We start from the raw sequence: 144179 nt of genomic DNA on the forward strand, positions 1-144179 counted from the left end.
ATCTACCTTTCTGGCCCAGATGTCACCTGTCTGCTCTCCAGAATCCCGGAGTGTCTATCAGCCATATCCTCCTTCTTCTCCTCTCGCCTCCTCAAGCTTAATGTGGACAAATCTGAACTAATTATCTTTCCTCCATCTCGCATATCTTCCCTACCTGATCTATCTATCAAAATAAATGAAATCACACTTTCCCCTGTCCCCAAAATCCGCTGCCTCGGAGTAACTCTGGATTCTGCCCTGTCCTTCAAACCGCACATCCAAGCTTTTGCCACCTCCTGTCGCCTCCAGCTCAAAAATATTTCCAGAATCCGTCCTTTCTTCAACCCTCACTCTACCAAAATGCTTGTGCATGCCCTAATCATCTCCCGCCTCGACTACTGCAACATCCTCCTCTGTGGCCTACCTTCTAACACTCTCGCACCCCTCCAGTCCATCCTTAACTCTGCTGCCCGACTAATTAATCTCTCTCCTCGCTACACTCCTGCTTCCCCTCTTTGCAAATCCCTTCACTGGCTCCCAATTTCCCAGTGTATCCAGTTTAAACTACTAACACTGACCTACAAAGCCATCCATAACCTTTCTCCTCCGTATATTTCCACACTAATCTCTCAATATCTTCCCTCACGTAATCTCCGGTCCTCCTAAGGGTATGTGTCCACGTGCAGGAAACGCTGCGTGTCTGACGCTGCATAGAGCCGCAGCGTCAGACACGCAGCGTCCAGATGTTACAGCATAGTGGAGGGGATTTAATGAAATCCCGTCTCCACTATGCGTGGTAACATGCACGCGGCGGCCCTGCGACTCCGGACATGCTGCGCGTCTTTTCAGATCGCAGCATGTCCGTATATCTTGCGGCGACGCTGCGTCGCCGCAAGATATAGCACAGGGCCCTATGGTGGGGAGCGATGATACCGGATGTGTGCTGTGAACACATCCGGCATCATCGCGTCCCAGAAAGGGGGCGGGGCTTAACGCAGAGCGGCTAAGCCGCTCCGACGATACCGCCGGCCATCCTGAAAGTGGACACATACCCTAAGACCTCCTCCTCTCCTCCACACTTATTCGCTTCTCACCCAATCACCTCCAAGACTTCTCCCGAATATCCCCCATCCTCTGGAATTCTTTGCTCCAACACATCCGGTTATCCACCACATTTGGATCCTTCAAAAGAAACCTGAAAACCCACCTTTTCAAGGAAGTTTACAGCCTGTAAAGGCCACATGGCCACCTCAACACCATCGGAGCTACTGCAACCCCCGACCTACTGTCTCCTTCCCCATAATCCTGTAGAATGTAAGCCCGCATGGGCAGGGTCCTCGCCCCTCTTTACCAGTCTATAATTGTTAGTTTTGTTTACTGTAACTGATATTTGTATTTTGATGCAACCCCTTCTCATGTACAGCGCCATGGAATTAATGGTGCTATATAAATAAATATGAATAATAAATAATAATAATAATCCAGGGATTCAGCTGGTTGTCTCCATCTAAAATAAAAATAATCAATTTTGCAAAATTGACGTGAACACTGATATTTTCTGTGTACGTGTGGATGGATTATTGATAAATGACGTAATCTGCTTCCAATTTGGCCATTCATGTGCTATTTCCAGCCGAGAAGAAGAGCATTAAGCGCTCTCTTTTTCCTCCGCTGGTAAATGGAGAGCCATGAGAAAGTCTTCTCCAACTTGCAATGTCCATGTGCTTTACAATACAAGGACCCTCGAATAAAGCCTGGCAGTTCATGGAGCATAGAAATAATAGAAGCCTGACAACAACGTTATTAGCGCCAGACTGTGGATGTTTGGGCTTCCTCCTCTTTCCCACAGTTTCCCCCTTCGCAGCAATTGATGACATCTTTTCCGGACACAATAGAAGTGTGTCTTGCTACTAGTACTCACATTAGTGCGGCTGTTTGAGATGAATGAATGGAGGGGAAATCTTACCCCACAAAGACCATCTGGCTATCTGTTCTCATGCGCTATTAAACCTTCAGCTTCTCTTTCCCAGGGATTGGCAAATTGACAGGCGGCCCCCCGGGGGTGTTTTCAGCTTACCTGTTGCTTAAAGCAATGACTGTCAAATTGAATTATTTTAATGTCATTTTACATTGACAATTGGCTGTTTTGTAGCAGTTCATACTATTAGGAAACTGGCAGTCTGTTTATTATGGCTCTGCTTCCATTAGGGCAGAATAATCTATAGTGTCCGTTACTGCCGATAATCTGTGTTATGTTGCGTTTAGACCCTGTTGCGTTGCATGCAGGCCGATCGGCAGTTGTTTAATGGCCTGTTATCCACAAATCTTTGCACACAGAAAGATGACGTGATGCGCGTAGAATATCATTTTATCGGCAGCACATCAAATCTGTACACAGGTAAGGTCAGGTTCGCACCAGCGAATAAAAAATTGTCGCATCCAGAAAAGTGGGACATTTTTTTCTCACTTGTCATCCGTATACAATCCGTTTTTTTTTTGCAGCAGCAGCTATAAATAATAATCATCTTTTATTTTTATATAGCGCTAACATATTTCGCAGCGCTTTACATTTTGCACACATAATCATCACTGTCCCCGATGGGGCTCACAATCTAAATTCCCTATCCGTATGTCTTAGGAATGTGGGAGGAAGCCGGAGTGCCCGGAGGAAACCCACGCAAACATGGAGAGAACATACAAACTCTTTGCAGATGTTGTCCTGGGTGGCGTTTTGAACCCAGGACTCCAGCGCTGCAAGGCTGCTGTGCTAACCACTGCGCCACCGTGCCGCCCGTCATTCACAAAACCATTTACAGAACTACAATGTATCCATAAAAATCGGATGCTAGACTGCGGCTGATTTTTTTGCGCACCCATGGACTTCAATGTACGGGTCTCATCCGATTTACGGAAGAAACTCGTGCACAATACCATTTTTTTTTTCACATGCCGATTCGGTCACTGAAAATAATCGCTCATCTGCACTGTCCCATTCAATGACAATGCTGTCTGCTTTTTTTTTTAACGGACGGCACTTGTACCGTAAATACGGTGGGGTGAATGAGTCCTACCCATGATCTTTTTTAGCTTGCACCCAACGAACAAGAGTTTAGCTTGTTGCCTTTTTTTAGACGGACTAATAGTTCTGAATGCACATTCCTACCATCCTACTTGTTCCCTTATTATAAGGCCGGGATCACACTTGCGAGTGCAATGCGAAAAACTCGCTCGAGTTTCTCGCCTCAATATCCGGCACTGCCACCGGCACTCGGGACCGGAGCGTTCAGCTGCATAGAAATACATGGCACCACACACTCCGGTCCCGCGTGCCGGCGGCACTGCCGGATATTGAGGCGAGAGACTCGCGCGAGTTTTTCGCATTGCACTCGCAAGTGTGACCCCGGCCTAAGTGCCTCTAATTGGACACTAAAGGACCCCGTACACATTAGATGTCAGTCGACGCACCAGAGTTCCCTACGACAGAAATCTCTACAGGCGGCTCATCTCCGGGAAAACAAAGTGATCGGAAGTCCGAAATCAGACCTATCGCATCGACATCTCCCCCCACAAACCCATGCACATTTCGAGCTTTGGCTGAACCTGTCGATATCGGCCACATACTAGGAAGGGTTAACGGGGACAAAGTATGTACAAGTGGTGGAGAAATAGGCGGAATAAAGTCTGTAAGGCAACAAGGCAAGAGAATCCGTTGCGAAGACGGAATTTATTTTAATTTTCAAGACGTAAAAAGCGTTTTTCTTGATGCCATAAATTGGTGAAATTGCTAAATTCTTTTAATAAAAATCAACTTTTCAATTCACCGCTTATTTTGCAATTCTATTGTGTGCTACACCTCGCCAAGGTTCCCGGCTACCTCTGCAGTCTATTAGTGATGGCCACCAGTGTGCTCTCTCTTTTTGGCGGACTATCTGGTAATTGAACCTTGATAAACCTACAGTAGTATTTTTTTTTACATAAGAGAAAAACTGATGAAAACTGACGAAACGCTGATGAATGTGATCCCAAACTGATGAATCTCAGACGAGAAAAATCAGGGCCGCCTGAATAAGCCTTTATGGTGGACATACACAGCTGGACGCACATTGATGGTGGAACAACCACTGAACGTCCTCTGGTCAGCCACTGTTATGGTGGTGCAGCCGTTTTATCCCATATTCCCCTGCCTCTTGTTCAGACTAGCGCTTAATATTCAGTCACACCGGGCTAAGAATGAAGGATCTTGCTGCAAATATTCTGGGAACATTCTTTCATGGAATGATTGTCCGTGGAGTCGCCACTATAGCATGAAATTGATAATGTCTGGTACATATCTCCTTATGAACAATCATTTTGGTTAAAATTATTTGTTTTGATCATCATTTTACAAATGTGTAAGGCCACCTTTAGTGATGCCTCTCAAACGTTAGCAACACTCAAAGGGATCATGTCAAATGCTTCGAGGGCTTTTAGAAATTCCCCCTTTTAAGTAGTCATGTGATCCATCAGGCTAAAAAATAGCAATTAGTATTACAATCTGATTTAAAGGGAATCTGTCAACAGATTCTTGCTATGTAATCTGAGAGCAGCATGATATAAAGGCTGAGAGCCCAATTCCAGCGATGTGTCACTTACTGGGCTGGGTGTTGTTGTTTCAATAAAATTTGTGTTTTTTGAGCAGGAGATTATCACTACAGGACTAAGTGTCTTGTGCCTCCTAGTCCAACCACGCCCCCTGTTGTGAATTCTGTGGTCGAGCTCCCTCCTGTGGTTATGAGTGGTACTTCGGCTGGTTCTGTCTATGAGCTTCCTCTGGTGGATGTGAGTGGGGCTGCGGCTTCTGAGTTTCCTTCCTCAGGTGACGAGGTTAAGTCGTTAGGTGCTGCTCTATTTAACTCCACCTAGTTCTTTGTTCCTGGCCTCCAGTCAATGTTCCAGTATTGGTCTTGCTCTCTCCTGGATCGTCTTGTGGCCTGTCTGCCCTGCATAAGCTAAGTTCTGCTTGTGTTACTTTTGTTTGCTATTTTTTCTGTCCAGCTTGCTATATTGGTTTTTCTTGCTTGCTGGAAGCTCTGGGACGCAGAGGGAGCACCTCCGTACCGTTAGTCGGTGCGGAGGGTCTTTTTGCCCCTCTGCGTGGTTGTTTGTAGGTTTTTGTGTTGACCGCAAAGCTATCTTTACTATCCTCGGTCTATTCAGTAAGTCGGGCCTCACTTTGCTAAACCCTATTTCATCTCTGTGTTTGTATTTTCATCTTTACTCACAGTCATTATATGTGGGGGGCTGCCTTTTCCTTTGGGGAATTTCTCTGAGGCAAGGTAGGCTTATTTTTCTATCTTCAGGGCTAGCTAGTTTTTCAGGCTGTGCCCGAGGCGCCTAGGTCTGGTCAGGAGCGCTCCACGGCTACCTCTAGTGTGGTGTGATAGGATTAGGGATTGCGGTCAGCAGAGTTCCTACGTCTCAGAGCTCGTCCTATGTTATTAGTACTATCAGGTCACTTTGTGTGCTCTTAACCACCAGGTCCATTGTGTTTCTGAATCACCAGTTCATAACAGCCCCCACCACTGATTAGTAGATTACGGTATTCAGTGTGCAGAGAAAGCAGCCAATCAGTGGTGTGAGGGTGGGGCTATACGTAGCTCAGCATTCAGAGATCTGCAGCAAAGAAAACTGTGCTTGTATCAAAATGACAGCATGCAGACCAGCACGTGATACATCCCTGGAATCAGGATATTAGCCCCTACATCATGCTGTTCTCAGATTACATATCAAAATCCTGCTGACAGATTCCCTTTAGAGTGAGCAATGCACTTGAGCATATATCCTGTAATAAGTAAACAGTAATAGTGCATATAAGAAACATAGGATACTTCGCTAACACTATTTTGATTTAAAAAAAATGTAAAAGCCTTCCCACCATGACAAGATGTACCCATTGGGACTGTCTTATCTACTTGTGCTCTTTTTTTAATCAAAACACTGTTAACTACAAAAAAAAAACTGATCACATGCAGGTTACCATCCATATGTCTTGTGTTTGTCATTGATCTATTACAATGATCAAGATAGAAAACGGTATTTTACCTTTTATTAAAGCGCCATTCCAGCATTTTATTTATTCAAGTGCTGGAGTGGTGCTACTAATGTATGATCCCTGCACCCAATGTTATTGTCATGCATCTGGGTTGGAACTCTTGAGCCTGCGTTTTGTGGTCAGTTCTCTGTTCATCCACCCACAGCACCTTTACTCCAGATGTTTTAGATTCTGTTACCCTAAAAAGACTGAATCAAGGATAACAGGTGTTTTAATTTACCCATTTGTCTGCCCTATCATCTTTCAGGTTCAGCTTTGTATACTTTTCCCTTGCTGGTATTTCCTGCTGGTGATCGTCCCATTTGGATGTCCAGCCATACAGCAGTAGGTTAAGCCAGTTAGTGAAAGACCAGCTAGGGTTTATCACTCTGTTGTTTGCTCTTTACCCCGCGCTTATCTTCTGTTTCTTTTTAGGAAGTTGGCAGCATTTTCTAACGGTGCATACTTAATCCTTTATTTTGTATTTCATGGCTTGTTTTACTCACTCTGGGATCTCTCTCTATTTCAGCTCACTTTCCCTTCTGTTAGTAATTTGCGCTTTTCTCTGCCCTCCAGATTTTTACGAGGAATGGGAAGCACTCAATAGCATTTCAGGCAGGATAGGTCCAAGTCGCCATCCTCTAGTCTGCAGTTAGGGAAATCTCACTAGGGACTGCAGGGTCGGGATCAATAGTCTGTACAGGAACCCGCAGGGCCAGTTGCCGTTTAGTGTGTTACCTATTTTCCTGAGTTTGTTGCTACACAATCGTAACACCTATACTCATCATCAGCCGTCTTCAGCTCTTCCTGGTGCTGTTCCAGTCCCATGACGCCATCTTGAGACCGGCCAGAAGTCATTGGTAACGGTCATAAGCTCTCAATGCAAGTCTACAAGAGCCAGAACAAGGCTGTCATACACTTGCATTGAAAAGTGACCTGCAGCTTGCCCCAACAAACACGGATTGCACGCATACGTTAAAAAAAGGACATACAGATGTGATATGTCTATGAAAAATGGATAAATGAACACAATGCAGTTTTTTCAGTGCGAAAAGGGCCGATTTGGCAGATGTTTGTCTGTACTCGGTGTTACGCTCTACGTCTCTTTTGCGCCGCGTGTCTTTTTTTTTTGCCCATTTGGTAAATTGGTAACTTTATTATCGGGTTAAACAGCACGGAGAGGTCCAGCTTCGCATCCACATCTCTCTTGATTTCAGCTCCCCCGTTCTATTAACCTCAATGTGCATTGTTAAGTGGACTGCGCACAATTAGAAACCACATTTCGCTGAGAATGGTTGAGTCATTGGCTGCCCGTACTCTGAGAAACTGGAGCTTTCAATGGGATGTGAATTTTCTCAGAGTCCCCCACAGTTTTCCGTCTATTTGTAGCTTTCAGAATAGAGGACAAAAGAAGTGTGTCGTACAAGAAGCAAACTACTGATGATGTTTAACTAGCTATTGTGTCCGGCTGCAATTCCCGTGCCCATAGGCCATCTGGATCGCTCTATTCCCAAGGAATACATTGATCTGGCAGCATTGTCACATTCAGCCAGGACCTGGGAATGCAGTGCCCCTTGACATCAGAATGAGCTGCTCAGGAGGTGAAAAGGGACGGTTCTAAGTATTTTTAAGAATGGCTAAACTAACTGAAAAGGTCCCTTTCTCCATCTCGTCATTGTGCCCCAACGGCCTCATTATGTGCTCCGTGCTGGAAATATCATTTTTCTCATCGGAGGGCAGTGATGACCATGATGAACAAGTTTGGTCTCTTTTTAAGCCAGGTTGCTGAGTTCATATTGTTCAGAAAGTAAAAGAGACCAAAATAATTCTGCGGAGGTTGTATATAAAACGCAGAGTGGTAATGGGTCCTAACTAAGGATAAGCAAACGCGCTCGGATAAGGTGTTATCTGAGCATGCTTGGGTGCTATCCCAGTGACTTCAGCGTGCTTGAAAAATATGTTCCAGTCCCCGTGGCTGCATGTCTCATGGCTGTTCGATAGCCGCAACACATTCAGGGATTGTCTAACAGACAGACAATCCTTGCATGTGTCAAACAGCCGTGAGACATGCAGCCGCGGGGACTGGAACATATTTTTTGAGCACGCCGAAAACACTCGATTAGCACCCGAGCATGCTCAGATAACACCTTATCCCAGCACGCTCGCTCATCACTAGTCTTAACTAGATTAAAGAACAACAATGAATTGACGCTAATATTTTGATGACCAAAAATTCTGACCGAGGCTCTTTTTAAATGGTCATAATGTGGTTATATTGGGTTCCATGTGGATCTATACTTGGTTCTGTTCAACCAGTTCTGTAGCATCGGGAAACCACATGGGGCCAATACCCTGGTTGGAAAATTCTTATGGTCACAAAATTACAAATGGGGGGAAAAAAAACTGAAAGCAGTGATGTCACTAACGCTACTACTCCGGACTGCTGGCCGGTATTGGTTAGTATTGGATAGTTCTGTGCTGTCCTATAGCTGTGTCCTATGGGTCGTAGGCGGCTGAAGACTTCAAGGGGTATCCACTGCAAGAGGTCCATAGCGGTGATGTCCCATGGAAATTTACCGTTAGGTAAATTTGACAAATTTGGCCTTATTATGGTGCATTGAATAGCTTTTATGGGACCGTGTCTTCAGAAATTGACCTATTGTTAAGATCAAGTCTTTATTTATTTATTTTTTTTATGTGTCTAACGAGTGTGTCCAAAGTTCATTGTGAAAAGAGGGGGGAGTAGTGTCAGATGTGAAAAATCATCTTATGTAATTAGTAAATCCTGTGTCATCAGCTATCATTGGAATCCTGCCTCTGATGATAATGAGCCTGCTGAAAACTCTCCCTGAAAGGAATTAGGAGGGAGACTAAAAAAAACCCTCAGTGGCCAGGGTGAAAATTACAAGATTATAATTTTTGTTCTTTAATTATAGGGTTCTACTAAACCATAGGGCATTTCCAGCCAACTGTCCCAAATTGTCTGGGTTGACGGAATGTTGAGACACAATCGGTGTCGCTGTTGATGTCAGTGTTCTTCTGTCCACAGACTCGGGTCCCTCTGTGAGCAATAGTTTCATGTTGTGACGTGGACTCTTCAGAGAACTTCTAATAATGGTGCAAGGTTACGTTCACACGTTGAGTTTTTTTTTCTGCAGGCCAAACCTGCTCTCTTGGCAGTAAAGAAGCTGCTTACAAAAAGTGGCGTTTTTTTTTTCTGCACTTTTTACTGTCTCTTGTGCATGCTGATAAAGTTTAGTGCCACTGCAAAAAAAAAAAATCGTGGTGCGACTTCCTTAAAGTTTTTCCACCGAAAATGCAGCAAAATCTGATTCCTGCGTTTTTGCACTCACTCATTGCTTTCTATGGGTGAAAAAAAAAACGCTGCAAAAATGCTGAAACGTGTACTGTAGACAAAGCCCACATGTAATCCAGTATTGAAAAACGCGGCAAAAAAAAAAAAAAGCGTAGAAAAATGTGTATTAAACACAGCGTTTTTCCTGCCAAGAGAACAGGTTTTGAATGCAGAAGGCTTTGTTCACACTGAGTTGTTTTTGGAGGAGTTTAAAAAAAATGATGAGTTTTTGGCAGCATATATTTTTTAACTACAGAAGTTTTAGGAGAGTTTTTTTCCCTAGAATTGTTTTTCAGCTTTTTGATGCAACACAGTCTCAATTACAGCGGTTTCTATGAGGAGCCACTTCCAAAAAGTGACATGCCCCTTTTTTCCCCCAGAAGTCTTTAATCATGAAAGAAAAGAAAAACTTAGAAAAACTCCTCATATAAAACATCAAATTGATTTTCCATAGAAATAAATAAGTATCACGGGGATACCGCGACAGCGGGGGCAGAAGATCGCAGGGTCTGGTCACACCCTCTGCACAACTGACAACTAAGTTTAGGGCCTGTCTCTTTAAGACCCTCGTACACATTCAGCGTATATGTATGGGGGTCTCCGGTCTCTTCCCCAACAGATGAGGAATTGATGTCTGTCGAGGGAGAGAAGACTCCAGACTCCAACATATCTGACTTCAGACTCCAGACTTTTTATTCTTGCTGACAAAAGCCACCGCCGGAGGAGTCTGGCAGCGGCTCTTTCTCTCCATCCTCTGAGTGTTCCTGTGTGTGGAGGAGTCGGGAGACATGGCTGTCACCCAAACAATCAGCCGAACTGTCATTTGGCAGGTAGACGTCTAGGATCTGGCCCCTTACTCCTGTAGGGAAACACAAGTAGCTGCCACTTGTCTCTGGTGATACCGAGGATATTCTATATTTTAGGATGATGGGGTCTCGCTGTCCAGCACCATGCACATTTCATTTTTCCGCCATAACTGTTTTTTTTTAATTCATTGATTAGATCCACCTAAAGCAAAAAACGATGACATCCCTGATCACAGGGTTTTTATTGCGGCAGTGTAACCCTTGATCCATCCGCTGATTTATGTGTCCACCGGATATTGTAGATCTGAGCTTATCATGGGACATGAATGTTAGATTCTGATGGACTCTGATCATGCCGAGGTGCAGATTTCAGTGATGATATGTGACCAGAAAACTCAGTAACCCTCATCATCATCCAGAATATTTCACATAGATTAGGCGCAAGGTTGGATTATCGGATTTGTTGGAAAAGTGGATTTTTTTTTCATTAATCTGCAGCACCGGATACACTGCGTGCTTCAGATTTTCCCCACTGTACTTCCATCTACGTTGTGTCCTGATTTTTTTTTTGTGCGTGTGTTTTAAAGGGTAAAATCTATAACATAATCCGCAGCAAAATCTGCATGTCACAAGTGCAGATTTTGCTGCAGAAAAATATGCATAACATTTAAACTATGTCAGAAAACAAGCCTTAAAGTAGAATTCCCATCTCCAAGATCCTATCACAATATGTAGTAGATGTAATAAGAATAATATTAGTAAATACCTCCAATTAGAAATGTAGTATAGTTCTTCTGATAAGCTATGTTGCTTACCCCATGTGCAGGGCATTGCAGTAGCCTAGGTATCCATGGTTATGACCACTAACAGCTAAATAACCAACCGTCAGTATAGGAGTGGCCGTAATCATGGATACCTAAGCTACTGCAATGCCCTGCACACGGGGTAAGTGACATAGCTAATCAGAAGAACTATACTACATTTCTAATTGGAGGTGTTTGCTAATATTATTATTATACCTACTACATATTGGGATAGGATCTTGAAGATCTTGAAGATGGGAAGGCTAGAGGCTACAAGGCAACAGAACGATTAGGATAAGTTGTGTGACAAACATTTGTGCAACCTTCTGTTGTGTGACTATTTTAGAGCTGAGATTTTGCTGTAAATAAAACGACAAAGTTGCATTTCACGTACGATTTGCATTGAAGTCTCGGGCACCGACTCGGGTGTGTCGTATGCAACGAGCCCCAGAAATCCCAACGCATTTGGAAACATTTGCGACTCTGTATGGAAAGTCACAATGCCACAATAAAAGAAATCATTACATCCAATGTTGCAATGCGTGGCGTGACACGTGTCACCGTCTAGCCCTTGCCTAAAAGGGATTTTCGATTTTATGAAATCCCTGTCCTCCAGCTGCAGTTTGTATTTAAAAGAAAATCAAACAACCCCAAAAAAAAGCAGCACTGGACCCAAGAACGGTGAGTAAAGCACAAAGTCTCCGCTGCTACTCTCGGTTTCTGTTATTGTCTGCAGCGCTGATGTCACATCGACAGCAATAAGTGAGTTCAGCAGCTCTGCCCGAATTGACGGCACGATTGGCTGCAGTGCTGTCGATGTGACGGCAGAAACTCAATGCTGGACTTGTGAAGGGTGAGGAAAGCACGTCTTTTTTTTGCAGGTGGGAGAAGGATTTTCCAAACCTGGAAAACCCTTAGTGCTCATACTCCCTAAAATCAGATAATCAGATATAAATTTTAATCCGCCATATAGAATATTACAGCCTGTAATTTACAGGATTTGCCTTTATACTATGTTGTTAAATGTTTATATATATATATATATTTATTTATATATATATATATATATATATAGTATTTTTTTTTCACTATAATTCCTATTACTTCTGGCCACTGTGCGCCGAGCTCTACAACATCTGTTCTCTGTGCACATGTTTGACTGGCACGCTTCAAAAAAGAGCAGCGTCCTGCCATGTCCGTGTTCTCATGGGGCCGCGGTCTGAGTACAGCGATGGGAAGCCCTTTCCCACGTTCTCCCACCTCATTCTGAAGCCTGTCCCTATTGTATCGCACACTCTCCACCTGCTCTGCTGGGAGCAGGGTATTATCCTCCGGCAATTCACAGTCAATTTACCATGCTGTAATAGATGCCTCCTCCATTGTCCTGCTGAATGCATGTATTGGCTATGTGAGTGTGGGAAAGTCTGACAAGTCAGGGACTCATGCTTCTGTATGCAAGCTCAGGGATATAAATACAGGAACCCTGACTCCACATCTCAGATCACTTCTGGCTCAAGACTGGAAATCCGGCAGCTCCTTGTACACTTCTAAGCATGGCACCTACCAGCATGGCTATGGATAACCTCTCCCCAAAGGAAAAAAATAAGGTAAGTCGACAATAGTCTTGGCTCGTAGACATTGCCCTCCTAAGATGTTTTATTCTTCACGTATGAACCTGTTGGCTTATATTCTTGCATTGTTTATTTTTAGATGAGGAAACCCATGGTGGAGAAGATGCGCCGAGATAGGATTAACAGCAGCATCGAGCAGCTCAAGCTTCTCCTGGAAAAGGCCTTCCGCAAGCAACAACCCAATGTCAAGCTGGAGAAGGCCGACATACTGGAGATGGCCGTGAGCTACCTGCAACAACAAAGTAAGTAGAGTCATAGTTCTCATTGCATCACATAAAGTCTAAGACCATGATATAGAAGGGTTAATGTTTTGCCTTTAATTGCTAGAATTAGTTCTTATGATGCAGTAGTCTTGTAGTCTCCGATTCAAGGATACAACATGTTCTGGGCACATGGTAAATAAAGCTTGACCCTGGGTATCGGGGGGCTACATTGAGTTAGATTGCTGTATATGGTATAAAATACTGCCTTGTGTCTCATTATATCAGATAAAGTGATTTGCTCACAACCTGTGTGCATTTCCTTTTCTTCAAGCACGTTTGTCAATTAGGGCGTAACCTCCTAATTTGGCCTCACTGGTGATCTGGCATATCTGACTTTGGGTCAGAACGCAACCATGATGTAGCTGTAAAATCCAATCTCGAACAGTTGACTTACCTCGTATCGTTTCTTTCCAGATCAATCCCAGAACATCCATGGTGAACATCTACAGCAGGATTACAACCAAGGTTATTCCAGGTGTGTCAAAGAAGCTCTACAGTTCCTGTGTCATGACCCAAAAAGCGGAGAGACCAAAACAAAATTGCTCAACCATTTGAAGGTCCCACAGAATATTCCCAATCTCGCCAACCGGAAAAAAGTCACCAATGGTCCAGTTAAGATCTGGAGACCTTGGTGAACAGGAGGACTTGACAAAGAATTAGACAGGAACTATGATCATAAGTAATGGACTTCTGCCAGTAAGGAACTATGTTCTACAAAAGTACGTTTGGATAAAGCGGAAAACAGTTCTTCGGCATCCGAGAGAGACTATTCCTGAAGAATGTCCTATTATCCTAAGGATAACTTAAAAAAGTACTCAACGTTTTACTCGTTAGAGGGACATTAAGTTGCCCTGCAACATTTAAGTGGTTATTGTATGACCCTATAGAGTAGGGGGACGCCTGGTGAAGGAGTTCCTAGTCCTGCTCCATCTGCAGTGTGTATCTTCTAAGAAGCGATTTGTGTTAGTAGGAAGGTTATCGGGAATGGTTTCCATTCTCACGTGTTTCTTCTATGAAGAGTCCATGTGGCCTCAGTATTCCTAATGGAATAATCATAAATGTTTTGCATTTTGCTACTTCTATGAAGTTTATACTGTAAAGGCGTTTGTCTACGAGGCAACTTGAGCCTTCCAGCCATCAGAAGCCATAGCTTGCCTTATTATGCCTGTAACTTTGTTTCTAAGTGTCTAAATACCCGTATTGTATTCTCCAAGAAGAAAGCTATCGAGGTGATATTGTGTACCCGAATGGGTTTTATATAGTCAGCTTGCTCCACGGAGACGTCTCCGGAGCATCCTGACAATGGCGTATCTTTTATAAAGACGACTGATGTAAGCCGTGATGAAGGATTTCTCAGATGTTCTAAGGAATTCTCGTCATTACATAAAAAGATAATTACTTTTTGTTTTAAAAAAGACGCGGTACAGAATATTTTTGACTGGTAACTGCAAATGTAGTTACTTGTATTGAATTGTATTTTGCATCCCAGGGGATGTTTTTTTTATGCATTTTGTTTCTTTCTCAGAAACTGTGATTTCATGGTCTGACAAGGCTAAAAGGAATATTAAAAAACTGAAAAATAAAATATTCCCTAAACTTTATTCTATTTCGTCTGGTGTGAACTTCTTTTTTGACATTAACTTTCACCTGTACAATTGCTCTAACAGGGATATGTGCACATGGGACATACATTTGCAGGAATTAGCTTTTTCTTACAGGGTTTGTATATATATATATATATATATATATATATATATATATATATATACATATATATACAGGGTGGGCCATTTATATGGATAGACCTAAATAAAATGGGAATGGTTGATGATATCAACTTCCTGTTTGTGGCACATTAGTATATGGGAGGGGAAAACTTTTTAAGATGGGCGGTGACCGTGGCGGCCATTTTGAAGTTGGCCATTTTGGGTCCAACTTTATAAATGGCCCACCCAGGTATATCCATATAAATGTCCCACCCTGTATATATAATTTAAATCTCATCAGCATGTTGTGTAAATTGACCTGCGCTGCAGATTTGCAATGCGCAGCGTGTCCATTTATGCTGCAGATTTCATCCTATGCAAAGCAAACGATGCAGCTGATAGACATTGCAGCATTTCCCATTGGGGCAGATTTTGTCGCTGTGGAAGCCTCATCTCTACATACCCGTTCACATTGCGTTGGCAACTGTACGCACTGCGAGCTTTCTGGTTTCTGCTGTATACGGTATGTTAAAAACATTCATGCACCCCCCCCATTCACCCCATGGGGCCTATTTGATCACACTTTGGTAGTATATGGTGCAAATCCGCACAGTAGCATCTAAAAAAAAAAATACACTTTTTACAATAAAGTTCCACGGCCTCTATTACAGACTTGTATGCAGAAGTCTGTGCAAATCCGTGTGATCTAGGACCGCTAATGCAAGGACTGGCTGCGGCTTTTCCGACTCGAGCCTATAGAAATACATGAAGCCGTCATGCTCTGGTCGGGAGAGTCACGGCCATTATCGGACCGAGATCCACGGACTTCTGGATTAGACGTTAACGCAAGGACAAAATGCAGTAAGAATGGAACCTTCGCGAATTCCTATACTAGCAATTCCACAATGTAATGTTAAAAGGAGTCTATCAGCTCAACTGCAAGTGTTAAATTAGCACATAGTTCTATACAGCTTCTGTAAAAAAAAAAAAAGTCACTTTACTTCTTTAATTACTGCATTCAATTCCCAGAAACTGATGTTTAATTAAATATGTTAATTAGGATCTCACTCGCTGGTGATGGACAGCGCTGTCCTGCCTGAGCATTCTCTGCAGAGATTGTAAGCCAGCGCTGTCAATCACCAGTGTGGGTGGAACGTGCACGGCGCTCAGTGTACGGCTGCCTAACATAGGCTAGAACTTGCTATCTATACCCATGACTAAATATCACTATAATGAAGCTATAAGTATATTACTTAAATGGCCGCGTGTTGATCTCCTGGCGTCCCTCGCCACGACGCGCGTTTCGCTGTGCTTCTTCGGGAGACACCTTTTTTTTCAACACCCACTCAAGCCAATGGGTGAGAAACGCTGCAAAATTGCTGAAAGAAGTGACATGCGCTTTGTCCAAAAAAAGCAGCAAAGCACAAAATCCTGATGACACAAAAAAACAATGTGTGTGCATGAGATCTCTGAAATCTCATAGGCTTTGCTGGTACTGTAAAAAGCAGCTGAAAAGTAGCATAAAAAAGCAGCAAAAAAACGCAACAAAAACACCCAGTGTGAACTTATCGCTATGTGCACACGTTGCAGATTTGCCTGCGGAATTTTCTGCACAGATTCTGCATCTCTTGGCAGAAAACGCAGGTAAAAATCCGCGTGGATTTGATGCTGATTTTCATGTGTTTTTGTAGGCTAAATAATGATCTATTATTTAACAAAAAAAAGAATTGTGATGTCATTTCCTTGTCCAACCTCTTTTTTTACATACAAAATTGAAGAATAATGTTTATACACACAGATAGATAGATTAGATATAGATAATAGATCTAAAAATCTATCCATCTATTTATTGATATATCTATTCATATTCATATATCTATCCATCCAGCTATCTATAGATATTTCTATCCATCCAGCTATCTATAGATATTTCTATCCATCTATCTATAGATCTATCTATCTATCTATATACCAAAAAGAAAAGAAGGCAGCACTCCAATTCTTAAAAAGGTGAAAAACTGTGAAGTTTATTCAGACCCACATCTCTGTGCGATGTTTCGGCTCACACTGAGCCTTTCTCAAGTCAAGGCTTGAGAAAGGCTCAGTGTGAGCCGAAACGTCGTACAGAGATGTGGGTCTGAATAAACTTCACAGTTTTTCACCTTTTTAAGAATTGGAGTGCTGCCTTCTTTTCTTTTTGGTATATTATTTGGGTGGATGAGTGGACCGTCTTACCCAGGAGGCTTGGCACCCACCGGTGAGCATTGTGCTGTTACCATTTTTATATCTATCTATCTATATATATATGAGGCATCGTGATTACTCGCTAATCCCGCCCCCTGCACAGTAGCTCCGCCCCAAACCACATCACCACACATAATCCCGCCCCCCACCCCATTACCACACACAATCCCACCCCCACATCACCACACACATTCCCGCCCCCACCACATCACCACACAAAATCCCGCCCCCCACCACATCACCACACATAATCCCGCCCCCCACCACATCACCATACATAATCCCGCCCCCAACACATCATCACACATAGTCCTGCCCCCAACACATTACCACACATAATCCCGCCCCCCACAACATCACCACACATAATCCCGCCCCCCAACACATCACCACACATAATCCCGCCCCCCAGCACACATAATACCACCCCCCACCACATCACCACACATAATCCCACCCCCCAACACATCACCACACATAATCCCGCCCACCACCACACAATCCCACCCCCACCACACATAATCCCACCCCCTACCACATCACCACACATAATCCTGCCTCCAACACATCACCACACATAATCCCGCCCCCACCACACATAATCCCACACCCACCACATCACCGCACATAAACCCGCCCCCCAACACATCACCACACATAATCCAACCCCCCACCCCATTACCACACATAATCCCACCCCCCACCCCATTACCACACATAATCCTGCCCCCCACCACATTACCACACATAATCCCACCCCCCACCCCATTACCACACATAATCCCACCCCCCACCCCATTACCACACATAATCCCACCCCACACCCCATTACCACACATAATCCCACCCCCCACCCCATTACCACACATAATCCCACCCCCCACCCCATTACCACACATAATCCCGCCCCCCCACCACATCACCACACATAATTCCGCCTCCCACCACATCACTACACATAATCCTACCCCCCAACATATCACACATAATCCCACCCCCCACCACATCACCACACATAATCCCACCCCATTACCGCACATAATCCCGCCCCCCACCACATTACCACACATAATCCCACCCCCCACCACATCACCACACATCCCGCCCCCCAACACATCACCACACATAATCCCACCCCATTACTGCACATAATCCCGCCCCCCCACCACATCACCACACATAATCCTGCCCACCAACACATCGCCACACATAATCCTGCCCCCCACCACACATAATCCCACCCCCCCACCACATCACCGCACCTAATCCCACCCCCCCACCACATTACCACACATAATCCCGCCCCCCACCACATTACCGCACATAATCCCGACCCCCACCACATTATCGCACATAATCCCGCCCCCCCACCACATTGCCACACATAATCCCGACCCCCACCACATTACCGCACATAATCCCACCCCCCAACCACATCACCGCACATAATCCCACCCCCCACCACATTACAGCACATAATCCCGTCCCCCACCACATTACCACACATAATCCCGCCCCCACCACATTACCACACATAATCCTGCCCCCCACCACACATAATCCCACCCCCCCACCACATCACCGCACCTAATCCCACCCCCCCACCACATTACCGCACATAATCCCGCCCCCACCACATTATCGCACATAATCCCACCCCCCCACCACATTACCACACATAATCCCGACCCCCACAACATTACCGCACATAATCCCACCCCCCAACCACATCACCGCACATAATCCCACCCCCCACCACATTACAGCACATAATCCCATCCCCCACCACATTACCACACATAATCCCGCCCCCACCACATTACCACACATAATCCCGCCCCCCACCACACATAATCCCACCCCCCCACCACACCTAATCCCACCCCCCACCACATTACCACACATAATCCCGCCCCCCCACCACATTACCGCACATAATCCCGACCCCCACCACATTATCGCACATAATCCCGCCCCCCCACCACATTAGGCTACGTTCACACTAGCGTTCTGCTAGTGTGCGTCGCCTTAGCGTCGGGCGACGTAGCGGCGACGCACGCGTCATGCGCCCCTATGTTTAACATGGGGGACGCATGCGTTTTTGTGTGTTGCGTTTTGCAACACTTGCGTCTTTTTTGCCGCTAGCGTCGGACCAAGAAAACGCAGCAAGTTGCATTTTTCTTGCGTCCGATTTTCGGCAAAAAACGACGCACGCGTCGCAAAACGCAGCGTTTTTGCGTGCGTTTTGCCGTGTTTTTGTGTGCGTCGTGCGTTGCATCGCCGACGCAGCGGCGCGCAACGCTAGTCTGAACGTAGCCTTACCACACATAATCCCGACCACCACAACATTACCGCACATAATCCCACCCCCCACCACATTACAGCACATAATCCCATCCCCCACCACATTACCGCACATAATCCCGCCCCCACCACATTGCCACACATAATCCCGCCCCCCACCACATTACCGCACATAATCCCGCCCCACCACATCACCACACATAATCCCGCCCCCCCACCACATTACCGCACCGCACATAATCCCGCCCCCCCACCACATCACCACATAATACCGCCCCCCAACACATCACCACACATAATCCCGCCCCCCACCACATCACCACACATAATCCCGCCCCCCCACCACATTACCGCACATAATCCCGCCCCACCACCACATTACCGCACATAATCCCGCCCCCCCACCAGATCACCAAAACGCACATCTTACTGAATCCAGTTTGTTTTTGATTTTACACTCTGAATAAAATGTATTATTAACATTATTCACATTTTTAATGATTATTATTGTTATTAACTTCATTTTAAGTTAATTTACCACCTGCGTAAGCGCTACTGAATGTTGTCATTATTTACTTTAGTTTAATCACCAGCAGCGTTAATTAGATAGCAATGAGCGTGCCGAGCGTTAACTGGCTGGAAACAGCTAGTCTATCCATAGAAGTCCAAAAATCAGAGGCAGCACACCATTCTGGATAAGGTTATGAAGGTATTCAAATTTAATAGCCCATTGCTATTATGGGCTATTACATTTGAATACCTTCATAACCTTATCCAGAATGGTGTGCTGCCTCTGATTTTTGGATTTCTATGACAGGGCCCTGCACCCTGATTTTTGTTTTTCTTTTCTGTGCTGCTCTCACTTTTTTGCAATTATCTATCTATCCATCTATCCACCCATCTATCTATAGATATTTCTATCTATCCATCCATCTATCTATAGATATGTTTATCTATCTATCTATACATAGATGGATAGATGTATCTATAGATAGATCTATACTGTAGATAGATAGATAGATAGATAGATAGATAGATAGATAGATAGATAGATCTATAGATAGATATATCTATAGATGGATAGATAGACAGACAGACAAACAGACAGACAGATAATACCAAGCCCGAAGTCTAAACATAATAAAATGGTACATAGAGAGTTAAATAAAGACACACACACACACACACAAAATCTGCGTTAGGCCGGGGACACACTTGGGAGAAACTCGCACCTCAATACCCAGCACTGCCGCCGGCACTCGGACCGGAGCGTTCAGCTATATAGAAATACATACAGCCGCACGTTCCGCTCCCGAGTGCCAGTGGCAGTGCTGGGAATTTAGGTGCGAGACCCGTGCAAATTTCTCGCAGGTGTGACCCCGGCCTTAAACACAATATCTGTTTAATTTTTTTAAAAATGAAAAAAAAAACAATGGCATGGACTTCCGCGCAATATTCTGTGCCAGAGAGTGAAAGCTGGCGACTGGGGGACGATATTTATAGCCTAGGAAGGGGTTAATACCCATGGATCTTCCCAGGCTATGAATATCAGCCCGTAGCTCTATATTTAGCCTTTACTGGCTATTAAAATAGGAGGCCCCCCAAAAAAGACGTGGGGTCCCCCTATTAATAGCCAGAAAAGGCTATGCAGACAGATTCGGGCTGATATTAATAGCCTAGGAAGTGACCATGGTTATTGCCCCCCCCCCGGCTACAAACACCAGCTCACAGCCGCCTCAGAAATGGCGCATCTGTAGTGGTGGCATGTGGGGTAATAAGGGGTTAACGTCACCTTTGTATTATAAGGTGATGACAAGCCCGGATTAGTAATGGAAAGGCGTCAATAAGACCACAATCCATTACTAATAGTATAGTTGTTAAGGGGTTAAATAAACACACAGCCAGAATCAAGTATTTTAATTAAATAAAACACTACAGTTTCCCATCTTTATTGATCTGCTAATCCATGCAACGCCCTCGTTCACCTGTAAAAAAAAAATACAATAATAAACCAACACAAATACTCCCTTGTCTGATGTAGTCCATTTAATAACAAGTGTCCCAGGACGATCTCCCCTATAGAACAGTGACATCAGGAGCTATGACCGCTCTACAGGGCCTCCAGTGAGACACTGACAGGAGATAATGGCTCCTGCACTGTTATCACTGAGGGTTCAATAAGTTCATGCTCTCACTTTACGGCACTGCTGCGTGAGAATTTTCCCACGCAGCGGTGCCACAAGTGACAGCTTGAACTCAATTGACCTCTGACGGGCGGAGTGATACACTGTGGAAGGATACCTACCATCATTGTATCACCGGAGCCCCTGGAGAGCGCTCTACATGGGAGATCGTCGTGGGACACTCGTTATTAAATGGATTACATCGTATCAGGAAGTATACTGTTGGTTTATTTATGTATTTATTTTTTTACAGGTAATCGAGGGCGTTGGGGACTAGGTGATTGGTGAGCATGTACTGTATGTGTTTTTTGGTTGTTTTTTTTTACACTTGAACACACTAGCCCGATGATGGGATTACTACTGTCCCATCATCCGGCTAGCTGTCACTGTAGCAGGCATAGCCGGATGGGATTAGTAGTCCCATTGGACGATGCCTGCCTGCATACAGCTCCACACACACACACACACACACACAGCCGCGCACACCCACACAGATACACGCAAACACCCGCACGCAGACAACGTACATCTTCTCCGCCCACACACTTTCCCCTCCCGATCTGCAGCGTTTCTCGCACCCAAATCTGCAGCAAAACCGCAGATCTTTTTACACCTGCGGTTTTGCTGCGGATTTGCCTGACTCAATGGGTGCGGAAACGCTGCAGATCCGAAAAAAAGAATTGACACTCTGCGCAAACTAAACCGCTGCAAATCCAGGCGTTTTTTTCCGCAGCGTGTGCACACCAATTCTGAATTTCACATTGGCTAACACTGCTTGTGCACTCCACCGCGGATTTGATGCAATTCTGCGCGTCCAAAAATGCTGCGGTCCGCATCAAAATCCGCAACGTGTGCACAGAGCCTTAGGCCTCTTTCACACTTCAGTTGTTTGGCGTCAGTCACTACCGACATAGTGACGGATTGACGGATCCGTCACAATTGTTGAGAAAACGGTTCTAACGGATCCGTTTTTTTGACGGATCCGTTACTTGGGGGTTGTCTGGGAAAAGTATCTACTTTTTGGAGCATGCGCAATTGAAAAAACGGATTGGGGCGACGGATCCGCCGAAAAAACGGTTGCGGCGGATCCGTCGCCCATAGGCGGCCATTCTATGGAATGGTGGACGCGACGGATCCGTCGCGATCCGCCATTTCGGCGTTGATAAAAAAACGTTTCAATGTCCGTCTATTTTCAGAAAACGTCCGCCAAATTTCGACGGATCCGTCGCATGGCGGATGGAACGGACGACCATCCGTCACAATCCGTCGCTAATGCAAGTCTATGGGAAAATAACGGATCCGTCAAAAAAAATTGACGGATCCGTTATTTGAGGAAAATGGCGGTTTTAGACTGACGCCAAATAACTGAAGTGTGAAAGAGGCCTTAGCGTACAGGTATAAGGACATGCACCACCATTCCGGCTTTCAGGGTTCCTGCACAGTCCCATCACGGGCCAGCAATAGTCAGCGTGTGACCCTGGTAATGAGTGAGCTGCTCCACTCAGCGCCGCTTTATATATACTCGGTCTTGCCTCATTATCATAATTTATGCAAAACGTATTCAAATGTATGCGCAAAGCTTAGCGGGACATCCAACATGGCGGCGAGCGGAGGCAGAGGGAAGAGTGGAGCCAGCATGGACAAAAGCATCACCCTTCCCGCTGACGAGATATTCCGCAACTTAGAAAACGCCAAGCGCTTCGCCATTGACATTGGTGAGTCGGACGCCATTCATGCCCGGGGGAGCAAGAAGCGCTAATAAATGCCATCAGCCTGCCAGTTCTAGCAAGTTAGCCCCTCTGCACGATCCTGCCCTACACCGCATAGCCCTATGGGAAGTGTAGTTTTCTGTAGCTCCTTCCAGCGGGAGCCTGCATAGATTTCAAACTACATTTACCCGAAGTCTTTGCGGCTGCGCTGGTTTCTGGAAGTTGTAGTTTGAGCTGACATCAGGTAAGTGTGTGGAATTGAGCGAACAAACTACATTTCCCGTGATGCCCCTTCAGGTGCCTGTAGAGACGTGAAGTAGAAAGTAAACAACCTGCTGTAACTGTTTCCTCAGCTGTAAAGTACACTGTGCGGTTTTCTGCTGAATATCGTGCAGGGAGGGTTATGTGTCTCCGTGCACTTACTGCTCACTGCAGGAGGGCCCCTATGGGTGGATGGAAGAGGTTAGAGCTTAATTATTAACCCTCTCTAGGGAGTGTCTGCCGTTATGGTGGCATGTGTCATCGTAGCGTCGTGTGTAGTGTGAACTGAGCCTTACAGCCAGGGGTGCAACTACAATATCGCACCCGGGCCCTGGAGCCTTGGGGGCCCGAAAAGTCCCTTTGGCCTATAGAAAAAGACTATTGCTATTAAAGATTTAAAGGGAACCTGTCATACCGAAAATCGCAGGTGAGGTAAGCCCACCGGCATCAGGGGCTTATCTGCAGCATTCTGTAATGCTGTAGATAAGCCCCTGATGTTACCTGAAAGAGGAGAAAAAGACGTTAGATTATACTCACCCAGGGGCGGTCCCGCTGCGGTCTGGTCAGATGGGCGTCTCCGGTCCGCTGCGGCGCCTCCTATCTTCTTTCCATGGTGTCCTCTTCTGATCTTCAGCCACGGCTCCGGCGCAGGCGTACTTTGCTCTGCCCTGTTGAGGGCAGACAAAGTACTGCAGTGCGCAGGCGCTGGGCCTCTGACCTTTCCGGCGCCTGCGCACTGCAGTACTGTCCTCTGCCCTGAACAGGGCAGAGCAAAGTACGCCTGCGCCGGAGCCGTGGCTGAAGATCAGAAGAGGACGTCATGGAAAGAAGATAGGAGGCACCACAACGGACCGGAGACGCCCATCTGACCAGACCGCAGCGGGACCGCCCCTGGGTGAGTATAATCTAACGTCTTTTTCTCCTCTTTCAGGTAACATCAGGGGCTTATCTACAGCATTACAGAATGCTGTAGATAAGCCCCTGATGCTGGTGGGCTTACCTCACCCGCTATTTTCGGGGTGACAGGTTCCCTTTAAAATATTTGGGGGCCCCGTTGGAGCTTTCGCATCGGGGCCCATGAGTTTCAAGTTACGCCAGTAATTACAGCCCATGTACTGCAGAGCTGCATTCTTAATTCAGCTGTATGGACGCGGTCAGACGACCTGTGCACGGCGTCGTACAAAGCTACTTAAAGGGGCGTCCTGACAACAAGGCGTAGTATCCACCGGATGAAAAGGGGAACGGTGGGACCCCCGAATTTATTAAGGGGGTTCCTGTGGAGCTCTAGAGCACGTTCATGACTAGGACTCCATTCGCCGCTATCACGTGTGCACCCTATTCATATGGGGGATGCCGTTCATGTGATGACCCCCTTAAAGGGGTTGTCCAGCTTGGTGTGTACGTCGCTTTAATGTGTGCACGGTGCAAAAAGATGAATCTTTCTTTCATTCATGCACCCCCTCCCCCCCGGAGCGTGGTCACCTGATGCATCACTGTCATCTACATGTCCCATAATGCATTGTTCCTCGTCGTTGCTTCCCCCCCCGCACCCCATGGACCCCAGCGCTGGCTCTTCTGGGCGGTCTGCTCCGACTGTGGAAGCAATGACTGCTGCAGCGGTTTGGTGAGTAGTACAGCAAGTCACCAGATGTTACTGTGACCGCTGCAGACAATCACAGGCTGCAGAGGTCCTGTGATATTTGAATATTTCCTTCATTGTTTCAGGAGGCTAGAATGCCCCTTTAAGGGCTCGTTCATACAGTTTTTTTTGGCTGAATAATCCAGGTTTATTATCCCAATTTAATGGATCACCCATGTTCACACAGTGCACTTCTATAAAGGAAAATAAAGCAACGTTTTTGTTGCAGTTTTAGAAAAACAAAAAATGTTTTTGTTTTTTTTTCTATTTTGTAGTGGAAAAGCTACATCATCTGCAAAACCCAGTTAGTGACCCTTCAGGCGATGCCCCCAATTATTCTCCATTAGCGCAAACTCTGTTATATCTTTCTAATGGTAAATGGCTCAGTGCAGTGTGTCCGTGCCCCTACGTAATGCTATAGGTATATAAATATATAACCTTGTGCGATCGCTCGCCAAGCGGGATCAGCGCCTCTATAATCTCGCCGAACTCTTAAAGGGACGTCTAATCTCTCTAAATCTAGAGATCTTTGTGTGGCTGTATCTCTTGGGCTATTCTTGTGATGCACTCGTCCACCTGTGGATAATCGCTATTTTACACTTGTAGACAATAAACCACATAAGTCAGAAATAACTGGAAAATCTGAGCATTTCTGCTGCATGTTTGCATTTTTTTTCCCCGTTCATTTACATCAATTAAAAATTCTGCAAAAAATAAAAAAAATGCTGAAAAAATTGACACGCCACTGGACAAGTTTGAGAAAAAAACGCTTTGGTTAAAATCATCTGCAAGGAAAAAATAAGCATCATGTGCAGGAGGTTTCAGAAATCACTTGGCTGTTTTTGTTTGTCTTATTTTTTTAATTTTTTTTTTTTTGTCCCCCCCCCCTCCCCCCTCCCCTCCCTCAGCAAAAACGAAATGTGTGAAAGAGCCCATACCGTATGTATTCTCGTACAGATAGTTTGCAATTCTGTAAACTTCAGAGCTGAATTACATAGTAACATAGTAACATAGTTAGTAAGGCCGAAAAAAGACATTTGTCCATCCAGTTCAGCCTATATTCCATCATAATAAATCCCCAGATCTACGTCCTTCTACAGAACCTAATAATTGTATGATACAATATTGTTCTGCTCCAGGAAGACATCCAGGCCTCTCTTGAACCCCTCGACTGAGTTCGCCATCACCACCTCCTCAGGCAAGCAATTCCAGATTCTCACTGCCCTAACAGTAAAGAATCCTCTTCTATGTTGGTGGAAAAACCTTCTCTCCTCCAGACGCAAAGAATGCCCCCTTGTGCCCGTCACCTTCCTTGGTATAAACAGATCCTCAGCGAGATATTTGTATTGTCCCCTTATATACTTATACATGGTTATTAGATCGCCCCTCAGTCGTCTTTTTTCTAGACTAAATAATCCTAATTTCGCTAATCTATCTGGGTATTGTAGTTCTCCCATCCCCTTTATTAATTTTGTTGCCCTCCTTTGTACTCTCTCTAGTTCCATTATATCCTTCCTGAGCACCGGTGCCCAAAACTGGACACAGTACTCCATGTGCGGTCTAACTAGGGATTTGTACAGAGGCAGTATAATGCTCTCATCATGTGTATCCAGACCTCTTTTAATGCACCCCATGATCCTGTTTGCCTTGGCAGCTGCTGCCTGGCACTGGCTGCTCCAGGTAAGTTTATCATTAACTAGGATCCCCAAGTCCTTCTCCCTGTCAGATTTACCCAGTGGTTTCCCGTTCAGTGTGTAATGGTGATATTGATTCCTTCTTCCCATGTGTATAACCTTACATTTATCATTGTTAAACCTCATCTGCCACCTTTCAGCCCAAGTTTCCAACTTATCCAGATCCATCTGTAGCAGAATACTATCTTCTCTTGTATTAACTGCTTTACATAGTTTTGTATCATCTGCAAATATCGATATTTTACTGTGTAAACCTTCTACCAGATCATTAATGAATATGTTGAAGAGAACAGGTCCCAATACTGACCCCTGCGGTACCCCACTGGTCACAGCGACCCAGTTAGAGACTATACCATTTATAACCACCCTCTGCTTTCTATCACTAAGCCAGTTACTAACCCATTTACACACATTTTCCCCCAGACCAAGCATTCTCATTTTGTGTACCAACCTCTTGTGCGGCACGGTATCAAACGCTTTGGAAAAATCGAGATATACCACGTCCAATGACTCACCGTGGTCCAGTCTATAGCTTACCTCTTCATAAAAACTGATTAGATTGGTTTGACAGGAGCGATTTCTCATAAACCCATGCTGATATGGAGTTAAACAGTTATTCTCATTGAGATAATCCAGAATAACATCCCTCAGAAACCCTTCAAATATTTTACCAACAATAGAGGTTAGACTTACTGGCCTATAATTTCCAGGTTCACTTTTAGAGCCCTTTTTGAATATTGGCACCACATTTGCTATGCGCCAGTCCTGCGGAACAGACCCTGTCGCTATAGAGTCACTAAAAATAAGAAATAATGGTTTATCTATTACATTACTTAGTTCTCTTAGTACTCGTGGGTGTATGCCATCCGGACCCGGAGATTTATCTATTTTAATCTTATTTAGCCGGTTTCGCACCTCTTCTTGGGTTAGATTGGTGACCCTTAATATATGGTTTTCATTGTTTCTTGGGATTTCACCTAGCATTTCATTTTCCACCGTGAATACCGTGGAGAAGAAGGTGTTTAATATGTTAGCTTTTTCCTCGTCATCTACAACCATTCTTTCCTCACTATTTTTTAAGGGGCCTACATTTTCAGTTTTTATTCTTTTACTATTGATATAGTTGAAGAACAGTTTGGGATTAGTTTTACTCTCCTTAGCAATGTGCTTCTCTGTTTCCTTTTTGGCAGCTTTAATTAGTTTTTTAGATAAAGTATTTTTCTCCCTATAGTTTTTTAGAGCTTCAATGGTGCCATCCTGCTTTAGTAGTGCAAATGCTTTCTTTTTACTGTTAATTGCCTGTCTTACTTCTTTGTTTAGCCACATTGGGTTTTTCCTATTTCTAGTTCTTTTATTCCCACAAGGTATAAACCGCTTACACTGCCTATTTAGGATGTTCTTAAACATTTCCCATTTATTATCTGTATTCTTATTTCTGAGGATATTGTCCCAGTCTACCAGATTAAGGGCATCTCTAAGCTGGTCAAACTTTGCCTTCCTAAAGTTCAATGTTTTTGTGACTCCCTGACAAGTCCCCCTAGTCAAAGACAGGTGAAACTGCACAATATTGTGGTCGCTATTTCCTAAATGCCCAACCACCTGCAGATTTGTTATTCTGTCAGGTCTATTAGATAGTATTAGTATATTCTCCCGGCTGCATCATTATGATTTTATTTTTGGGTTATTCCCATTTTTTGAGATGGGATACGTTTGCATCGTGCTTGTTAGAACTAGAAAACCAGCAAATTTGCAAGTTACCCTTTCAAATGTGGCCCTATTTTTCTTAAATTTTTACTTTTTTTTTTTTTATTTTTCCTTTACTGCTTGTGGGGAAGGGTGTCAAACTGCATTCCTCGAGGGCTGCAAACAGGTCATGTTTTCAGGATTTCCTTGTACTGCACAGGTGATAATTTAATCACCAACTCATTATTTGTGTAGGTGATTAAATTATCACCTCTGCAGTACAAGGAAATCCTGAAAACATGACCTGTTTGCAGCCCTCGAGGAATGCAGTTTGACACCCCTGGTCAAGGGGATCTTTGTAGCAGCGGTGGTCGGGCTTGTGCAGTGCTCACAAGCTCTCTTCTCTATTGAGCTTGTAAGCACGGTTAGATGCCCCATATTGCCGCATTAAATGCCGGTGCATCCGCGAGGCCGGTGCCCAGTAACCACAGTATAGAAGCTCTGCGAATCTTACTTTTCAGGATTCCCCTATGTCGCATTAATGAAAATCCGCATCATCTGTTCATCACGCCGCAATCATGACAATGAGCCGTCAATCAAAAAGCCGCGCATGCGATCCTAGCCGCTAATAGATTCACGAGCCTCCTTCCCTTGTCCAGCAGCCAGTGGCTACTGACCGGGTTTATGGTCCGCTGTCCGGCAAATAGATCCAACCATCCCTACTTGCAGGCTGTAAAGCAAGGACACCGACCACCGCTGATGGATTGCAGTGGTGGTCGGTGACTCGGGCAACAAGTCGTAAACAATAAAATAAAAAATCTCTCTGTTCTTGAGGATTTAATTGCAAAGTTGCTCTTTTTTCCTTTGGAAACCTAGTCTTTTTATGATTTTCTCATTTCTTGCTGTCACAGTTGGCGACTTATGATTTGCACGAGATTATTTTTGCAGTCTAGTCTGAGCCTTATGGTGCAGAGATCAACATCAGCAGCCGCGACCTATTAACCGTGCCATGACTGTGGTCTTAGTCTCATTACCGTGCCCGTCTTCTTCCTGCCGGGCTGCTGTCACACCGTCTATGGCGGCACGGATCGTTCCCTGGCCCTGACCTCTACTAGGTTAGAAGGGAAATATTTCTCATGTAGAGAGACGCGGGGCCAGGGATTTGGGCTAGGGGTGAACAAACTACAAATGTGTCAGACTTATGTGCTTGGACGTTTGCTCCAGTTTTTTTTTATTTTTCCCTGTATTTACAAAGTAAATCACATGTACAATATTTATCACCTATCCATCCATTTAAAGATGATAAAAAATAACATTCCCTGGGGTCCGGCTAATGGGACCAAGAATGGAGGGTTCTGAAGTCCCCTATGTGACTGGTGCAGTACTGAGCATGTGCGACCACCAGTGACCAGAGCTGTGGTCGCACATGCTCAATACTGCTCCATTCGCACAGGTGACTTTATTACTCCCATTCTCATAATATTTTGGGGTCCCAGTGGTCAGACCTCCTTTTCCATGATTGTCTGCTCTTGCAGCACTAATTTCCTAAAGGGGCAATGCATGATTAGAAATATACAGCTGCTTTCTCTCTAAAACAGCGCCACGCCTGTCTACAGGTTATGTCTGGTACTGTATCATTTTTTTATAATTGAGTTATTTCGAAAAAAGTTGTCAAGTTTCTCTTTTACAGGCTTCTATGCGGTGTGTTGCACAGTGTTTTGTTGGCTGCAGAACGAGGGATCTGAGACTTGTTCAGTGAGCTTCTGCTGACAGGAGAGCAAGTAACTTCTGTCTTGTCCTGAGCTCCTGTCGGCTGATGACCACATCAAAGTTGAACATGCAGAGAAACAAGAAAAAGAGCCTGCGAAAGACACATGATACAACATTTTTAATGAAGCCCAATTGCAAAAATGATCTGTAGCCCAAAATATATTTAAGAAAAAAATCGGGTGTCAGCGTCTACTGTGATTAATTGTTATTTTATGTCTGCTTTTCCTCCCCAGGTGGATCCCTAACAAAGCTGGCCTATTATTCTACCGTACAGCACAAAGTAGCCAAAGTCCGGTCATTCGATCACAGCGGGAAGGTAATGATTTATACTCTCAGTTCTGCCATAAGTTACTGTTTTGTTTTTGTTTTTACTCCACTTAAGACCAGATAATTTTACTTTTAGGAAATGTCTTAGTCTGTAGCTTAAAGGGGTATTCCCATCTCCAAGATCCAGTCCCAATATGTAGTATGCGTAATAATATGGGAATACCCCTGAGTAATCTTATCTCTTCACTAGTATTTATCATTACTTTATGGTCAACGAGGGATCGACCCCCTCCACCGATCTGAAAAAATAAGAAGCCACAGTTCTGATTTGAGCTTTGCCCCCTCAGTCTTTTTAAAGGGAACGTGAAATCGTTAAATGACTTGTTGTATAAATTCAGTTTTTTGTTACTTTTATTTGTCAACATTTTTCATATCTTATTTATTTTTCAAATCACAATCTATACAGGGAGGGGGAGGAGGTGAACTGTGCCATCGCTTATTGTGAATGGTGGATCCTGTGTCATCTGCTGTATATAGAGGTGTTATCAGTCATTGTACTGGAGGAGGAGGTGAGCTGTGACTTCACCTATTGTGAATGGTGGATCCTGTGTCATCTGCTGTATATAGAGGTGTTCTCAGTCATTGTACAGGAGGAGGAGGTGAGCTGTGACATCACCTATTGTGAATGGTGGATCCTGTGTTACCTACTGTATATAGAGGTGTTATCAGTAATTGTACAGGAGGAGGAGGAGGTGAGCTGTGACATCACCTACTGTGCTTGTTGGATCATGTCATCAGCTGTGTATAAAGATACTACCTGTGATTGTAATCTTGCCTGTGATGATAATGATACTGATGAAACGTTTTCTGTACAGAACAGGAAGTACGAGTGTTACAGCCTCAGTAGCCAGTGTAAAAATTGCAAAAGCTTTTTATTTTTATTTTTTTTGTAATTCAGATCTTGTGATATGAAAAAAGACCCCAAATTAAATAAAAACAAATCAACCCCACACTAATTTATACAGTCTATTTTCTAATGGTACAATCCCTTCAAGATGCCTTGTGGCTTAGGAATCGTGTAGTATTTTTTTCCCTGCATTTTAGTGAGTGCAGTGATTGCAGTCACACAGTCATATGATTTATTGTTTTTTGTTGGTTGTGTGGTTATCTTTTGGTTCTTAGATCTTTTGGTTCGTAGATGTTGCTTTGACGCCATTTGATTGTGTTCACATTTGTGCCATAGGATCTGTTCAGAAATTCTGTCCGTCTAAAGGAAGAGTCAGGCGGCCGTATAACTCGGACGGAGATCACAATACGATCCTTGTGCTGGCCGGCGGCTCACCTGAGTGTGACACCATGTCTTTCTATGCAGCGGTCAGGCTTGGGTCAGACGAGCCGCCGGCCAGTCCGAGCACAGTGTCCAAGTTATATGGCCGTCTGACTCTTCCCTAAACTAAAGGACTAGCCACTGCTCCTTATAAGTTGATGCCACAATGGTTCCTCAGGAATCCTTTGGAAGCTCTCGGCCTGGGATGTGCGGATCCATGTGCACTAACAGATGGCGGTCATCTGTGACTGCTGGACGGGAGAGGTTGAACTGTCTCTTGCCTGACGACATCAGCGCCTCTTGCTTTGATTAGCCGGCCGTGCATGGCATCGGGTTATGCGGTGTGACTCACATTTAACGTCCCGCCAGGATGGCTAATCAGAAGAAGATCCGCAGTTGCCGTCAGGTAGGAGGCGGCTCTCGCGCTCCCATCCAGCGGTCACAGATGACAGTCATGGCTGATAGACTCGATTAGCTTCAACTCTAATAGACGTCTGTCGTACAACAGATCTGGCACCGCATCATGGCCTCCATTATTAACAAAAGCCGCCACACCGTGCCGAGCTAATGGACTGAAGTGGATTATTGTTTTTCAGAAATGGTGAGCGCTGATCAATGTCTTACCATTCAGACCACCAGAAGTTACTAGAATTTGGGTGTTGGACTCCTTGTTCCTTAAGATGTGTCACCGAGGATGGGGGGGCTTCTGCCTTCCCGAGGATGATGTGGGGAGGGGGGCTTCTGCCTTCCTGAGGATGATGATGGGGGGGGGGGTTCTGCCTTCCCGAGGATGATGGGGGGGAGGGGGGCTTCTGCCTTCCCGAGGATGATGTGGGGAGGGGGGCTTCTGCCTTCCTGAGGATGATGGGGGGGGGGGGGGGGTTCTGCCTTCCCGAGGATGATGGGGGGAGGGGGGCTTCTGCCTTCCTGAGGATGATGGGGGGGGTTCTGCCTTCCCGAGGATGATGGGGGGAGGGGGGCTTCTGCCTTCCTGAGGATGATGGGGGGGGGGGGGGGTTCTGCCTTCCCGAGGATGATGGGGGGAGGGGGGCTTCTGCCTTCCTGAGGATGATGGGGGGGGGGGGGGTTCTGCCTTCCCGAGGATGATGGGGGGGAGGGGGGCTTCTGCCTTCCCGAGGATGATGTGGGGAGGGGGGCTTCTGCCTTCCTGAGGATGATGGGGGGGGGGGGGGGTTCTGCCTTCCCGAGGATGATGGGGGGAGGGGGGCTTCTGCCTTCCTGAGGATGATGGGGGGGGTTCTGCCTTCCCGAGGATGATGGGGGGAGGGGGGCTTCTGCCTTCCTGAGGATGATGGGGGGGGGGGGTTCTGCCTTCCCGAGGATGATGTGGGGAGGGGGGCTTCTGCCTTCCTGAGGATGATGATGGGGGGGGGGGGTTCTGCCTTCCCGAGGATGATGGGGGGGAGGGGGGCTTCTGCCTTCCCGAGGATGATGTGGGGAGGGGGGCTTCTGCCTTCCTGAGGATGATGGGGGGGGGGGGGGGTTCTGCCTTCCCGAGGATGATGGGGGGAGGGGGGCTTCTGCCTTCCTGAGGATGATGGGGGGGGTTCTGCCTTCCCGAGGATGATGGGGGGAGGGGGGCTTCTGCCTTCCTGAGGATGATGGGGGGGGGGGGGGTTCTGCCTTCCCGAGGATGATGTGGGGAGGGGGGCTTCTGCCTTCCTGAGGATGATGATGGGGGGGGGGGTTCTGCCTTCCCGAGGATGATGGGGGGGAGGGGGGCTTCTGCCTTCCCGAGGATGATGTGGGGAGGGGGGCTTCTGCCTTCCTGAGGATGATGGGGGGGGGGGGGGGTTCTGCCTTCCCGAGGATGATGGGGGGAGGGGGGCTTCTGCCTTCCTGAGGATGATGGGGGGGGTTCTGCCTTCCCGAGGATGATGGGGGGAGGGGGGCTTCTGCCTTCCTGAGGATGATGGGGGGGGGGGGGTTCTGCCTTCCCGAGGATGATGGGGGGAGGGGGGCTTCTGCCTTCCTGAGGATGATGGGGGGGGGGGGGGTTCTGCCTTCCCGAGGATGATGGGGGGGAGGGGGGCTTCTGCCTTCCCGAGGATGATGTGGGGAGGGGGGCTTCTGCCTTCCTGAGGATGATGGGGGGGGGGGGGGGTTCTGCCTTCCCGAGGATGATGGGGGGAGGGGGGCTTCTGCCTTCCTGAGGATGATGGGGGGGGTTCTGCCTTCCCGAGGATGATGGGGGGAGGGGGGCTTCTGCCTTCCTGAGGATGATGGGGGGGGGGGGGTTCTGCCTTCCCGAGGATGATGGGGGGAGGGGGGCTTCTGCCTTCTTGCTGAGGATGATGGGGGGGCCTCTGGCTTCCCAAGGATAATGGGGGGGGCTTCTGCCTTCTTGCTGAGGATGATGGGGGGTGGGGGGGGTTCTGCCTTTCTGAGGATGATGGGGGTTGAGCTTCTGCCTTCCCGCCGAGGATGATGAGGGGGGGACTTCTGCCTTCCCGAGGATGATGGGGGGGGGGAGGGTTCTGCCTTTCTGAGGATGGTGGGGGGGTTCTGCCTTCCCGATGATGGGGGGGGGGGGGGGGGGTTTCTGCCTTTCTGAGGATGATGATGGGAGGGGGGGGGGGTTCTGCCTTTCCAAGGATGATGGGGGGGGGGGTTCTGCCTTCCTGAGGATGATGGGGGGGGGGCTTCTGCCTCCCCGCCGAGGATGATGGGGGGGGCTTCTGCCTTCCCAAGGATGATGGGGGGCTTCTGCCTTCCCGATGATGATGGGGGGGATTCTGACTTCCCAACCTTCCCAAGGATAATGGGGAGGGGGGCTTCCGCCTCCCCGAGGTTGATGGGCTTTTTGCCTTCCTGGGGACGATGATGGGGGGGGGGGGGGGGGTGTTCTGCCTTCCCGAGGATGGGGGGTTGAGCTTCTGCCCTCCCGCTGAGGATGTTGGGGTGGGGGCTTCTGCTTTCCCGAGGTGATGGGGGGGGGGGGGGGAATTCTACTTTCCCAAGAATGGGGGGGTTGAGCTTCTGCCTTCCTGCCGGGAATGATGGGAGGGGGCTTCTGCCTTCCCGAGAATGATGGGGGGAGGGGCTTCTGCCTTCCCGAGGATGATGGGGGGGGGGGGGGGGGCTTCTGCCTTCCCGAGGATGATAGGTGGGGGCCTCTGCCTTCCCGAGGATGGGGGGGTTTAGCTTCTGCCTTCCCGAGAATGGGGGGTTGAGCTTCTGCCTTCTTGCCGAGACTGATGGGGGGGGGGGGCCTATGCCTTCCCGAGGATGATGGGGGGGGGGCTTCTGCCTTCCCGAGGATGAAGGGGGGGGGCTTCTGCCTTCCCGAGGATGATGGGGGGGGGGGGGGCTTCTGCCTTCCCGAGGATGATGGGGGGGGGGGGCTCCTGCCTTCCCGAGGATGATTGGGGGGGGGGGGAGCTTCTGCCTTCCCGAGGATGATGGGGGGGGGGGGAGCTTCTGCCTTCCCGAGGATGATGGGGGGGGGGGGCTTCTGCCTTCCCGAGGATGATGGGGGGGGGGGCTTCTGCCTTCTTGCCGAGGGTGATTGGGGGGGTGGCTTCTGCCTTCCCGAGGATGATGGGGGGGGGGGGTGGCTTCTGCCTTCCCGAGGATGATGGGGGGGGGCTTCTGCCTTCCCGAGGATGATGGGGGGGGGGCTTCTGCCTTCCCGAGAATAATGCGGGGGGGCTTCTGCCTTCCCGAGGATGATGGGGGGGGGGGGGGCTTCTGCCTTCCCGAGGATGATGGGGGGGGCTTCTGCCTTCCCGAGGATGATGGGGGGGGGGGGGCTTCTGCCTTCCTGAGGATGATGGGGGGGGGGGCTTCTGCCTTCTTGCCGAGGGTGATTGGGGGGGGGGCTTCTGCCTTCTTGCCGAGGGTGATTGGGGGGGGTGGCTTCTGCCTTGCCGAGGGTGATTGGGGGGGGGGGCTTCTGCCTTCCCGAGGATGATGGGGGGGGGGGGAGCTTCTGCCTTCCCGAGGATGATGGGGGGGGGGGGCTCCTGCCTTCCCGAGGATGATGGGGGGGGGGGAGCTTCTGCCTTCCCGAGGATGATGGGGGGGGGGGGGGGGCTTCTGCCTTCCCGAGGATGATGGGGGGGGGCTTCTGCCTTCTTGCCGAGGGTGATTGGGGGGGTGGCTTCTGCCTTCCCGAGGATGATGGGGGGGGGCTTCTGCCTTCCCGAGGATGATGGGGGGGGGGGGCTTCTGCGTTCCCGAGGATGATGGGGGGGGGGGCTTCTGCCTTCCCGAGGATGATGGGGGGGGCTTCTGCCTTCCCGAGGATGATGGGGGGGGGGGCTTCTGCCTTCCCGAGGATGATGGGGGGGGGGCTTCTGCCTTCCCGAGGATGATGGGGGGGGCTTCTGCCTTCCCGAGGATGATGGGGGGGGGGGGCTTCTGCCTTCTTGCCGAGGGTGATTGGGGGGGGTGGCTTCTGCCTTGCCGAGGGTGATTGGGGGGGGGGGCTTCTGCCTTGCCGAGGATGATGGGGGGGGGGGGGGGGGGGGCTTCTGCCTTCCCGAGGATGATGGGGGGGGGGCGCTTCTGCCTTCCCGAGGATGATAGGTGGGGGCCTCTGCCTTCCCGAGGATGGGGGGGTTTGGCTTCAGCCTTCCCGAGGATGGGGGGTTGAGCTTCTGCCTTCTTGCCGAGACTGATGGGGGGGGGGGGGGGCTTCTGCCTTCCCGAGGATGATGGGGGGGGGGGGCTTCTGCCTTCCCGAGGATGATGGGGGGGGGGAGCTTCTGCCTTCCCGAGGATGATGGGGGGGGGGGGCTTCTGCCTTCCCGAGGATGATGGGTGGGGGGGCCTCTGCCTTGCCGAGGGTGATTGGGGGGGGTGGCTTCTGCCTTCCCGAGGATGATGGGGGGGGGGGGCTTCTGCCTTCCCGAGGAAGATGGGGGGGGGCTTCTGCCTTCCCGAGGATGATGGGGGGGGGGCTTCTGCCTTCCCGAGGATGATGGGGGGGGGGGCTTCTGCCTTCCCGAGGATGATGGGGGGGGGCTTCTGCCTTCCCGAGGATGATGGGGGGGGGGGGGGGCTTCTGCCTTCCCGAGGATGATGGGGGGGGGGCTTCTGCCTTCCCGAGGATGATGGGGGGGGCTTCTGCCTTCCCGAGGATGATGGGGGGGGCTTCTGCCTTCCCGAGGATGATGGGGGGGGGGGCTTCTGCCTTCCCGAGGATGATGGGGGGGGGCTTCTGCCTTCCCGAGGATGATGGGGGGGGGGCTTCTGCCTTCCCGAGGATGATGGGGGGGCTTCTGCCTTCCCGAGGATGATGGGGGGGCTTCTGCCTTCCCGAGGATGATGGGGGGGCTTCTGCCTTCCCGAGGATGATGGGGGGGCTTCTGCCTTCTTGCCGAGGGTGATTGGGGGGGGGTGGTGGCTTCTGCCTTCCCGAGGATGATGGGGGGGGGGGGGGGGCTTCTGCCTTCCCGAGGATGGGGGGGGGGGGGGGGTGTTGTGAATTCTGTGGCTGAATTCACTCCTGTGGTCACAAGTGGTACTGCAGCTTCTGAGCTTCCTCCCTCAGGTGTTCTGGTGAGCTCGTTAACTGCTTCATTACTTAACTCCGCCTGATGCTGCTATCCTTGCTCCTTGTCAATGTTTCAGTGTTGGATCTGAGCTTCTCCTGATTGTTCCTGTGACCTGCTGCTCTGTATAGCTAAGTGCTTTTTGCTTTTTTGTTGCTTTTTTTCTGTCCAGCTTGTCTTTTGTTTTGCTGGAAGCTCTGAGACGCAAAGGGTGTACCGCCGTGCCGTTAGTTCGGCACGGTGGGTTTTTTTTTGCCCCCTTTGCGTGGTTTTGCTTTAGGGTTTTTTGTAGACTGCAAAGTTCGCTTTACTGTCCTCGCTCTGTCCTAGAATATCGGGCCCCACTTTGCTGAATCTATTTCATCCCTACGTTTTGTCTTTTCATCTTACTCACAGTCATTATATGTGGGGGGCTGCCTTTTCCTTTGGGGAATTTCTCTGGGGCAAGTCAGGCCTATTTTTCTATCTTCAGGCTAGCTAGTTTCTTAGGCTGTGCCGAGTTGCATAGGTAGTGGTTAGGCGCAATCCACAGCCGCTTTTAGTTGTGTTTAGGATAGGATCAGGTGTGCAGTCTACAGAGTTTCCACGTCTCAGAGCTCGTTCTTGTATTTTTGGGTATTTGTCAGATCACTGTGTGCGCTCTGATCGCTAAGCACACTGTGTTTCTGGATTGCCTTCATAACACCTGTCATTAGCAAACATAACAGGGGGGCTTCTGCCTTCCCGAGGATGATGGGGGAGGGGGGCTTCTGCCTTCCCGAGGATAATGGGGGGGGGGGCTTCTGCCTTCCCGAGGATGATGGGGGGGGGGGGGCTTCTGCCTTCCCGAGGATGGAGGGGGGCTTCTGCTTTCCCGAGGATGATGGGGGGGGGGGGGGGGGCTTCTGCCTTCCCGAGGAAGATGGGGGGGTGGGGGGGCTTCTGCCTTCTTGCCGAGGGCGATTGGGGGGGGTGGCTTCTGCCTTCCCGAGGATGATGGGGGGGGGGGGGGCTTCTGCCTTCCCGAGGATGATGGGGGGGGGGGGGGGGCTTCTGCCTTCCCGAGGATGATGGGGGGGGCTTCTGCCTTCCCGAGGATGATGGGGGGGGGGGCTTCTGCCTTCCCGAGGATGATGGGGGGGGGGGGGGCTTCTGCCTTCCCAAGGATGATGGGGGGGGGGGGGGGCTTCTGCCTTCCCGAGGATGATGGAGGGGGGGGCTTCTGCCTTCCCGTGGATGATGTGGGGGAGGGGATTCTACCTTCCCAAGGATGATGCCTTAGTGGGCTAGTGGGAATAAGCGTTTTTGGCTGTAATTAAAGCTCTACGTCTTAAGTGCTCCCCACCTCGGCTGGTTAGAGGGTTGTAAGCAGAGGGTGTTGTCTGACTCTTCTTAATATTTCTCTATCGCCTCATTGGGGGACACAGGAAACCATGGGTGTATGCTGCTGCCACTAGGAGGCTGACACTATGCAAATAAAAAAGTTAGCTCCTCCTCTGCAGTGTACACCCTACCGACAGGAAGTAGGATATTCAGTTTAGCTTAGTGTCAGTAGGAGGTGGACACGGGTCTTTCATTAGACCCTTATCTACCTCAATGTGCGTCGTTTCTTTTCAGATTTTCCGGAGGGATACAGGGTGAACAGTTACACCTGTAGTCCCACATTATGGACTATGAGTACGGCGTGTACTGCCACCCCGTATCCTCATAGATCCCACAGCAGGGCCAAGATCCTAGCACACAAGCGTGCTTAGAAGTCCGGTCCTGCATCCGTCTTCCACCCACTCGCCCACCAGAGCCTGTCGGTCGGAGGAGACGAGGACGTCCATCAGCTCCCTGGACGTCTGATATTTTCCCCGGAATGAGGTTAGTAAGGACGGCGTGGGATGTTTTAGGTAAGTATTCCAAAGTACCTCTGAGTCCTTCCTCAGTTCCAGGGTAGTCATTTGGGGGTCCCTTGGGATATTTTTCCAGGCTGCATGGGGCGGGGGTCGTCACCCCATTTGCGTGAGCCGCGCTACTTCCTGGCAGCCGCGCTGTTCTTGGCCTTACAGGCGGCCGCACTGCTTTTCCCCAGCTGCACTGGGCTCTGACCCGGCGCAGCAGCCGCTGCCTTTTTTCCCATGTGGCCGCACTGTCTCTGTCCCGGCGCGGCGGCCTTACAGGTAGCCGCGCCGATTTCCTCTTACAGCCGCACTATTCTTTTCTGACACTGCGCGGCTGCCTCGCTGGCAGCCGCGCCGCTTTCTCCTGCGGCTGCACCGTTTTTCTTCTGGCACAGCGGCTTAGCAGGTACCGCACCGCTTCCTCCTCCGGCCGCACTGTGCCCCTTTGGCCACGGCGCAGCGGCCTTGCAGGCAACCGCGCCGCTTTTCCTGGGGTCCGTACTGCACCCGCCGCCGCGGCCCCTCCCGGCGGCCGCCAGCCTCAAAATTAGGCCCCGGCTTCTACCGGGGCCTACTTCCGGCGCCGCATCTCCTCCCACTTCCTTTCCCTCGGGCGGGCTTTTCTCCCACCCGAACATCATCGGCAAGCTCCGCCCACCGGCGCCATCTTGGTGCTCCCCTACAGGCGGTTTAGTCTGTACCCATTCCTGTTCAGAGCGGCTAGCTCCGCTCACTACTCCCAGCCGCACCATTCGGCCTGGGATCGCCGCTATCTTGTTGGGAACCGTTCTCCTCCGGAACTGATGGCTATTCGCGCCTCCCCCCCCCCCCCCTTCAGATCGGTGTGCTTGTCCTTTCCCACCAGCGTGCATCTGCCAAGGCCGGGTTCCCCGCCTCCATCTTCATACTGGTGCCCTGGACCTGTGTCCTGATGCCTGTCGCAGTTACAACCTTGGAGCAGACTACAGGACACTACAACTGCTGTGAGTAGCGCTGCTTAGCAGTTTGGCACTCCTCTCTGCATCTCTCCTGTTCCCCTAACCTTCTGGCATTCCTTAGTAGGTATGCTTATCATGCCCAATCCTATAGGAAAGTGTTCTCGTCGTCCTTTCATGCAAGCCGGTCAACCGTGCAGCCACTGGCGTAATGCAGTCACTGGTGTGATACGTATTAGTACTCTAAAGCCGTGCAGTCGATGGTGTATCACTACTCTAGACCCGTGCAGTCACCGGCTTAATGCGTAATAGTACTCTAGACCCGTGCAGTCACAGGCGTAATGCGTAATAGTACTCTGGAGCCGCGCAATCACTGGCAAAGTAGCACTCTAGAGCCGTACAGTCACTGGCGTAGTAGCAAAGCCGTGCAGTAACCGGTGTAATAAGTGCCCTAGAGCCATGCAGTTACCAGCGGGGTATGGCAGTATGCCCCACGCTGCCGTCATCTGGGCCACTGTCCGCCCCTCACCTTCCACAGGGAGATGGACCATTATAAGACCTGCCATATGACGTTCACTTCGTAGAAGGTTTCAGTTGCCTCAGAGTTCTACGTTTTCACACTGCTGTTGTGATTTCTGCTATTGCAGACCTGTGCCCTGATTTTCAGCGGTGCTCGGCTATTTCTCTACACACAGCGATGCTAGAGCCCTGGCATATCAAATGTTTCCATATCTCCTGCTCTCAGGCACTTGCCCTCCATCTCCCTGCAGCCTCCTCCGGATGCAACCATTACACTGCTCTAAGCAGAGTAGGGAGCTGCTCCTACTCACTTCACGACTGCAGTGTTCAGACCTGACTTCCAGCCGGTTAAGAGTCCGTATTTCCCAGCAACGTCTGCCGTGGCTCAGTGGATAAAGAATCTGACCACATATCGCAGGCACAAAGGTTTGAACTCAGGTGCACAACAGAGAGTAGAGTTTAGTCTCCCTGTTGAGAAGCCTACTGTCCTACCTTCAGGAGAATGAGCACGGCAGGACATACTTCAAGACAGACTCCGTGGTGCGGCTTACTACACGGAAGCTGTTATTCTGTCTAATGCCGTCAGGTATCACGACCTAGACCGCAACACAGAATCAACTCTCTCCTATACCCTTCTCCAGGGTTCTCTCCAGGCTGATTAGTCACAGGATACCGAGAGCCGATCGCAGCAGTACTCTATCTGCCATAGTTGCAGGATATCGGGTGCCGAACGCAGTAGTACTCTATCTGCCATAGTCGCAGGATACTGAGCCAATCGCAGCAGTACTCTGCCATAGTCGCAGGATACCGAGAGCCAATCGCAGCAGTACTCTATCTGCCATAGTCGCAGGATACTGAGCCAATCGCAGCAGTACTCTGCCATAGTCGCAGGATACCGAGAGCCAATCGCAGCAGTACTCTATCTGCCATAGTTGCAGGATATCGGGTGCCGAACGCAGTAGTACTCTATCTGCCATAGTCGCAGGATACTGAGCCAATCGCAGCAGTACTCTATCTGCCATAGTCGCAGGATATCGGGTGCCGAACGCAGTAGTACTCTATCTGCCATAGTCGCAGGATACTGAGCCAATCGCAGCAGTACTCTGCCATAGTCGCAGGATACCGAGAGCCAATCGCAGCAGTACTCTATCTGCCATAGTCGCAGGATACTGAGCCAATCGCAGCAGTACTCTGCCATAGTCGCAGGATACCGAGAGCCAATCGCAGCAGTACTCTATCTGCCATAGTTGCAGGATATCGGGTGCCGAACGCAGTAGTACTCTATCTGCCATAGTCGCAGGATACTGAGCCAATCGCAGCAGTACTCTATCTGCCATAGTCGCAGGATATCGGGTGCCGAACGCAGCAGTACTCTATCTGCCATAGTCGCAAGATACCGAGAGCTGATCGCACCAGTACTCTATCCGACACCCAGGTTTCACACGCACCACCTTCCAGGTACAGTACGTTATTTGAAACTGTCGTATCTTCAGCGGATCAGTCATGTCTTGGATTGACCACCGCAGGGTTACCGGCGTTCTGTACTATATTCAGGTAAGTCAGGTGCACTCCCCTATTCCTCCTGTCGATTGCAGCAGTACTGTCTGCTATCCAGGCTTTAGATGTCATCTTCCAGACACATTAAGTCAATACCTGCCATCGTTCCAGTGGTTTAGACGTGCCCGAGATCGATTGCTGCACTGGTCCTGCTCTTTTGCTCCAGAGTCAGGTATGTCAGAAACACCCTCTATCACTCTCTTAAGGTTCTTTTGCAGCATCTGCCTAGGCTACCCTTTAATCACCACTCAGAGAGAGGTGCCCGGTATTTATCACTTCTGGTTGACTGCCGCAGCAGTTACAACCGCATTCAGGTGAGTCAGAGCCGCAACTTTACTGTGTATTTCACGGTCAATAACGTCTGTGGTCTATTAACAGCTAAACAGAACATCTAGCACGTACCACAAGGCGGATCTCGGTGCCACAGGATGGACCTCAGTGGCAGCATAAGTGGCCAGTCCACTTTCAGGTAGGTCGAACTCGCCGGTGTCAGGTACCGACTGGTTGCAGTTTTCCTTCAGCCACGCACTGGGCCTTAATTGCAGGTTGCTCCCCAGGAGCCTTTCCACTCCGTTTGGTTATTCGGGCCTACCACTAACTATCCAGTAGGTAAGTTTACAGTGCTGTCCTAGATTTATCTGCACGATCCAGTGCGTTACTCCTATCATATATGATTTACAGTATTGTACGTTCTGGCTGTCTCTTACGAAGTCAGAGCCCATATAATACCTTGACTCATGATTGTTCACGGCACTATTCTAGGGGCCTTTGAACTACCTCTATACAGAGCTTCCTATTTATGCATCAGTTCTTACCTCTTCTTTCTTACAGACACTGGATTCAACCTCGAGCAGCGCCGGGTTTTTATTTCCGACTGTGGCAGGAACAGGTTCTCCCACCTCGGATAGGAATTGGATCTTACTCTGTGCAAGCATCGTCCAGTGTACAGGGCTGCTCCACGCCTGGATCCAATGATGGGTTTTTGGGATAATACGTTCCTTCCTTCAGCAGGATTCGTATCCCTTTCATTGTTATCCTCGTTTGTGTGGTGTCTTATACTTAGGTAAGTAGATCCACACACTACAATCCTCTCCCATTCCAGAGGGTCCGTGACGGATAGGGTCACTCAGGTCGTTATAGGTATGGATCTTCCTTTTGGCAGTCAAGTTTTTTTCCGGGGCCTATGTACTCCTTCATAGGGCCAACTTCCCGTGGAATTGACATACTCCAGTTTTCCATGGACTCTTCTCCCTTGACTGCTCATGTCCGATTGTGCTTATCAATGCCCATCTTGTCATGCTTTCTAGCAGGCTCCCAGTACCCTACTCTCAAGTTTTTTCTTGTCATTTCAATTTAATGGTCTTTTCTGGGTTTTCTCTTAAAATCCTTAGTCCAGCCGTTCCAAAGAGGGTTTTCCTATATTCCCTCTCTCCTGAGCTTACTGCGAGCTGGACCTCTTCTCCGTCTCTGGACCCTCCGGTTTCCAGCTTTTCTAGTCCTCCTCTTCCACAGAGAGCATCCCTCAAGGATACCAACGACGAACTAATAGTCCACGGCAAAGTCGGCCATTGAAGTGTCCGCCGCTACATTGTGCCCTGCCTTTGTCTCCACCTAGACAGCAGGTTTATAGACGCATGGGCTAAGCCGCTCCATCAGGGCCCCCTTCATGGAGTCCGATCGGAGAAATTCACTGTCCTTGCGGACTAATTTAATCCTGCAGGAAGTGCATGGTATCCGTTCCCGCGGATGCCACTGCAGGTGCTGCTTGGACATTCAGCAATATGGTGCCCTTCCGAAGGACCATTTGCTTATGGCGTGACAGGACTTATCCTCTGGGAAGTCCCTCACAGTTTGCCTTCCGAGGTTTTCCGTCAGTTTGTCTCCGACGTGAACCAATTATTAAGGAGGTCCTCGGAGGGACAGGGTTCTCCTGGGACCGCGTGTGCTTTCCTTTATTTTATGAAAGCCTTTATCCAGGTCCTCCCTTTCTTCAGACATTGGACACTCCTGCATTTTTGCGAGGGGTGGGTCCATTTTAATTTTATACCTTCCTTTCAGGCTCTCAACCACTTCCAGAGTCTGTGGCAGCAGTTTTGTACATTCTGTGGATTACAGGTTCAGTGCTCTGCCCTTATCTTGCCGAGGTTCTCCATGGTTCTGTTCATCATTCTTGATTCCCTTCCCTTTGTCCTGCTCGGACTCGTCCTTTGTAGCGTTCTCTCATCACGCTACCGGGTCTATCCAGCTAAGGCCCCCTTTTCAGTATAAGGGCTCGGCGTAGAGAGGCCCTCCGGCCTCCTAATCAACGCATGCCCGCAAAATCCGGTCAGCAATGTTTAGATTTGCCAGGTCAGAGCAGTGCTCCTCCTTCCAGGTTTAAGGCGCACTCTACCCGGGCAGTGGGCGTCTCCCGGCGGTGCACATATAAGGCCTCTACCTTGCACCTCTACAGACCGATGATCGGTCCTCCACATGTTTGCGAAACTTCGATGCCTAGCTTAAGCGTATGCCGGCTTAGGTAGGAAGACCTTGCAGGCGACGGTGGTGAGTTCCTCTGACCTAGATTGGAGTTGACTGCTGTTCCCACCCCAGGGACTGCTTTGGGACGTCCCATGGTTCCTGTGTCCCCCAATGAGGCGATAGAGAAAACAGGATTTTTGGTTGCTTACCGTAAAATCTTTTTCTCTGAGCCTTCATTGGGGGACACAGCACCCTCCCAAGTTGAACAGCTTTGTTTATTGTTATACTGTTAACGTTTGAGTTCTTTGAGCACTCTTTGAGCGTTTGAAACTGTTAATCTGTGGAGCGCTGCGGAACTTGTTGGCGCTGTATAAATAAAGATTATTATTATTATATTGTTATTCTTTCTCGTTGCTTCTCCTACTGCTTTCTCACTAACTGAATATCCTACTTCCTGTCGGTAGGGTGTACACTGCAGAGGAGGAGCTAACTTTTTTATTTGCATAGTGTCAGCCTCCTAGTGGCAGCAGCATACACCCATGGTTCCTGTGTCCCCCAATGAAGGCTCAGAGAAAAAGATTTTACGGTAAGCAACCAAAAATCCTGTTTTTCCCTTCTTAGGATGCAGACCGAGCATTATTATATGAAATATCGGAGCAAGAAGAGATCACGGCCCGACTGCATTTCATCAAATTTGAGAACGCTTATATAGAAACCTGCCTGGACTTCATCAAGGACCATCTGGTGAATACAGAGACCAAGGTTATAAAGGCGACCGGCGGGGGAGCCTACAAGTTCAAAGACTTAATCGAAAAGAAATTGGGACTAAAGTAAGTAAATCCTACAGGATGAGCCGCGTTGTGAGCCGCCGTGTTTGGCACATGTCAGCGATGTGGCTCATGGCTTTTCACTAATTATAATAATTATTACACAGTATTATATATTTTTTTCCCTAGAGTTGACAAGGAGGATGAGATGACCTGTCTGATAAAGGGCTGCAACTTCGTGCTGAAGAATATTCCTCATGAGGCATTTGTGTACGTGAAGCACGCGGATCCCGAGTTCCGATTTCAGACCACTCACCCCAATATATTCCCCTATTTACTAGTGAGCATCGGCTCCGGAGTATCGATAGTTAAGGTAAGTTTTAATATTTTCATTTTTGCTGTCAAAATAGGTCTCCAGTAGTGATGAGCGAGCGTGCTGGGATAAGGCGTTATCTGAGCATGCTCGTCCTATCAGTGTCTTCAGCATGCTGTAAAAAATATGGTTGATTCCTCACAGCTTCGAGAGCCGGCTATCCAACAGTCGCGAGACATGAAACCTCAGGGAATCAACCATTTTTTTTTTTTTTTTTTTTTAGAGCACGCCGAAGACACTCGGTTAGGACACGAGCATGCTCAGATAACACCTTTTCCAAGCATGCTCACTCATAACTAGTTGCCAGTTAAAGGGATTGACCTTTTGAAGACACATTTTTATTTTTTGAGTTCTCTAGTTTGAATGTTATCCTGTTCCCATGAGATAGGAGATAACTTTCCGACCACTGAGGTCCCCACAGATCTCAATAAACTGGGCCCAGTGTGAGTGGAGCCGAGGTTGATCATGTTCACTGCCGCACCATTAATTCAAAGAGGACCGGACGACCATCTCTAGCGCTCTCATAACAATGCAGTGCCCCATCTTCCACTCTGTTCACACAGGATCTCAGGATCACTATATCCCTATCCCCACGCTTAGGGGATAGCTATCAGACTTGAGAAATACCCCTTTAAATGCATGTGTTTGTGGATAAAAATCATTTTGCAATTGGGTTGCATTACAGATATTTGCCTTGTGTGGCACTGGCTACAGAATGAGTTATCAGAGAATCTGTCAGTAGTATCTGACGGTGAGTTCCTATTGCTTTTCTGCACTCTTCTCGGTTGATTCATGATTGCAGATCATATCAAAGATAAATGAGCAAGGAAATTAAAAGACTTGCAAAGATAAAGTGACATTTTTTTTAATTCAAACCCATTTGCAAAAAATATATATTTTTATCTCCAAGTATATGGATTTAAGAAAATACAATTGTCCCTAAAAAGGCGGGGATTTTTCATGAATATCCTATCACTAGGGGGCGGCAGTGATCCGAGTCTTATGATATTGCTCACTCCTACGTGCATTCCTGGCGATTGCTCAGCATCTTCATACGTGACGCGACCTGCTCCATGCACAATGTTCACTTTTTATGCCACCTCTGTATATTTTGGCAGGTAGAGACCGAAGACAAGTTCGAGCGCATCGGCGGCAGCTCCATAGGCGGCGGGACGTTCTGGGGGCTCGGAGCTTTGCTCACAAAGACGAAGGTCAGGGGCATTTCATATTGGAAAAGGACACAAAAAAATGATTCCTGTTTTATAGCGATTTGTTTTACAGGCTCAGCCTTGTGTTTGCCGCCCTGATAAGTTTTATAACTTTTTTTTTTTTTTTTTTGACATTTTTGTTTTCTTCTCCAGAAGTTTGATGAATTGCTGCAGCTGGCCGCAAAGGGACAACACACGAATGTCGACATGCTGGTGAAAGATATCTACGGGGGCGCTTACCAAATCCTGGGATTAACGGGAAATCTGATTGCAAGCAGCTTTGGCAAATCTGCCACTGTAGATAAAGGTACTAAACGGTGTATGTGGATATAAAAAAATATATATATATATCCCACACCTACCATGTGCATTATGTCATCAGTGGGCTTTACATCAGTGGGTACATGCTGATGCCAGCGACAGTGGACGGTGCCATTTGTGACTTGCACCGAGGCATTATATGGATCCCAGTGTATACATCCCCACTGTTGGCACATTTCTGCCTCCTTTGCTAGTATTTGCTTTGCTAGTATTGTCCGTGGAGAAACATGGTGACTGAGAGCTGAACTGAAGTTGCCCAGTTCGATAATGTATGTGACTTGTGCATTACTTGCTGTTACAGACATAGGGCACAGGCAGAAATCCGTGCAAATGTCTCCCAAGATCTGACCGCAATACATGGACTGGTCCTGGGTCTCTCGGCCCAAGCATGCCCGCCTTGCAGATTTCTATGAAGCTGTCACGCTCGGTCAGGAGACTGTCTGTGTATCGCGGTCAGATCTTGGACCCATATGCACAGATATCTGCGTACAGTGAGGTCTATGCTTGCATAGTTGTGTGTATCCTTTTGATCAAAGCGTTGTGTTTTTGACCGTCTCGTCATGGTTTGCTGGAGTCCTGGGATGAAATCCCACTAAGGACAACATCTGCAAGGAGTTTGTATGTTCTCCCCGGCTTCTCCGGTTTCCTCCCACCCTCCAAAGACATACTGATAAGGATGGTGGATTGTGAGCCCCAATGGGGTCAGTGATGATGTCTGTAAAGTTTTATGGAATAAGTGAGTAAAGTAAACAAATACAAAATCGCGTCTTTTCACACCACCACATTTATATTCACCAGGCGCTGGGTGTCCTGGCTTTCGAGTGTCTGCAACGTAATTTTTTATTTTTTTTTTTTGTCTACTTTATCGTTTCTTTCCTTCTACTCCTAGAATTTTCCAAAGAAGACATGGCAAAGAGCTTATTGCACATGATCAGCAACGACATCGGCCAGCTGGCTTGTCTCTACGCCAAACAGCATAACCTTTCTCAAGTTTACTTCGGGGGCTTCTTTATCCGGGGTCACCCTGTCACTATGCACACCATCACCTACAGCATAAACTTCTTCTCCAAGGTAAGTGCAATTACTTTATGCATTAAAAACCCCTTAATGACCGCCAATACGTCTTTTAACTGACCTGAGATATTAGAGAATAGCCTCCCCATACAGGTGACAATCCAGCATCTGTCGGTTGTGCATTATAGCTGACAACTTTCTGCATCAGCCACGATCAGTGATTGCACCGTCCAAATCTGTTTAACCCCTTAGATGCTGCTGTAAATAGTGACTACATCATTATATATGGTTAACAGAGTGTGGGGGCTTCCTCATTATCCCAATCGGTGCCCTCAGATCATGATTGTATGGTCCTGATGTTTGCCATGGCAATTCATTACCAAATAGCAGCATTAGCATCTGATGGCTGTTGTAACCTGTTCAGAACTTAGAGGCACTTAGATGGTAAAAATACACATTTTCATTTCTGTCATACCACTTTGCATTAATTCCTGTAAAGCACCTGAAGGGTTAATGAACTACCTGACCGCAGTTTTCAATATTTCTGGGGGTGCTGTTTTTAAAATGGTATCACTTTTGGGTGTTTCCCAATATATGAAACCCCTAAAGTCACTTCAAATGTGACTAAGTCCCTAAAAAAATAAATTTAGTCAATTTCCTTGAAAAAATGAAAAATTGCTGCTACAGTTTTAAGCCTCCAAAAATGCTAACAAAATAAAAGAACATTTTACAAATGGTGCTGATGTAAAGCCGACATGTGGGAAATGTTATTTAATAATGGTTTGCTGTGGTATGACCATCTGGATTAAAGGGATAATCATTAAAATTTTGAAAATTGCTAATTTTTTAGCATTTTTTTCTCAAATTTTTGATATTTTTTAGAAACAAACACAACATATTGACCTAAATTTACCATTATCATAAAGTATAATGTGTCACGAAAAAACAGTCTCAAAATCAATGGGATTTGTTGAAGCGTTGCAGAGTTATTACCAAATAAAGTGACACTGGTCAGATTTCAAAAATTTGGCTCCGTCACTAAGGGGTTAAGAATATCTACATGTTTTTTTGTTTGTTTTTTTGTTTACAAAACAAAGATTCTTTAAAATATCTGCTGTGTTCTCCCACCTGCACTGTATTTGTTTTTAGGGGGAAGTTCAGGCACTTTTTCTCAGGCATGAAGGTTACCTTGGGACAATCGGTGCGTTTCTTAAAGGAGCTGAGGAGGATAGTAAGTATGAATAAGGAATAGCTCTGTACTATGACGTCTTGTTGACCTCCCCCCCTGCACCTGATAGACTTAATGCAACTTTAATTTAGTGTTCAAATAACTCCCGGACCCCCTATGTCTCCTGCTCCAGACACCAGCACAAGTTATTGTAGTGAAAATCCTGTTATTTCCTTTTATACACAGATCCCAACTTGTACAGCTGGGGAGAAAATTACGCAGGTAGTTCGGGGCTGATGAGCACCTCTCCGGACGTCTTCCCCATGCAGCGGTCACGGAGTGGAACGGTGAGTCGTCTTATGTAGATCAATGTATTGAGGGGGATCGGGGCAGGGAGAAATCTCCAGGGACCTGCCTGCGTCTACTCATCAGGTCTGGTTAGCAGTGCATGGACATAGACTTTCTTGCACGTTTGCAGGAGATGGTTTGCACCCCTTATTTCTAGTTATCATTGGGGTCTCTATTACCAGACCCCCACACGTGTGTATATAAAGCTGATATCAGTATGCCGCTGTAAGCGCTAGGACCTCACACGTTTTGTATCAGCCGGGTACATTGCCAGGACCACATCCGTCGTGCCCTGAATCTCTCGCCTGCACCCGTGCTCATTGTTTCATTCTTCCATGTGTCGTTTCTTACACAATTTTATCTTTTTTTTTGTGTTTCTTTTTCTTTGTTTTTACTTCCTCCTTCCTTCATTTTTATATCTTCAGTTTTCAGTAAGTAACTCGTTACATGTCGGTACTTGTAGAGCTGTGGTTCTGTCCCACTGTGTCTCTTGTTTGTTGTGCTAGCAGAAGTAATTAATCCATTGGGAGAGACTCCCAATTTACACCTTCCCATGATGTTCTGTAGAAACGCGCATGCTTCCGGGAACATCTGATTTTTTTTTTTTTTCCCCAGCCAGCGGAGAATCATTTCTCAAAAATAGAAGTTTTCTAGAGTTCTGATCCCTTCATAGATTGCGTATAGAGAAAGTTTATTCGCAGGACCCCATCCATCGGTCACCGGATCGGAACCCTGCGACCGCCTCTTACCCCCCAACAATGGCGCCGGGGCACCTAATCTAAAGAACTGGGGATGTCGGGAGCTAGGAGGCTTTCTGTGTGGCCGATGGTCCGGGTCCAGTGAATCGATCGCACCCTCTCTAATTGCACATCTGGATTTTAGGTATTTGCAAAAACATTAGGGAATTGTATTCTAAGCAATTGCCTACATGTTCTACATGGTTTCATACCCACTTGTGTATGACGGATCCATCACGAGGGGACTAAAACTCACTATGGATTCACATGAGATGACCATGAACCTATGGATTCACACTAGTAATCCGCTGCCGTACGGGACTCAAGAGTTTGCTTAGATCCTAAGGATTATTCCAGGATTGCTTGACGGATCTGGATGCTCCCACCCCCTATATAATCCCATCCAGTTCTATAGATTTAGATACAGTTCATTGCAATTTTTTTTATTTTGATTTAGTAGATGCGCAAAGTGTCTGTTGGTCCTAGAGGAAGTTTTGTGTCCAGTGCACGTGAGCCATGTATACCTGCGACGTCTGCCGCCATACGGTGCATACACTGCACATAGTAAAAAAAAGAAAGTTGGACCTCTCCGATACCTTTTTTGTTTTTTTCTTTGTGACCCTTCGTAGAAAAGTGCCGTCTACTACAAAATTAAAATACAAAAAAAAAAGTTATTTTAATACATATTCAAATCAACTGAAATCCCCTGTTGCCTCCATCTTTGTACTCCCATAGCGTCCTGTGTCCGGGCTTAAGAGATCGTTAATTTTCCTATATACTGAAACACCGTAGCATAGCAGTACAAGCAACAGAACGAATGACAATGAATTCCCCACAGCCGCCATAATCCATATGTAAAAAAAAAAAAAGTTTCTTATAAAAAAATAAAAATTAAAGTACACCCCTACATTTAAATTACCCCCCACACACACACTTTTTTCCAGAATGTAGTTAAAAGATGATAATATGCAAATATTTTATTTCAGGACCTGGAAAGGTCCAATCCATTAAAATATAAAATGATATGACCTGTACGGTAAAACAGGCGAAGGGAAGGGGGGGAGGATTAAAACCCCAGAATTGCCATTATTCAGCCATGACTCATCCCCCAATAAAATTGTATGTACCCTATATTAAAAAACGACAGCTCACCACGCAGAAAAGTCGTCCTCCGGCATTTTATTTTATCCTCTCTTTATTTTTCGACTGCTGCAGTCAACCACAGGCTGCAGCGGTTTTACTGACTTTCAAACAGAAGGGGCATCGCTCATGGTTGCAGCCTGCACTGGGCAGCTGGTTACTGAATATCCCTTTTTTTTTTTTTTTTTTTAAAGTGCACCCATGCCTTTTAAGAAGAAAAAAAAAAGTTTTAAAGGCATGAATGTTCTTAAAAAAACAAAAAAATTAAAGTAAATTTAATTGGACTACCCCTTTAAAAATGGTCATCCATTGCCTATATTCTCATAGACCTTTGCCCATGCCTATCCTTTCCAGCTGCTAACGCTGTAGGTTCTAGATCACGCTATGTCTTTGTGCTCCGCAGTTTGACATGTTGGAGATGGACCGTCTGGAACGACAACTAGTAAATCTTCCTTTGCTCTTTGATCCGTCTTCCTATGTCCCGGACACGGTGGATCTCACAGAAGACGCCATGGCTCGCGAGTACTGGCTCACCTGCTTTGAAGATGCTTTAGAAGGAGTAAGTCTTGTTATGGGATTTAGGACTTTGCTGCCCCCAAGTGGTGACAATGCAGTTGACAACTGATAGAAAATCTGCACACACACAAAAAAATCCTATCTTGAGTTTCAAACTTTTTTTTTTTTACAAAGAGTTTTGCAAAGTTTGCTCTATTATGGTCTACTTATTTGCTTATTTATGATTGTGGTATATGTTAAAATGCTGGATAAAATTCAATATAGGCAGAGGTGCCGTTTTAGTGTTCAGATCGTTGTCACACAGGCCCTGTAAGTGGTGTAACTAGAGTAGACAGTATTTTGTTCATCGTTCTCCTTTAATTCACAAGGTAAGCCTTAAGCCAGGTTCCTTCTTTTGGGTGTACAGTCAGACAGTTCCTGTACATATGGTGCTGTAGGAAAATGTCCATAGAGCATGGTAGTGGAGCGGTCTCCGATGTAAATGATGACATGTAGCCTGTGCAGTGTAATGATTCTAATAATGATCTCTGTATTTATTAGGTGGCTAAACGTGCTGTCGCCAGTCAGCCGGATGCAAAGGATGCAGCAGATCGGGCTGAGAAGTTCCAGCAGAAATACTGGAATAAGCTGCAGACGCTGAGACACCAGCCCTTGTAAGTGTCGGGATACATTGTAATCATGGAGACTGGATGATTGCATTTCTTTTTTATTTTCTTTTTGTTGTCGTTATATAATCTGAAACAGTTTATACAGGTACCCACACAGTTTATTAAAGGGATGTTATGGTCTAAGTAAATTATTGGCGCTAATGTCCGTCATTCTGGATGACCCTGACCATTCCAGCTTGTATGTATCATTCTGAAATGCTGCAGTGTCTCAGAGAAAACCTACTTTAAAACACCTGCCGAGAACGTATAAGTATGTCCGCCGGTCTTTGGCACCTTCTTTCCACCCGATTTTCCCCTTGACTGACCAGTCTGACTGTATATGGGGAGAGATCTGTCAGACTCGGGGAGCTGGGCTGGGAGAAGCCACCGGGGACCGACCTCTTCTACCAATTATCCCAGAGGTATCGTCCCTCAGCCAGAATTGTAACGTATGTTTTCATTAAAGCACCGCAGAAATTCATAGTGACCCATACACGGCTGGAACAATGGAGCCGGTGTCTGATGCAGGTTAATGAGTCTTCTGCTCTTGAATCTCTTGCAGCGCCTACGGGTCACTGACCGTCCGCAGCTTACTAGACACACGGGAGCACTGCCTCAATGAGTTTAATTTTCCAGACCCCTATTCAAAGGTGAGCAAGTACTAATGTGGTTATACCAGTGTGGTAAAGGCGTGCACAAAAGTGAAGAGACCCAATAGAAATGATCATAAATTGCACCCAGGACAGAAGGACTTGGTTTGTTTTCCCCCTTCATGTCCTCTTCTTGAGCTTGGGCCCATTCCCCATCCCCCATTCTCCTCCTCACTAATAGTACAGTTTCTCTGGAAGGGGGCGTTCTGAACAGGTTATTGCTGCCCAAAATCGGAGCAAATGGGATGAGGACTTGGCCCCTTCATTATGGGGGTCCCAGAGAGGCGTTTGTGGCTGCTGCCTTCACTCTCACCCTCTACCTCTCCTCCCTTCTCTGCCTCTCCTTCCCCTTCTCTGCCTCTCCTCCCCCTTCTCTGCCTCTCCCCCCCCCCCTTCTCTGCCTCCCCCCCCCCTTCTTTGCCTCCTCTCCCTCGCTACCTTTCTGCCTCGCCCCCTCTCTTCCTCGCCATGTCTCTTCCTTGCCGCCTCTCTGCCTCACCACCTCTACCCTTCTCTGCCTCGCCGCCTCTCTGCCTCGCCACCTCTCTGCCTCGCCACCTCTCTGCCTCGCCACCTCTACCCTTCTCTGCCTCTACCCCTCGCCGCCTCTCTAACTCGTTGCCTCTCTTCCTCGCCGCCTCTCTTCCTTGCTGCCTCTCTTCCTCGCCGCCTCTCTTCCTTGCTGCCTCTCTTCCTCGCCGCCCCTCTTCCTTGCCGCCTCTCTTCCTCGCTGCCTCTCCGCTCATCTACCTTTTTCCTGGAACATGAACCTTTTTTTAATTTTTCCAGTTCAACTGGACGTGTCTTGTATTAGGGCAATGTGTAAAGATTGTCATGATCCAAACATGGACCAAAGTATGGGATGTTTGAACAAATCGTAAGGAGACTGTGTCTGTCTTGGGGTAAGGATCCACCCTTGGCTTCCTCTTTAAATTACCATCTCTGAATATTAGCTATTTTGATGTTGGTCACCTGGGCTTTTTAGCTTCATGCTTCCTGTCCTTTCAAGAAGAGTTTTCAGAAGTCTCTTTATCAGCAGAGGCAGGATGGTCACAGCTCACCTCCTCCCCCTCACTTCACACACACTTATTAGTCACTTCAATACAAAACATAGGTCAGGATCTGACCATTTTGGCTAATGTACATGTGAATTTCCTGAAATAGGAAGCATGACTCTTAAAATAGTAAAAAGGCTTGTGTTATGGAGGAAAAAAAATGCTAAAATTTATATACTGTCTCCTGTTTTGCAATCAAATGGTGCAACTTCCTACCTCTGATAGCTGTCCCATCTGCTGCAATAGACTCTAATGGTATTAACTCCCTCTGCTTGCTGTCTCCTGTTTTGCAATCAAATGGTGCAACTTCCTACCTCTGATAGCTGTCCCATCTGCTGCAATAGACTCTAATGGTATTAACTCCCTCCTCTGCTTGCTGTCTGTCATCTGCTGCTTTACCATTTAGAAACATAATTTAATGTGTTTGCTAATTCATTGGTATAATTTATCTTTTGCATTGCACTTAAAACTTACTGTCCACTTACTATCCATGACTGGGATCAGTGTAGATCTTATCTGGTGGAAGGTGTGAAAGTAGATTTTACCAGGCTGAGTGTCTTTGATCATCTTTTCAAAGAAAAAAAAAAAACCCCTGGTGTGCTAGTCAGCTGCCAAATTATCCTCAACCAGTTCCCACAATCCATCTCTTCTGGGCTATAAATTTAGAACCTTCCTTAGGGGTGCACGCAAGTGGGGGTGCACGCTAGCGTCCCATAAGCAAAGCGTCACAGAAGATAAGCGTCGTGACACCGCAGTTATTCCATGGCAGTTAGTCAGGGCAGGAGTCAGGTAACCCACACTCTGCTCTCCCTTCTATCCATGTGCATTATTCCTATCCTCCTATGCTCCCTTGCAATCCACATTCACCGCCCAATCCCCCCTCCATCACGACTCATATACATCAGCTCCTCTCTCCTTCCCTCTCCCATGTACAGCTCCCATGCACTTCTCACCTTCCTGAAAAACCTCAGTCCATCTTACCCAAACAGACTGCATAAAAAAACTTCATACAATCCCAAAAGCTACTTGCTTCTTATCTTCCTACTCCTGCTGATATCAGGAGACATCTCCCCTAACCCCGGTCCACCATCCACCAACCTCAACCCCTACCCTACCTCACATCGAAACCTTACTAATCTTACTAATATTAATTGCACTCCTTCATCCCCTCCTTCTTTTAATTGTGCCCTTTGGAATCCACGGTCTGTATGTAACAAGCTTCCTTTCCTACACAATTACTTTCTGAAAAACTCTCTGAATCTGCTGGCCCTCACGGAAACCTGGATTCAGGATTCTGACACTGTCTCTCCTGCTGCCATTACCCATGGTGGCTTACAATTCTCCCATTCCCCGAGACCAACAAACAGACCTGGTGGTGGAGTTGGCATACTCCTGTCCCCACAATGCACTTTCCAGGTCATCCCCTCAGTTCCATCACTCTCATTCCCTTCTTTTGAGGTCCACACAATCAGGCTCTTTCGTCCCCTCTCCCTCAGAGTAGCGGTCATATACCGGCCCCCAGGCTCACCCACCCGCTTCCTGGACCATTTCTCTGCCTGGCTGCCGCACTTCATGTCCTCAGAACTCTCAACCCTTATCCTAGGAGACTTCAACATCCCCATTAACAGCCCCACTTCCACATCTGCATCCCAGCTTCTGTCACTAACCACTTCTCTCGGCCTCTCACAGCTCTCAACCTCTGAGACACACAAGGACGGTAACACCCTGGACCTGGTTTTTGCCCGGCTCTGCTCAATCTCCTACATAGATAACTCACCGCTTCCCCTCTCTGACCACAACATTCTCTCCTTCACACTCACATATCCTCGCTCACCCCAGCACCCTCCTACCTACCATTCAGTCAGAAATCTACAAGCCATTAACCCTCTTACACTTTCAGACTCCCTACGCTTATCATTGTCCCCAATCTCTTCCTTTTCCTGTCCTGATCTGGCTGTACATCACTTCAATGACACTCTTAGAAGCACCCTTGACCAAGTAGCTCCCCTCACCATCAGAACCTCCAAACACAGAATAAAACAGCCCTGGCTCACATCGCAAACCCGATTTCTCCAGCGATGCTCTAGGTGTGCTGAACGCTTATGGAGGAAAACACGCACACCAGAAGACTTCATACACTTCAAATTTATGTTAAGGACCTATAACTTTGCCCTTCACTTCGCTAAACAGACCTACTTTACCACTCTGATCTCCTCACTATCCAACAACCCCAAGAAACTTTTTGACACCTTTCACTCCCTCCTCAGGCCAAAAGCACAAGCCCCTATCACAGATATTTGTGCTGGTGACCTGGCCTCCCACTTTATAGAGAAAATAGACAATATCCGTCAGGAAATCCGCTCCCAACAACTAAGTTCAGTGACTCCCATCCCTCCCCTCATTGCCCCTGGCTCACTCTCCACATTCGATCCCATCACAGAAGAAGTCTCCAAGCTCCTCTCCTCTTCTCGTCCGACTACATGCACTACCGACCCCATTCCCTCACATCTCCTCCAGTCTCTCTCTCCAGTTGTCACAAGTCACCTAACTACAATCTTTAATCTCTCCCTCTCCTTTGGCATTTTCCCCTCCTCCTTCAAACACTCTATCATTACTCCATTACTAAAGAAACCCACCCTCGACCCATCCTGCACAAACAACTACAGACCGGTCTCCAATCTCCCCTTCATCTCTAAACTCTTGGAGCGCCTGATATACTCCCGCCTTACCCGTTACCTCTCCACTCACTCCCTCCTAGACCCTTCACAGTCCGGTTTCCGCACCCTACATTCGACAGAAACTGCACTCATCAAAGTGACCAATGACCTTCTGACAGCAAAACGTAATGGTGACCACTCTCTGCTCATTCTTCTCGACCTTTCTGCAGCTTTTGACACTGTTGACCTCCCTCTCCTACTCTCTAGGCTCCAGTCACTAGGCATTAAGGACACTGCTCTCTCCTGGTTCTCCTCCTATCTTTCCGACCGCTCCTTCAGTGTTCTGTTCTCTGGCTCCACTTCATCTCCTCTTCCTCTCACTGTTGGGGTACCTCAGGGCTCAGTCCTTGGCCCCCTTCTGTTCTCTCTCTACACGGCCCCAATTGGACAGACCATCAGCAGATTTGGCTTTCAGTACCATCTTTATGCCGACGACACACAACTATATACGTCATCCCCTGACCTTACCCCCGCTGTACTACAGAATGCCACTGACTGTCTGTCCGCAGTCTCCAACATCATGTCCGCTCTTTATCTGAAACTCAACCTCTCCAAAACTGAACTTCTTCTGCTCCCACCATCTACTAACCTCCCTAAATCTGACATTTCCCTCTCCGTGGGTGGCACCATAATAACACCCCGGCAGCTGGCGCGCTGTCTGGGTGTTATGTTTGACTCCGATCTCTCCTTCACCTCCCATATACAATCTCTTGCCCGCTCGTGCCGCTTACACCTAAAGAACATCTCTAGAATCCGCCCTTTTCTCACCATGGAGACAGCTAAAACCCTCACGGTCGCCCTGATCCACTCCCGCCTGGACTACTGTAACGCTCTATTAATTGGCCTCCCCCTCACTCGACTTTCCCCTCTCCAGTCCATCCTTAATGCAGCAGCCAGGGTCGTCCATATGGCTAATCGTTACTCGGACGCGTCCGCTCTTCGCCAGTCGTTACACTGGCTGCCCATTCATTACAGGATACAATTCAAAGTACTTGTTCTCACCCACAAAGCTCTCCACAGTGCGGCACCCCCTTACATCTCCTCCCTCATTTCTGTCTATCAGCCTAACAGACCACTGCGCTCTGCAAATGACTTTCGGCTAACCTCTGCACTAATCCGTACCTCCCACTCCCGACTCCAAGACTTCTCCCGTGCTGCGCCAATCCTCTGGAATGCTCTACCCCAAGATATTAGGACCATCCATAATTTGCATAGTTTTAGGCGCTCGCTCAAAACACATTTGTTCAGAGCGGCCTATCACGTTCACTAATCAAAGTTATGTTATGTTTGTGTGTGTAGCCCATTCACTATCCCCATCTATTCCCCAACCCCTGAAGATGGCTGGACCATGATTGTAAATACATCATTGTAAATACACACCTGTACTTTGTATCTCCCCCACCTCATTGTAGATTGTAAGCTCTCACGAGCAGGGTTGTCTTATTTTGCTTTAATTATTGTATTGTTAACGTTGTTACTTATGACTGTTGTGTTTGAAACTGTTAAACTGTAAAGCGCTGCGGAATATGTTGGCGCTATATAAATAAAGATTATTATTATTATATACGTTTAACACCAAAACCTGCCTTAGAGCAGGTAATTGTCTGATGTTTCCGTTTCTCACACCACCCCCTCTCCCTCATTTCGGGGTGCTACATTTTCAGCTGATTTGCTATTTAATAATCTACCACGCTGCCAACACGGTGGATGTGCAGCCTAACGCCCCGTCAGGGAGCAGATTAATATTTAGAGAGATGTCGGAAGCTGGAACACATAACAAGCCATTTTGTATTCACAGGCTTGTACTCCGGCCGGTAAAGAGCCGCGCTGCTCATATAAATGTCATCCTGGAAGCGTTTCTTGATCCTCGGGCTCATGAATTTGTAATGAGACAATTAGCATTCATTTGCTCACATGTCTGCAATCTTCTCAGCATTATCGACAGGCTACAAAGCCCGAGGCCAAACGGCAACATAAGGAAGGCGCTAGCCACTAGTTTTATATCAATATGATGGCCCGGGTTAGGGGCTTTGTGACGGACGCCCGGATGGGGTCTTTGTGATCGACGCCAGGGTGGGGCGCGGTGACGGACGCCCGGATGGGGTCTTTGTGAGCGACGCCCGGGTGGGGCGCAGTGACGGACGCTCTGATGGGGGCTCGATGACGATCTCTTGGGAGCATCTTTTAATATTACCAGTCACAAAAAGAAACGCCTCACTTTTATTGACTCGCATGGACATCCTATAATTGAGCCGACTTGTGGTCCTACATGATGCATCGTAGGTGGCTACTAAGGAAGAAAATCTCACGGTTTTCCAAGGCCAGAAATTGTACGATTCCTATAAGCTGCACCTATCAGGCATGGCTTATAGACAAGAGGGGCGCAGTTTCTGGGGAAAAAAAGCAATTTTTCATGCTTCTTTCTTCTAATCTCCCAACAACCCTTTCCTAGTCTTCTAGCCCTGATCTACATCTCCGACACATAGCACACAATAAATGGGACTAGATGATGAAGTGAAGATTACACGGGATCTATGTGGTTTGCTCAGTAAACAGGAATGTTTATTTATTTTATCATCTAACATGTACAGAAAATGCCTCTTCCTAACTGTCTTAAAGGGAAATTGGCATCAGAATATTCAATATGCTCTAATCCAGGCAAAGGTCACTTTTTCAGTAGGCGGAGGAGGTGAGCTGTGACATCTATTCTGAATGGTGTATTTCCAGCCTCCTCACCTCCGCCATGTACAAGATGCTCAAAGACTACTGGGCTCCAGGTCTGGAATATGACAGCACTGGATAATGGCTCCTGGTCGCTTCACCTTTGAGTCTTCTCAAGTCGTTTTTTTTTTTTTTTTTCTCAACACCTTTTTGCCGCACAGTCGTCTATTTGCAACAAAACGTTTGCCGGTTCTGTGATCCCCAATATCTTAGTAATTTCTAGATTGCTGCGTCCTCTGTAAGACTTGTATCAGTTTCTGACTTTTTGGAGTCCGTTAAATCTGGGTTTTTTTTGGCCCATTTTGCCTAAGGAAAAGCTGCCTAATTTAGGATTAGTATGGATCATGATTGCTGGGATCTCCTACACATGGCACACATCTGCGCCCCCTCTGCTGCGCCATCGCCCCTTATGTGGACGGAGGTAACGCAGTGCTTGTCCTTGTGCCGTCTTCTTGGTCCTCATGTCAGCATGCTGGTGGTAACGGTGACTTTTTGGTCCAATAGAGGCCAACGAATCTTAGGAAGGAATTGATCGGACGGGTCTTGCAGCGAGCGATCCAAGCCGGGGTAAGAAATCCTTCAGTTTTTCCTTCTGTAAAATCCAGTGTCTCGTGTTTTTCTTCCAGGTAAAGCAGAAGGAAAATGACTTGGCGTTAAAATATTATCCGAAAGTTATCAGATCTTTGGATACTTTGGGCTGGGAGGAGAAACAGTTTGCACTGGTGAAAGGACTGTTAGCAGGCAATGTCTTTGACTGGGGAGCAAAAGCAGTCTCCGAGTAGGTGTTCAATGTTTTCCCACCGCCATATCGTCTGTGGATAACCTCCTGTGTGTTGCGATAAGCCGGGGCTACACGGCGGCTTTGTTGTGCGGCTGTTGTGCTGTATGCCGCATCCTGCGGACATGGTTGTCGCACGATTGTCAACGTACTGAAAAACAAGGCGCAAAAATATACAATTGGTCCCAAATGTTAGCGTATTGCTCTTTACTCCGTTGCGACCCCATTCCTTGCACCGTGCTGCGATGTAGCAGAAGTACACAGAGATCTTTGGCCACACGAGCAAGCGTTAGGGTGCTTTCACATTGCATTCTGTGTCCCTGGGGTCATACGTCTGAAATCCCTCGCAAAACGGGGTCCTGAGGCACGCGCCGATAGTGCCAACAGACTGTAATGGTGACGGAAGAGCAAACGTGCGTTCTGCCTTGTACTTTTTTCGGGAGGTGGACACTCAGATGCAGTCTTCTACATCCGAGTGTCCGTCTCTTGTTGGCGTACACTCCCAAAAAAAAGTGCACGGCAGAGTTGACGTTCGCTCTGCTGTCACCATTAGTCTATTGGCCCAGTTGACTCGTGAGACCGGACCCCGTTTTGCAGGGGATTTCAGACGTATGCCCCGACGCAGACACAATGCAATGTGAAAGCACGCTAATGGCCAACGTTCCCGTGGAGCCCCAGCCTAAGCCTTGTATGTATGGTGATTATGCCAGCAGATCATTTAGGCTATGTTTACACTTTGCGGATTTTGCTGCGGATCCGCAGCGGATTTGACTGCTGCGGATCTGCAGCAGTTTCCCATGAGTTTACAGTACAATGTAAACCTATGGGAAACAAAAAACGCTGTGCACATGCTGCGGAAAAAAACGCGCGGAAACGCAGCGGATTACGTTCCGCAGCATGTCACTTTTTTCCTGCGGATTTTCACCTGCTCCAATAGGAAACTGCAGATGAAAATCCGCAGAAGAAACCGCAGTAAAAACCGCGATAAATCCGCAGTAAAAACCGCGACGGGTTTTCACTGCGGATTTTGGAATTCTGCTGCGGAAAAATCCGCAGTGGAATCTGCAAAGTGTGAACATAGCCTAAAGAGGTATTCCTACCTTAGAAATCTATACACTGAATATATGAAATGGCCAGACAACCCCCTCTTAAAAATACCGTTTAAGGGTATGTGCACACGTTCAGGAATTTTCGCGATAAAAACGCATACATATGCATCCTATCATTTAGAATGCATTCCGCAATTTTTGTGCACATGATGCGTTTTTTTTTCCGCGAAAAAAAAATGCATCGCGGTAAAAAAATGCAGCATGTTCATTAATTTTGCGAATTTTTTCGCGTTTTTCCCGCTATTTAATGCATTGGGGAAAAAAACGTGAAAAAAAAACGCATGCGGATTTCTGGCAGAAATGTCCGGTTTTTGTCAGGAAATTTCTGCAAGAAATCCTGACGTGTGCACATACCTTTATTCTTACAGTTCCTATGCGTCTTCATGGTTATACCCCATGTAGTCTTATCCTGCAGCCATGAAATATTGGCAGAAGGAAGAGCGGAACACGTGACTACAGTATCTGACTACGCAGGAGATGTTTGTAGTCTGTTACCATGGAGACATTCAAATGTACATAGGAACTGCTATGGAGTTGTCATCTTTTGACCATTTTTCTATAAATTGTCTTGTGTTATTCGGGGGGGTTTAATAAATTATTTTACACTGTAGGGTAACGTAAAACCCTTCTCCTTCTTGTCTGATTTAGTGTCTTACAGACCGACCCCGAATTTGGGTTCGAGGAAGCAAAGAAGAAGTTACAAAGTGAGTTTAGCGAGAACGTGAATGGCTATTATGTGGGTATTGTAACTTTCCACTGTATGATGGATCTTAGGGAATATGTCAGAAAAACTGTCAGCGCAAATATTTTTAGCGTAAGAATTTTTTTCATAATTTTCCAAGTAATTACTTTAGTTTGGGGAAAAAAAAAGTCCTGAAATCTTGCATTTTTTTTTTTTTTTTACTGTGGCCGTTGTTTGACACTTTTCTTTTCAGCAGTCTCATTATTGGCACAGACAAGATTACAATGTGAGGTATCACTTACATATAAAAAGCCATTCAGAAAAAGTGGTCGCAGCTCACCTCCTCCCCGCTCTCCCTGCACAGATCACTGAGCATGCCCACAACGCTCTCCCATGGAAGCAAATGGACATCTCTCTATATGAGGTTTTAGTTTAGTCATTTCTGTGCGCCTGTTCTCATTTTTGTCCTTATTTCCTACAGTTAGGCCTTGGCTTGTGGACACCTATTCAGCTTGGATTGAAAGGCTAAAGGTGCGAAACTTTCCTCTGTCCTTTGCTTCGTGATATTTTACACACGCACTGAAAATAAGAAATGTTTATTACACTTAGATTTCTACCTTCTGTCATAGGAAAACAGTCATCCCACCACGACAAGGTGAATCCAATCGGGACAGTCCAATCCTCTAGTATTAAACCCAAGAGTCACCTTGTCGCTGTGGAATGGCTTTTACATTTTTTTTTTAAAGTACTTTGTTATTTTTATGTACTTTACTACTTATTTACTTAGTGCTGGATATATACTCGTTTTCTTTCTCTCTTGGGTGTTGTCCGCTCCGTATGCTGTATATCGGCTGCTCTCAGATAACTCTGCTCCTGGTCACTTCAGTAGGAGCTGAGCTGGAATTCTCGGCAATGGGCACTGAGCAGTGTATGGAGCCGTGCTGCGCAGGCCACTGCTGGAGCTAGGGTGCCGGTTGTCTGACCCCCACCACTCAGATATACAGATACTCCCCTTCTTAAAGGGATTGTCCGCACAGAACGACTGTTCTAAACCAAGTTTTGCACCATGATGTTGCCACTTTTTATTTTTTCTAACATTTTGCATTCTGGACAACCCCATTTTGAGAAATTGTGCATTTTTATTTTTCTTGCAGTATTGGGGGCTTTTCTGATAAATGATTTTGCTTTTTTTCAGGGTCCTCCACATAAATGTGCCTTGATATTTGTGGACAACAGCGGCATCGATATCATCCTGGGAATTTTCCCGTTTGTCCGAGAACTTCTGTCCCGAGGCACCGAGGTACAATACTCTCATCTCCTCCTCCTGTACAGATCAGGGTCTCCAGTGTTGTGATCCACACCACACGATGATGTGTGATCCCAGGGGACCTGTCCGTATTTCACGATTGTAGCAGCGGTTTTCTACTCTTGTAACTTCCTCTACAATATCGGGATATCTGTATATTGGTCCCATTCTATACAGTAGGGTCTGCATTTCTTCTGTAGGTCATCTTGGCATGTAATTCGGGACCGGCGCTAAATGACGTCACCTACAATGAATCCCTGATCGTCACCGAGCGGATTGCCGATGTGGACACGATAATACAGTGAGTCTACCCAACACACACTTTACCATTACTTATTTTAAAAACTGATTAACCAGATCGTGTCACAGTCCATGAATCTTCACCTCCATGATTTTGATTTCTTGGCTTTCACTCCCCCCAATGGCATACATTTTTGCTGACAGATGGGATTGAGCACTGCCAATGTTTACAGCGGCTCGATTAACTCTTTACGTGCCGCAGTCAATAGCGACCGATTGTATTTAAAAAGCGTGACAGAAGTAGATTTCTCCCTCTGTCACTCCATTGGCTCCCCGCAGCGAGATGATTGCTATGGCCTCCAGGTCTGCTGTCGTAGGTAAAGGCCTAATAAACAGTTTGTTCAAGCCACCTTTTTGTGGAACTAATACATATTTTAGGAAAATGAGTGTTTTAAATTGTTAAAAAAATACAATATGATTTTTCAGAATAGAGTATTTTATAAAAAAAAATAAAGTAAAATAAACACCCCTCCCCTGCTACCACATATCTGGTGTTACCACATCTGTAACGACTTTAGGTAATAAATATTTTTATTGTAGTGTATGCCTAAAGGAAAAAGAAAAAACAGAATTTCCATTTTTTTTGTTCATCTTGTTTCACATAAAATGCAAAAAGTAATTTGTATCCTAATCACTATAGCTCCTTATGCAAACAAAAAAAAGCTGTGTTTTGTTTTTTGTATCCTATTCTGAGATCAATAACACTCATGATTTTTTTTAATAATCTTCTTATGCAGAAAGAGTTAAACATTAAAAAATAGGGGCATCACTATAATCATACAACTCGTACTTTAAAACTATATCATTATTTATCCTTCACGGAAAATGCAAAAGAAAAAAAAAATGTACAAAACACAATGTCTCAATTGTAGTTCATCTCCCCTTCAAATAAAATTGAATAAAAAATGATCAAGTAGTCGTATGTACCCAATAATGGCAACATTGACAACTACGGTTTGTCCCACAAAAAAGCAAGCAAAAAAAAAAAACCCGCCTAAACAACTGTCTAAAGAAAATCTAAGATTATGGATCTCTGAAAACTGTAAACAAAAAAAGATTTCATTTTTTTTTCTTTTGTAATGTTAATAAATAAATATATATTTTTAAATTTATTTTCTCATTCCAACTCCCAAAAAAGTGGGGCGAGCTGCAGCATTTTTGCCACACGCAGAACTTGTCGCAGTCATTTTGAGTCAATTATTGATTGACAATGAATTACAAACGCTGAGCGTCCAGTTCTTGGGATCCTCGCCAACGCCATATTTTATTGTCCTAAATCCCAACACTTTTTGAGACCCTTTTAGTCAGTGATAGAAAAAGCCGAGCAGAGCGGCTCAGTTTATGGAGCAGCGGTTTATTGCTGTTATTGGATGCTGGTATTTTTTTTTTTTTTTTTGTAACAGTTTTCATTCTTTTTTTTTTTCTTAGTTCTGCTTTGCAAGACGATAGGTTGACATTGGTACAAACCGGCTCGAGTTCTCCTTGCTTGGATCTTAGGTGAGTCCGGCTTAGTTTGTTCATTGCTCATTTATCAATCAAAATGATAGAAACCATTTGCGTCATCTTGTAGCATGTGTTATGCAATTTTTCTGACAATCTTTATTTACCATATTTTGTGGATTATAAGTGGCACCCCAAATTTGAAAATAGGTAGTGCTTCTTTTAATCCATGTGTCTTATTGCTTACCGGGGTCCCAGGGTCGCTGCTGGAGGAGGTAAGAGTGGAGCGTTGCTGCCAGGCCCCAGGCTGGGATGAGGGGGTGTTGGAATGTGCGGCGTGCCGCTGCTGGTGTTTGATGCTGCAGGGGCTTTGCCGACATTTTGTGAAAGTCCAGAGCCCCCGCACTTACATGGTTTACTATGCGGTGGACTCCGGGAAAATGGCTGCCGGGGGTGGAGCATGCACAGATGAAGATCTCGGGAGATGAGCTCTCAGCCCATAAAGATGGTTCTGAAAGCTAAATCTGCTGATGGTCCATCCAAATGGGGCCGTGTAGAGAGCGAAGAGAATGGGGGCCAAGGACTGAGCCCTGAGGGACCTTAATGGAGTAATGATAGAGGGTTTGAAGGAGGAGGGGAAAATACCAGAGGAAAGGGAGAGATTGAAGATTGTAGTTAGAAGAGTTGTGACGACTAGAGAGAGACTGGAGGAGATGAGAGGGAATGGGGTCGGTGGTGCATGTATTAGGAAGAGAAGAGCCTGGAAATTTCTTGTTGTGTGAATGGGTGAAATGTGGAGAGTGAGCCTGGGGAGGGATGGGAGTCACAGCACCTGGTGGCTGTGAGAGATTTTCCTGACGGATATTCTCTATTTTCTCTGAAGTGTGAGGCCAGATCATCAGCACAAATGTCTGTGATAGGGGCCTGTGTTTTCGGACTGAGGAGGAAGTGAAAGGTGTTGACGTTTTTTTGGGTTGTTGGATAGTGAGGAGATCAGGGTGGTGAGGTAGGTCTGTTTGGCGAGGTGAAGGGCAGAGTTGTAGGTTCTTAACATAAATATGTAGTGTATGAAGTCTTCTGGTGTTTGTGTTTTCCTCCATAAGCGTTCCGCAGTCCTAGAGCATCGCTGGAGAAATCGGGTTTGCGATGTGAGCCAGGGCTGGTTTGGAGGTTCTGAGGGTGAGGGAAGCTACTTGGTCCAGGGGGCTTATGAGAGGGTCATTGTAGTGGTGCAGAGCCAGGACAGGGCAGAGAGGAGATTGGGGATAGTGAGGAGTGTAGGAAATTTGGAAGCATAATCTTGGGCCAGGAACTATGTCGGAGTAGAAAAAAAGATGAAGTCTGATCCAGTCCATAATAGTTTTGACACTAGTAATGTGAAATATTCGTCAAAAGTTGGAGATTGGCTTTTTTTTCTGGCACTTTTTTGATAATTGTACCGTAATGTGTTTTCCTGTTCACTGATCTAAAATTGATTTGAAGCGATCACTTGAAGGTATTATCCTAAGGGTGGTTGGTTTCCCGTGATCACACATTGCTGGTAAATGTGTGATCGTAGGTGACTAAACGCTAGAACCCCCACTGACCCTGAGAGGTGTGAATGGAGAGTACTGCCTCCTGGCCTCTGTGTGGCTGAACGAGCTCGGCTGTGTGTGCCGGCTGAGGAGGCAGTGTGCTTTTCCAAGGTGGCCGTGACATCGGTTGGAGACACCGTTTGAGTGAGAGACCGAGACCTGCCGGTAGCTTCTCAGTTCGGATAACTTTGTCATTCTTTCCTACAGTCGCTTGGACAAAAGCCTCGCCATGCTGGTGAAAGAGAGAAACACCGACCTGGTGATCATTGAAGGAATGGGCCGCGCCATCCACACAAACTACTATGCAGTCCTGCAATGCGAAAGCCTGAAACTGGCCGTCATCAAGAACTCGTGGCTGGCGGAGAGACTGGGAGGCAAAATCTTTAGCGTCGTTTTCAAATACGAGACTCCACCCAAATGAGGCGCCGACTCCGCCGCTGCAGCACAACCCATTCCTCAGCGCTAGTTTTATTCGATTGTAAAGAATGTATTTTTATTACAGGGATGGGGGGGGGGACATTGCTGTATTTATATTGTGCTTTTGTGCTGAGCTAAAAGGGACGACCTGCGCCCATATAAATATATAAATAAATTTAAATTATATATGACATTTTTACACTTTTAGTCTTTAAACTTTTACATCGGGATCCTGAGAAAATTGATAATTACCTTTTTATAGTTCTGTATTCATTAGGGCTCAGGTAAGAGGGATTTGTTGTGAAAGTAGTTGTTCTTTGGGGAGGAATAACCTTATCAAGGAATCGCTTATCTGACTTTATTCTTCCTTTGAGCTGCCGGCTTTCAGTCATACAGTTGTTGGTAAACAGCGGCTGCTCTAAGGAAAAGCAGTCTGAGACTGCGGTCAGTCAAAGTGCCGGGGCGTGCGTATAGAGCCGCTGCTCACTGTGTACCAACACGACTGTATGACTGAAAGCCGACAGATCCCAAGAATTGTGCTTTTAACATGGCAGCAGGGCACACTTCTATTAGTCCGCACATTAACCTATTATCTGCAAGTTAGCAGTGTTATCAGATGTTGGGTTATTATTTATATAGCACCATTCCATGGCGCTGTACATGAGACTAGGTTACATCAAAATACAAATATCACTTACAGTAAACAAACAAACAATGACAGACTGGTACAGAAGGGAGAGGACCCTGCCCTTGCGGACTCACATTCTACAGGATTATGGGGAAGGAGACAATAGGTTGGGAGTTGCAGTAGCTCCGATGGTCTTGAGATGGCTGTGTGGTCATTACAGGTATTAAGCTTTATTGGAAGAGATTGGTTTTCAGGTTCTGTCTGAAGGATCCAACTGTGGTGGATACCCGGACGTGTTGGTGCACAGAATTCCAGAGGATGGGGGATATTCGGGAGAAGTCTTGGAGGCGGTTGGGTGAGGAGCGAATAAGCGTGGAGGAGAGAAGGAGGTCTTGGGAGGACCGGAGATTGTGAGGGAAGATATTGAGAGATTAGTGTGGAAATATACGGAGGAGAAAGGTTATGGATGGCTTTGTAGGTCAGTGTTAGTAGTTTAAACTGGATACGCTGGGAAATTGGGAGCCAGTGAAGGGATTTGCAAAGAGGGGAAGCAGGAGTGTAGCGAGAAGAGAGATTAATTAGTTGGACAGCAGAGTTAAGGGCAGACTTGAGGGGTGCGAGAGTTTTAGAAGATAGGCCGCAGAGGAGGATGTTGCAATAGTCGAGGCGGGAGATGATTAGGGCATGCACGAGCATTTGGGTAGAGTGAGGGTTGAGGAAAGGACTGGTTATGGAAATGTTTTTGAGCTGGAGGTGGTGAGAGCTTGGATGTGCGGTTTGGAGGACAGGGCAGAGTCAAGAGTTACTCTGAGGCAGTGGATTATTGGGACAGGGGAAAGGGAGAAATTCATTTATTGTGCTACCTAGATCAGGTAGGGAAGGTGTGCGAGATGGAGGAAAGATAATTAGTTCAGATTTGTCTACATTGAGCTTGAGGAAGCGAGAGGAGAAGAAGGAGGATATGGCTGATAGACACTCTGGGATTCTGGAGAGCAGAGAGGTGACATTTGGGCCCGAGAGGCAGATCTGAGTGTCATCAGCATATAGATGGTACTGGAAGCCATAGGACTTTGAGTTGTCCCAGGCCAAGGGTATAGATTGAGAAAAGTAGGGGTCCTAGGACAGAACCTTGAGGGACACCAACAGAGAGGGGTGAGATGAGGAAGTAGTGTGGGAGTAGCAGATGCTAAATGTGCGGTTGGTAAGGTATGAGGAGATCCGGGATAGAGCGAGGTCTTTTACACCAAAGGAAGGGAGGATCTGTAGTAGGAGGCAGTGGTCAACTGTGTTGAAGGCAGAGGACAGGTCTAGAAGGAGAAGTAGGGAGAATTGTCTGTTAGCTTTGGCTGTAAGTAAGTCGTTAGTAATTTTGGTCAGGGCAGTCTCAGTGGAATGGTGGGGACGGATGCCAGATTGTAGGTTGTCAAAGAGTGAGTTAGATGCAAAGTGAGAGTAAAGTTCAGTGTGGACGTGCTGGTCAGGGATTATTGGAGCAAAGATATGGGGCGGCATCTGGACATAGCACTTGGGTCAAGTGATGGTTGTGTGATTTGGTGAGAAGATGAGCAAGCTGTCCTTCAGTGACATTGGAGAGTGAAGTTATGGGGTTTGGGCATTGGACTGGTATACAAAGGGGTTGTGGTGGTCGGACAACAAAGACCTGCCTTGTTTGGTCTATCTTATTATTGAATTGTGTGGCAAAGTCCTTGGCAGAGATGAGGGAAGTTGGAGGGGGTAGTGTTGGGCAGAAGAGGGAGTCAAGTGTTGAACAACTGTTGTGGGATAGCGAGGATACGATGGATGTAAAGTAGGCCTTTTAGCAGAGGTGGGAGTTGATTTGAATGCGTGTGTTGCTTGTTTGGATAAGGTGACGTTGTCTTGCAGGTGCGTTTTCTTCCAATGCTGCTCTGCAATTCTGAATACTTGCTGAAGCTTTTTGGTGATGTTATTGTGGCAGGGTTTTTTTAAAAAACTGACCATCACATCCAAAGATAAACTAGGTGTGAACAGGTGCTTACCTAGAGTCACCAAGTCATATACAATCAAACAAATAAATCGGCGCTCTGTAGCACGTTAAGTTAGGTCCTTGAAATGAGAATGGCATTACAGTGGCTGCCAGGTACACATGAATTTGGCAATGTAAGCGCTAAGCTGGCTCAATGTTTGTAGTGCAATAATGCAATTCAATTTTAATATTTCATGTTTGTAATCTATGGTGTTAGAGTATTTTTTTTGTTTGGTTGTGTTAGGGTAGTGTATTGTTTTGTCTCACTGTGCTGTGCATGACTGGGGCACTAGAGTTGATGGATGATGCCAGAGTGGCATTGTGGATACTAGCGGCAGTGTCTCTTGTGGCGTGAAGATATGGAGGACAGCGGTAGAATAGTCAGTGTGGGTATCTAGATGTGCAAGGCTTCTGTGGTGGTGTTCAAGGTGGTGGAAATGGAGGACTGGGATGAGAACGTGAGTAGATGTTGCTCAGGAGAGTGGAGGTGTTGAAATTATATAGTGTGCAGAGACAGGGGAAGGTCATTGAGGAACGATGGTGTCAAACTGTTTGGATTTCTGGCAGTACAGGGTGGGAAAGATTTGATGAATTTTGTTGTTTTTGTACCTGTTACTTTTTCCTTGTGTTCTCTTCTTGTTCTCTTTCTGGTAATATTTCTGCAGCATACTTACGGAGCCGTACTTAGGAGACAGACCTAGGCTAGTAAATTTATAGCAAGCCAAGTGCCCAGGAAATGGGCCACATGTGATCAGGAGGGACGGGCAACAGAGCGACCGAACCCACACAGGAGGAGACAATTAGAAATCAGAAGGGAAAACGCAAACCGGAGAGAGACCCACCCAAATGGCCACATCAAGCCAACTGTGTGTTAACAGCCTGGAATTGAGGTGAGAAAACAGGCAGGGGAGACAAAAAAAACAAAACAAGAAGAGCAGACAGATACAGGGTGAGTGGGGTCAGGAACCATGGCTGATGGTATTGCAGCCAGGGTTCCCTTTAAGGTTAAAGCTACAAAACGCCACCAACCTCTTCTGGCCTGTGACTAATCAGGCTAAACTTCACCTTGGCTCTCACCAATTATTGTCTTCCTGAAGCAACGACCTGCAGTACATGCTTGTGACTGCTGCAGGCAATCACTGGTCTCCGCAGTGATTCTCATATGTACAACATAAAGCAGAGACCGCTGATTGGCTGCAGTGGTCATGGGCATGTAAGAACTGCACCCTTTGCAAAATGCACTGATTGACGCAAAGATTAATAGATTAGTTTCCCCATCAATTGAATATCCATTTGTAGCCAGGAAGCTTTGCAGGAGCTGCGGGGATAATGCTCCGGTGGTCTGCGCCGGAGTAACGACAGGATACATGCAAGTGACTTTCACCGGACAACACCGCCTGTCCACACGATAGCTGCTAACAGACAGTGTCCAGTGCTAAATTCTGAACACCGACTTCTACCATAAGTCCTTTGCAATGTTCCAGAGAGAAAATATTTTTGCCCTCTCAAGTCTGGGTCCCCATTGCTTTCAATGGGGTTCTAGTACCCAAACCAAACTTTGGTTCCAGAACCCAAACTTCCATGGCTCCACTCACCCCTAGTGCTCATTTTCACATTGCCTACTGGGGGGCTTTTAACATCTTTCCTTTCAGTTATTTCAGGAAATGCGCATGTACAATAACAGCAATAGCCTGACTCCAACCCTAATCTTTTGTATTGAAGCATCTAATGACCATGTGCAAAGGTCAATGTGATGAGAGAAGGAACTCTGGCATCATCTATTGTGATTGGTGGATCCTATATTACCTTTCATTATAAGGCTATGTGCACATGTTGCAGATTGTGGCGGCAAAAACGCATACACAACACAGCCCATTTAATTCAATGGGATTCCACAATGCTGTGCTAATGCTGTGTATTTTTCCGTGGCGGAATCACATAGCGGAAAAATACGCAGCATGCTCATTCATTGTGCAGAATCGATTGCGCACACATAGGAATTAATTGATCCGCTTACTTCCCACATGGGGCTATGCCCACCATGCGCAAAGTAAGTGGATTATGGGCAGATGGTACCCAAGGTGGAGGAGAGGAGACTCTCCTCCAGGCCCTGGGAACCATATACCTGTAAAAAATAAAATAAAAAATGGTTATATACTCACCTTCCAGCGGCCCCCAAATCCAGCCCAGGCCTTAGCAAAGCGCCCAGCAGCTCCGGTTCCCAGTAATGCCTTGCGACAATGACCTGTGATGACGTAGCGGTCTCGCGTGATGCTACGTCATCTGGGGTCATTGTCACAAGGCATCACTGGGAACGGGAGCATCGCGAGGATCGGGAAGGCTGCGGGGGCCGCCGGAAGGTGAGTATCATGATTTAAATTTTTTAATATTTTTTACATTTTATCTTTTTACTATTGATGCTGAATAGGCAGCGTCAATAGTAAAAAGTTGCCAAACACTATCTTTGACAAGTGTGACCAACCTGTCAATCAGTTTTCCAAGCGATGCTACAGATTGCTTGGAAAACGCTAGCATTCTGCAAGCTAATTATGCTTGCAAAACGCTAGTGTTTAACGGGAAAATGCATGCCAATTCTGCATGCGTATTTCCCACGGCAGGGACTTGCAGAATTGCGCCGAAATTTCAGCAGCAATTCCCCAACGTGTGCACATAGCCTATATCTGTCTTTAATGAGAATTTAGCTGCCAACATGAAGATTTCTCAATTTTGTTTTTTTTTTTTTAAATCAAGATCATAATTTGAAAAAGTTACCAAATGGGTCATTGCCACCACTGTTGGGTATCACAATTTCCATGTACATTATACACTGGAATGTTTAAGTAATTTCAATGCAACGTGAACATGGCCTAAACATCACAGGGGTGGGCATGGTCTTCCCATGTAATAATATATGTACAGTTGTGTGAAAAAAAAGTTTGCACTCGTCCTGATTTCCTATTCTTTTGCACGGTTGTCACGCTTAATTGTTTTATCTTTGTCTGATATTTAAATTCGTTTGGTGATCTGAAAAATTTAACACAAAATGAAGTTTAGATACGAAGGTTTTTATTAAGGGAAAAAGAAATCCAAACATACAGGGCCTTGTGTGAAAAAGTGATTGCACCCCCCTGCTTAAAACATAAATTAGCTGTGGCTTATCACGTCTTTGGGCAGCGGAGTTCAAATTCCCTAGCCCCACCCAGGCCTAATTACTGCCACAACTGTTCTCAATCAAGAAATCACTTGGTTAGGACCTGCCTGACAAAGTGAAGATGACCAAAAATTCCTCAAAAGCTAGACATCATGCGGCAAAACAAAGACACTCTGGAGCAAATGAGAAACAGAGTAATTGAGATCTATCAGTCTGGAAAAGGTGATAAAGCCATTTCTAAAGCTTTGAGACTACAGTGAACCACAGTGAGAGACATTATCCAGAAATGGCAAAAACATGGAACACTGGTGAACCTTCCCAGGAGTGGCCGACAAACCAAAATTACCCCAAGAGCTCAGCGACGACTCACCAAAAAGGTCACAAAAGACCCCACAAAAACATCCAAACAACTGCAGGCCTCAGTTAAGGTCAGTGTTCATGACTCCGCCATAAGGAAGAGACTGGGCAAAAATGGTCTTCAGTGCAGAATTCCAACACAAAAACCACTGCTAAGTATTAAGAGCATAAAGGCTCATCTCAGTTTTGCTAGAAAATGTCTTGATGATCCCCACGAATTTTGGGAGAATACGCTGTGGACTGATGTAACTTTTTGAAAGGTTTATGTCTCATTACATCTGGCGTAGAAGTAACAGCATTTCACATAAAGAACATCATACCAACAGTAAAATATGGTGGTGGTAGTGTGATGGTCTGGGGCTGTTTTGCTACTATAGGATCTGGACAACTTGCTGTTCTAAATGGAACCATGAATTCTGCCATCCGCTAAAAAATCCTGAATGACAATGTCCGGCCATCTGTTTGTGACCTCAAGCTGAAGTGCACTTGGCTTATGCAGCAAGACGTTGATCCAAAACACACCAGCAATTCCACCTCTGGCTTAAGAAAAACAAAATTAAGACTTTGGAGTGGCCTAGTCAAAGTCCTGGCCTTAATCCGATTGAGATGCTGTGGCATGACATTAAAAAGGTGCTTCATGCTCGGAAACTCTCCAATGTGGCTGAATTACAACAATTCTGCAAAGATGAGTGGGCCAAAATGCCTCCAGAGCGATGTAAAAGGCTCATTGCCAGTTATCGCAAAGACTTAAATGCAGTTGTCGCTGTTAAGGGCGGCCCAACCAGTTACTAGGTTTAAGGGGCAATCACTTTTTCAAACAGGACCCAGTAGGTTTGGATTTCTTTTTCCCTTAATGATAAACACCTTCATTTTAAAACTGCCTTTTGTGATTACTTGTGTTATATTTGTATAATATTTACATTTGTTGGTGATCCGCAACATTTAAGTGTGACAGATATGCAAAAGAATAGGATGGCATGAGTTTCTGAAGACGGACTTGTGGCAATCAGAACATCTTTATTGGAAAAGGGGTCACTTTGATCCCACCTGTCGAGAAGCTCCTTGGTGTACACTATGGAGGGATTGCTAGGGTAGGAATGGCGGTGATCAAGGACAGACAACACATATCTTCTTACTATTTGTCATTTTTCACGTTTATTAAAGGAATCAGTGTAGCAAGTCAATAAATGTTAGAATACATCCACGTTCTGTATATATTCTGCTCGTAGATCTCACAATCACCACTGGTTAATACTGTTAACACCAATAAAAAAAACAAACATACTATATCTGTAGAGATCTCTAGCTGCCTTTCTACCATGATGTCCCCCGCCCCGTCACTACAGCATTTACAACATGCTAAGGTAAGATTGCTCTCAGTGAGTGATTGTTCCCACTGTTCTTAAGTAGAAGTAATTGTTTCGGTATTTTATTTAACAAAGCTTTTACTATGGTTGTAAATGATCAAATCCTACAAATGAACCTCTTTACGTACTACGGGGAATAGATCAAACCTGCATTAGTCTTCTCCGTGTGAACAGGATCAGTCACTTCCCATAAATATGTAATTTTTCTACCTGGTGTAAACGCCGCTGTTCTCCTGAATCCGGCGATGTCTTTCTTTCGTTCCTACGCCTCTCTGTTCCTGAGATATGGCCATCTCTTTCCTGCGTAATTACTAGTCGTTTTAGCCAAGTGGGAGTAGTCTGGAACGTTTGTCATCACATAAAAAGCCACGCCCAGTTGGCTAAAAGACTTGAATCATATACATCGAAGAAGGGGCCGTATCTCAGGAACGGAGAGGAGCAGAAACTAAAGAAAAACATCGCCGGATTCAGGAGCACAGCGGCGTTTATACCAGGTGAATAAAAAATAAAAGTTGTGTGACAGGTCGTTTTTAAAGTGTGCCGATTGATATATCGTTATTTGGAGGAGGGAGGCTGCTGTTTTCCCAAGACCTCTCAGTGAGCTGCCATCTGAGCATGTGCAGTTCACACTTACTGCCTCAATTAAAAGGACAATCTGGGACTACAGTATTTATGGCCTATCCTTAGGATGGGCCATTGTTAGCAGATCTGTAGAGGTCCTACAAGCAGCTGATTGGGCGCTCCAGGGAGCATGGCATCTCTCATTGGTTACTAGGCACAGCTCTATACATCTCATAGTGGCTGTTCCTGGTACTGCAGCTCTGCCCTGGTCAAGTAGGCACGACTGAGCTGCAGTACCAGGGACAGCCACTGAGGAGTGTTTGGCGCTGTGTCTGCTACAAATAATGGGACATTGTGGGTGGGTATAGAAATGGCTCGTGAGTAATGATAGGTGTGAGTGTAGTCATTACATTCTCGTCTGCCATAGATCAGAATTAAATTGTCCCATCACTCTTTCTTCACCACGAACGAGTGCTCGGCCAAGCAGGTGCCCAATCTGCTGTAGGAAGAAACGATTGGGCATGTTGTATATTCAACATGCCCAATGCATCTTATCCTCAAAATCTGAAGACCTGTGAGCGCATCATTCATTTCTATCATTTATATGGCAGATGGTGTTCAAAATCTAAACATCCAATTTCAAATTTTTTTTTTGTCTGCCCACGTTGATGTTATTGATCACTGACCTATAACAGGCCCAATAACTTTGATGTTTATGTTTAAACACAACGCTCAACTACATGCAAAATAGTAATGATCTGGGCTGCTTCAACCTGGATTATAAATTTGTCTTTTCTGCAAATTGAAGTCATGCAATTTTGTATATATATATATATATATATATATATATATATATATATATATATATATATATATATATATATATATATATATATATATATATATATATATATATATATATATATATATATATATATATATATATAATTTTTTTTTTTTTGTTAGGTGACTTTTTTCTTTTTTGGAATTTAGCAGGTCTGATTTTAGGGTATATTTTGAGTTGTGAACATCCCTCAGTGAAAGCCACAGCGGTCTAAGCCAGTATGCACTTTTTGTTTTTGCAGAAATGCAGTGTTTCCACGCAAGGATGAAAAGGGGTAATCTTATCTTCAATTCTGCTATTTAAAAGAAAAATGCCCCCATATATGAAGATATCTTTTTAATTAAATGCATGAGGCATTTTTGCAATTGGATTTCATTAATAATTTTGCCTTCTAAAGTTCCTGTGTTGCACTGCCCATTGCAGGCTGCAGAATGACTTAACTGAGGATCCATCAGTGAGCTTTTTTCTGATAGCAGAATTTATAACCACATGACAGTGGAGCTAAACTTTGCGGTTATGAATTGGCCAAGAGGAGCTCCGAAGAAAGGATAAGGGCTCTTTCAGATATCCGTGATGATCGGTCCATTCTTGGATCTCCATGCACACACTGAGTATCACCACTTTCGCACTCAGGGGTAGGAAGCGCGTGGTCAGTCCACGCATTAAGATCCGATCTCAAATCGATGATCACAGACGTCTGAAAGAGCCCAAATAGTTAAACTCTCCCGTCAGAACGAGCTCACTAACAGATCCTCAGAGGGCTCATTCTGCAGCCAGCACTAGACATAGCAGGAAAGTGGCAATAACCTCTGTATTGTACTATTTGCAATGAAACCAAATTGGAAAAGTCGTTTTCTCTGATCTTGGCCATCCTTGCTTCTTCCGGATCGGGCCAGTTTGACCTTTTCGAGCCATGCCTGCTCTTTACAAAGACTGAACAAAAGCAGGAAGGAAGACTTTTTTTTTTTAAACCTTGAAACTTTTTTCAAACATTCTTAAACATGGCTTTGGGCAGATGTTAGTTGCTAACACTTGGTTGATTATTGGTCATTGGGAATACAAGCCCCCCCTACTACGTTTAGAACTCAATAATCCACTCTAAAATGAGGTTTTGCATTGTTTTTACATTGTCGTACATGGATAGTCTCACATCCTTGTGAATATCCGTACGGATTGGTTACGTTGAAGTTTTAATGGACTATGTCAAAGAACCAGGCCTTTTATCGAGAGTTTGGGGCCTCGTATCAGGAGTTTAGGGCTTCGTCTGCTGAGCCATTATGTACAAGTTAACCAAATATTAGTGGTTGCTCAATCTGCCATTTAGGATATAAATTCTCTCCCATTTTTACTAGCAGACAATTACCAATAATTAATTTTTAGATACACATGTACCTGATCATTGAGGGAGGATGTGATCGTTATGTCATGTTACCCCTGGGACATAAGAGAAACTATACTAAATTCAGAAAACGTAGTCATTTTATAATTGTTAAAAAAAAAAAAAAAACTGACTTTGAGAGAAAGCACCGTCATCATGACTGGTCAATGCACGAATACAGAAAGGCACCACTACAGCAAGCAGGTTATTCACTGCAAATTTACAAGTATCCATCGATTTTTCTCATTTCTCCAACCAGCGGTGATCTTACGGTTGCACCTTTTCCAGGCTTTCCTGATTTTGTGTTCTTCCGAAACGCTGACCTATTTCTTCTGCGAATGCAGAACAGCAAGATTTCTGCAAAGACAAATGCAATGGATGGTGACCGTTGTGCCGTAAAAACGGCCTGTTCATGCCGTAAAGAGTTGTAGGACTCCAAAGAGGTTATCCCTCAAAGGCCAGAAGCCCTCCCCTCCAGATCGGTATCGTGCTATAGGAACAGGACACGTGCAGGCGTTGCGGGAGGCGTCAGGTCGTATCTATTGATGAGCGCAAGTGCTCGTTACCAAAGTTTGCCGAGGGTGATCGGGTATCCGAGTATCACGGGTGCTCGAGTGACATGTTCGAGTACCCACGGCCTTAGACGTCCAAAAAACGTAGGGATGGCTGACTTACATGGGCAATCCCAGCATGTTTTGTGGATGTCTATCAGCCATGAAACATGCGGCATCGGGGACTTGAACATGTCACTCGAGCACCCGCGATACTTGGTGCATACCTGAGCACCCTCAGCAAACTCGAGTAACGAGCACTTGTGCTCATCACTAGTCGTAAAGACATTTGGAAGTCAGTAACTCTTGATGTCACCAGATAACTTTTTTAAAGCTTCCATATTGCTTAGACGTAGGAGAAGCCACGATTGTTGTTGGAGAAGACAGCTAAGGATTAGTGATGAGCGAGCGTGCTCAGGTGCTAACCAAATGATTTTGTTTTAGGAAATCTCCTGTTCGACGGCCACAACACATGCGGGGATTGTCTGTTTGTTAGGCAACCTCTGCATGTGTTGCGGCTGTTGACATCCATCCACGGGGACTCAAACATGGTATTCAAGCACGCTGAAGACACTCTGTTAGTATCCGAGCACGTTCACTCATCACTAATAGGGACCTGTCTGAATTTGGACAAATCTAGAGAGCAATATTTCAGGGTTTGTACCTACATGTTATTTAGAGATTTTTTTTTTTTTAATATAGAGGCAGCAAATTGATCCCCGTGATTTGTGGTTCATAGTAAATGGCATTCATAGTAGTATACAGTGGGGCAAAAAAGTATTTAGTCAGTCAGCAATAGTGCAAGTTCCACCACTTAAAAAGATGAGAGGCGTCTGTAATTTACATCATAGGTAGACCTCAACTATGGGAGACAAACTGAGAAAAAAAAATCCAGAAAATCACATTGTCTGTTTTTTTAACATTTTATTTGCATATTATGGTGGAAAATAAGTATTTGGTCAGAAAAAAACAATCAAGATTTCTGGCTCTCACAGCCCTGTAACTTCTTCTTTAAGAGTCTCCTCTTTCCTCCACTCATTACCTGTAGTAATGGCACCTGTTTAAACTTGTTATCAGTATAAAAAGACACCTGTGCATACCCTCAAACAGTCTGACTCCAAACTCCATTATGGTGAAGACCAAAGAGCTGTCAAAGGACACCAGAAACAAAATTGTAGCCCTGCACCAGGCTGGGAAGACTGAATCTGCAATAGCCAACCAGCTTGGAGTGAAGAAATCAACAGTGGGAGCAATAATTAGAAAATGGAAGACATACAAGACCACTGATAATCTCCCTCGATCTGGGGCTCCACGCAAAATCCCACCCCGTGGGGTCAGAATGATCACAAGAACGGTGAGCAAAAATCCCAGAACCATGCGGGGGGACCTAGTGAATGAACTGCAGAGAGCTGGGACCAATGTAACAAGGCCTACCATAAGTAACACACTACGCCACCATGGACTCAGATCCTGCAGTGCCAGACGTGTCCCACTGCTTAAGCCAGTACATGTCCGGGCCTGTCTGAAGTTTGCTAGAGAGCATTTGGATGATCCAGAGGAGTTTTGGGAGAATGTCCTATGGTCTGATGAAACCAAACTGGAACTGTTTGGTAGAAACACAACTTGTCGTGTTTGGAGGAAAAAGAATACTGAGTTGCATCCATCAAACACCATACCTACTGTAAAGCATGGTGGTGGAAACATCATGCTTTGGGGCTGTTTCTCTGCAAAGGGGCCAGGACGACTGATCCGGGTACATGAAAGAATGAATGGGGCCATGTATCGTGAGATTTTGAGTGCAAACTTCCTTCCATCAGCAAGGGCATTGAAGATGAAACGTGGCTGGGTCTTTCAACATGACAATGATCCAAAGCACACCGCCAGGGCAACGAAGGAGTGGCTTCGTAAGAAGCATTTCAAGGTCCTGGAGTGGCCTAGCCAGTCTCCAGATCTCAACCCTATAGAAAACCTTTGGAGGGAGTTGAAAGTCCGTGTTGCCAAGCGAAAAGCCAAAAACATCACTGCTCTAGAGGAGATCTGCATGGAGGAATGGGCCAACATACCAACAACAGTGTGTGGCAACCTTGTGAAGACTTACAGAAAACGTTTGACCTCTGTCATTGCCAACAAAGGATATATTACAAAGTATTGAGATGAAATTTTGTTTCTGACCAAATACTTATTTTCCACCATAATATGCAAATAAAATGTTAAAAAAACAGACAATGTGATTTTCTGGATTTTTTTTTCTCAGTTTGTCTCCCATAGTTGAGGTCTACCTATGATGTAAATTACAGACGCCTCTCATCTTTTTAAGTGGTGGAACTTGCACTATTGCTGACTGACTAAATACTTTTTTGCCCCACTGTATGTAGGCGGTGAACCCCTGCACTAATCAAAGAAATAGGGTGCAAAACCTGGCCCGTGAAATGACAATGAAAAAAAGGAAGAAAACAGACTGGGCCAATAACGGTATGCACACCCATGAATTATGTAAATATATCAAACAATTTTAATTTTTAATTACACCTCAAAACAAGACATACGTATACAAGATAAAACCACGCGATACGCGTGGGGCTTGCTGCCTCACCCCTCCATTTGTCTCTTGTCCTCACCAGGCACAGTCATCCATGGTATACCTTTGTTGTGTATTGGTGCCATAGATATACTTCTGGGGCATTATACCAGGGTCTCAGTGTGTTCCTATTTTTGAGCTTATGGCTCTTTAGTCATAGCATGCTTTGCCTGTTCTCTTGTATGATTGTGGGATATTTGCCACATACCTGGTTGGGGCTTTGAGCAGACTAAAGCCCTATCAGGGATATTAGGGACAGATATATTGATAGTACTATTGCTGCTACAAATGAACATGCTTATTTTGATGTATAATTCTGGCATATAGGATTATCACTATGTGACCGCATCATTACAGACTAGAAAATTATAATATTTCTTGTCACTTTGTATGTCTGGTTTGGTTTACTCCTCTTATATTTGTGCATGCATATACTATGTTCCTGTGATCTGAGATATTATCTATGTGGACAAGTGACACTATATATATATATATATATATATATATTTTGTATCTACGTATTAACATTCTCTTCATGTGTTAGGCTAATCGATGCCACACATGTTCAGGGGTGATGGTGTATGGTCCTGTACCCAGACCTTTTTAATTGGTCTTATCTTGTATATGTCTTGTTTTGAGGAGTAATTAAAAATTAAAATTGTTTGATATATTTACATAATTCATGGGTGTGCATACCGTTATTGGCCCAGTCTGTTTTCTTCCTTTTTTTCACAGTAAATGGCATTCATTCACTCCAACCAGTTACTGTGCAGTCATCTTACCAATCGGTGCTTTGTAGCATGGGAATATTAGCTAGGGCAAGAGAATAATTGAGACACGTGAGAATGGCCCGTGTCACCGCCGCAGAGTCCGAGCATGAGAATGGCACGTGTCACCCCCGCAGAGCCGAGCACGAAAATGACCCGTGTCGCCCCTGCAGAGTCCGAACACGAAAATTACCTGTGCCGCCCCCGCAGAGTCTGAGCATGAGAATGACCCATGTTGCCCCCGCAGAGTCCGAGCACGAAAATGGCCCGTGTCACCCCCGCAGAGCCGAGCACGAAAATGACCCGTGTCGCCCCCGCAGAGCCGAGCACGAAAATGACCTGTGCCGCCCCCGCAGAGTCTGAGCATGAGAATGACCCATGTTGCCCTCGCAGAGTCCGAGCATGAGAATGGCCCGTGTCACCCCCGCAGAGCCGAGCACGAAAATGACCCGTGTCGCCCCCGCAGAGCCGAGCACGAAAATGACCTGTGCCGCCCCCGCAGAGTCTGAGCATGAGAATGACCCATGTTGCCCTCGCAGAGCCGAGCACGAAAATGACCTGTGCCGCCCCCGCAGAGTCTGAGCATGAGAATGACCCATGTTGCCCCCGCAGAGTCCGAGCACGAGAATGGCCCATGTCGCCCCCGCAGAGCCGAGCACGAAAATGACCTGTGCCGCCCCCGCAGAGTCTGAGCATGAGAATGACCCATGTTGCCCCCGCAGAGTCCGAGCATGAGAATGGCCCGTGTCACCCCCGCAGAGCTGAGCACGAAAATGACCCGTGTCGCCCCCGCAGAGCCGAGCACGAAAATGACCTGTGCCGCCCCTGCAGAGTCTGAGCATGAGAATGACCCATGTTGCCCCTGCAGAGTCCGAGCACGAGAACGACCCATGTCTCCCCCACAGAGTCCAAGCATGAGAATGAAACATGTTGCCCCCGCAGAGTCTGAGCATGAGAATGAAACATGTTGCCCCCGCAGAGTCCGAGCATGAGAATGACCTGTGTCGCCCCCGCAGAGTCCGAGCATGAGAATGAAACATGTTGCCCCCGCAGAGCCGAGCATGAGAATGACCCGTGTCGCCCCCGCAGAGTCCGAGCATGAGAATGAAACATGTTGCCCCCGCAGAGCCGAGCATGAGAATGATCCGTGTCGTAGAGTCCAAGCATGAGAATGACCTGTGTCGCCCCCGCAGAGTCTGAGCATGAGAATGACCCATGTGCCCCCGCAGCGTCCGAGCATGAGAATGACCCGTGTCGCCCCCGCAGAGTCCGAGCATGAGAATGACCCGTGTCGCCGCCGCAGAGTCCGAGCATGAGAATGACCCGTGTCTCCCCCGCAGAGTCCGAGCATGAGAATGACCCGTGTCGCCCCCGTAGAGTCCAAGCATGAGAATGACCTGTGTCGCCCCCGCAGAGTCTGAGCATGAGAATGACCCATGTGCCCCCGCAGCGTCCGAGCATGAGAATGACCCGTTTCACCACCGCAGAGTCCGAGCATGAGAATGAAACATGTTGCCCCCGCAGAGTCCGAGCATGAGAATGACCCGTGTCTCCCCCGCAGCGTCCGAGCATGAGAATGACCCGTATCTTCCCCGCAAAGTCCGAGCATGAGAATAACCCGTGTCTCCCGCGCAGAGTCCGAGCATGAGAATGACCCGTGTCTCCCCCGCAGAGTCCGAGCATGAGAATGACCCGTGTCTCCCCCGCAGAGTCCGAGCATGAGAATGACCCATGTCGCCCCCACAGAGTCCGAGCATGAGAACCACCGCGGGACACAATGAGGGACTAACGATATTACATGATGTGTATGTGGGGACGAGGGGGTGAATGCTAATTGCTTTATCGGAGACAAAACATTTTGCTCTCTGAACTCGGGATGGGAGCTGATCAAGGACTATTTACCTGCTGTTGGTCGCCCTTGATCTTTGATTTACACACCAACTCAATGAATGAGACGATCAGAGCCAGAGCCAGACCGATGCCCAGAATGAGAAAGATGCCACCCATGGTGTGGGGTTGGACTGGCACCCAGCCGGCCTGCGCTTGCGCTTCCGTACACGTGTTTTCCCACCACTTTTGGCGCAGATACTCCAGATTGCCGGTTTCAAATTGTTCCAGAATCGCGATGGTCAGAGGTCTGATGAGCGGCGAGTCTGAAAACGTGGAGAGGAGAAATATGGATATTTGAGTCTGTGCCACCAATGTAAACCTAGAGCTCCTACCAAAATGAAGGCTGTCCGATTTATCCTGGGAGTCTTAGGACTTGTTCACACTGTGTCTTTTTTGGCCACTTTTTTTTGTATCACATTTATTTCTACATAAAAACGACTCAATGATCATACGTTCACGCTTTTGAGCGAGGACACCGGACGCTGCAGCATCTTATCTGGTCTTATTAAAACGGTCGTGCAGAAGGCCTAAGGCTGATCTCATGGTATAATTACGGTGATCCCAGATGGCACAGATTATTGCACATGGCCATATCACTATTTACCTGCGGGCACCCATTGACCATCATGTGGGTCTGGCATTTTACCGCCCGATGCAGGGCAAAGCGGGTACATACGGCTATGCCCCATCACCAGTCTCGTCATAATCAACACAAATGTGAAGTTGGCCATACACAAGATGGGGATCTCCTCGAACCTCACCACAGACAGTTACATTAGGCTCAGCAATATATAATAGCCTCCTTACAGATCAGAAGATTGGGCATGTTGAAATCCAACATGCCTTATCCTTTAAGATTTTGGTTACACAAAATGATGGCAGAAATCAGCACAACAGATCTGGAAAGTACCTGACGAGGCAGCAATGCCGTAACCTCTGCCTCCAATAATTTCTGGCACGCGGACAAGATCACAGTGTTTGGCCACCACAAAGTCTTGACTGACGGACTCCCCCAGGAAGGCGTAGTTTGAATCTCTCACTTTTTGGACGCCTTCTGAAAAAGTCTTCACGAGGACCCGATCCTTTCTTTTATCCATGTACTCATAAATCATTCGGTAAGTAGGGTTCTTGGAATACTGTATGGAGGGTAAATGAGGGGTCGTTGTATCATTTCTTTTTAGGATATGAATCCTTTGAGGCATTTCTTTTTATTAAACGCATGTATTTTTGGCTGAAAAGCTTTTTTTTGCAATGTGGTTTCATAAAAATTGTTATTTGTACTGTGTAATTTCTACAGCCTTTGATTATCACTGTACATAAGCAGAACGCAGAATGAGTTATTAATCAAATCGATCAATGATCTTGTCACATTCCAGGGGGCGGCTCTTATCGTTGTACTCTAGAACAGTGTTCCCCATCTCCAGGCCTCAAGGCTCACCAACAGATCACGTTTTCAGGATTTCCCTTGTATTGCACAGGTGATGCAATTATCACCTGGCCAATACTAAGGAAATCCTGAAAACATGACCTGTTGGTGGGCCTTGAGGACTGGAGTTGGGGAACACTGCTCTAGAATGATCTATAAGGGCTACACACAAACTCAATGACAGATCTGGCTGGTAAGTCAGTCTGCCATGTACTGTGATACATACAGGCTGTAGAAGCCAAATCGGTGTTTTAATCGGATTTTAAAAATGCTTTGTAGCCAGAAATATATCTTAAATGTTAAAAAAAAGCCACCAAAATTTATGTATATGAAAGTAATTCTATCTGATTTTGAGATTTCATTTTAATCACCCAAAAAATGACAAATCTTTGGCTACAAATGCAGAATTATCCATTGACTAAGTGGCAAAAAGTTGAAAGAACGAGATTTAGTTACCTTGAAGAAATTGAAGGTGGAGGAGTTGGCTAATGTCCCAAACTCAACTTTATCTTGCTTCAGCAAATCATCAAATTTCTCAATCTTTAATGTTTGATCTTTGGCGTTATTTACATATGAGGCAAAGCTGGCGACATATGCAGCCAGCAGAGTGATGGAAAAGAGCCACCAAATAACAGCAATGATTCGGGCAGACACAGACTTTGGCTGAGGCTCCACACCTGTGAAATATAAAGGAGAACATTTTTTATACAAATTAGTAAATAGTTTTCTTAGACCTGACGAGACTGGTGTTTTTACAATGAAAAAAAAAATCTATTTTGGAATGGCAGTATAATCTTGATGTTAAAAGGAATCTGACACCAGGTTTTTGCTATATAATCTGACATCAGCATAATATAGGGGCTGATTCCAGCGATGTGTCACTTACTGGGCTGCTTGCTGTTATTTTGAGACAATCACAGTTTTCTTCGCTCTAGATCTAGCAGAGCTTGGAAGGCTGAGCTGTGTATAACCCCGCCCACACCACTGATTGGCTGCTTTCTTTGTACGCTGGCAGAAAGCTGCCAATCAGTGGTGGGGTTGGACCAGGAAGCACCTGACACCTAGTCCTGTAGTGATAATCTCCTGCTGATAGAAAACTGATTTTATTGAATCGGCCACATACAGTTCAGTAAATCGCACATCGCTGAAATCAGAGTCTCTGACCCTTCAAATTTCCTCATTTTTAGAAGTCCAACAATAGATTCAGGGAGCTCACGAGTCCAATTGTATCCAGTCTCATCCCACACAGCCTGACTGACAGCTGCTGCTTATACTGAGCATTGTGAGATCTCAGCAGGGCGGAGGGACACTGAGTTGTCATCCATCAGGTTAGATAGGAGGAGATCGAGTCAGATTTTCAGAAAAGATTATGCTACCATACTGACATGAAGTTTCAAGGTAACTACAGCGGCCTCATCAGGTCTAAGAGATCTATTTAATAATTTATGCAGTTTGTATTGTGAAAACTGGCGACAGACAGATCCTCTTTAAGGAAGATGCGACGTACCTTGCAGTGTGAATGCCCCCATGCCAAACCAAAGACTGTTCAGGAAAGTATACTGGTTCTGTTCATTGGAGGGTTCGGCCCATTCGCATGGACTTAACCTTATAAAATATAAAGTCACTGTCATTTATGTGTTACATTACATGAAAGGTATTGATTCTCTTCTTGGAGACCTACAGGTGCATCTCACAAAATTAGAATATCATCAAAAAAGGGTACCGCATTTTCCGGCGTATAAGACGACCCCCAACTTTTCCAAGTTAAAATATAAAATCTCAAAAGTTGGGGGTATAAGACAACCCCTGATTTTTGAGAAGATTTTCACGGGTTAAAAGGTTGTTTTATACGCTGGAAAATACGGTAATTTATTTCAGTTCTTCAATACAAAAAGTTAATCTCATATATTATATAGAGTCATTACAGTGATCTATTTCACATGTTTATTTCTGTTAATGTTGAAGATTATGGCTTACAGCCAATGAAAACCCAAAAGTCATTATCTCAGTAAATTAGAATACTTTATACCACCAGCTTGAAAAATGATTTTAAAATCCAAAATGTTGGCCTACTGAAATGTATGTTCAGTAAATGCACTCAATACTTGGTCGGGGCTCCTTTTGCATCAATTACAGCATCAATGCGGCGTGGCATGGAGGCGATCAGCCTGTGGCACTGCTGAGGGGTTATGGAAGCCCAGGTTGCTTTGATAGCAGCCTTCAGCTTGCCTGCATTGTTGGGTCTGGTGTCTCATCTTCCTCTTGACAATACCCCAGAAAAACAGAAATAAATTAACTTTTTAATGATCTTCTAATTTTGTGAGATGCACCTGTATTTAGTTTTTAAGACAATGACCTAGGAAAAAAGAAAAGTTGCTCAAAGTGGGCGCTAGTTTTGGTCCTACCGGAGGAGACCCGATTTATAAGACAACAACCTCATTAGGGTGATTTCTGTGAATAAAGGGGGACCTTGTTCTGTAACCTTATTAGCCAAATCAGTGATCGGCTACCAGACATGTCCATAGATAGCCCATTTATTCCCCCATTGCAGTGGTCCTTGCCAATTCCAAAAGTGATGACATTCTGGCCACCAATAAACTGACTGCTGCAACCGATGACTGGCCTTAATGGTTACATATGAACGTGCAGAAAACTGAGAGCATTGATTGGCTGCAGCGGTCAAGTGACTGATGACTGGGATGTCATTACTGAAGAAGTGTTGGCACTGGAATGGTGGGAGATTCAAGAAGAAATCAATAGTTGTTTCCTTATTTGTTAAACATTCCGCACCTTAAAGCCAATTTTGTATGTTCCCATAAACCCCTTTAATGATTAGGACAAGTGCTCGGACCATTCTCACCTTCCCACGAGGAACACGCACAGGCAGGTAATCACATAGGAGCCTATGATTCCCAGCCACAACTGTCTGCTGAAAGGATCCAGGAAGCCAAAAAGGTAAGACCCCTCTGAAGATGACTCTTTCTTGAGGAGTATGCCGATGCCAGTCTGCACGTAAGGTTTGGTGAATGAGATTACGTTTTCTCGTACCGAAGTAATGGTTAAAGGAGCCACTGCCAAGTCCGCTTCCTAGAAGAGCAAAACAACGTAAACTTAAACCAATCTTTGAGGTTTTTTTCACCCACAATCAATTGTATCGTCAAGTAAATTAAGTCTCCTTGTTTTCCTAGAAACAGTGCCACCCTTAGCCATGGGTCTTGTCTGGTATTACAGTTTGTCTCTGTGATGAGGGAGCAGCCACCATCTTGGATATGGGGCATAATGCTGGCCTCCTATGAGAGATTGGCCTGACTCCATTTTGTCTCATATCAGAATTCACCTGGTCACACATCTGCAGGGACATGAGCACTCCTGGCCCCCACCTTTTCCCTACTTGAATGAAGACCCTTTAGTATGGTAATGCAGGGGTCCCCAACTCCAGTCCTCAAGGCCCACCAACATGTCATGTTTTCAGGATTTCCTTAGTCTTGCCCAGGTAATAATTGCATCACCTGTGCAATGCAAAGGAAATCCTGAAAACATGACCTGCTGTTGGGCCTTGAGGACTGGAGTTGGGGACCCCTGTGGTAATGGACTGAGTCCAGTGTAGCAGGCAGATGGCACTTCAAAGCTTGAATGAGGAAGCCATGCCAGCAGGGGGCATGGAGGTGCCTGGGGGCTCAATTAAAGCATACATGTCAGATGGCTACAGGAGGACACGTCTATTGTCTTCCCAGCCGGACCGTCTACAACATGAAATGATAAATTATGGACACATCGTCCGAGGTACAGTGTTGTGAATTCTGTTGTCGGGCTCCCTCCTGTGGTCATGAATGGTACTTCGGCTGGTTCTGTCCATGGACTTCCTCTGGTGGGTGTTTCTGAGTTTCCTTCCACAGGTGACGAGGTTAATTCGTTAGCTGCCGCTCTATTTAACTCCTCTTAGATCTTTGCTCCACGCCTCCTGTCAATGTTCCAGTATTGGTCTAGTTCACTCCTGGATCGTTCTTGTGACCTGTCTTCCCAGCAGAAGCTAAGTTTCAGCTTGCATTTCTTTGGTTTGCTATTTTTCTGTCCAGCTTGCTATTTTTATTGTTGTCTTGCTTGCTGGAAGCTCTGGGACGCAGAGGGAGCGCCTCCGCACCGTGAGTCGGTGCGGAGGGTCTTTTGCGCCCTCTGCGTGGTCTTTTTGTAGGTTTTTGTGCTGACCGCAAAGTTACCTTTCCTATCCTCGGTCTGTTCAGTAAGTCGGGCCTCACTTTGCTAAATCTATTTCATCTCTGTGTTTGTATTTTCATCTTTACTCACAGTCATTATATGTGGGGGGCTGCCTATTCCTTTGGGGAATTTCTCTGAGGCAAGGTAGTCTTTATTTTCCTTCTTCAGGGCTAGCTAGTTCCTTATGCGACTCGGCACAGCCTAGGGAGCGTTAGGCGCAATCCACGGCTATTTCTAGTGTGTGTGATAGGATTAGGGATTGCGGTCAGCAGAGTTCCCACGTCCCAGAGCTCGTCCTTATTTTCAGTAACTATCAGGTCATTCCGTGTGCTCTTAACCACCAGGTCCATAATTGTCCTGACCACCAGGTCATAACAGTACAGGCTCAAAAAAAATATCCTCCTAGCCCTGAAGAAATTGCACATCTGACAGTGCAGCTACCAGGTCAGTGAGAGATTTGGAACCTGAGATGTAGAGATCAGCCTCCCACAGCGATCGAATATGTCCAGGTTCGATCCCTGTACGACCGGCAGAACAAACCACAAGCGCTGGTACCGCCCGTGTACTGATCCGATCATCCTGAGAGAAGGTATTCCATTTATTAGGTTTTGGGAATAGATTCTGCAAGGAAGCTGAAGGGTGGAGATTGTTAGCCTACCCAGGTACAGGGGGGAGGGACACAGAAGGATTAAGAGCTGAGGACACATGGAGAGTGAGACTCCACAGAAGAAGATGATGATGATGAAATAAGGAAAAGGGCATATGCCAACCAGAGGGGAGCAAGCACATGCTTTTTGGGGGCTGCCCGGCAACTAGAAGTCTTGTACCTGTGGAACGCAGAGCTCCCCGGCCTCCACAAGTGACCTTCAACCTGGTAAATTGACCTCCAGCTTTATACCTCTAAGGCCGGTGTCACACTAGCGAGTTTTACGGACGTATGAGCACATAAAATACGTCCGTAAAACTCGCCTAACAAACGTCCCAATTATTCTCTATGCCCCTGCTCCTATCTGCCGTATTTTACTGATCAGTATTATACGGCTTTCTACGGCCGTAGAAAATCGCAGCATGCTGCGTTTGTCACCGTATTGCGCAAAAAAAATGCCAATGAAAGTCTATGGAAGCCCCAAAAATACGGATTACACACGGACCAGCAGTGTGACTTGCGAGAAATACGCAGCGGTGTTAGAGAGAAAAGCCGGCAATTCAGTGCGGTGTACAGTAAAATCACACTGACAGCTTACAATAGAATAAGTAGAATAAATGTGTACACATAGAATAGGTGTGTATATATATATATATATATATATGTCAGTGAGACACATATATGTATATATATTAATATTTCATACAGCGTTAGATAGCTTTAAAGCCGGTAATTCAATTGCCGGCTTTTGCCATCTCCTTCCTAAACCCGACATGATATGAGACATGGTTTACATACAGTAAACCATCTCATATCACCATTTTTTTTTGCATATTCCACACTACTAATGTTAGTAGTGTGTATATGCAAAATTTGGCCGTTCTAGCTATTAAATTAAAGGGTTAAATGGCGGAAAAAATTGGCGTGGGCTCCCGCGCAATTTTCTCCGCCAGAGTAGTAAAGCCAGTGACTGAGGGCAGATATTAATAGCCTGGAGAGGGTCCACGGTTATTGGCCCCCCCTGGCTAAAAACATCTGCCCCCAGCCACCCCAGAAAAGGCACATCTGGAAGATACGCCTATTCTGGCACTTGGCCACTCTCTTCCCATTCCCGTGTAGCGGTGGGATATGGGGTAATGAAGGGTTAATGTCACCTTGCTATTGTAAGGTGACATTAAGCCAAATTAATAATGGAGAGGCATCAATTATGACACCTATCCATTATTTATCCAATACTAGTAAAGAGTTAAAAAAACACACACACATTATTAAAAATTATTTTAATGAAATAAAAACAAAGGTTGTTGTAATAATTTATTCTTCGCTCAATCCTTCTGAAGACCCTCGCTCTGTAACAAAGTAAAAATAATAAACCAACAATATACATACCTTCCGAAGATCTGTAACGTCCCACAATGTAAATCCATCTGAAGGGGTTAAAATATTTTGCAGCCAGGAGTTCTGCTAATGCAGCGCTGCTTACATAACCTATACTATGATCTAAATCTCAGTTTTGTCCCATAGTTTGGATCTACAGGCCTGTGTGAATGTGCGGCCATTATCTGTCCATAGAACATAATCCATGGGCCAAACGTTAACCCTCCATAAAGTGGACTTTGCTGTCCGGATGTAAAAAACACCACAACTACCAACTTAAAATAGTGTAGAACACCTCTATATCCTTAAATTATATAGATTTTTAAAAATTCCGGTTGCTTATTCCATAGCTATAAGTTGTAGATCCAATGCTGTATGCCGCCAAGGAAACGGGGAAAGAAGCAATATGGCGTCTCCTTACCCGTTTGTCTGGATCAGCCATCATTTGGTTACAAGCAGTGGATGCATTATACTAAATATATTCTCTCTCTCTCTCTATATATATATATATATATATATTTTAAATCTGTTATTAGGTGGCCATTTGGGCATACCACCCACTGTGTCACACCATACAGCTGCTAAGGGGCATGTGAGCTGGTGGGGCCCGTTACCAAATGGCACAGCTACCTCCCAACACTTCCCTTGGTGTTTCGATATCAAGAAAGATGCAGATACCTTTGTACACCATAGTGGAGGAGGGAACCGTCAGCTCCCTGCTCCACCATTCAGCCCCTGTCCTATGTGAGTAGTTTTTTTTTATTTCTGTCAGTCATTACTTGTGGAAGTCTGTGGAATCATCCTACTGTGTGTAGGTCCATCATACTGTGTGAGTGGCTGTTGTGGACATAATACTCAATGGAGGAGCTGTGGTGGCCATCGTACTGTGTGAGGGACATGAATGACATAATTCTGTACGGGGGAATCACAAGGTGTGGGGGAAATCATGCTGTATGGGGGATGTGGTGCCATCAAACTATGGAAGGGACTGTGGTGACATCATACTGTATGGGGGCATCGCACCGTGTGGGGGCAATCATGCTATATGGGGGATGTGGTGCCATCATACTGTGTGGAAGGGACTGTGGTGACATCATACTGTATGGGGGCATCACACCGTGTGGGGGAAATCATGCTGTATGGGGGATGTGGTGCCATCATACTGTGTGGAAGGGACTGTGGTGACATCATACTGTATGGGGGCATCACACCGTGTGGGGGAAATCATGCTGTATGGGGGATGTGGTGCCATCATACTGTGTGGGGACGACTGTGGTGACATCATCATACTGTATGGGGGCATCGCACCGTGTGGGGGAAATCATGCTGTATGGGGGATGTGGTGCCATCATACTGTGTGGGGACGACTGTGGTGACATCATCATACTGTATGGGGGCATCACACCGTGTGGGGGAAATCATGCTATATGGGGACGCGGTGCCATCATACTGTGTGGGGACGACTGTGGTGACATCATCATACTGTATGGGGACATCGCACCGTGTGGGGGAAATCATGCTATATGGGGACGCGGTGCCATCATACTGTGTGGGGACGACTGTGGTGACATCATCATACTGTATGGGGACATCGCACCGTGTGGGGAAAATCATGCTATATGGGGACGTGGTGCCATCATACTGTGTGGGGACGACTGTGGTGACATCATACTGTATGGGGGCATCGCACTGTGAGGGAAATCATGCTTTATGGGGGATGTGGTGCTATCACACTGGGTGGGAGGGACTGTGGTGATATAAAGTATAGGGGCATTGCACGATGTGGGGGAAAATCATACTATATAGGGGATGTGGTTAATACATTTGCAAAAATTACTACATTTCTTTTTTTTCCAGTCAAGATGGGGTGCAGAGTGTACATTAATGAGAAAAAAAAATGAAACAAAGTGAAAAATCTAAAGGGGTCTGAATACTTTCTGTACCCATTGTAGAGACCAGAACAGCTGTTGAAAAGCGATGCTAGACCTGGGGAGAGTGAGCAATATCGCTAGCTTTGTTATTTTACATGCCTGCAAGTTTTTGGACCCCAAAAATTTAGCCGCCGGAAGATGACAAGCATGCCCATAAATACTGACAGCAAAAATGTAAAAACTGGGAAAGATTGTAACTAATAATGAGTCAGCATGCTCGGGTGCTAACCGAGTGACTTCAGCGTGCTCGAAAAATATGTCCGAGTCCCCGCACCTGTATGTCTCACGACTGTTCAACAGCCTCAACACATGTAGGCGCGGGGACTTGGGCATATTTTTCGAGCACGCCGAAGACACTTGGTTAGCACCAAAGCATGCTCAGATAACACCTTATCCCTAGCACATTCACTCATCACTAATTGTAGTGAAACATTGGAAAGTTGGATAAATTGGAAAGTCAATAACTATGCTACTTACCTTCCTAATAATCTCCCCAATCATTCCATTCCACACTCCATTTTGGTCCTTGGCGCCGTACCGACCATCTCTCACCACATGTAACGTGTAGTTAAACTCCAAGGCTTGAGAAAGCTCAGACAGAAGATCCACACAGTATCCTTCTAATTCCCCCGAGTCTGTCATCATAGCGAAGGGCTGCTCCTGTTGTGGAAGATTGCAAAGTACATTAGTAAAGGGCAACTTGTCGGCACAAGCGCTGCAATTCTCGGGGGCGACGCATGCACAGATTGACAGTCCGACTCTTGAACCTTTCTGCGCATGTGTCACCCGGGAATGATAACGATTGCATGAGATCTCATGCCAGGGAGCAGCTCACAGAGAAGAGTGACCTGTCAGTCACTGACAAGGGGCCGGCGATGGGAGGGGAAAGAGGGAGAGAGCTGTCAGTACTGGGGAAAGCCTTCTGCACAGCGGCTCTTTTGCATGAAAAGTCAATTTATTTCTATGGTGGTTTCTAAAAAATTCTTCAATTACCAAAGTCACCAACTAGAAGAAGATGACATCAAATGCTTTATTTCTTAAATATAATATATATGTATTATCACGGAGACAAAGCCTAAATCGTCATCGAGTACTTGCCAGAATAGTTGTGACCGTCACCGTTTTTGGAATTTGACGCTTTGTTCTACCCTGCAATTAAAAATTGAGTATTAATGTTATAGTTTTCAGTTCACCATCAAATTATATCTATTGGCCATTTCCTACTGCTTAAATCGGACAGGAACAGAAAGTTAGGTCTTGGACTGGATTCAAAGTCTTTTCTCAGTCCATACTAAGGACAAAGCAAAAGATCAAACAGGACCCCCCCCCCCCAATTATTGCAAGTCTTTAATAGTAATGGTCTTTTCATATAGGCCGAAGAGACTTTTTGGGCCCCCTAAGCTCCGGGGCCTGGGTACGATTGCAACCCCTGCACCTATTGTAGTAACGCCCCTGGTTGCAGAACAGGTGAAATAGACAGGATTATGGAGAAAAATTGTGATTTTTATAGATGGTGTTAGGATTTGTAAGCCCCCATCTTTAAAAAAAATAAATAAAAAATTATAAGCCATAAGGTCACCCACCCTACTTACTGGATCCAGCCTCAGTATAATGTCTAGCTTCCTCACAGAAAAAAAAGACCTCCCAGAAAAGCGGTTGAGTCTCCTGGGCGTCATATCTTAAACACTGCCCCCTCAAGAGTTATGGAAGTGATTAATAGTCACTGAGATGTGACCTAGATAAATTGCTTCTCTTAAAGGGGTTTCAGAAATCTCCTGTACCCCGACTGCAGTTTGCAAACAAACCAAGCCTTGCCTACCCCCAGATCAATCACTGAGTCTCCACCGCTGCTCCTGGTGTCTGTTATTGTCAGCAGTGCTGGCACCACAGCCTAGACAGCACTGCAGACAATCAGCGGCTTGTGCCATCAACTTAGGCAGAGCTGTTCATAACTCACCAATTAGCTGCAGCGCTGTAAGCGAGACGTCAGCACTGCTGACAATAATAGACACCGGGAGCAGCAGTATAGTCTCAGTGCTGGAGCCAGGGAGGAGGACTAAAGCCTAGTTTTTATTTTTTAAAAAAGCAAAAAAAAAGGGGACAGGGGTTTTGGAAAACCAGAAAACCCCATTAAAAGAAAACATTTCCCCCGCTTCTCTGAATCTCCTCATTTCCATCATCTTTCCTCTCCTTACATCTAGCTATTGGTCACAAAATATGTGAGACCATGGACCTTACATGGGAGACCCATGGACCTTACATGCGAGACCCATGGCCCTTACATGGGAGACCCATGGACCTTACATGCGAGACCCATGGACCTTACATGCGAGACCCATGGACCTTACATGGGAGACCCATGGACCTTACATGTGAGACCCATGGCCCTTACATGGGAGACCCATGGACCTTACATGCGAGACCCATGGACCTTACATGCGAGACCCATGGACCTTACATGCGAGACCCATGGACCTTACATGCGAGACCCATGGACCTTACATGCGAGACCCATGGACCTTACATTCGAGACCCATGGACCTTACATGCGAGACCCATGGATCTTACATGCGAGACCCATGGACCTTACATGTGAGACCCATGGACCTTACATGTGAGACCCATGGACCTTACATGTGAGACCCATGGACCTTACATGTGAGACTCATGGACCTTATATGTGAGATCCATGGACCTTATATGTGACTGGTAAAGGAGCCCTAATTCTGGGCTGCTGGCAGACATTGCCACCTAGGGAATAAGACGAGGCTGTTGCTGCCATATGGAACACATGTTGGGAGGGACTCAATCCTTCTTCAGTAACCATAGAAACTGTTGTTGCTATGCTCCTTTTTCTCTCTGGTTCCAGATGTTTTTACCTTTAAGTGAAATCCATCTGATCCTTCTGCACCTTAAAAGGCAAAAAATAAATAAAAAATTGTTATCAGCATTTCAGAATTAGGGTAAAGATGTCAGATCCTTCCGCATGCACCATAAATCAGTCACAGTCATTAGAAACACCCGGGACTAGGGTTGTACAGAGATTTCTCTGGGGTCATCAACAAGACGAAGTTCTGACCACTGAAGAAAGACATCATTGTCTCCAGACTAAATGACCTTTCAATGACATGAAAATATAATAACAACCCCCCCCCCCCAAAAAAAAAAAAAACGGCAAAAAACAAAGCACTTCTGGCCTGACTCAGAGTTCAATGCCCGTTTTCCTTGTTTTCCAGAGATTCTTTATTTCTTTTTTTTTAATCTTCTACATAATCCTTGGCAAGACTTGGAAGAGTTGTAAAACAAGCCGGGCTGTTTTCCTCCTCTCGGCTTGAGTTGACTGCTCGGAGAATGCGTCGTCTTGTTCCCTATTCAAAGCCTCTCGCACATAAAAGTTCTTTTCAAGTGAAGTTGAAGAGCTGCCGGAGAATATTCCGAGAAAACGAGTCTATCAATTGATGCTGTCAGATGCCTCAGCGCCTCACAGTACGAGGCCGGCAAAACCTTTATCTGGTCTTTATTCCAACTGTCGTCCTCTACGGAACCGTAAATAATTGGGCGTTGGTATAAAATATCTCCGCACTGTCAACCAGTGAGGCGCAGACAGCTTCCACCCAGTTATAATTGCTCATTTGCTATTGTACTGACAGATATTTACATGCAACCGCACGTGAAGAAATATTTGGGAATGTAGAGTAAGGTTCCCAGATTTTTTCTTTGGTTTTACCATCAGACTTGACTTCAGGCTGCAATGTACACTTAAAGGGGACTTGTATCCCGGGCACAAGAAGCGAGTTAATTCTACTATTTTATTCCCTCTGCTCTCCTGAGTATTCCACTTTTTGTTTTGTTTTTTAAATCTGTCATATGGTTCCAGAGATATGGACCTTTATATTTAATGGTAATTTGTATGATCTTTACCAAGAGGCGTGGCTTAAAGGATAATTATGCAGAGCAGCCTAAAGACACTCCCCAGAGGAAACTATGAGCCACGCCTCCTTAGTAAAGATGAACAAAAAAGTAGTACTAAATTAAAAGGACCATATCTCTGGAATTATAGGACGGATTTAAAAACAAAACAAAATGGTACACACAGTGGAGACGCAGGAATAAAATATAAGCAAACTGAACTCTTTTGACCCAATGACACCTCCTCTTTAAAGGAATAGAAACCCTAAGTCCAGTCCAACTTTCATAGTGCCAGTACGGATTGTGATGTCCCAACTGGCCGCTGGTCCCCTGAAACAAAATCAATAGCCTCAAGGATTGGTTGTGGATGATCAGGAGACCCATGGCCGGTCCGAACATGATGATATGTACTGCTATCATGAAAATCAGATGTGTGAATGTGGCATGACAGCAATAGTTTGTATTGCTCCCTTCCATTGTCTAGGCTCAATGTAGTTGTTCTTGTCCCTTGATGTCTAAATCAAGAAGGCCCAGAGGCTTATTATAACTTTAAAGGATGTGGCCTTGTTTGGGCCTTAAAGGGTTAGTCTGTGTTTTGTTTATTTTAACAAAATGTATTGAGGACAAGATTTGTGGCATTTACTAATATATAAAAATTACAAATTCTCCTCCTGCACACAATTTGGCAAGATTCACACTCTGAGCATGGACTACAATTTATGCTCCGGAAGGGCCACCATCGGGGCATTACTATCCTTACGGGTGTATGGGGCCCGTTGAGCAGAAGCAAAGGGAGGTGGCTTGGACTTCTGCTCACCTGTCCCCAGGGGCAGGGGTGGGTTGCAGTGCACATTTCGTCGGCAAAGGGAGCTTTGCTTGAGCTCCACTCCTGTCAACAGAACGGCAGCTAGGAGCTCCCTCCGCCTCTTCTGTGACCGCTTCTTACTGTATTGAGGGTGCGGTGGGGGAGCGCAAATTATGATTAATTTAGACTGGGGGATGGGGTACAGCAAATGATTATGAATTGAGGTGGGGTTGGGTACAGCAAATTAAGATGAATTGAGACAGGAGTGGGGTACAGCAAATGGAGATGAATTGAGATGGTGGTACAGCAAATGATTATGAATTTAGACTGGGTGTTGGGGAACAGTAAATGATAATGAATTGAGACTGGGGCATGGGGTACATAAAATGATTATAAATTGAGACTGGAAGGTGGGGAACAGAAAATGAATATTAATGGAGACTGGGTGATGGGGCAGCAAATGATTATGAATTAAGACTGAGGGTGGGGAACAGAAAATGGTGATGACTTAAGAGTGGGGTGTTGGGGAGAGCAAATGATTATGAATTGAGGGGGGATGCAAATGGTGACTTGAGGAGGAGGTCCTGTTACTGTGCAGGGCGGTACTTTGTCACTTTTTTCTTCATCTGACAATGTACAAGTTGGGAAAGAAGTGGGGAATGTGCATTGGAATTGGTGCTCCTGATAACTATGTCACTTTCTGCAGAGACCAGTCCTGGCTGGAAGAAGTGATAGTGGTCTGCGCTGAATGAAGAAAAGCGAAGATGAAGGACTTCAACTAGAGATGTCACTGTATAATGTCACTATTGATCACTGTAGTACCTGCACACTATACACTCTTCTGTATAATGTCACTGGTGATCACTGTATTACTTGTACATTATACACCATATACAGAGCTCCTGTGTATAATGTCACTGGTGATCACTGAATTACCTATACACCAGGGGTGTCAAACTGCATTCCTCGAGGGCCTCAAACCATGCGTGTTTTCAAGATTTCCTTAGCATTGCACAAGGTGCTGGAATCATTCTCTGCAGGTGATTAAATTATCACCTGTGCAATGCAAGGAAATCCTGAAAACAGGAGCTGTTTGCAGCCCTCGAGGAATGCAGTTTGATACCCCTGCTATACACTATATACAAAACTCCTGTGTATAATGTCACTGGTGATCACTGTATTACTTGTACATTATGTACTACATACAGAGCTCCTGTGTATAATGTCACTGGTGATCACTGTATTACCTGTACACTATATACTGAGCTGCTGTGCATAATGTGACTGGTGAGTCATTGTGCTACCTGTACATGAACACTAGATACAGAGCTCCTCTGTTTTATGCCACTAGTGATCACTGTATTACCTGTACACTATACTACACTATACACTATATACAGAGCTTCTGTGTATACTGGGGAAATAAAAACACCAATAGCCTCTTTTAGAGATAAAGATGATTTGAACTCTAGGGCCATTTTTGGATAATACAATCCTAAAAGTCATTATTAGCCCTTTAAAAAGCCCTTGCCACATGACTTAGGATGAGATGCCAAACCAGACGGTCTATTTGCAGACTCGTGTTTCGGGAAGTTTGCCCCTCATCAGTAAAACAAGATATCTGATTTGGCTGGCGATCTAAATGGGAATGTTTTTAGTGCCAAGTTGCCATAAGGAGACTTAATGACATAAGGTCATGGAATGATCTTAGGGCAATCCTTATCTTAAGTCATGCAGCAGGCATTGTTAAATGGTCAACATTGGTTTTGAGGATCGGACATCCAATAGGCGACACTAGAGTTCTTGTCCTTTTCTTCTCTAAAGAGGATTTGTGATGACATAGATGGTGAATAAGTTATCTGGAGATGTGCTTATATATCACTGGCCCGATCAATCTTGGCTAATATTCAGATTGAGTTATGGTAATAATGAACGCACTACCATGGGGAGCTGTATAACTGACGGGTGTAACATAAAGAAGCCATTGTATCCCTTATACAAAAGGCATATTTGAGTGGAATTGGATCCAGATGACTAAGAACATGGCTCATTAACCATTTCTTTGCTACAATGTGAATGTTGATCTTATATATGGAGTTTATTTCTATATAAACTTGCAGCAAAGCAGACGGCTCAGGAATAGTTATGCTGTGACTATACAGACTTTATATTTACACCCAGGAGAGACGGGCACCATCTGTCTGACAAAAGTCTGTTAGGCTGGTTTCACATTTGCGGTTTTTGCCGCTGCATTTTAGCGCAAAAAAACGCATACGTTTTTTTTCCTATACTTAACATTAAAAACGCATGCCTTTTTTTTGCATGCGTTTTGCCGCATTTGACAACGCATGCGTCGTTTCTATGCTTGCGTTTTGTTGCGGAAATGCAACATGTAGTAATTTCTAGAGGCGTTTTTTGCGGCAAAAAAACGTATTGCTGTCTATGTAAACGCATGCGTTTTTAAGCACATGCGTTTGCTTGCATTTTTAAACGCATGCGTTTCAATAGAAAAAAACAAGAATGCACACTGATAAGCCACCCCCCACCATAAAGGTGATAAAGGGATCCAAACCCTAACCCTAACCCTAGGGAACCTAACCCTAACCCTAGGGACCCTAACCCTAACCCTAGGGATCCTAACCCTAACCCTAGGGATCCTAACCCTAACCCTAGGGATCCTAACCCTAACCCTAGCTATTGCTGTTTATAGTGGGTTTTCTAGTTGATTTTGATGATTGGCAGCTGTCACACACTTCTCATCATGCGTTTAAAAAATGCAAACGCAGGAAACAACGCATGTAAACGCGTCACAAAGCCACGGTTTTTTTTACCACATGCAAAAACGCATGCATCTAAAAAATGCAGCGTTTGCACACGTTTAAATGCGTTTTCTTCACCACCTGCGTTTGCGTTTTAAACGCAAATGTGAAACTAGCCTTAGAAAGGGACTTTAAGACTTACATCTATGGCAATATATCGTCCTCCTAGTTGGAGATTGTTACTCAATTAGATCCGTTTGTCATTTTCCCCATCATAGAATTAATTTACTAGGAGTACCAGTGCCCGAGGCAAGTATATTGCACCCCCCTAACCTAAGGACCAGTTGCAATTCCCGTATACAACCCCTTCTTCCCCATGCAGATACATTGTATGATAAGGAAGTACTCATGTAATTATATTTTGCCCCTTGGCCCTCTATTTTTTTTTTCCATTCTTTTTGAATGAAATTGAAAAATAAAAAGTTACACATTGTTGGAATATTCTTTTATTATTTATTATTTTATTACTCTAGTCCTAATCTAAGCCCCAACTAGATCTCTAATCAAAATTGTAAAGAGTGTACGAATGTAACAATTATTGCGAATATTATTATTTTTAATTTATTTTAACATTGGGGAAACTTTCAAATTTGTGAAAGCGCCACCAACAGGTCTCAAGTGAGAATCGAGGTTGGGAGCTACGGAAGAGAGCAGTGCACGTGATTCAAACTAGTCTTGTTCAGCCTCTGTCCCTGCCTATGCAGAGCACTGCAGCCAATGACAAAGTCATGTCAACTGCTGTGCTTTGCATAGGAACTGGCAGCAGAGACCAAGATGGCACAGCTGGCCCTGGCTGCTTAATCGGTTGAGCTCACCGGCAGCGACACATATTGCTTACTGCGCGTCCTCCTCTACAATTTGAGAATGGAAGGTTCCAAAATGTTGTGCCCTAATAGAATTTGGTCAACCACCTCTGTGCCCCCTACGCTATGCCACTGGTAAGCAACCTGTTCACCTGAGAATGTAGGTCATTATTCTTTAGGGTGCTTCCTGGAATAATTAATTTAGGAGGACCTGTCTGTTCCCCTGAGAACTCCTCATGAGATGACAATTGTGAAACATCTTTTATTAAAACGCTTTTTTACTAGTTCTTCATTTTTTCTACTTGAAACGTATTAATGAAATGACAACTGGGACTGGGTGTTAGCAGTTGTGGGTATGTCTATATACAATATCCACCCTGATTGGACAAGAATAAGAAAAATGGTGACACCCAGTTGTCAATTTATTTATAGTTTTCCAGGAAGGATAACGAAGGAATGGTGCAGCTAAGAAAAGATGCTTCACGTTTGTTATTTTTTCCCTTTAAACCCTTAGTATGTGCTCATGTTTCTTAAACACTGTTGGTTGGAAATTCTACACTGGCTGTGCCATTACACCTCTTACCATCACTTTGGTGCCAAAATATGATTACGAGACCTTCCTTCTGCTGCACAGTGAAGGCTTACGTGGCACTTTTAGGCATGATAGTTGCCTTTTTTTTCTCTTGGGTGCCTATATTGTTGTTAGGTGCAAAAAAAAAAACAAAACAAAACCTGTTTCTTAGCGACAGTCCGAATTTCGTAATTTTCTCTATGACAGTCCTACAAATTGACGCTGAAATATTGCCTTTACTATAAAATATGATATACTGCAAAAAAAAACAACCCAAACTTAAAGAGCTTGTCCACTACTTTAACACTGATGATGATGACCTTTCCTTAGGATAGGTCATCAATGTCTGATCGATGCGAGTTACAACAGCCGGCACTACACTGACCAGCTGTTCTCGGTGTCGGAGTTGGCCAGATGTGCTCAGTTATGAAGCTACCATTGATTTGAATAGATGGCGGATTTTGAGTACCCGGCCATGGCCACTATTAGTAGATGGAGCTGTTCCGTAACTGAGCACTTTCGGTCCTTCCCCGCATCTAGAATAGCAGGTTGGTAGGGATGCCAGATATCGCACCCCCACCGATCAGACACCGATGACCCATCCTAAGAATAGGTCATCAATGTTAAAGTAGTGAACAACCTCTTTAAATGCTTTTGCACAGATTTTCATTAATTTATTATCTATTAGTATCTTAATGCAGAGATAAAAAAAAAAAAAACCAGTTGGCCGATTCATGCTGCCCGAACCATAAGCAGCATGAATCCGAGTCTGAATGCGATATTCCAGCCGTGTATGTCTTATACTGAAAAATTGCACATGAAGTGGAAATGACAGAACTGGAGCTATGCAGATATATTAAAGCAAGTGTAGTGTAATATACACATTGTAGCAAGTGAAGACAGCATCACCCTGGATACACACAGACCTCACATCCAGCCTGTATTACTGGGAGAAAAACACATCCAGCCTGTATTACTGGGAGAAACACTCCCTTAAGAATAAAATGTGAAACATGGATCACGTTGCAAACTTGGGTTTCAAGGGCGGTCAAGCTGAAAAATAATGAATACTGATTGCACTAATATATGTAAATTTACTTTTTCCCCCATCAGTTTTCTTAACATGTTAAGGAAATTAATGGAGGATGTCAGCATTAACTCTAGCCTCCCACTACTTAGTACTCGATGATTGTCAGCACTACTACCTTGTGCTGACAACCATAGAGATAATGAAGTTGCTTAGTAGTTGAAGTGATTATTTACAGAATTTACTTTACTGACCCGTGTCCTCCATCCAAAGGATGACAAGTGTGAAGACCAGAACCAGGGATTTCTTCATGGCTGTCACTGCGAAACCTAAAGAAAAGCAGATTTTTCCAGTTACGTTCACTTTCCAAATACGTTGCTTTCTGTTGCCAAGGATATGTTATTTTACTCCTGTTACTAGGGTTATCGCTCTTGTTTTCTGTCCAATAATTAGCAGCTCCTGGATTCAATCATTACAGTCACGTACCCCAGGAGGAGGATGATTTATAGATGTAATGTAGAGGATGCTCTGTGTATAGGCAGATCAGAGATGATCGGGAATTTGGCCCCAGAGTACGCTTTTCCCTCATAGTGAGGGGTGGTTTCTATAATAAGATGGGACTGGGACATGTTTCTATATCAGTTACGTAATGTACTATGGGTGAAATAAGTACTAAACACGTCATCAATTTTCTAAGTAAATCTATTTCTAAAGGTGCTATTGACATGAAATTCTCACCAGATGTCTGTAACAACCCATCCAAGCCACACAGGCAAAGAAATCAAACCATAGATGTCTATAAATTAACTTATGTGTAATAATGAGAAATGACATGGAAAAAGAAGTGAACACATGAGTAAAGAGATGGGAAAAAAGCCGTGGGAAGTCATTACACCAGCTGAAATCTCTCAGTAATTAGGAAGCAATCTTGCCACTTAGTAACAAATAATATCAGCTGGTTCAACTGATGGCTTATAAAAATAGGCTTCTCTTTACTAAAGTGCCACACAAGAGACATCTCATGATGGGTAAAACCAGTGAGCTGTGTTAAGACCTTCACAACCTTATTGTTGCAAAACATACTGATGGAATTGACAGAAGAATTTCTTAACTACTGAAGGTTCCAATGAGCACTGTTGGGGCCATAATCCGAAAGTAGAAAGAACATCATTTCACCATAAAACAGCCGCGAACAGGTACTCCCTGCAAGATTTCAGACAGAGGAGTGAAAAGAGTTTTCAGAAAAGTTGCCCAAGAGCCATAGACCAGCTGTGGAGAGCTACAGAAAGATCTGAAATCAGCAGGTATAATTGTTTTAAAAAAAAACTCAACTCAAGCTCCACATCTTGAATACATGCTCACCACGAAACACTCCATTGCTGAACAAAAAGGATGTTCAAGCACGTTTAAAATTTGCTCAACAACATTTAGACAAGCCTGTGACATACTGGGAGAATATAGTCCGGTCAGATGAGAATAAAATTTAACTCTTTGGCTGCTTTAATACACATAATATTTGGGGCCAAAATGCACTGCATATCACCCCAAAAACGCCATGCCAACAGTGAAGTTTGGATGTAGAAACATCATGGTGTGTGGCTGTTATTCAGCATACAGCACTGGCAATCTTCATATGATTGAAGGAAAGATGAATGAACAAATTTCCTGTGGCATTCTTGATAAAAATCTACTACCATCTACCAGGGTGATGAAGGTGAAATGAGGGAGGAAATTTCAGCAAGACAAACACACAGACAAGGAAACTCATTTGTTTCAGAGACAGAAAATAAAGCTGCTAGAATGGCCGAGCCAATCACCTGACCTGAATCTAATGGAAAATTTATGGAAGGATTTAAAGCTCAGAGTTCGTAGAAGGAGCCCATGGTACCTTGAGGATTTCTAGAGTATTTAAATGGAAAGAAAATCCATAATCTGACCTGAGCAATGCCTGTGACTAGTTTCTCCATACAGGAGGTTTCTTCAAGCTTCATCATCAACAAAGGCTTTTGGGGTTTTTGAACGAAATATTAAATATATTTCAGTTAATGTGTTCAGTACTTTTTCCTGGTGTAATTTCTCATAATTACACATAACTTAATTTATGGACATCTATGGTTTGACTTCTTTGCCGGTGTGGAATGGATCTGTTGTTATCAACTTCTGGTGAGAATTTTATGTCAATAGCACGTTTAATAATAAATTTGCTTTGAAAATTGGTGACGTGTTCAATACTTATTTCACCTGCTGTATAACAACGGCTAAGTCCAGTAAGTGATCTGGGGTAATGAAAAAATTGATAATGGGGCTCAATCAATCATATGACCCAGAAGTGCTACTTACAGAGGACCTGTCACTAGGTCAAACTAGGTCAGTTATTACTCTTATGTTATTTCCGATACTTCCCCCGATTACTCCCGTTTCTTTTTTTAGATCCACCATATGGTTCCAGTGATAAGGGCCTTTTTATTTAGCGCTAATTTTTACGGCCTTTACTACGTGGGAGTGGCTCACAGGGTAATTACAGCCACACCCCAGAAGATCCTGTGAACCACACCACCCTTGGTAAAGACCACAACAATAAGAACTAAATAAAAACGCCCATATTTCTGGAAAAGTATGACAGATTTAAAAATAACAAAAATGAAGAATATATATATTTTGGTCAGAGGAACCTAATGGTCCTCTTAGATGTCCATGGAAAAAAAATTCTATTTTTTTTAGCAAGTAATAGAAAGAATCAAATACTTTACAACAAAATTAATGACGACAGGTCCTAATAAAAGGCCCAAGGATTTTGGGGAGGGGTTGGGGGAATTCATATTTACAGACAACATCCATCAGAAATTGTGAGGCCTGGAGGACGCAGGGTGCCATGGGTTCATGGAGAAAACACCAGCTTAGTATTTTAATTGCAGACGAAATAATAATAATCTCCAGCCAACCATGAAGTTGTTAGAATTACTTTACAGTGATGTGAATTCCAAAACATGGGAGAATGCAGTAATGTGAAGGGGCAATATGGGGTCTGCTGAAAGACATGTCTTATAACTGGTGGTGGGACTCTAGCATCAGAATAAGCACAGTTTATGAAGGCCAAATGGTGTAAATTGTCATCTTAAGTAAATTATTCGGCCTTCGACAACTGGACCCATGCTGTCCTTCCTTTGAGCTATACAGTTGGGTAAAAATATTTTCAGGATCATGGTCCTTTGGCCACATCTGTAGAAATCATCTACCAGACCAGAGGGGCGCGAACCACCATTGACCTGCTGTGATCCCCAAAAATGCCTCTTCCGATTGGTGTGCCAGGCCCAAGATCATAATTGTGGCGTGGCTTCATGTTGTTACCAACTTGACGTTGTGCCAGTTCTACCAAGAAAAAGAGGTGCTGGTGATCCTGGCAGATCAAAGGAGGGTTGCAAGGCTCTGGCATGACAGCCATGGACTTTGGATGTGGCCACTAGACCAAGGGTCCTGGGAATCGTTTTGCTCAACTCTACTGAACCGAGATCTCCATAAAACCCCTTGCTGCAGCCATAACAAGAACCATAAATGTGTTTACACATTATACTTAGGTGAAAGTTGTCTTAAACAGGTTTAAAACATTGTACAACAAAAGTAAAACATTGATGGTCCATCTTTGGGAAAGGTTATTGTTTGATTGGGTCCCACCCAATCAATGGTAATCTTTGATGGATCATCAATCTTCTACTTTTGTTGTTTGACCATTTTAGACTTCTAAAGCCGTCAAGTGTCCAAAAGAAGTGACTGGTTCTTTCCTCTGGCGGCTTTTGCTTGGAAGCCGCCACTATGTTATACATGGTATTAAAAAAAATCCCCGTACACAAGGTAAAAAAGACGCTCCAGGGAAAACACTGCTAGCTTTTTCTTGAAGCATCATTTGCTTCTAATATGACGCCGGCACACTGGAGTCTAAAGATGACATGTGTACATACCCCGACTGTCCTGGATAACAGATTGGTGCTGGCAAGGTAGCGGTTTTCTTTATTAGTATCTGTATATAGTCAAAGCTCCTACAAATTAGCACATTAGAATCCCAGCAGCAGAGGTAGAGCGTATTGATTTTGTGACAGACAGTGACCGTGTCTTCTTTTAACAACGAAGAGCTGAAAATGATTAGTGAACCGATATTAACAGAAGAAAAGATGGAAGTGGAAGCTACTGATAAAGATTATATGCATAGTAGTAAGTTGAGTTTCTCGACAATCCAGAGCATGAAATCTGCGATGTAAACAATTTCATATATTATTCATATATCTTATTGGATGCTGCGTGTTACTTGCTTTATTACTGTCAGTGAATATAATCATGGATTTGATTGACAGCAAGAAAGAAAATAATTGTACATTGTCTCTACCCGCGCTCTACGGTAATAACATTCACGACTCTGACTTAGAGTTGCTTTTGGAGAGCAGAAAATAAAATTTTGCTCCAATTTTATTTTTGAGGAATCTACCATAATTGACAGCATTTAAGATGCAGAATATGTCAGATGTCGTTCTGGACATCAATCTAATAAGCCAATCCATGTTTTCAATTACTTTGCAGACATATGTCCTCCCGACAGAATTTGGCAGGTATTTCCCAACATATTTCGTTAACTGATGCTAGACGCAGATCTCGCGGTACGGCTTCAATATGGAAAGATTCGAATACTGCGAATGCCCATGATTGAATAACATCTCAATCCCTAGAGATCCCTACTGGAAACCTTTACAGCAGAAAAAACCATAAAAAAGGGGAATATTGAATAAATGCAATGTGGTTGTTATAAAGCCACTCACTACAAATCAAGAGCCCCCTACAGAAAAATATTCACCGCCGGTGTAATGGACGCGACGGCTCTGCAATTAATAGGGTTCATGCAGCCCCTCCCTTAGTTTTAGGTTTTACAAGGAATTTCCAGGTGGCGATTTTATCATTATCACATATCATTGCCCCTTCAAAGAGGAAGAGGACAAGAACTGTAGTGCCACCTATTGAAAGCAGTGATTCTAAAAGCCAATATTGACCCTTTAACGAGCCTTGCCAGATGACTTCGGATAAAAGCCAAACCAAAGACTCACTTTGCAAACATGGTGTTTTCAGGTGTTGCCCTTCATCAGTGCAAAGTATGAAATCTGATTTGGCTGCATGAGAGGCTTAAGACTGGAGTCTAAGGGGTAACGTCTCTCCTTGTGGAGAGTGACAAGCCAGGCCTTTCATGTCAGAGTGAGGAGACTTATACGCCATTCATGCTCCTCTGGGAAATTATATAGGCAAATTTCCTCTTCAGACAGGAAGAGGCCTAGCTCGTCACTCTCCACAAGGAGAAACGTTACACCTTACATCCCCGTCTTAAACCTCTCACCTAGGCAAATCAGAACTCATACCTTGCACTGATGAGAAGCAACATCTCGAAACTCAGTGTCTGAAAATTGAGATTCTGGTTTGGCTTTTATCCCAAGTCATATGGCAAGGCTCATTAAAGGGTCAATATTGACTTTTATGATCGCTGCTTTCAATAGGTCTCGCTAAAGTTCTAGTCATCTTCCTTTCAGAATTTCAGAAGAGGCAATTTGCATATTCAATTTCCCAGAGAAACATGCATGGCTTATAAGTCTCCTCATTCTGACATGCAAGGCCTGGCCGGTCATGCTCCACTAGGAGAAACGTTCCCCATATATGTAATATATACACACACATATTTATAGATCTATAGCGCACAAATATATGTAGATATATATTTATATACAAACTACGATTACAGGGGTATTCTCCAAATAATTATGTCCTATTAGACAGGACTTTAAAAGAATAATTGGGTCTCAAAAAACTAATTCAAGGCGATACTGCTGTATGTTTCTAACCATTTTTTTTTTTTTGCTTCAATGCAGCTATAAGTAAAAAACCTGAAATAACTTTGCAAAAAAAGTCTTAATAAATCCTATATCCTTCCTGTCTATACAGGTTCAGTGCAGACCTGTGTGTCGTCAAGGTAACAGACTACAAACAAACCCCGTGTAGTCTGACCATGCCTCTACGCTCTTCACACTTTCCATCTGTTCTTTTATTTTCATCACCTATTTAGAAGGTGTTGTTTGGAATCAAATATATTGCTTAAAGCATGGTTATTTGCAAAAAGAGATAAATAAATAAAAATAATACATCAATGCTCAACTTTTAGACCCCTAAAGTCATAACATGTATTTATTCCAAAGAGCCCCTATAATAAAAGTTTACAAAATATACTCATCTATTTTTCTATTGCTCATTGTGGCATTTCCATCGTTTTTCAGACACCGTCCCGTGCATTTAGTATTAGTGGTGCCTGGTGTTGAATGAGGGTGGAGCTACAAATAACTGTAATACCAGGCGCAGCCTCTAAAACAAAATATGGCGCTATTCCTGGCAAACAATGAAAAGGCCACAACACTCACTAGAGGGCTTCCGTCAGCTGAGCGGTTGGTGAGCGAGGAGTTGGGTCTGTTCCTATCCTAAGGGTAGATCATCAATATTAAATCCCTAGAGAACAATTCCTTTGCGATCCCATTAGTAACCTTGAAATAAATGATAGTGGTCACTTTTTTTTTCTTGTTAAAATTATTGATATTTTATACATTTGACCTCTTAATTGCAAAACCCCCACCTGCAAGTAATGACACTTAAGAAAAAATAATTTATCAAAAATTTCGCCCATCCATCTGCCCAAATAAGAGGTTTTAAAGATGACTTATAACAAGGGTAAAAGTGGCGAGGTTTTGCCGTTATTCTATTCTCATGGCTCCATTTTTTTTTTCAAATCTGCCATACGATATCAAAGATATGGACCATTTTATTTCCTGCAAATGTTTATGGTCTCTACGAAGGGGCGTGGCTCATATGGTAATAACGCAGAGTAGACAACAGACATGCCCCAAAGGATCCTGTGTGCCACGCCCCAAAGGATCCTGTGCGCCACGCCTCAGAGGATCCTGTGTGCCATGCCCCAGAGGATCCTGTGCGCCACGCCCCAGAGGATCCTGTGCGCCACGCCCCAGAGGATCCTGTGCGCCACGCCCCCAGAGGATCCTATGCGCCACGCCCTAGAGGATCCTGTACGCCACGCCCTAGAGGATCCTGTGCGCCACGCCCCAGAGGATCCTGTGCACCTCGCCCCAGAGGATCCTGTGCACCACGCCCCCAGAGGATCCTATGCGCCACGCCCTAGAGGATCCTGTACGCCACGCCCTAGAGGATCCTGAGAGTATCACCCCCTTCTAAACACTATAAAAATTAGTTGAAAATAAAAATGTCTATCTCTGGAACCATATGGCGGTTTGAAAACAAAAACAAAAACACACGGTATATTCAGTGGAGCAGAAAGAATAAAATAGTAGCTAAAATTTGCCACTTTTGACTTGGTTGACAGCTACTCTAAGGTCATGCCTGATCATCAATCATATATGGACCCAAGTTTAAAACACTCCCTACTAAGGCACTACATAAAAAAACAACAAACGCAACACAAATTGTAATAGTTTTTGACCAAAATTAGGTAGAAAATGATTTTTTTGTGCATAGAAAAGTAACGTCTTATTTAGTTTTATTGGAAGTTTTGGCTTTTTACGCATAATGTGATATAAGTATCTTAGGAATTTACAAAAGACGCTTTCAAGAAGGGATAATATCAGAAACCGAAAAACAAATTTGGCCCCACAATGCACAAAGGGGCTTAATCTTCTTTTAGTAATTACCTGCTTCTACAGGCTTTATAATTCACGAGACCACGCAAGATCTTCAGAATTTCTCAGAAAATGACGTGCTCTCCCAATGCCAGATATAAGAAATTCTGTTGCGTTGCTAGGTAATTGAATCAGTAAAAAAACATTTCACTATAAATATCCCTGTTGTTTTTTTCCCACTTTAACCTATTCTGGTCCTATATGGCCATTCACTGAAAAATATTTTCTGCACTAATAATCCAGCTAGCAGCAAACTTTTTTTTTTTTTTTACAAGTTTAGCAAAAATCATTAAAAAATACTCCTATGCAAAAAAAAATTAATTAAATTCTACTTAACATAAACAGATACAGCTTCTTAGTGACATCAGTAATGATAACACAATACCCAAAACACCGCAAAATAGCAATAAAACTCATTAAAATTCATCAGGATTTTGCCTTTTTTAATTATGTTGCAATGATGAAAAAAACGATAAAATATGAAATATAAAGTGCAAAAAAATTTCTAGTTTTGAAAGAATTGTAATACAGGTTTTAAGTTTTACATTGAATTTTTTTAGGATTTTTTTTTACATTAAAAATTCACCCCCCACAAAAAAAAATATAAATAATAATAATAAATATAAATATAATCTTTTTGTGTATTTTGTCAATAGTGTTAATAGAAAAAAGCACAGTTAATATGAAATAATAATAAAATTAAGTCTTACCACTTAGTTCTCTTGGAAGCAGAGTCCTGTGTTCTGTTATTCTCCTCTCAACAGCAACGAGAGAGAAAAAAAGCTTCTCAGGAAAACATTGCAAATCCGCCAGATTCAATAGGAGATGCTGAGGATTGGAGGAGGAGGAGCGAGCCAGCCTTACGGTTTTAGTGGCCCCTTATTGGAATGTGTGTGTTACTGCTTCCATTTTTCACAGTGATTGACTGGAGGATAATTATGTGCTCCCTTTGGGAGAATAATAATATATAGCAATATTATACAACCAGACTGGATGGGGAGCAGCACTCAGAAATTCATCCGGGGGGGAAAAAAAAAAAAGATTTGAAAAGCAAAGATTGTTTATTTTTTCCGTCTATGTACAATAATTACCTACAAGACAAAGCACAAATGCAAATTTGTATAAAAAGCGCAAAAATAAAGAAAAATGTTACTTTTTTTTTCAATTTATTTTACTGATATTGGTTTAGATTCCATTAGTATATGCTATTGTATTACACAGTACAGACCAAAGTTTGGACACACCGTCTCATTTAAAGATTTTTCTGTATTTTCATGACTGTGAAAATTGTACATTCACACTGAAGGCATCAAAACTATGAATTAACACATGTGGAATTATATACTTAACAAAAAGTGTGAAACAACTGAAAATATGTCTTATATTCTAGGTTCTACAAAGTAGCCACCTTTTGCTTTGATGACTGCTTCAGTGTGAATGTACAATTTTCACAGTCATGAAAATACAGAAAAATCTTTAAATGAGTAGGTGTGTATATATATATATATATATATATATATATATATATATATATATATATATACAGTGCCTACAAGTAATATTCAACCCCCTGCAGATTTAGCAGGTTTACACATTCGGAATTAACTTGGCATTGTGACATTTGGACTGTAGATCAGCCTGGAAGTGTGAAATGCACTGCAGCAAAAAAGAATGTTATTTCTTTGTTTATTTTTCTTAAAAATTGTGAAAAGTCTTTTCAGAGGGTCATTTATTATTCAACCCCTCAACCCACCAGAATTCTGTTTGGTTCCCCTAAAGCAGTGATTTTCAACCTTTTTTGAGCCGCGGCACACTTTTTATACTTAAAAAATCCCGAGGCACACCACCAACCAAAATGGCACAAAATGGTGCGTCCAGGTTTGAGATGAAAGTCTGCAGTCATTCTATGTGAATTCTCACAGCAAAAGCACTGCACACTTTCAGGATTCTCCCTTGCCGGTGGCCAGAGTGGACGGTCATGACAGCACAAGTATGTGATTTGGATACTTCTGGCCACATTCTAACTAGACGTGTCCGGCCTCAGTCAATTCATTTTCATTGAATGAGGCCACACATGTCTAGTCAGCACGTGACCACATGTATGTAAATCACCAACATCAGAGAATTATGATAGCAGTGTGCACTGTGAGAATTCAGAAGTCTGCAGTCACATAGTATGACTGCAGACTCATCACAACCTTGGACATCCCCTTTAATGTTCCTAACAAATAAAAATGAGAATTAGTATCACAAAAAAACACATTTACATCCAGGTACCTGATAGATGACGTTGTTTGTGGAGTCGCCTCTTTCTTTTCACCTTCACCTTGTCCAGATGCCATGATGACTCTTCTCATCCACCGGCAGAGCTCGTTTCTGCAGACTTCCATCTTCTCCTGTCTTCTGCAGCACATCCCGACACAACACCCTTAAAGATAGCAGTGTTATTATAATGCTCCGGAATAATAATATCTGCCCTAGGCTGAGCCCCTGAGTAAATAATTGCCCCTCACTTTATTCCCAGCACATAATATGACCCTCACTGTCCCTCTTATGGTACATGCCATCCACACTACCCTCTCTCTCTTTTCCATACTTCACACTGCCTTCTCATACGGTGTCCATCATAGAGAGCCCAGTCTCTCTACTGTGCCCCTTCATTACACTCCTCCTACTTGGCATACTGTCTCCTCCTGGCTGTTACCCTCACACTACTCAGTATCTATTATGTGTCCACTCACACTTTCATCCCCCCATACTGTCTGCACACATTTCTAATAGCCTCCTCCTGTACATCCCCCTCCTGCTAACATACCCCTTTGCTCTCTCCATATTTCCTCCTCACACATTCCCCCCTCACACATTCCCCCGACTCCCCATACTGTCCTCACACATCCCATCACCTTTGCTCCCAGTACTGTCAGCACACATTTTTCCCCTCGCTACTGTGTCCACCCCCATCTCCCCACAGAATATATCCACTCCCCTTCCGATAGAATAAATCCATCCCCTTCCACACAGAATAAATGCACCCTGCCCCACACATGCTAAATAAATTCCAGCCCCCCCCCCACGTACACACTGAATAAATCCCCCCCACACACTGAATAAATCACCCCAAAAACTGCATAAATAAATCCCCCCCACACACACTGAATAAATCCCCCCCACACACACACTGAATAAATCCCCCCCACACACTGAATAAATCCCCCCCACGCACTGAATAAATCCCCCCCACGCACTGAATAAATCCCCCCCACACACACTGAATAAATCCCCCCCACACACTGAATAAATCCCCCCACGCACTGAATAAATCCCCCCCACACACTGAATAAATCCCCCCACACACTGAATAAATCCCCCCCACACACTGAATAAATCCCCCCACACACTGAATAAATCCCCCCCCACACTGAATAAATCCCCCCACACACTGAATAAATCCCCCCACACTTAATAAATCCCCCCACACACTTAATAAATCCCCCCACACACTTAATAAATCCCCCCACACACTTAATAAATCCCCCCACATACTCCCCATAAACCCACCCCACGCTGAATCTTCGGTGTCTTCAGCTCCACAGCACAGGAGCACTTACCACCAAGTGTCTTCTGTCTCCTGCGCGCCGGATAGTGACGTCAGCAGCGTGATCACATGACTTGATCACGCTGCTGGCGTCGCTCTGACCCAGCGGTCAGAGCCTCAATTGTACTCGCAGCTGGTAGATGTCTGCGAGTACAATTGATCTCCGGGAGCCGGCGCGCTGCAGCTTCTCTGTGCCGGCTGTCAGCTTGACAGTCGGCACAGAGAACAGCTGACTCCCGTTCCCCGCGGCACACCCGACCATGTGTCGCAGCACACTAGTGTGCCGCGGCACACTGGTTGAAAAACACTGCCCTAAAGTATTAAAAAGTAGTTCAGGCACAAAGAACAATGAGCTTCACATGTTTGGATTAATTATCTCTTTTTTCCAGCCTTTTCTGACTATTTAAGACCCTCCCCAAACTTGTGAACAGCACTCATACATGGTCAACATGGGAAGGACAAAGGAGCATTCCAAGGCCATCAGAGACAAGATCGTGGAGGGTCACAAGGCTGGCAAGGGGTACAAAACCCTTTCCAAGGAGTTGGGCCTACCTGTCTCCACTGTTGGGAGCATCATCCGGAAGTGGAAGGCTTATGGAACTACTGATAGCCTTCCACGGCCTGAACAGCCTTTGAAAGTTTCCTCCCGTGCCGAGGCCAGGCTTGTCCGAAGAGTCAAGGCTAACCCAAGGACAACAAGGAAGGAGCTCCGGGAAGATCTCATGGCAGTGGGGACATTGGTTTCAGTCAATACCATAAGTAATGTACTCCACCGCAATGGTCTCCGTTTCAGACGAGCCCGTTAGGTACCTTTACTTTCAAAGCATCATGTCAAGGCTCGTCTACAGTTTGCTCATGATCACTTGGAGGACTCTGAGACTGACTTGTTCAAGGTTCTCTGGTCTGATGAGACAAAGATCGAGATCTTTGGTGCCAACCGCACACGTGACGTTTGGAGACTGGATGGCACTGCATACGACCCCAAGAATACCATCCCTACAGTCAAGCATGGTGGTGGCAGCATCATGCTGTGGGGCTGTTTCTCAGCCAAGGGGCCTGGCCATCTGGTCTGCATTCATGGGAAGATGGATAGCACGGCCTACCTGGAGATTTTGGCCAAGAACTTCCGCTCCTCCATCAAGGATCTTAAGATGGGTCGTCATTTCATCTTCCAACAAGACAACGACTCAAAGCACACAGCCAAGAAAACCAAGGCCTGGTTCAAGAGGCAAAAAATCAAGGTGTTGCAGTGGCCTAGTCAGTCTCCTGACCTTAACCCAATTGAAAACTTGTGGAAGGAGCTCAAGATTAAAGTCCACATGAGACACCCATAGAACCTAGATAACTTGGAGAAGATCTGCATGGAGGAGTGGGTCAAGATAACTCCAGAGACCTGTGCCGGCCTGATCAGGTCTTATAAAAGACGATTATTAGCTGTAATTGCAAACAAAGGTTATTCCACAAAATATTAAACCTAGGGGTTGAATAATAATTGACCCACTCTTTTATGTTTAAAATTTATAAAAATTTAACTGGGCAACAAAACTTTTTGGTTTGTAAGATTTATGCATCTGTTAATAAATCCTGCTCTTGTTTGAAGTTTGAAGGCTCTAACTTATTTGCATCTTATTAAACCTGCTAAATCTGCAGGGGGTTGAATACTACTTGTAGGCATTGTATCATTGTATATATATATATATATATATATTATTTTATATATTTTGCAAAATTGTGCAAATGTCTGTTGTGTAAATCGGCCAGCGACAAGTACGCTTTGTGGCCATTTACACTGTAGTTGATTCAATGGATCGCACTTTTTGCCACGCAGAAGCTGAAACGTGTGACTTATCCATAAAAATATTGGTAAGTATAGCTGAAACACTTCTGCCGCTAAAGGTGGAAATGCCCCAGATGCACAACTGTGAGGTTGTAATTTTTCTGCTACAAAAGATTTGAGGGAAAAAAACAAAACATCCTTTGAATTGCTAAAGCTGAAATCTTCAAAGAAACTCTTCCGAATCCAAATTAGTGCATTTCAAAATCCACAATTCAAGACTACTTTCTGCTGCAGATTTTGCCCGGAACTCGTGGATGAGATTTGGTGAGGATCAAAATCAGCAATGCAAGTCAATTGGTCTGTGAAAAAATTTGGACTGCACTCAGATGCCATCCCACTGTGGTCCGATTTTCAGGACTGTCAGGAAGGAGAAGGTGGAGAAATTCTCTTCTTTAAATTTCTCCATGTACGAGAAAAACGGATGAAACTCGTACCACACTCTGATCAAAGTCTGATCAGAATAATCACTTTTTCTTGTACGTGGAAAAATGGACTTATGAAAGAGTTCTAATTCTGGTTGTTTGCCAGGATTTCCCAAAATCTCTCTCTAAAGCAGGGGTGCACAACAGTTTTTGGTCCAAGGGCCACATTGTCATACTGAACCAACCCCAAGGGCCGCAAAAAAATAAATGAGTAATAACATTAATACATCAGCAGAACCACCATTAGTACATTAATACATCACTAGAACCAAGTTTTGAGTATTTGAGGAGGAACTGTAGAATTTGTGCTAAAAAAAAAATCTGTGTGAACACACGCTAACTTACACTGAAGTTCTAAAGCACAAACTCGCCAAATCCTCTTCATAATCTCAGATGTCTAAGTTTTGAGAATTTTTAAGTATCAGCATAACCACCGTCAGCACATTAGTGCAGCACCAGGACCACCATTAGTACATGAATGCAGAAGCAAAACCACCATCGGAACCACCATTAGTACATGACTGCTGCGCCGGAAACACCATTAGTACATGAATGCAGCGCCAGAACCAACATTAGTACATGAATGCAGAACCAAAACCACCATCGGAAACACCATTAGTACATGAATTCAGCACCAGAACCACCATTAGCACATAAATGCAGCACGAGAACCAGCATCAATTCATAACTGCAGCTCCAGAACCAGCGTCAGTACATGAATGCAGCTCCAGAGCCACCGTCGTTGCATCTATACAGCACCAAGTTTAGTACAGTGATCAATTGCAAATCATGACAGCCCCATATACAATTGTACCGCATGGACCTACAACTCCCATTATGTCCTTTACAATGGTAAGGAGATGCTGGGAGATGCTGTTATTAGTCATCATCATCATCAGACTGCAGACCATACAGGAACCAGAGCACTGATGAGATGCCGTCAGTATCAGAAATATTTACATCCAGGTACCTTATAAGTGACATCTGTTCTGATTGAAGTCATTCTCCTCTTTTCTTTATTTTGCCCAGATGCCATAATGAGATTTTGTGCCTTGAGCTCATCTCTGCAGACTTCCCTCTCCTCCATCTTCAACAGCACATCCAGACACAGTGCCTTAAAAAATAAAAGTATTGTTATAATACTCCATAAATATCTCCTATGCTGTGCCGCTTAATAATTTCCTCTAATTGTGCTCCATGCACAAATTCCCCCGATACTGCCTCTCTCCATAATATACCCCCACACTGCCCCTTGCCATAATAAATTCCCACACTCTCTCTACGTAATAAATCCCCCACACTGTCCCTCTCCATAATATACCCCCACACTACTCCTCTCCATAATAAACCCCACACTGCCCCTCTCCATAATATACTCCTACACTGTTTCTCTCCATAATATACCCCTACACTGCAGCTCTCCATAATAACCCCCCACACTTTCCCTCTCCATAATATACCCCCACACTGTCCCTCTTCATAATATACCCCTACACGGCAGCTCTCCATAATAACTCCCCCACACTTCCCCTCTCCATAATATGCCCCCTCACAGCCCCCCTCCATAATACACCCCTCACATTGCCCCTCTCCATATTATCACCTCCATACTGCCCCTTTCCATATATCTCCCACAATGCTTCGCTGCACATTGTACCCACTGCCCTTCACTATATTATACACCTTTTCACAGTCTGCCAATTGCCTCGATGTCCAGCATCGTCTCATAATGTACCCAATAATGTCCTCCATTGCCCCTTTATTTGCCCTCTCAGATAGCCCAACAAGTTCCTCCCCACGGCCCCCTCAGAGTTAAAGATGAAATGTGCTTTCATTTTAGATATTGTGGAGCGCTTATCAGTACCCAAATTCTCTTCCTGTGCAGCCTATCTCCATAATAACACCCCCTCCATAATGTTCCCCCACAGCCCTTCTCCATAATATCTCCCTCCCCTCACATTACCCCTCTCCATAATATCCCCCACCTACACACAGTGCCCCCCTGCATAATATACCCTTCTACACCGATTCTCCAAAATATCCCCTTTCAATAATATTCTCTCCACACTGTGGCCCTCTTTATAAAGTCCACCCACCCACTACCCCTCGATATACGGTGACCCCTTTCCTTCTCATAATGTGCCTTGGTAGTTACACAGACCCTCCCATCACCCAGCCTCCTCATGTAAAATGATTATTAAACACATTTAGCCTTCAGCTCCTCCATGGAACGCTTACCGAGATTGGACGTCTCTGCAGCTCCGGCCACAGTGTGGTGACGTCAGCAGCGTGTTGACTGTTGACCTCATCATGTTGATGCACGTCGGGGCAGGGACAGACATGTGCAGTGCTGCCCCAGTCCCAGCACCACAGTGATCAAACATATTTGCGTCTGAAAGACGTGAATGCATTTGAATATAAGAGAAAGGAGAGATGGGTACAGTGTCTACCGGAGAGCTGCACAACATCGCTTGGCGGGACGCATGCGGCCCATGCGTCTTATGTTGTGCAGGCTTGCTCTAAGGTAGAGCTGTAAAGGTATATTTTGAGCCACGAATAGTCTGAAGTGCGTGAGGGTCTTTATTCTGAAACCTGATATGAAGAGAGAACAAGAATAGGACATATTTGTCTCTGTGCTTTGGTGCTGACCATTCAGTCCAGGGAAAAAAAGAAAGTCAGACATGTGTACAGTCCCATGGACGATCATAGGTACGAATTATATCCGTCAGAAGCACAGACTTACGATAAAAACAGAAGTCTGATCACTTGAGGGTCTCGATGTGGCAAATAAGGTATAAAAGGATTTTGTCATGTAGTGATGAGAGAACATGCGCGGATAAGGTGTTATCCGAGCATGTTTCTGTGCAAACTGAGTGTCCTCAGAGTGCTCGAAAAATATGTTTGAGTCCCTGTTAGACAGCCGCGAGACATGCAGCTACAGGGACTCAAACATATTTTTCGAGCACTCCAAGGACACTCCACACGGGAGCACGCTCAGATAACACCTTATCTGAGCACATTCGATCATCATTATTGTCATGTAGCCACATAACGATCAACCACCATGTCGAAGTTGAGTTGATAGATAACCCTGCCCCGACGCGTGCCGCTATCTCGTTTTACCCTCTGTTAGCAGCTAGATTTGCAGTAGACGACATCCAGACCCGATTAGGAGTAGACTGCTGTTAATAAGGTTTAATTTACTTACAAGAAATGTTATCAGAATGAAGCCCGGCCGCACTCATCAATACTAGTTCATTACCTGAATATATCACCCCGGCTGTCAGAAGGATTTTTCCAATGTGCAATCAATGCAGCGAGGTGATTAGTAATTGACAGTGTAGTTAACATAATTCTTCTTGCCATTTACCTTTTTTAACAACGGTTCAATATATTGACAGAATAGTAAATAGGAAGAGGCAAAGCCCTCAGCCCCAAATGCAGCATAGATGAGTGGAGGCAGCAGAATTAAAGGGAGAGGTCCAATGTACTGTCCAACAAGAAGAGATCGGCGTTTAATCATCGGCGTCCAGACAACATGTGTTCAGGTTTCCTGCGCTCTGCGGGTGATAATCTGGTTTTATGCCCAATAACATGGACACAGTTTCATTTAACGCTCAATCCTTCTACACTTGGGATTGTAATGCACATTCCTAGAGAAATCACAGAAGCCGCCCCATCTTCCGCTATTCCTCGGATTTCTTTATTCGTTGTTGTTTTTACCATTTCTCCTAATATATGAACATTCCTTCATTTTCGTCAATTTTTTTGTCCAGTTTTTGTTGTTCTAAGTCTGTTTTTGATTTGCACAAAATTCTTCCTTTACTTGGTGCCTCTTTCTAATATGCGTTAACCCTTTTTTTTTAGGTTTGTCATTGTGAGCGTGTTTTTTTTGTTTTCCAGATGGTTGTGGTTGATCCGTTGATTGTGACGTTTTCTAAAAAAGTTGTGAATATTTTTTTGCAAGTGTACTAACGTTCGCCCCCTGATGTGATTTTTTTGTACTGTAAATTTTTTGTTTTGCACAAATTTTGTGACATTTTAGTGGATCTTGCGATGTTTTGTTCTTAAACTATGCAAAAAAAAAAAGTTCAAATACAAAAATAATCAGCATTGTTTATGTCATATTGAACAAGTGACTTAAAGGGCAGTCTGGTCAAAACCGATAAATCTGCAGTCACTCTGTATGACTGTAGACTTATGAATCCCCCAGGGCATGCACTGTGCTCTGCAAGGATGCTCTGGTTTCAGATCAGGGAATGGAGGTATGTATGAGTTATAGATACCCCCAGCCAGTGGGCGCAGCCTCACTCCATACACTCTATGGAGCAAGGCATGCCCTCTTGCACAGTGTGCGATGTCCTGATTCTCCGGTGCGGTCGCTGGGAGCTTGTAAGCGCTTAACTGTATGTGATTTGCATATGTGCAGTCAAGTGACAACCAGATAAGCAGAACTTTGCTTAATACAAATGCACATCTAGTTGGACTGTGACAAGAAGTATGGAAATCGCAAACTGCAGTCACTTGACCGGACACTCCCGCCACCGGCGAATCATGACAGCATTTACTTACTGTGCATGCTATGAGGATTCATTAATCTGCAGTCACATGGACTTGTAAGGTACACAGGGTGGTAGTCGTGGGCAAGGGGCTGCTGTGTTCCCACACCCTGGCACTCCACAAATAAATGGTGTCCCTAACTCCTGTGCTATGCGAGTTGTGCGTAACACTCCCATTTTTGGTCGAAGATCTATGCTGTCTCCAGTTCTTCAATTTCAGTAACTGCTGTTCATACAATAAGGGATATCATATTAATTTTATAAGAAAGATGTTTACTTAACTGTCCATTTTTACCATATTGAAATGTGCAGTGTTGGGCACAAACTTTTCCGTTTTCAAAGTCCATAGCACAGCTCGCTCAGATGTCCGCTATTCGCTCGCCCCAAGATATCCTTTTCCTCAACGGCATCTTTGACTCCCTGGGATACTCCATCAGGCGATGCAGCTTCCATGAGTCCCATCCCAACTCCCTTATGCAATTCCCTGTCTGACTTCCTCTTCTAGGAAGATATTGAGGCACGCTTCTCAGTGCCTCAGTCGGACCGTAGGCCCCAAAAGTTCCAGGAATGCTCCTTGTGCCTTCAGACCTCCAACTAATGCTCACTCTCCATCTAATCTCTTACTCTCCTCCACTAATCAGGAAGTGTTCCTCTTATTCACCAGCCCTGACCCTCCCACACTGGAGCTGTCCCTGAACACATTAACTGTTTCTATCCTAAGACTATGCTTGCACATTGCGTTGTTGCTGTGTGTTTTTTTTACACAGCTGCATTTCAATGGCTTACAAAAAGCAGGAGGTTTTTGCTGAATTCTTCCTGCGTTTTTCCTGCGGCTTTTTTTATTGTTCTCCCCCACCACCTCCCTTCATAGTTTTCCATCATCACTCCCTTTATTGTTCTCCCTCACCACCTCCATATACACACACACAGCCGCTCAAGACATAACACACACCACCCCTCATTGCTCCTCTCGTTCCCCCACAGCATCATCGTCGCCGGCAGCTCCCTCTCTCCGACACCGGCACGCGCTGGCTGTGTCAGACAGGAAGCGCAGGGAGGAAGCGGAGGATGGATCCCTGCAGCTCCGCTCCACTGCCATTTTCTCTTGTAGGCAGCAGAGCTGCAGGGATTGCTCCTTGCCCACCACACATGAGGGCAATCTGGCTGGGGCGCCTCGGGACCGGAGAAACAGGCCAGATTGCCCTCAGTGTTAACCGCCCTGCAGGGTTCACCCCTCCACCTCCGGGCCCTGGTGCAGCTGCATTGGCTGGACCTGCGTTATGTCCGCCTCTGCCTTCGGGCCTGCACTAAACAGAGCACAGGATTAGTCTTGGCCAGAGTATTCCTATAAAAGTAATTTTCTAGTCTCAGCAAATAAATGTCATTTATTATACAGTAACATTTGACACATTTACATTTTCTTTATTAAGTTCTCTGCTTGCAGTCATTTAACAGGAAACTTAATTGTTTACTTCCAATGAATAAGGGTACATTACCACATTCAGGATTTGTTGCTTTTTTGACGCCTGTCCACTGTGCGTCGATGTGCACCTGCATATCACCCGCGAAAACTGACATGCGACACGTCAGAAACGCAGCAAATCAATTTCTCTTGCAGAGACCCCAGCGCATACAAAGGGGCATTCAATGCAAATCAAATTTTTGGGCCAAATTTGAGAAAATTGCCAAATTAAAATTTCGGCAGATTAACAAATCACTAAAGGAGCAGCCAAGTGTGTGGGATTTTACCAGATCCCATCCACAGGTTACAGAAGAAGTTTTTATAAACCAGCAATCTGTCAATTTATACTGCCGATCATCAACTTTGAAAGGCAAAGAGTTCATTTCATTGCTGAAAAGTCCACAGAAAAATCCGCAAGTAACATGTGCAGGCTTTGTTGTGCGTTTGCTATGGAGCTGCAATGTACCTTCATAGTTTTGTGTATATAGATAGAAAGCTTCATCATTGATACCAGCTATTCTGCACAAGTATCCGTTACTGTACAAGATTTTGGAAGGTCTAAATTATACAATCTAAGTAGCGGGGACATAACTTTGCTAATGGCAGGTGCTCCCCTACTCTTGTATATGCCGCAGTCCCGCTTGTCAGCTCCCGGTGTGACGCGAGTCTGTCATCACTGGAGGTGTTTCTGATGGATGAGTCATCTGCCAATTCATCGACCTGCGCTATTTTCAGGATTTTCTTTGAAAAACAAGGAAGCTCTTTATTAAACCTCCCCCAGCAGCTGTGAGCCCGGCTATAAAATTATGGGCACAGCTGCAGAATTGGAGACACAAGCCTCCTGCCTTCCATTCTTTGTGACTTTTGGATGTTAACCTCATGTATGCAGCGCCCCTGTGATCTATATATGTCTTCTAAGATGCATCTAACTACACCACCATCGGTCTACAATGACCATTACTACTTTATGCTCTTCACACCGTCTGCTATCTGAGGCTTGGCTCTTGGCTTGAACCTCCTACACATATGATGGCATTGACTAGATGAGGTACCGAGGGGTCAGACCGCTCATTCACTTCATTACCTCATTTGTGCCGTTTATAACTCTACGTAATCACACTGCTCATATATTTCTCCCTCAGAACAAACATAAGACCTTCTTCCATTTTCTCATGGTTGGTTTTATCTTCATAATCGACCACCTGTTTGAAGAAACCGTACGGGAGCAACAAACAACTCATCTTGGCCATTATTTTGCATGCATGACATTTTGTGCAATAGGGTTTCACCTCATTTGTTGTTGTGTTACATGTAACTAATGACCACATATGGCACAAGCCAAAACTTTTACTAAACCGGCTAATAATGTGATTAGTAAACTTTTTTTTGGAAACAATTCCTTGATAAATTATGAAGCGTTGACTTAATATTTGAGTACCCAGTTGCTGGTCATCTGCAGAGTTATAACTAGGGTTTCCAACAAATGTTATTTCCATGGGGAGAGCAGTGAAATCAGTTGGTATTTCCATAGTGAGGCTAGTGCCATCAGTTGGCATTTCAATGGGGAGGCCAATGCCATTAGTTGGTATTTCCATGTGGAGGCCAATGCCATTAGGTGGTATTTCCATGGGGAGGCCAGTGACATCAGTTAGCATTTCCATGGGGAGGCCAATGCCATTAGTTGGTATTTCCATGGGGAGGCCAATGCCATTAGTTGGTATTTCCATGGGGAGGCTACTGCCATTAGGTGGTATTTCCATGTGGAGGCCAGTGACATCAGTTGGTATCTCTATAGTGAAGCTAGAGCAATTAGTTGGTATTTCCTTAAGGAGGCTAGTGCTATCAGTTTGTATTTTGATGGGGAGGCTAGTGTTATCAGTTTGTATTTCGACAGGGAGGCCAGTGCCATCAATTAGTATTTCCATGGGGAGAGAAGTGCAATCAGATGGTATTTCATTGAAGAGGCCAATGCCATCAGTTTGGTATTTCCATAAGGAGGCTGATGCTATCAGTTGGTATTTCGACAGGGAGGCCAGTGCCATCAATTGATTTTTCCATGCGGAGGCCAGAGCCAACAATTGGTATTTCCATGGGGAGGCTAGCGCCAGATATATATATATTTTTAACTGAAGGCAGCATAATCTTTCAGTGCATGCATAGGTTATGTCCTAGGCAGGTTACTTGCTCCTTGTCAGGGTCACTTAGCTTAGGAACATAACCAGTGTTGGCACTCTATTAGGGCTGTAGAAACACCTGATTGAAGAGAGCTGGGACCACAGTCTCAAACAAAACTGTTAGTAACACTACACCATCATGGATTAAAATGCTGCAGGACATGCAAGGCCCCCTGCTCACGCCAGCACATGTCCAGGCTCATTTGAACTTTACCAATGACCATCTAGATGATCCAGAAGAGGCATGGGAGAAGGTCATGTGGTCAAATGAGATCAAAATAGAACTTTTTGTTATCAACTCACTTGCCTTGTTTGGACGAAGAAGGATGAATACAACCCCAAGAACACAATTCCAACCGTGAAGCATGGTGGGGGAAACATCATACTTTGGGGGTACTATTCCACAAAGGGGACAGGATGACTGCACCAAATTGAAGAGAGGATGGATGGGATTATGTATCGTGAGATATATTCAGTCGCTCAGTAAGAACATTCAAGATGGGTCGCCAGCATGACAATGAACCTAAACAGCCAAGGCAACTAAGGAGTGGCTCTGTAAAATGGATTTCAAGGTTTTGGAGTAACCTAGCCAGTCTCCAGACCTGAACCCAATAGAAAATCTTTGGAGGAAGCTGAAGCTCAATGTTTCCCAGCAACAGCCCCAAAACCTGAAAGATCTCGAGAAGATCTATATGGAGGAGTGGGACAAAATCCCTGCTGCAGTGCGTGCAAGAACTACAGGAAACATCTGACCTCTGTAATTGCAGACAAAAGTTTCTGTACCAGATATTAAGTTCTGTTTTTCTATTGTATCAAATACTTATTTAATGCAATGAAATGCAAAATCATTATGTAAATATTATATTAAATGATTTTCTGGATTTTTTTTTTAAAGATTCTGTCTCTCACAGGTGAATTGCACCAAAGAAAAAAAATGACATACCTCTCCATTCTTTCAAGGTGGGAAAACTTGCAAAATTGGCAGCGTATCAAATACTTTATTTTATGTATACCCAGAGACAGCATAAATGGCCTATGGTGACCGGTGAGTACCTGGAAGCCCAATCACTTAGGAGCCGATTCATCAAGCAGTTTACACTTAAGTAAAATTTTGGCAAATGGTGCGGTTGAGAAAAATATATATATATATTTATTTATATATTTTACGTTTGGCATTATTACACCACTTCCAGCCAGCTCTGGCAACTTTTCAAAAAATAGGTGGCTGTGGACAGGGGGGAGAGTGGCTCAACGCCCCCAACAAATTTATCAAAATTAACACCATAAAAGTGTTAGAAATTGAGACAGAAATTCACAACAGTTCTTGATAAAAAGGCACACAAACCTTAATTTGGGGCATCATACACCAGTGCACACTTTATTTAGACTGGCAGACGAAACATTAATATTGATGAATCGGCCTCTTTGTACCTATTCTGAGTGATAACTTTACAGTAATAAAATTTAAAATAAAAATAAAATAAGTACAACACTTTTATACACAACCCATACCAATGATTGCACTGTTAGTTGTCATAAAACTGATATCTACGCACTATATATATATATATATATATATATATATATATATATATATATATACACATACATACACACACAGTTGCTCAAAGTATATACTAATGCTTTGGTACTCTTGAAAAACCTATAACACACATATAATTACACACCTTCAGCTTCTGTTCCATCACTTATCCAATCCTGATACATTTGAAGAGGCAGGAATTTCCCACTCAGCCAATCACTGGCCGCAGTAGTGACCCGCCCCCATCAGTGATTGGCTGAGCATGCATTCTCTGACATTTCTGGTGCGTTGAAATGGAATTAGGAAGTGGAGACCATTGATGAGCAGGCGAGTGTCCGAGCAGAAGCTAAGGAGAATGATTTAGTATTTCTCATTTTACATTTTTATTTATTTCTAAGTGTCAAAGGCCCTTTTAAAAATAAAAAAGCTCAGCTCAATAGCCCCTTTAAGTGGATACAGTAATAGGCCTCAAGCCACGACATTAGCGAATATTTTAATATTTTGACCTTCCACCCAAAATAAAAAGCTCCGATCACCATCTCCCCACCTGTAACCCCCCATTGTATATTGTAATAGTATTGGTTTAATCTATATTGACCTAAAACAAGTTTTTGTTAAATCCATTAAAATACAAATGAAATGTGAGCAGATAATTGTGGTATGAAGGTTGTGCCAAAACGGGGGCCAGTCAGCGTCATTCAGTTTTCACTATATCATGTCATGACAGAGGAGCTCACATTGCTGTGGTTACCGTTACTATGGAAACACTGCCCAGATTGAAGGGGTTTCTTACACAACTGGTTATTAAGACATTTTTAATTTATTTGTCTTTTTTTCCTCCTGGATATTTTATTTTTGGATGTGACATGATGAACAAGTTCTCCCCATTCCGGCTAATTGCACTTGATAACAACATTCACTGTAAACACTGGCTTCTTTAATTAGAAATTGCAAATGGCATATTCTTTTCAATGTGTTCAATTAAAGTTGGAAAAAGAAAAAAAAATGTTTTTCTGCTAGAAATGAAAAAAATAAAAATAAATCAGCTTTAATCTTTGCTTATATTGTGAGCAGTGTATGATGCTGGGAAAAACGCACGGAGCAAATAGATGATAACAATTAGATATGAGGCAATTAATAGGTTAATGTTATGGAAAGGTGTAGCACACGTGAAGGTTTTTCTTTTAAAAAAATAAAAAAAAATAAAAAAAAAACTTATGGGATCCGATTCATCATTTGCAGTTTTCAGCAGAATGGTGCATAATGTTTGATAAATTTTGCACTAATACGAAGTTTTTTTTTTTTTTTTTTTTGCATCTTTTGCTCATTTTGCACCTTTTTAGAGGTAAAAGTCACGCAATCCTTTAAAATGATGCAGGTTTGTATAGAACTGTGAAAAAAAAAATTACGCCACATTAGTTGTTTGTCCGTTTTTGTTATACTTCACCATTATGGGTGGGGATTAGGCTTTCCAGGTGTTTTCACCCAATTCATCATTTGCAACTGTTCCAAAATTCAAATTTGTTTTCTCAAATGTACTTCTATACCCCCCGGATTGATTATACGTACGGCAGAAACTTTTACAGACAAATGTAAAAGACAAAATTTGTATTTACGCAAAATTCATGAAACCGTGAGCCCCTTTTGTAGGGTTATAAATTTGGGACGCAAATGTCTGCAATGCAACTGTTTCTACACAGGTGGTGTACACAGAAGAAGCCATGGCTGTTTGGTTAGTTGTTTGTGTTAAATCAAGAAGCCATAGTTTTTAACTAGACGTCTAAAAATTATCCCTTTTTTGGGGAACAATAATAGGTTTGCTGTTTGGAAAAGAGAAGAAATAATGGTTCTTAAAATCTGTGCAAAAATTATTCCTTTTTGGAAGCAGTTTTAGGTTTATTTACCTTGCACAGAATAAGGTTCCAAGCAGCAGTATATTATAGCTTTAGAACACAATGAACAAGGAGGATATGTAGGTCTATCTATCGGTCGTGAATGTGACAGCGGCAGTAACCGTAAAGTTTAAAATATGATGGGACAGGCAAGAAGATGCCCGGCTGTGTAGGGCCAAACTGTCAGCGCAGAACAGTATACAACACATTGGGCAGGTAGGAGATAAGTGACTATCTATTGGCACACAGTATAGAATATGAAGGGACAGGCACGGGGAGGTCTGGTTTGTCTATAATCAGTGGATGCTTTATACTCGCCGTACAGATGCTTCAACATGTTCAATGCTGAATACCATCACATTACGATTTCACACGTCAGGTTGCGATCAGGTGTATTGTTCTGTTTCTGCAAAGCCTGAAGGTTTAAAGCCGGATAAGAACGGTTGGAATGCCCTAACACACTCATGGCCATCACCTTCTTCAATTGGGTAAATGTCTTTAAAAACATATATATATTTTCACGATTAAATGCTGGACTTTACTTTTCCAAAATGTAGTGCAGCCAGAGTATTACAGGCATGGTCGCTTATAACAGTGCCCATTTACATTTAATTAAGTAAATAAGGCAGCACACTGCAGCGCTAGAACATACAAACTTGAAAAACGAAATTTGAACTGCATTACTGCACTAGAAATATGAAAAATGAGAGCTTTTAGCGCATAAAAATGGCCAATTTTATGTGTACCTGGTAGCCCCTTTACGGCATCTCTCTTATACCAGGTCGCTTATAACAGTGCCCATTTACAGTTGGTATGGAGCCATCAGCCATCCAGTGGGATATTTGCTGACCAATGAAGATGAACAACTCATCTGTTTCATGCCTTGGCACCCATGCTCACAAGCTGTTAAACAGTTTGGCAATGATTCACCTTACAAGAACGAAAAGACTGAAGGTTGTGGATACAAGGCTGCTCCTGTTGGCGACGGGGTCATGTCCCCTGAAGATGAGGCTGAGGAGGTTTAGGAGTTTGTCAGTAACTGCCATCTGTCTGTGGAACCAAACCTAAAGTGCAAACATGAAGGCTTCACCATCTGTCGTGGTTGCTGTGGTGCATCAATGCTGCTCAAAACGTTCACCCATTGGGCCATGAAAAAAATATATTGTCCCTGTCCATAGTTGCTTTACAGCTCTACGTTGCAATGCACTTTGAAGAATAATACCAAATCAAGAATCTGGCCCACATTCTACTATATGTGAAAGTGGAACGCCTTTGTGCCAGAAAATATGGCAGCTGGCTATCCAATCAAGGATGGATTTCTGATGGTGCGACGGAGAAGAATAAAGACACTCGTCGTTGGTGTACAACAAGCAGTAGTCATAGATGATGATGGCACTGACCAGGTGCCCTTTGAGGAAGTGGCCTGTTTAGTAAGAAGAGAAGGGGTAGGAGGATAACATGAGCCTTGCTCGTTTTAGTGGCCAGCTTGATTTTCCCAAATGAGAAGGTGATGTTGCTTCATGTGCTGATAGAGGGCCATAGTTCCTATTGTATTCAAGTCTAGACATGTTTCTCCTGCAGAGCCAGAACACTGCAAAAGGTTTGTTCGATAGCAGCGTGGAAAAGAATTTCAAAACCCAAGATGCCTGTACGTAGAACATGCCCACCACCACGACTTGGGCATTGAGCTGCCTCCACCAACAGTAGTCGTGGCAACATCTGCTCCCGAGCTGACCACAAAAGATATTTTGGCCAAAAGTTGGGTGTGTTTTTCATCATCGATGCCAATAGCCTCCTCCTCTGATGATACCACCTCTTTTTCGCCCTGATCTGGTTTCTCAGGCTATAGTTCATGAAAAGGAGAAAAAGAAGGTGGCACTCACTGTTCCTGTTAAGAAAACGTTTATTTCATCTGTTCAACCTGCTCTCCACACTTCCCCCCATCTCCATGTTTTTTTAACAGATTAATTACATTTTTATTGTAACACAAACGGTGAGTGCCACCTTCTTTCTCTCCTTTCATGAACTATTATCATGTGTTTTTCCATGATTTGTACTCCGTCCCTTGTACACACAGGTGTGGACCCATTTGTCTGCACAGGAACTTGTAGAGTAGTATTTGATGTTGGTGCCGGATTTGTACCCTGGTTCCCAGGTCATGTCAAGTCACATAATCATGACAATCCTGGACTCAGCTGACAGTTGCCTTATTGTAAGATTAGTCCTGATCTTCCCCCACTCGTACCTGCCTGCTTCACACCTCTAGATTTGCCCTGACTCAGAATGTCTCTACCAACTCAATTGTCATTGTCCGTGCCAGGACCACACCATGGTTGCCATTGTCAACAACAGAGCTAAGCATTTGAATTGTGGCCACCATCTCCTCCAGCCCCATGCCATTGAGTACAACAGCTAGCTGTTCCTCTCATCTAATGACTAAATTGGAAATTTGTGAATTATCTTCCTTAGCCCTCAGAGTTCTCTGGCTTAGGAGACTAAAGGTACCGTCACACTAGACGATATCGCTAGCGATCCGTGACGTTGCAGCGTCCTCGCTAGCGATATCGTCCAGTGTGACAGGCAGCAGCGATCAGGCCCCTGCTGTGCTGTCGCTGGTCGGGGAAGAAAGTCCAGAACTTTATTTGGTCGCTGGACTCCCCGCAGACATCGCTGAATCGGCGTGTGTGACACCGATTCAGCGATGTCTTCACTGGTAACCAGGGTAAACATTGGGTAACTAAGCGCAGGGCCGCGCTTAGTAACCCGATGTTTACCCTGGTTACCATCCTAAAAGTAAAAAACAAACAAACAGTACATACTTACCTACAGCCGTCTGTCCTCCAGCGCTGTGCTCTGCACTCCTCCTGTACTGGCTGTGAGCGTCGGTCAGCCGGAAAGCAGAGCGGTGACGTCACCGCTCTGCTTTCCGGCCGCTGTGCTCACACAGACAGTACAGGAGGAGTGCAGAGCACAGCGCTGGAGGACAGACGGCTGTAGGTAAGTATGTACTGTTTGTTTTTTTACTTTTAGGATGGTAACCAGGGTAAACATCGGGTTACTAAGCGCGGCCCTGCGCTTAGTTACCCGATGTTTACCCTGGTTACCGGCATCGTTGGTCGCTGGAGAGCGGTCTGTGTGACAGCTCTCCAGCGACCAAACAGCGACGCTGCAGCGATCCGGATCGTTGTCGGTATCGCTGCAGCGTCGCTAAGTGTGACGGTACCTTAAGAAGCAAAACAAAGAGGTCATTTATGGAATTGAATGCCTGTAATGTTAAACATTAACTGTTATGGCAGCAAGGGCAGAGGACTGTGCAGAACACAGATTAAAACAGAGGTAACATCCTTTTTTTGGGAGGGAGGGGTAGTTTTGTCATAGAAAACACTAAAATTCATAGCATCTCCAGGGAGAGGGCAATCACCTCCCTTCTCTCTTCCCTACAAAAACAGAGAAGGAATTAACCCTCTAAGGTATCCTGTTTGTTCGGATTAATGATTATAGTATACACTGGTCTTGTCTCTGATTGAGCACGGTTTTTGATATCTATACTTGACCAGCATAGATATTCCTTCTCTGTTTTTGTTGTGGCACTTGTGCACTTTATTTACTTTTAGGCACGGCCTTTATATTATGTTTTTATGCTAACATTTAACTCACCTTGTGATTTATATGAAACGTTTTCACTTTTGCACACCCAGGTACTATTTATTTGTTGTCCCGAACATCAGATTTCCATAAAATACCATACTAGGTTATCTATGTATGTATTCAGTGTATTATTGATTATATGTCCTGTGATGCACTTTCACTTTTTTTCATATTTTAATCATTTTTGTAATTTGACTTACTGCTATTCAAATAAAGATAAGATTATATGTATCCTTGTCCGGAATTTTCTCCTCCTTTTAGCTCTTATTTCTGGGTTTTGTTTTCACTCTATAGATCGGGTGGTTTCCACTCCTAACTACCACACATCTTATATTTAATCGCTTATCTTTTATGAATTGTGCAATTTATTGGTTTATTTCAGTGTGTGTGGTACTCTTGGTTACTGTCTCCAATGTGCAGTTATGAATATTGGGGTTTGTATATATCAGATATTGATGGTACATACATTTTCAACTTCAGGACTAATCGGGAAGAATATTCATTTTTTTTCATAACTGACACATGCCTATAAGTCCCAAATCAATAGAGGCTAGATCGCTGGCAATAGCAAATGGCATGTTTCCCATGAATGAAAACGTAAAAATATGACGAAGATATCGAATGCCTGTGATCGTCAGGATTGAAGATATCGTAAATTTTGGGAATAGCATAATTTTCAGAAACTCAATCCACATCCCATGACCAGCCCTGCTGTGAGTCATCAAGAGGGGTGTGTCAGTGTAACTTTGGTGCTGATAAAAAGACAAGGCAAATTATAATCGGTGTTCCGTGCAGAGAGATACATATCAGTGTATGCATGATCTGCATACACTGGACATTTCCAATCGAAGTTAGCTCAGTTTAGCAAAGGAGAGGTCTCTGTGACCAGCGCAGTAAGTTCTTTTGTTTATCCTTTTATTTTATGTAATGGTATATGCTGTATTGTTTTGGCCCTTTTGTAAAATCTTTTGTATATTTTTTACAAATGCTGCCTATCACTCTGTATTAAAAATAAAATGTAATAGTTCTGTTCCTTTTGTTCTGTAAACCACACTCCTGAGAGGAATATGTTACGAGAAATCAGGCGTACAGTTTGCCTGTATAAATTGCCAGTGGTGACAGCAAGTATTTCTGGGATTATTGTGGAGATCGCAGTGATCATACCGGGGTATATTTATATTCCATACTTTGGAATCGGAGGTGTATATACAATGCGCTCACTCTTAGTTCTCCAATAACCAGCCTACTAGTGGTAACAACCGCAGCCTCATCTGTTAAGGTACCGTCACATTAAGCGACGCTGCAGCGATATAGACAACGATGCCGATCGCTGCAGCATCGCTGTTTAGTCGTCGTGTGGTCGCTGGAGAGCTGTCACACAGACAGCTCTCCAGCGACCAACGATACCGAAGTCCCCGGGTAACCAGGGTAAACATCAGGTTACTAAGCGCAGGGCCGCGCCTAGTAACCCAATGTTTACCCTGGTTACCATTGTAAATGTAAAAAAAAACAAAAACACTACATACTTACATTCCGGTGTCTGTCGCGTCCCCCGGCATCAGCTTCCCTGCACTGTGTAAGCGCCGGCCGTAAAGCAGAGCGGTGACGTCACCGCTGTGCTCTGCTTTACGGCTGGCCGGCGCTGACACAGTGCAGGGAAGCTGACGCCGGGGGACGCGACAGACACCGGAATGTAAGTATGTAGTGTTACTAAGAGCGGCCCTGCGCTTAGTAACCCGATGTTTACCCTGGTTACAAGTGAAGACATCGCTGGATCGGCGTCACACACGCCGATTCAGCAATGTCAGCGGGTGATCCAGCGATGAAATAAAGTTCTGGCCTTTCTGCTCCGACCAACGATGTCACAGCAGGATCCAGATCGCTGCTGCGTGTCAAACACAACGATATCGCTATCCAGGACGCTGCAATGTCATGGATCGCTATCGTTATCGTTCTAAAGTTGCTCAGTGTGAAGGTACCTTTAATCAATAGTGATGAGCGAATATACTCGTTACTCGAGATTTCTCGAGCATGCTCGGGGGTTCTCTGAGTATTTTTTAGTGCTCGGAGATTTAGTTTTTCTTGCCGCAGCTGAATGATTTACATTTGTTACCCAGCATAATTACATGTGGGGATTCCCTAGCAACCATGGAATGATGTAAGTCATTCAGCTGCGGCAAAAAAAACCTAAATCTCCGAGCACTAAAATAAAAATTAGAGGAGAACCCCCGAGCATGCTTGAGAAATCTCGAGTAACGAGTATATTTGCTCATCACTATTAATCAACAGTCAATTGTGTAATTTTCCTGACGATAGAAAGCAGGAGAGGGCAGTTCGTGACAAAAAAGATAACAGCGTGGTCAGTTCCCCCCTGGCTGTGATCTTTGGCAGTATTTTTTTAGCCAAATTCCCCCATACATACCTAAAAAGGGTGCAACAATAAATGCCAGGTAGGTATACATACAAAAAAAAAAAAACTGCAAAAGGCAGCCGCACTGATGTGGCGCATACATGTATCAAATTAACTAGTATAACAGCTGTGCAAAAATGTTGGCTTGCTGCTTTCTAGTGCATAAATAATACAAAAAAGTGTAACTGAAATGCATCAGGACAAATTACCAGCCCAGCTATTCTCCCCGATTTCTCTACTCTACCACTATTAATTGAATCTCTAGGTTATTCACAGACTACAACACTAATCTGAGTCACTACTGCAGTTGTACAACACACACACTGTCTGGAGAATCGGAATATGTAAAATGGTGGCAACTATTTTTGGGTGATACTTTCTCAAATCAAATCACAAGTTGTTCGAAGTTGGCAGGACAAAGGGATTTCCTAAAACTTGACACATTTGTTCAGCATTAAATCGTTTTGCTCACCTCTGCTTGGCACTCATTGCGTCTTATCGCCGATATGTGATCTTATTGATAAGTAATTGATAAGCGTTTCAGACCAAAAACTGGACTTTCATCAATTGGATTATCCTAAGTGTAGAACGCAGGACATATGGTGACATCCAATGAAGGTCCAATGTTTGGACTGAAACATCACTTGAATATTTGCTTATTTTGTTATTTTCTTTATCATTGCATGTCTATAAGGTGGGAGCTACTTTCTTTCAAACATTTTTTTTCCTTAGGGGATCAAAAATCTTTAAACGTGTACCACAATCTTCAGACTAAATGTGTAAGCTAAAAATTAAAACATAACCATGCATTTTTAAATTTTCACGAATTTGAAACAAAAGATTTTGAAGACTTATTTGTTCTTGTGATAGACAAACCCCAAATATAAAAAAAAAAGTTCTTTGTAAGTAAAGAATATTTTTGCAGGTTAAATAATTTTATTTAATAGATTTTGGTAGTTTACAAACTGTTAAAACATTTACTATATTGAAGATTAGTATAACCAAGGAATAAAATTAACTAAAATAATTAAAAATAAACAAAAACCAAATATAATTAACAGACGTATATATAAAAAAAATCTTTTAACCACATTCTAAAACATACATCTATGATGCTGACATAGAGAACACTTTAAAAAAAAAATAGACATATCAGAAAAGAAACTTTAAAGCAATAATACATACTGAAGGGGTTTAAAATGTTATTTTTTAGTTTGCTATTTTTCTTTTCTTTTAAAACATACCATATTCTTCAAATTTTATATGGCAGTGCAAAAAATAAAATAATATTGTACTTTAAAGGTGCTATATACAGCAGCAGTTTAAAAATATCACGTTTCACATTGGTAAAGCAGTGCAGAAAATTGTTAACATACTGGATGGTCAGGAATAGTCTTCTGTAAAGGGGAGGACAGACCTCCATAGATGGATGGACGGAACCAATATATTCTGGGAATAGCTAAACGTAATGGTGTCCGACAGCATATTGCAAATCCAATGTAAACCTAACAATTTAAAAATATATACAGTACTATAAGTGCTTTAGAATTTCAGTCCAGTCCCAAAACTAAATTATAGAATTCTCCCCATCGAGGTATATCTTGCATGGACAATTTATCCTTTACGTGATGCAAATGCTACGTAGATGTGTTAGTCACAACAATGTATTATTGGGGTCCGAATCTATCCAAGGATTCTGATGTAAACTTGGTGGTTGAAATTGAATCATTACAGAACCCTTTAGTTATTGCACAAGCTCCTTCTGGATTTCCTCTTTCCTCTATGGAATTCCCATTGACCAGATTTTGAAGTCTTTGTCGCTCTTGGGCTTGTTTTGCTCTGTTGGCAACGTATCTTACTCTGCTCTGGCTTCTGGAGGATGTTCTCCGTAGAAGATTCATGCCGTCATCCTCATACTGAACAGGTTGGAATTCGGTGGGAGACGTAATGTCATTTTCTTTCTCAAAACTTGTCAGTTTCTTGAGTTGCTCTGTAAGCGAATCTGTAGACGTTGTGGAGGCATTCATACCGGCAGGTCTTCTCTGAGCTCTCATAGACCTTGTAATAAAGCTTCTGCTTATGCTCCGATACTTGCTTTCAAAATTGCATGATATATCATCTGAGGTCAAGTCCCCAAGGCTTTTAGACATTGACTGGGTGGCCGATGCCTTATTAGTATTGGGTTTTCTGGCAGCTTGTTTGAGGCTTTCTACATATAGTCTATTCCAAGTGTTCCTTCGTGGCAAGGGTGGTAATACTTCTTCAGGACTTTTAGCTAGAGGCCTTGGATAAAGTTCATCTATTGCTTTGGTGCTAGATATTAAATTAGGGTTGGATTTGCTTTTTGTTACTCCAAAAGAGGTTCCTCTGGATAAAGTAGTTGCTGATCTCGGTCGGACGTTATTTTGTAATTTAATACTATCAAAGTTATCATCAGAGATATCAAGATCCAGCAAATGTTTCTGTGCTAAATTAGGCAAAGAAAGGTCAATTACTGTGTCGTTAGAAGATTTACTGGAAGACGAAGACATGCTGTCCCTATGACTGTTGAGTTCTAGCTTGCTCCATATCCTATCATTAATGGTGGCATCAGAATACACTTCTGCCACAGGAGACTTTAATGCCAAGCTACTTGAAAGAACGTGACCTTCACTTTTTGTTCTTCTGACAGGAATGGTAGGTCCAGTACGGACCACTGATTGTTGGAGAATTCGATTAGGCTTTGGTCTTAAAACACCAGGAGGTATAGGCTTCATTATTGGGGTGAGATTTATTTGCGGTTCTGAAGATTTGGTAACATTTGATGTCTCTGAACTATTGCTCCTTTGAACAAAGACCCGTTCACCTTGACTCCCTTTTGACTGACGGACCTTGTTTTCTCTCGAGACATCTGCTAATAGAGACATTCCCGGCTTCATGTTGATAGGATTGATGGTAATTGTGATTTCTTGTTTGCCACTGGCATTATTGTGCATATTACCATTTTTATTTTTGCATGTTTTTTCTGAATTTTCGGTGCTCGTGATTAAACTGTTGGTTGGTTGAATCATTTTACCTACGGCTAGGTCATGTATTTGATTTTCACTGTACATATTGTCAGAGCTACTAGCTGCACTAGGACATTCGGATCCCGTTGGATCCTTGCACCCTTTAGGATCTTCATTTGTAATTGAGGCAACAGGCTGGAGAAACGTAGGAACAGGAAGAGGTATCTGCTTGGCAAAGGAGGGTTCTTCTGTAATAGTTTCAAGACTACATAAAGAAGAGACCGACCTATAAATTGAGATTTGTCTGGCATCTGTAATAAAAAAAATAAGAAAAAAAGTAGGTTATCAGTTCAGTAAAAGGTGCGCTACACACTAAGTGGGCTGATGGAGATGCATGCATCTGCAGCCAGAATATAAATAATGCACTAGCATCTAGGAGAGTTGTCTGGATCGGTAAAAGCCACCAAAAATAATTCCCATACATCCTACAAGCAAAAGGCAATCAACTAAATCAGCAAAAGACACACCAACAATCATTACATGTCTAATAAATTGTAGAAATGCGGTTAGGGTAGGGTCACACAACCGTTTGTTCTTCATCTGAGAAAAACTGCCCGATTATGGTGATCAGAGTTTGATCAGAGTGGGATCAATTTCTCTTGAGGTGGAGGAAAAAAAAAAAGTTTCTCTACCTCCTCCATTATGTTAGTCCCAGAAAATCAGACCACACTCTCATACCATCTGAGTGCAGTCTGTGTTTTTCACGGACCCATAAACTTGCATTGTTCATTTTGATTATCCTGCACTCAGATCAAAATCGAACATTTGAACTGCCCCAAATAATAACATTCGTATGAGAGCCATCTATGAAAACCACCGATAGCAGTCATCTGATACAGTTAGTCATGTGCACAAGCCCTAAGCATAACGGATTGTGTTGTGCGTAATGAAGAGCCTGAGGGGGTGGAAGACCGGTGAGACAGAGTTTTGTTTTTTTAACTCTTGGGTAGAGATGAGAGAATAAAATTAGAGTGGAATTGAATTCTACGTGAATTATACAGAAATCAGCACTCGGCAAAATGCGGACTTTAAAAAAAAATAATTAAAAAATGAAACACTTTTGCATAAATTGAGCTAAATTGTGGACACCATTTTTCTGAACCTTAAAAGGACATCAAAAGGTAAACAAAATAATTCCTTACACCCTCTTACTGCTCACCTCTCCGGCCCCTTCACATATCCTGTCTGGTCCACACTCTACCTTCAGATCGCTTCTAGTAGTGCAAAAATCCATGGACCAGGACTCCGGGCTTTGATGAGGTCCAGGACGATTCTACACAAGCGTGTGAGAGGACATGGCGTGCACCATGACCTTGTGCAGGACCCTTCCGGGACACATGAAAACTAAAAGTCCCTGTCCAACATGAAAGGCCCGGATATTTCCGCACGAGCGAGGCGATCTGAAGATGCATGGAGGACCGGATGGGTGACGATAAGGCACAAGGGTCCGGAGAGAGAGCGGTAAAGTGAATATAAGGATTTTCTTCATTTTTACATATTAGGTTTGTTATATTATAGGGTCTAGAAGAACCCAAGAGCATAATAAGGGACATTAAATTTGAATGGCCTCATATACCCAAATATGTAAATGAGTGGGTTTAGCCTTCAGTTAAATAATGTATTGCTGATTTTTAATGAATGTCTATGGGAGGTTAGATAGGGAATGGCTCATAAGTATGGATTTCGAAAACTTTCTACCTCCCACATACAGTATACAATGCTTGCAAACACATGCAAAGTTCCCGAACACAAGTAACACAGCATGCAACATGGATGACATGAACATGCACCTACTGTGCCAGACAGCATGGGAACGATCGGGGCTCAATGGAGAAAACAATAACTGGATAGACAATGTCTCTCACGTATCCACAAGGATTTGCTTCCTTCTGGTATGACCATGTAGAAATGTTAAGGTTGGAAGTGGCTACGTTTCTGTCTTCTACTGACTAATATAAAGTTTCCAAGAGAACTATGATGACTCGTCCCCATGTATGACACTTCCATGCTAATGAAGGAAATTCTATAATACAATGTGTATTGGAGCCTCCTACACTGACGGTGATGATCGTGTCTGATGTCTGAGAAGAGAAGGATGGGACAGATGAAGTTTGAAAAGGTCAATCCTTTGATTTCCAGGTGCTGAGGATTTCTCTTCTCTCCCCATTGAAAACATATGAAATTGTTGGGGAAGTTAAGGTTCCATCAAGTCCGATTTCATACAAGCCGTTCCTTTTATTCTTTACAGATAGGCATTGTATTGTATTTAATTGTTGGTGTACAATATGGTTTGCCTTTTAGAAGTGTGTTTTTCCTCTCAGTCTGCCTCACGAGCGAGGATATCAGCAACCCCTCTACTTAGACCTCATTCTGAGTATGGCAGCCATCTTATGAAGCCACAGGTCTTCAGCTATGTTTCAGAATAGCCTTTTATGCCTACTGCAAGCTGTTACTGCTACTTTAATTGTGACTACTACAAGAATTCAGAATGAAAATAAACCTTCTGGAATCTTCATACGTGCCTCTGCATTCGAGTCAAGCTATCTGATGAAATCTCATTGTGTGAGTAGTAGTACATAAAGACAGCAAGAGAAACAGTGCCTAAAGCGCCCTCCACTCTCAGCCTAGGTATGGAGTCAGAATAAGCCATCATTTGTATGGGAGAGTGGGGCAGAAATCTGTCAGCCAAACAGTTGTCCATATTATTGTTTGGCCTACAGCTATCTAAAGTGTATAAGGGGACAGGGGGCTTTACTCCTAGTATTCAAAGCACACAATTAAAACCACCTTTACATTTCTACAAGTACTCGATATGGCACACATATACAAGCTGATAAAAATGTTGTTTTACAATTTTATCAAGACTCATTTTGTAGCATTATTAGAAAAAGAGTCCAATAAAAATATCCCATTAATTCCATGGCTCACTAGCAGTTCTGTTCAAATATATTTTTTAGTTCTTTATTCCTAGTTTTTTATTTTTATTTTAGAAGTCTTGACAAAATAACACACGGCCATGGACTCCACAACACAGTTACCTGAACCCTCTTGTCCTTTCAGTCTTTTACTAGAGAGACGGAGAAGTACAAGTTAAGAGGAAGAACACAGGAGAGAAGTTAGTCAGGAGAAGATTTAAGGTGATCTGTACGTAGATGATCGAGTAGACAGAAGGACATAAGAGTGGGTAGACGGACAGACATATCAGAAGACAGCTTTGCTATGTAATGTAGTCCAATCAGAGCTTCCATTTATGGTCTCAAATGGAGAACAACTTGATGTATAAAATATTGGTGGTCCAAAATGGTCTTATAGGGCTTATAAGGTTCTCTGTTCAGCCAAAAAAAGCAGGTAAGACTTCTTTCACACTAGCGTCGGAATCTCCCCATCGCAATGCGTCGGGGAGATTCCGACGCTAGCGTTTAGCGCATTGCACAATGGAGGCTGCGGATGCATTTCTCCGGCGCATCCGCTGCCCCATTTTAAGGTGCGGGGAGGTAGCGTTTTTTGCTCCCGACGGTCCGCAGAAGCACGACGCATCCGTCGCTCGACGGATGCGACGTGTGGCAATCCGTCGCAAATGCGTCGTCAATACAAGTCTATGGGGAAAAAACGCATCCTGCAAGCACTTTTGCAGGATGCGTTTTTTCTGCAAAATGACGCATTGTGACGGATTGCAGAAAACGCTAGTGTGAAAGTAGCCTAATCCAAAATGTACTTATTGAAGGTAAAAATACGGACACCTGAGCTTAAGTAGCTGGAAGATGCCATATATTTTTGCCCAGCAGGACAGAAGAGATCTCCGCATCTTGTACGCGTTGGAGCACTAATCTGGCAAATGATGGCCACCAACTTGACATCGTTACATTACTTATAGCTGTAAAGTACAATCAGCAAACAGTTTTCAGGATCTTGTGTCTTTTTTTAAAGATTTTTTTTCCTTTAATTAATAGCTTTATAGCTACTGTTCGTTCATCGAATATAATATTGCATTGGGGCGTACGTACAAGTCAATAAAAAAAAAAATCTAACAAAAAATAAAGAGAAGATAAAAAGCTCAGGTTTGGATGGTTACATAACAGAACAAATATGGCCAAGACACAATATACATTACAACACACAACAACGTAACGGCTAACGTCAAGGCGCTAACGTCTACAGACAAAAACACAACAAAAACACAAAACAAAAAAAACACTACTATAACTCCACGTTGTGACAGATTTCTAAGAAGACAGTGATGGTGGGACATAATATATATCTTACCAGAAAAGAATATAGGGGATTTACTTCGAATTTCCTCCAACTTTTGAACGAACAAGGCATTCATTTCCCTTTGTAGGGTACCCATTTGCCTTCGAGAATTTTCGTGCCAGCCCATAGACAGTTCTGGACTTCCAAGGCTCTCAAGGCTGCTTGAGTTAGAGGATATAGAACCACTGCCAACAGGGACCAAATTAACAGTACTTCCATACCTGCCACCGGTTTGGCATTGCCACCGTTGTCTAGGATGACTTTTCATCCCAGCACATTTGGATTCTCCATTTTTCTTCCCTGGTATTACAATGGACTGCGAGTTTCTGGGCAGATCATCGGCGTTCCCATTGTCATTGAGAGCTAGCAAGTCTGTCTGTTGCCGTCTTGGCTGATCTGTGATACCATAATATTTCAGTTCTAACCTTTCTTCTTGCACACCGCTATACTGTTTGTGAGCTGGAATATCATGTATGATCGGTTTGGTGCTGCTGTTATCACTCCACTTACAGTCTAAGTCGGGACTCTCTTTAGAGCCAATCACGCATTTCATACAGTTGGTGGCCATCCCGATTCTACCTGAACCATTCATTGCACAGCGAGCAAACACACCTGGTTTATGAGTAGGACTGTCCAGATTAGGGGCTCTATCAGACCTCCGTAGCGGTTCACTGAACGTCGGACACCTAGAGATACGAACGTGGCTTTTGCTTTTACCAGAGCTTAGACCCTTACCTTTCAAACTCTTGGTGCGTAATTCCACGGGAGTACTTTCCCTGGATGGAAGAAACGGAGAAGCACTTTCCGGCTCTTTATCAAAGCGGGGAATGGATGAATCGTCAGTCTCCTTATCTTCACTAGCTCCTTCTGAGCTGTTGTCTTTGGAGTCAATTGCAATTTCTGGAAAGCCCTTTTTGTGTTTTAGCTGGCCTTTCGTTGGAGCACTGGCAGTTCTTCTTAATATATGACTACTAATGGAATGTTTCCGGTGAAGCGGTCCAGCAGCATGACTGTCCAGAGAGGCTTGTTTTGGATTTCTCAGAAACAGACCTTTTAAACCCACGGCCTGCTTGACCTAGATGGAAAGCAACCACAAAAAAAATTAAAAAAAATAAAAAATTAAAAAGTTGCTTGATCCATCACATAATGGGAATGTGTATGTAATGTTTTACACTGTTCATCGACAACAAATAAGTTGAATAAAACTATAAATATTTGATGGTATAAGAAAATTCTTGGCGGAAATAACAAAAAATGGAGACTTGGATATGGCTGAAATGAAATTTTAGTTATATGGTTATGGCCAATAAAGAATTTATTCCTCCAACGCAGGTTGATCCTACATTGCTTTGGGTTTTTTACATGTTTCAACCTAATTTTTCAAAAGTTAGGACACGCTGCATGAATAATCTGATCACAAATGATTAGATCTAGAAATAATGATGTAATGTGCTATGCACCAAAGAGAATCCCTTGTCTCATGCACCTGTTGCAGATCTCAGCATTCTCCGAGTGCTGAAATCTGCAAAAGCATTTCCCCGTTATGCCCCATAAGAGGCAGGATACTCTTTTGGCTTTTGCATAGTGTTTATCTTTGAGTGACAACTTTTCGTTAAATTACTTTGGCTTATGTTCCTCCCAATGACAAATGCAACCATGGAGGAATCAACACTCCAGCCTATTGCAGTCTTAAAATATAGCAACTATGGTAGTAGTGCACCCCAAGTACCATTGTGTTCCAATAGGGAACCTGTCACCAGGTTTTAGTTGTGCAGTTTGAGAGCAGGATGAAGTCTGGGCTTGGGGCCCCGATTCCAGCGATGTCTCACTTGCTGGTCTACATGCTGTCATTTTGGTACAATCACTGTTTCTTCTGCCGCAGATCTAACAGTGTTGTCACGGCTGTGCTCTGTATGACCCCGCCCTCAACCCTGATTGGCAGATTCCTGTGCTGGTAATCAGTGATGGGGCGGGGTTATACAGAGCAGGAGTGGACTAGCAGGCACGAGACTCTTAGTCCTGTAGTGATAATCTCCTGCTGATAAAACACTGATATTTAAGAACACACAGCCCAGTAAGTGACATCACTGGAATCAGTTATGGCAACTCAAGAAGAACCCCATAGTTATCCAACAGATTGGACATCACCTAGAGTAAATAGAACTAAAGAAACAAATGTAGGCTAGAACTTCACCACTTGAAATACTGACCAAGAAGCCATCACCTTTCGACAGGTCTCCTTTAGTAAATACCTTCTTATGATATATCAATTCTGGAGCTTCTTTTTCAGAGCTCTGCTTGGTGCCACACCGGAGTGTTATAATCCCATTGTCAATGGGGTGTGCGCCCATACAATCATTGTTAGGAGAGTCAGTATATATAGAAATGCACCTCGTTGACAACATATTATTCCATTTTGACGAGGAATAACAAGAGCGGCACAAAGTAGAGTTCTAAGAAGAGATGCTCCAG

The 144179-nt window shown here is 44.6% G+C and overlaps 4 protein-coding genes across 7 annotated transcripts in view; 2 read left to right on the forward strand and 2 right to left on the reverse strand.

The window, feature by feature from the left end:
• The first annotated feature begins 12492 nt into the window (after positions 1-12492).
• Positions 12493-14508, forward strand: HES5 (hes family bHLH transcription factor 5). The gene is made up of 3 exons (XM_069742387.1): positions 12493-12620; positions 12724-12886; positions 13322-14508. The coding sequence occupies exons 1-3, from the start codon at positions 12567-12569 to the stop codon at positions 13540-13542; spliced, it is 438 nt and encodes a 145-aa protein (XP_069598488.1). The 5' UTR covers positions 12493-12566; the 3' UTR covers positions 13543-14508.
• An 8415-nt stretch (positions 14509-22923) lies between these two features.
• PANK4 (pantothenate kinase 4 (inactive)) lies at positions 22924-67730 on the forward strand. Its single transcript, XM_069742224.1, has 19 exons — positions 22924-23059; positions 30334-30416; positions 45171-45379; positions 45506-45689; positions 46808-46900; positions 47051-47204; positions 48108-48289; positions 49382-49463; positions 49647-49747; positions 52029-52184; positions 52682-52794; positions 53351-53438; positions 60558-60709; positions 62467-62522; positions 62982-63031; positions 63696-63800; positions 64007-64107; positions 65535-65603; positions 67328-67730. Exons 1-19 carry the CDS (start codon positions 22942-22944, stop codon positions 67539-67541), a joined length of 2310 nt encoding a protein of 769 aa, XP_069598325.1. The 5' UTR covers positions 22924-22941; the 3' UTR covers positions 67542-67730.
• An 8840-nt stretch (positions 67731-76570) lies between these two features.
• On the reverse strand, positions 76571-111679 carry LOC138651845 (probable glutamate receptor). 4 transcript variants are annotated; one of them, XM_069742388.1, is made up of 12 exons: positions 111578-111656; positions 107100-107270; positions 103398-103472; positions 96089-96120; positions 94308-94358; positions 93687-93869; positions 87901-88127; positions 86548-86645; positions 85497-85717; positions 84525-84750; positions 83627-83877; positions 76571-78185 (listed from the first exon to the last, which is right to left on the reverse strand). In XM_069742388.1, the coding sequence occupies exons 3-12, from the start codon at positions 103453-103455 to the stop codon at positions 78096-78098; spliced, it is 1437 nt and encodes a 478-aa protein (XP_069598489.1). In that variant the 5' UTR covers positions 103456-103472; positions 107100-107270; positions 111578-111656; the 3' UTR covers positions 76571-78095. The 4 variants fall into 4 exon arrangements, with proteins under 4 accessions (XP_069598489.1, XP_069598492.1, XP_069598490.1 ...); XM_069742391.1 differs by lacking the exon at positions 107100-107270 and having other exon boundaries at positions 111578-111679; XM_069742389.1 differs by lacking the exon at positions 107100-107270 and having other exon boundaries at positions 96089-96114; positions 111578-111678.
• A 23644-nt stretch (positions 111680-135323) lies between these two features.
• The window catches only part of PLCH2 (phospholipase C eta 2), a 770253-nt gene continuing 761397 nt past the window's right edge, over positions 135324-144179 (reverse strand). Inside the window, exons 23-24 of the mRNA XM_069741627.1 lie at positions 142443-142782; positions 135324-137707 (exon numbers count right to left, since the gene is read on the reverse strand). Of these exons, the coding sequence (XP_069597728.1) occupies positions 136077-137707; positions 142443-142782 (1971 nt within the window). The 3' untranslated portion in view covers positions 135324-136076. The remainder of the gene's footprint in view (positions 137708-142442; positions 142783-144179) is intronic.

This window comes from Ranitomeya imitator, chromosome 10 (genome assembly GCF_032444005.1).
Source record: "Ranitomeya imitator isolate aRanImi1 chromosome 10, aRanImi1.pri, whole genome shotgun sequence".
NCBI lineage: Eukaryota > Metazoa > Chordata > Amphibia > Anura > Dendrobatidae > Ranitomeya > Ranitomeya imitator.

What these genes read in the sequence shown, in the direction of transcription:
- LOC138651845 (XM_069742391.1), bottom strand. Translation starts at nt 103,455, where the DNA reads ATGAAGAAATCCCTGGTTCTGGTCTTCACACTTGTCATCCTTTGGATG. An exon ending in GGGGGCATTCACACTGCAAG is followed by an intron (nt 85,718 to 86,547) that starts GTACGTCGCATC and finishes TATATTTCACAG; the next exon opens with GTGTGGAGCCTCAGCCAAAG. An exon ending in CGGCATTGCTGCCTCGTCAG is followed by an intron (nt 83,878 to 84,524) that starts GTACTTTCCAGA and finishes CCACGTTTTCAG; the next exon opens with ACTCGCCGCTCATCAGACCT.
- PANK4 (XM_069742224.1), top strand. Translation starts at nt 22,942, where the DNA reads ATGGCGGCGAGCGGAGGCAGAGGGAAGAGTGGAGCCAGCATGGACAAA. An exon ending in ACGCTGAGACACCAGCCCTT is followed by an intron (nt 52,795 to 53,350) that starts GTAAGTGTCGGG and finishes AATCTCTTGCAG; the next exon opens with CGCCTACGGGTCACTGACCG. An exon ending in AGCAAAGAAGAAGTTACAAA is followed by an intron (nt 62,523 to 62,981) that starts GTGAGTTTAGCG and finishes TATTTCCTACAG; the next exon opens with TTAGGCCTTGGCTTGTGGAC.
- HES5 (XM_069742387.1), top strand. Translation starts at nt 12,567, where the DNA reads ATGGCACCTACCAGCATGGCTATGGATAACCTCTCCCCAAAGGAAAAA. An exon ending in CCCCAAAGGAAAAAAATAAG is followed by an intron (nt 12,621 to 12,723) that starts GTAAGTCGACAA and finishes GTTTATTTTTAG; the next exon opens with ATGAGGAAACCCATGGTGGA. An exon ending in GAGCTACCTGCAACAACAAA is followed by an intron (nt 12,887 to 13,321) that starts GTAAGTAGAGTC and finishes GTTTCTTTCCAG; the next exon opens with ATCAATCCCAGAACATCCAT.